This window comes from Mercenaria mercenaria, chromosome 15 (assembly GCF_021730395.1).
Source record: "Mercenaria mercenaria strain notata chromosome 15, MADL_Memer_1, whole genome shotgun sequence".
Taxonomy (NCBI): domain Eukaryota; kingdom Metazoa; phylum Mollusca; class Bivalvia; order Venerida; family Veneridae; genus Mercenaria; species Mercenaria mercenaria.
The window spans coordinates 13,843,452-13,987,630 of NC_069375.1; the positions used below are offsets into that span (position 1 = coordinate 13,843,452).

Here is a 144,179-nt window from a genome sequence, read left to right on the forward strand (position 1 = left end):
CATGCAGATGATCATAAACAAATACTTTTAATTTCAAGTCGTTATCATTTAAAATACCAAAGATATGTCTATAAACAAAGCTTTCGGAAAAAATAACATGAAAATAATTCTAAGTATAACTCAATTGGTGACCTTGACCTTGGGTATAATGGGCCCAGCCCTTACACATACTTTGTTTGTATACTGGACAAAGTTGAACTTACAGTATGATATAAGCAAAAGTAACAAAGATATGACAGAAAAACAAAGGTTGCCGAAAAACTTTAACCTTAAAAATAACCTAAGTGTAAGACCTTGGTGACCTTGACCTTGGGTATAATGGGCTCAGCCCTGCACATACTTTGTTTTTATACTTGACAATGTTTAGGTAAAGTTACAGTAAGATATAAGCAACAGTAACAAAGATATGACAGAAAAACAAAGGTTGCCGAAAAACTTTAACCTTAAAAATAACCCAAGTATAACACCTTGGTGACCTTGACCTTGGGTATAATAGGCTCAGCCCCAATACAAACTTTGTTTGTATACTGGACAATGTTTATGTGAAGTTACAGTAAGATATAAGCAATATTAACAAAGATATGACAGAACAAGAGCTGATTCCATAGGATGACACATGCCCCCGATGGCACTTTGAATGAATAGTTATGGCCGATGTTAGAGTTTAGTACCTTTGACCTACGGAGCTGGGTCTTGCGCGCGACACGTCGTCTTACTGTGTCACACATTCATGCGTAGTTATTCTAAAATCCATGCATGAATGACAAAGATATGGACCGGACACGCCCATCAATGCACTATTATGAAAAATGACCTTTAACGTCTAAGTGTGACCTTGACCTTTGAGCTACGGACCTGATACTTGCATGCGACACGTCGTCTTACTGTGGTACACATTCATGCCAAGTTATTTGAAAATCCATCCATGGATGACAAAGATATGGACCGGACACGCCCATCAATGCACTATCCTTTAACGTCTATGTGCGGCCTTGACCTTTAAGCTACGGACCTGGATCTTGCGCGCGACACGTCGTCTTACTGTGGTACACATTCATGCCAAGTTATTTGGAAATCCATCCATGGATGACAAAGATATGGGCCGGACACGCCCATCAATGCACTATCCTTTAACGTCTAAGTGTGACCTTGACCTTTGAGCTACGGACCTGGGTCTTGCGCGCGACACGTCGTCTTACTGTGGTACACATTCATGCCAAGTTATTTGAAAATCCATCCATCGATGACAAAGATATGGACCGGACACGAAAATTGCGGACAGACTGACAGACCGACAGACGGTTCAAAAACTATATGCCTCCCTTCGGGGGCATAAAAAGAAGGTTGCCGAAAGACTTTAACCTTAAAAATAACCTACGTATAACACCGTGGTGACATTGACCTTGGGTATAATGGGCTCAGCCCCTACACATACTTTGTTTGTATACTGGACAATGTTTATGTGAAGTTACAGTACGATATAAGCAATAGTAACAAAGATATGACAGAAAAACAAAGGTTGCCGAAAAACGTTAACCTTAAGAATAACCCAAGTATAACACCTTGGTGACCTTGACCTTGGGTATAATGGGCTCAGCCCCTAAACATACTTTGTTTGTATACTGGACAATGTTTATGTGAAGTTACAGTAAGATATAAGCAATAGTAACAAAGATATGACAGAAAAACAAAGGTTGCCGAAAAACTTTAACCTTAAAAATAATCTAAGTATAACACCTTGGTGACCTTGACCTTGGGTATAATGGGCTCAGCCCCTACACATATATTGTTTGTATACTGGACAATGTTTATGTGAAGTTACAGTAAGATACAAGCAATAGTAACAAAGATATGACAGAAGATATGACCCCCCCCCCCCCCCCCCACACCTATTCTCCGAATAGTGGAGCTAAAAATGGTCTTGATTTCTCCCTATGGTCAATTATAAAAAGTTGTCTATATATTGTTTATAGTGACAGCAAAGAGAAGTTAATCTGAAAAAAATCTAAGTCCACACAAAAGTATTTATCAGGCAGTCTTACGTCAAAATACATCAAAAATTTGCTGTAACATGCGTGTTGTACTACAGAAAAGTAGTCCCAATTTTCTCCTAGGGCTAATATTAACCCTTACCCTGCTGAATTTCTATAATGAACTTGTCCATTTTTCAATTTGGACAGTACCATTAACTGTTAAACGGGATGCTTACCAAAAATATACTGATTGAATGGCGAACAGTGCTGATCATCATCAGACTGCATGGATGTGCAGGCTGACCATGATCTACACTGGTCGCAAAGACAGAATAAATCATGTTCAGCATGATAAGGGTTAATAGAATAGAAGTTTACAGTAATAGCTATTTATAGTAACAGCAAAGGATTAGGGGCCTGGTTCTTACTCATGACACACCATCTCATGATGATGAATATTTTTGCCATTGTACATCAAAATCCCTCATGCTATGAACAAGAAATGCTACGGACAAAGTCATTTTTGTATTGACCTTTGGCCTCCAAGTGTGACCTTCGAGCTAGGGGTCTTGGTCTTGGGCATGACACCTGGTTTCATTATGGTGAACATTTATGCCAAGTTATCTAAAAGTTCCTTCATGGATCGCAGAGTTATTGACCAGACACCAAGAAGACTCTATTAATCTTTGACCTCTAAGTGTGACCTTGACCTTGGAGCAAGGGTTTGGGTCTTGCGCATAACACGTTGTCTCTTTATGGTGAACATTTATGCCAAGTAATTCCAAAATCCCTTTATGTATGGCAGTTATTGACCAGACAGAAACAGACCCTTTTAACCTTTGACATCTAAGTGTAACCTTGACTTAGGAGCTAGTGGTCTGGGTCTAGCAAACTTACATTGAAACATCCAGAAGCATTTTCTATAAAACAAGTATGAAAGTCTTACACTTTTTCTACGACTATTTTATAAAGTTACAATTTTATTGTAGAACTATGCTCAGAGAAGTTGAAGATTAATCAAGTCCCACTTTTAACTTCCATATTCATAATATCATTAACAGTTGTGAGGATAAAAAGTATTTTGTAAATTAATAAAAAGCAAGTTCTTCATTCATGACAATTATTTCTTTTTCCCTAATTCTTGATATTTCTTCTCTGATTCCCCCAGTGTGTTTGGAAATAAGATTAAACCTTTTGTATTATCCCTGTAGCCATGTTGCAATTTTTATTCAGAATTATGCTCACAAAATTGGAAAAGAAATGTTGCACTGGACACATATTTTCCAGAAGAGTACACCTTTCTTAACTTCCTTATGCAATTAGCAAATGTTAGATTTCAATGTATTTTGCAATTATTCTTAGGCAGTTCTTCATACATGATGCATACTTTTCTTTCTCTCTAATACTTGATATTTCTATTTCTCTGATTCTGGAAATATGGTAGTACATTCTGCAGATGTATGATTCATCAAATAGTTCAGTTTTTGTTGACCAGTGCTTTAAACAATTGTGGCCCTTCAGATGATCTTCTGAAATGGAAAAAATTAGCCATTTTTACACTAGTATAAACTTAACATGTTTTATATGTTCATAAAACACAAAATTTTAGAATGTAAAATCTTACAATTATAATATTATCAGTCTGACAGACATTATCAAGAAAATGTCATTAAGAAGTGGAAAAACAGTACCTTACACAAGTAATAAAGACTAAGAAATACAGCTTTGAATTCAAACAGATGATATATATTTGTCTGTATGTCTTCATGCATTCCATTTTCAACTAACACTATATATAAGCACATAATCACTTCATGTCCATAATGTATACTAAATTTCTTATGAATTGTTTGAAACTGTGAGTAGGCATACACAATGTACAAGTGTATTTGTGATATTTTAAAGGACATCACTCAATAAAAAGTAACCTGAAATGAAGTCTTACAATATGTGCATGCCTACTTCATGTTGATAATTTCATATCAGCTTACTTTTGCACTGTGACACAGTATGAAAACTGTAGGAGGAGATGAAATATAATTCTTATAATGTAAAAAGGGGCATACTGTGACACTCCAAATTTAGATTTTAGGCTAAAATAGATAAAGGCCTTAATTTACATTTAAAGTAAAAGTGTATTACAAGTTTCAAGGGCACTGGATAGAAAGTGGGGGAGGAGCTGAGTACATAAAGAACAAAAGAAAAGAAACTGTAACTCTTTCATTTAATTCAAGATTCTAAAAGGACCATAACTTTAGAAAACTGTCATCAGATGTAAAATCCACTATAGTATGTGTATAATTCTGCTGCTTGGCTATAAAGTATACCATGATCCATTTGAATATGATGGAATCTGCAGAAAGAGAGTTTTAATGCAAAAGGTATAAAGGAAGCTATGATATGACAATTTGAAAAAGAAAATGACATAATAACTGAAGAAACAAATAATCAAATTTGATAGTCCTGACAATATGTGCCTGTCCACTTCATGCTGATGTACCAAGTTTCATTTGAACTGATAATAGTAATTACATAAAAAATTTAATAAATGCAGCTCTAAACTATCCTGTACCTTTTGATGTCTACTGTTCATAGTCTAGCCAAAGCTCCAGAACTGGCTGCATTGAGGCATTTTGTTCATCATATCATACTGTAACTAAAAAAAGCCCAACGTGTACATTTATATATATAATTTTTTCTTTCACAATTAACTGTGATTTCTCTATAAATTTCTGACACTTCACATTAAAAACAATTTAAAAGTACAGTGTACATAATTCTAAAATCAGTTATTATAGTTTGTAAAATAAATGCTGAATGCCATATCTATTTTCAAAACACTTTTAACACCTACCTGTATAAAATGGTGTGTAAATTGGCAGTCTTCTTCTTGGCAATTTTAGCATTCATTGTCCCATTATTTCTTTGAATAAGTTTATATCTTCATCTGAAATAAGTACAGTATAGTATAAAAAAATCTATTAGGAAACATATTGGTGGTTTTCAAAATAATGAAGCAAAAGTGTGGCATAGGGGTTGGAAATTCAAACCTATTTCTTTTGGTGCTCACCTATTTTTTATGACAGCAAATAATTCAAATTTCAAGGAAATATACAACTTTGGGAAGGTGTTGAGAAATACCAATCAGATAATATTTTGAACAGCCTTCAGTTCGTAAGTTCAGAGAATTTCCAGTAAGATTGGTGATAAATATTGCAGTGTTTTATGACAAGGAAATATGTATAACAGTAAATGTTTTTCAACATATATGAATAGGTGTTTGTGTATAGTTTGAAACTTATTTAATAAATGTTTGTGGACTTTGGTTTTAAAATCACCCTTTCTGCACAAATCTGACATAAAAATAAAATTTTACCTAGAAAGGTTGTTGCTGAATGAAAAATAATTAAAATATTATTATAAAACTTATTTTTTTCTCACATTTTGCAGGTTTATAAACCACATTCCAAATTTCAAAAATGTCTGGTGATTTTTAAGAGATGCACAGGGGACACATACTAAAAAACAGGGTAATATTCATTAAGTATTAGTTTTTCTGTTCAAAACAAGATTAATGGTGATCATCTTAAGACAAAAGTCTATTGAACAGTTACTTTATTCCACAAAATAACTACAAAACTGAAAATTTTCACAACACAAACATGAAAATTCAGCAACATGTTAATGCTTTAAATGAAAAATAAGTGATTTAAACACAATTAACACATTGAAATCATTTAGTTTACATGCACTGCTTATTCAGAGTAGAAAAATGACAAAATGCCATGCATGGTAAAATGGAATGGTAAAATTCATACATCTTTATAATGCTACTAATTTTAAGAAGATGCACAGGGGACAAATGGCAGCAAAATATATATTCATGGAATATGTTCATAGTAAGTAAAATTCTTTCAACTACACAATACTAGCTACTGAATATTTACATATGTAGGAAATCTTTAATTAAAATTGATGTTTCCCCTTTTAAACCTGAAAACTTGAGAAAAATGAAAAAAAAATAAAATTTAAATTGTCCTGGGATTCTTATATAATGCTTAATTATCAAGTAATGCCTGCATTTAACTTACACACTGCTAAGAATATATAACTGCCACAACATATTACAGTATACATGCTATGATAACTGATGAATGTCAAAAAAAGGTACACAGGGGATATCACTTTGGCTTAATATGTGAAGCTGAAAGCTACTTTTGTAACCACTGTAACTTCCATTTAGAGGGAAATAAAGTAGAAACCCATTTTATTTAAAGAATACAGGGACATTTTTAGGTGTATAGACATATATGAAGATTCTGAGAAAGTTGATTTATAAAACAATAAAATCATAAGGTGTCTTCAAAGCTGTAAGGATAAAGATCTTAGAAAAAACATTATGACTTCAGAAAAGTAATGGGGTTATGAAATTGTAGTGTTCAACTTTTAAATGTATCACTATTTTTTTATGAAGGGGCTTCCATCACAAGACATGAACTATTGGTAAAAATAAAATGTAGTTAATGAAAAGAAGTATTTTGTTTTAAATGTGCGGAGTTTAGATTTCATTTAAGAAAAGCCAAAGCTGTAACAATTAAGTTTGGTTTGAAAAGGTAAAACACAGTTGAAAACTATCCTTCATGCAAAACGTCACACTTTTGGTGCAGAAGGGACAAAAATAGCTATATAATTTAACGTAACTTTAAAAATGCTTGAGCCATTCATCGGAAATTGCACACATTTCTTGAATAAATTATACATTGATTTGGATATGATTTGCCCCAAAACACATTCTAAAACTGAACTGAATTAAAGTAAGGTTAAAAAGAAGAAAAAGCTTCATTATTTTGAAAACCACCCATATAAGGAAATCAGCATTATATATGGAATCTTGATAAGTGTGGATTAATGTATCTTAAAACTACTCATGTAGCTTCATTTCTTTATGCTGATTCTGTAGGTCTACAGCATAGTTGATTTATGAAGTTAAACAATTTATGCATGCCATATAAAATAAATAATTATGATAATATGTATTAATCACATCTTGCTGTAATATACGCCTACTGTATGTTATTTCATTCCATTGTATAAATGTATAAATTTGTTGATATTTTGGTGCATGATCATGCTTCATTCAGAACCTTGACCTTGTCAGCTATGCAGAGGAGTCCTTTCTTTGGCTTACTTATAGACATTGTTCTTTTTTTACGATATTATTGTAGAATATATATAGAACATTGACATTTACCTAGCTGTACTGTTGGTCGACATCATGTATTCCTGTTGAACAAGAAATGTCAATGTGAACGCCCAGCACAGGTTCAAAAAGTTTGCAAATGACATTGTTTCCATGGTGCAGGTATTCATTCATCTGAAACAAACACATGACGGATTAAATGCACAGTAGACCTTGATTCTAATTCATGTTACTTTAAAAATATTGATGGTTTTTGCCGGATGATTCAGCACGTCCGATCAGATACATTTTATGGCATAAATGCAGTCTATGTTCAAATTATGTCAATTCGAATGCAAAATGTACATCAACGTTTTTTTCTTCTATGACAATGATCTATTCTTTCTATTCTGATCGATTCACTATGAAACAATGCATTAATTCTGCATCGACTCTATTTCAAGATCTGAGAATGATTTGTTGTAGATCTACCAGTGGATCTAATGATAATCTATGGTGGCAGTGATACAAGCATGCATATGCTATGTTCTCCGCCAAAAATAGGCAAATCATTCTCAGATCTGAAATAGAGCGACTGATAATCAACTTACTTTGAACTCGTTGCAAAAAATAATTAATTTATATAAATCTATATAACTTTGCACTTACCATTGTTCCTAGTCCAGAACAACTCGACCTGTCAAATATGTAAACACGAGGGAGGCCTTTTGACAGGACAGTCTGTAAACTTCCGAAGGAAATAGTCCAAATTTATTCCAGTTACTTCCATAAGCGATATTATCGTGAATTATAATTATATGCGTAATGTATCGCATATAGATTTAAGCAGAAATTTAATGTTTGTGAATCCTGTGCTTTAACTGTTTTCACGTTAAGCGCCGAAAATCATAAATTCCATAAGGCCATGTGCTCAGCCTGATCACATTTCTACGCACTAACACATTTTTGTGTGAAAAAAATATGCTGAAATTTACATTTTATTCTGTCAATTACTTTGTGACTGCAACCGTTTCTAAAAATAAAATTGACACATCTGACTTTTATGTGTATTGCCCTTGTAATGATATTATGGATTTTTGTCATAGATACGCATGTTTATTTTAAATTAGAAATGATGATGTCTGCATGAAAAAAAGAGAAAATAAAAATTATCTGAAATTATCGACTATAAAAGGCACTTTCATCAAATTTATTTAAAAATTGATTGCTCGCAGGAAGTAGATATATTATCTAGGTACGTTTTGGTCACAATTTTAAGCAGGATAATGCTTAAATGTAGCAGCTGTCTATTTTGGAAAAATATGACCACCTAAAAATATTTTTTTCTGTCTTCTGTCCGGATTTTCGGGTACAAGTTGGCATTTGTTTTTCAAGATATATACTTCAAAGGAGAGCTAAATCATTTTCAATAGGCATTTCATTCATCAAATTATGTAATTCTTCAGTAAAATTCGCAAAATGGTTGTAAAGACAAACACTAAAATGTCGATATTTTGGCTATAGAATGTACCTTAATAAATGAATAAATAAATTGATAGATACCAACGAAGATTCATTGAGAAATGACAGTTGAAAGAATGCAAACCAAAAATATATACATTTTCGCTCGCTCTATGCAACAAATAATGTCATCTGCGAGATCAAACAATTCTACGGCTAAATGAGTTTACTTCTGATTATTTTCGTTCTTTCGTTTTATTACAATGAAATAATCATTATGCATTGTGCCAGAATTTCATTGTGGATTACATCACTGAAAAGAAAAGAACTAAAATATTTTCTTTTATAAATTATGTAAGATTAAACTATCTTCCACTCATGCACACCAGAACTTTCATTTTTACCTATGCGATATAAAAAAAATGCTCATGTATGTATGAAAAAGTAAAATCATCTTCGTAGGTATTTATTTATTTATTTGTTTATTTATTTATTTTGTTGTTAAACTTCGAAACTCTCTTGATCAAAAGAATAAAGTGTAAATAATAACTCAATTATTCCGACAACTTGTGTGTGTTACTTTAGAAACTCAAAATTCAAATTGTCATAAAGTACATGTTTTCTGAAAATTAGTCCAAAATAATTTCATTTTCAGCGCAATAGTTACTGTCTACAATAGTTCAAATATTCACTTAATTTCATTTTATCACATCTTCATATTAAATACATACACTATTTTTATGAGAAATAACTTTATTGTGATGCGTTTTGATTGCCTGGATGTGTATGACTGAGTAAAATCAGAGTAAGAAAATGGAAATAATATTTATTTAAAATTATTTTTATGAATTGTTCTTCTTTGTTGTTTAAATCTGCGAATGATACAGTTTAGCATTTTATAAATGTTGTTTAGCCAAAACAAAATCTGATGAGAGAATATGGTCATTTGTTTTGTGTCTTTAATTCAATAGTCTGTTGAAATGACTGTATTACACAGCTGCATGAAATTAACTTTGTTGCGTAGCTACTTCAATTTACTTACAAAGTGTGCAAATTCCATACCTATTAACACATATTTGATGTCATATGTCATTAATTAACAACAATATCCCAAGCAAAAAAAAACAAAATCAATGTTATCTCTCAAAACATCTCTAGGTATTCAGGGTAGATAGGCTTATCAGCCTCCTAGGTGGCTGAAAGATAAATATCAGCAGATTAGAAGTGGAGATAACGCTTTAAGGTAGAATGAGTTAAGCAAGTCAGCGATAGCAGAAACAAAACATTCAAAATATTCTTTAAAACATTAAAAATATAGTTGAATACATATCGAGATCAAGTGGGTACGCTCTAAAATGACACACCAGAATTTTGAACACCGCAGTTTATTAGTCCCCTACTGGTTGAAAACCAGTTTCGGGGACTATAGGAATGCACTTTTCCGCCATTCTGCCATTCGGTCATTCCGCCTGTCTGTCCGTCCGTTTGCAATTTCTTGTCCGGTCCATAACTCCGTCATACTTGAAGGGAATTTAATATTACTTGGCACAAAAGTTACCCATAGTGAGACAACATCCCAAGCGCAAAACCCAGACCAACAGTTCAAAGGTCAAGGTCACAATCCGAGGTCAAATGTCAACATTGCTTTTTTCCTGTCCGACCTATAACTCTGCCATCCATGAAGTGATTTTAAAATTACTGAGCACAAATGTATCTCATAATAAGACGATGTGTCATGCACAACTTTCAGACCACCTAGCTCAAAGGTCAAGAGCGAACTTAGCAGTCAAATGTTAACATGGCATGAATAGGGTCTGTTTCGTGTCCGGTCCGTAACTCTGTCAATCATTAAGGGATTTTAGTATCACATGGCACAAATGTTGTACATGATGAAACGACGTGTTATAAGGTCAATGCCACAATTGGAAGTAAAAAGGTCAACAGGGCCTTTTCCTGTCCGGTCCATACCTCTGCCATCCATGAAAGGATATTAATATAACCTCGCCCAAATGTTACACATGATGAGACAACGTGTCATGCACAAAACCCGGACCCTAGCTCAAAGGTCAAGGTCACAATTGGAGGTCAGAAGTCAATAGGGTTTTTTCCTGTCCGGTCCAGAACTCTGTGATCCATCAAGGTTTCTTGGCATAAATGTTCCCCATGATGAGACGATGTATCATGCGAAACACCCAGATCCTTAGCTAATAGGTCAAGGTCACACTGGATATTAATGTTCAATAGGGTCTTTTTCCTGCCCGTTCTATAACTTTGTCAAGCAAAACAGGATTTAAATATCAGTTTTCACAAATATTCCCCTGGATGAAACAACATGAAATACGCAAAAACAGGGCCCTAGTTTGAAGGCCAAGGTCACATACAAGAATGACTATGTACGTAGCATTTCTTCTTCGTGCATGGTTGGATTTTGATGTTACTTGGTACAAATGTTCATCACCATTACACGGATTGTCATGTGCAAGGAATAAGTCCCAAGGCCTAAGGTCAAGGTCACACTTAAAGGTCAAAGGTAATATTTGGGAATGACTTTGTTTGGAGCATTTCTTCTTCATGCATGGAAGAATTTTGATGTAACATGACAAAAATGTTCATCACCATGAAGCACCATTGTTTTTAGAATTACGTCCCTTTTTGTTACTTTAAATAGATTATATCGTAACTTTTTTGTCACTGGCCGCAGTGAAATATCAAGACCACTTTTCTGTGGTACAACATGCATGTTATATCCAATTATTAGATGTATTCTGACTTATCTTTACCTGGAAAAGAGTTTCTTGGACTCTAATTATATATATAAAGATGTTTAGGATAAACTTCCCTTTGTCGGTACTATACATAACTTAAATGAAAACATAATTATGATCTGCCAAAATAAATCCATATGAAAACAGCTGAAGGTTTTTATTTATGAAACTTTTAATCCAAATGCTTTGTTATAACATACTGTATATATAGTACAATACTGTTTATACATCATTGACAAATATCAGTCCATCGTGTTATACTGCAGTAGAGATAATTGGTGCCTTCCAGTAGGGGAATTTGTATTGAATTCACTTGTTTTCTATCTAAAGCTACCTAGATATCAGACCCTCTCTGAAAAAATGCCCGAAGGGGCACCTAGGTTTCCAGTTTCCACGTAATGTTGGAGCGTCTCCATATAACCTGTCATTGTGAGAGTGTAACGTTAAACAAAACAAATAGAAGAATCATTTCTTTATGTCAATTTTCCAAATGCTTCCTTGTTATTGTTACTGGCCTTATTCTATTGCATTTTATCACTCATCTAATCATCTAATTATTGTATGTGGTAGTTTATCATGGACTACAGCAATACAACATTCTGATTTACAATGAAACACAGATGGTTTTTGAGTTGTTTTCATTGATAAGAGAAACATGAAATGGGCCTTTATTCACTACAGGTCCTGTTTCAAAGCATATGCTAATGAAAACATATTTTCCTTTACCCCTTTGAAACGAAAGTTAGAGTGACGTTTAAATTACTTGAAGGCGTTGGACGTGAAATGTTTCACAGACTGTTATCATCATCGCATATCCCTTTGTCGCAAAAAGTACAGTAACATTAGTGGAAGAACAAAGACTAGGAATGTGTTGATAAGATGTTATTATCGTTATAGGTATTTGCTCTGCATACCGTTATAGTCACATTAATAGAACAATTATGTCTAAGTATATGTTGATATAATTATTGTTGTCCTTTTTTTCTTCGCATAATCGATTGTCACAAAAGTTACATTAATTTAAAACGTAGACTGAATATGTGTTGATATAACGTTCATTTTGACTTCGGTTAATCTGATCTGAGTTGCATTATGCATAATGTTCTTGTCTTTATTTGGTTGCTTTGGATTCATTGTCATTATATGCACATTCATTCTCTATTTACTAAGCCACGGTAATTAATCTTTGGAAATCCAGTAATTCGTGACTTATGGGAGTTTGGTTCCTTTTAAAAAACCTATTTATACTTTTTCATATGAATATGACGCTTCTCCCTCTCTCATACATCTGTTGTTGTTTTTGTTTTGCTTTTTGTTGTTGTTGTTGTTTTGTTTCTTCTTTTTTTTTTGGATTTGTGAAAAAGAAACATCGATTTAAACGGAGACGATTTATTATTCAGTCTTTCCAATTTTGTATTGATACTTCAGTTGAAGAAACTAAAAGCGACTGCAAATTTAAGAAGAGCTGTTTTAAATGTTTTTCTTAAGAGAAAGTTATGCAATAAGTTTATTTTTCAAATATTCTTGCTTATTGGTAAGTTACCTTTTTAGGTTCTAAATTGCAGAATCAAGTTTCAATGTGTCCAAACTCATGCTTTCATATAAAAATATTCTTTTGAAAGAGATATTTTTATTCAAAGGCCTATAACTTGGCCAATGGAAATTTGTCTTAGTTAGCACAGTTTAAGGCTATTGACATTTTAATGGTTTCAAGGAATATTAGGAAGACGTTCAACCTTATAATGTGAGAAGAGAAAAAAAATGCAACTATTTTGACATCAAACTGTTATTTGATAAACACTTGATATATATTTTGACATTATTTTATCAAAAGCAAAATGTTTGTTGCTCAAACAGGATTATTAAAAAACAGCATGCTTTTAATGTTTTGTTTATAATTTAATAGAATAAAAAACGCAAATAAAATAAATAATCATTTTTTTATTCTGAAATTAAGTCATAACCTTGTAAACATTTGTTTTGAGATGTTTTAAACTGGATATTTTTTAAAAAATGACATACACACACATGTACATTTTTATTGCACTGCTTTCAGAATATTTTAAAGAACGTGTATCTAAGACAGAAACCGTGTTTGCATTAAAATATTTATTAAACAAAACAGGAAAAGGGTAATATTTTATGCGACGTTTCCCTGTAACTGAAAATTCATTATAATTTGGTTATATCTTATTACAATATATTGTAATAACAGTGATTGTAAATTTATGATAAAATCATTCTACCATTTTTCAAGGTTAGATTTGTTGGGGTTGGGGCACTTATACAATGTATAGTAAATGTAGGACTTTAAGTTCATTTGACTGTTCTTGTTTAAATATTTGAGAACTTCATATTTTGTATAATAAAAATACCATTAAGTCGCCTGACAAAAAGTGAATAATACAAATTGTATCTATTTCTTCGAACACATTGATTTTAGAAGAACTCGGATCATGATTCTATCCTCCCGACTACAAGACATATAACATTAAGTATGAATACTGACGAAGTACCATGACGGCATACAAAACTGTTAATTAGTGAAGACATTTCAGTACTTATCTTGAAAACGAAACATTTGCCAATTCCTCTGCTGAATAACGATAAAAGCGCAATGTCTCCGCAGCCATATGTACATATTCGTGTGATTCAACATTGTTGAGATCATAATATATTGGACAATTTACTTACCGCATTTAACATTGATTGGCAGCATTCTGTTGCAGTCGATATCGCAACTAATTTTGTTAGTGTCGTATATAGGTTTGACTGGACATACAAGGTCTATCATATGTAAAAATAACTTACGATCATATGTGCTTATGTCACAATAGAAACATATATCGGGGTCGCCAATCGTTACTGAAAATAAATGGTACTTGGTCTTTTTTTTTTTTCAAAAATCGTTCCTTAAATTAATGTAAACTAACATACAACTGTAAGAAAATAAAACATGAAAACTATATAAAACTATTTTCATTCATCATAGATGTTGCCACAGAGCGGTGGAGTGTCATATAGAAGATCCAAGTTCCAGTTATAAAGGTCAGGGCACTCTTCGGGGTCAAACCACATTTGTGATCTTGACCGCTTTTGACACTGAACTACATTAAGGAATAATCTTCTGAATTAATAAGTAGAAGATATTTTTGTGAGAAATGACAAGTGGGAATGTAAGAACACATTATTAAAGAAGTACTAGTATGAAGTACATTAGTATGTTCACAGGGTTAGCTAGTCAGCGGGCAGTTTTGTGGTTGCATTCTATGCTTCCAAGGGATCTTTTCACAGATTTTATTAACTATCACAACGGCAATCTTAAAGTGCCGTGTGGCGAATGTAAAACGTCTCCCCGTGCTTGAATTCAGTGTTGATATATTTTCTGTACTTTGAGATCACGGAGTCTATTCAATAGATGTGTAACAGAGTTCAGCTTAAGCCGGTGCTGGGGGGTGTGGGGGCCGTGAGAGTTGTTGCTCATTTAATTACCTCTTATGAACAGACTAAATCAAACCGAGTCTGCTATTGTTCGTTATTGGTTTATTATATGCTTCCAAGGGATCTTTCTACAAATTCTATTAATGTTCAACATAACGGAGACTGATATATCGGCATCTGCGTAGTGCATATACTTGTGTACAATCAACTACAAACGCTTAGCCTGTCCGCTTAGCTTTGTATGAATATCTCAAATCTACGGACGCGGGGGTCGTAAGTCCGATCCTCGGGCGAAGCGTATTTTCTGCTTGTCGATTTAATACAAGACATTGTTTCTGAAATCATTCATTCTCCACCTTTGATTCATAGTGGGAAGTTGGCAGTTACTTGTGGAAAACAGGTTAATATTGCTACAGATTCCACGAAAACGGCATTAAGCCCAAAACAAACAGAACAAACAATTATGCTAAATGCAAACAACTTTTATTCAGAAATAGTTCATACTGGGTTTATATAATGCAACCGCGTATTCTCAGCTTGTCAATGCAGTTGCATTTGCTCGCACAGAAAGGAAGGTTAAAATACCAACACGTTATATGAAGACTTCAGTCCTCTAGTGTTTTAAAGAAAAAAAAAACCTATCGTAATAATCGTTAATACTGTCCGTGGAGACGGGTCGGAATCATAGTTACAAGTGATTAACTGATATTTACCTTGTTATATATGCGATATCATCTATCTGTTTATTTGGGATTTAAAACCGTTTTTCAACAGTATTTTAGTCATGTAATGGCGGACAGTTAATCTAACAAGTGTTCCTGGATTCTGTACCGGTACAAACCTGTGCTCCGTATACTCCGTAAGTTAGAGTTGAAGGACGAATGATTTCAGACACGATGTTTTTTATCAAATCGTCACGGGTACATACGGCTCGCCCGGAGATCGAACACACGATTCCGCGATCCATAGATCTGCGCGTTTCCTATTGAGCTAAGTTGGCGGACGCTATCATCTAGTCAACTTGAGTTAAAGTATGTACAACTACCTTAAAATAATGTTATTCTATCCTATATTTTTTATCAATGTATTGCACAAGTTGAGATCACACTTGTAATAATTGATAAGGTATTGGATATTCAAATTTGCTTATCATTCACATGTAGTTCAGGAAACCTATACTTATTTGAAAGATTTGTTCCCATTTTTAAAGAGTTTAATGATTTATCTCCCTTCCCCTTTCAAAAGCCTTTAGAGTGCCCATTAACAAAATGTTAAATCAAAACGTACAAGTATTTTGTCCAGTGAAAACATGAGGCCCTTACATGAAATGATTCCACCATATTGTTAAATACAAGAAGTACATCAAGGTTTACACTTCCCTCTTTGATTGTGTCTGACGGAAGAGGGGGAGGACTCTATGATAAGCAGTTTTTTTATATTCTACCAGGACTGAACTGTTTTGATATCTGTCTTCTGGCCTGTTTCGACGGGCCCTTAAGGGTGTTTCTCTTGTTGCTCTGTCTTCTGAAAAGGCATTGAGTACATACGTTTTTGGTTCTTAAGGTTTGCTTTTTATATATTTATACACGAGCATTTTTGTGTTTTACATGCCATGCCTTTTTGTGTCCATTACGTGTGTTAGAGATTCACCTGGAGGGGATTACTTTTATTTACACTGTCCCGTGTCTTTGGAACATGGTGGGGGTAAGAGTGAGGTTGGGTGCGCACCATAAACCGGCTTAAGCTCCCCAGTGGTGTTTTTGCCACTGACCGTTCCAAGGCGGTGCCCCACTGTGTTCCTTTGTTTGTTCGTTTTGTCCTCATGTGTTGGCTTTGTGTGTGTGCGCGCGCGCGTGGGTGTGTGTGTGTACGCATGCGTGCGTGCGTGTGTGTGTTTGTGGTGTGCACGTTTGCGTGCTGTGGGTTTCGTTTTGGGGAGGCTGCGTTTTTGGTGCGTGACATTCCCTGTTTGATACTTGTCTTTGTTTTTTTTTTTACAAGCTTCAGGTTCAATAAATTGTTTATAGCATAGGAATTACCAGGTTCGTAGTAACAGAATTCAAGAGGTAAACTGTAGCTGTGATTCGTAAATAATCCAGACACGTCAACTGGATATCTCTCTTCGTAAACTGAGAAGTAATTCTGAAGACCTGTATTGTTACATCCGGAGAATGGTTGCTGGTACGTCAAATATGAAAATGTATTTTAATATGTTTCTTTTAATATAATGTATTCCAATAATAAATGATAGACTACTTGATATTTCCTACTCATAAGTGCATGTATAGTAGATTTACATTTGCACTATATCTCAACAAACGTTTGAATTAATATACTAAATATGAACATAGTTTAGCTATAATATATCTTTATGGCTATATTTTGAAATTTTGTTATAAATATCTATACACCGAAAGATACGTTGATCATTATGTATTTTATGAAGCTCATTACGAAATAAAGGGATGAACGTGTGTTTTGAAATCTGAAACAATCTTATTATCTTAACACAATGTATGATCGCTTTATGATAAAACTGATGGAAGTAACTAGTGACAGGATCAACTCTGCATTAACAAAAGATATTTGTTGAAATATATTATGAATACTTTTGTCTACTTACCTTTATGAATAAAAATGGCATATCCCAGTCTAACATAACAGGTTTGTCATCCACAATGCGTTTGCAAAGAGAAAATGAAACTTCTGAAAGTATAAAGTACACTAATTCTGTTCAAGACGGTATTGTAGGACTTTTTTCTAGTCAAACATTTGATAAAATGAAGATAATACTTAATCTGCATATATAATAAATACATACAATACATATTCTTATATTTTGATAAGCATAGAAATATTGTTAGAAATAGCAGATTTAATTTGCACAAGGATTGATCCAAAAGTAATGTTAGGCCTACTGGAGCCATAAAAACAAATACTTGTAAAATGAAAAGAAAGAAATACAGCCAAAGGTTTTCAGACTTCTATAATTTGGAACCCACTGGCTTATATACTGGACACATGAAATGAGTTAAGTGGCTTGGATTTTAAGTTGACCATTAATATTAAAAGGCATGTATCAGGGCGTCATATTAAAAAGTGCAGTTAAAATCATTTAAATGAAACCTTATATGCTGCTCAAATATCATTTGTTATCCTGATAATATAATATGTCATATAATTAATAATGCCATAGCAAGAATTATTTTAAGATTTATTTATAGTAAGTAGTATTGCTAATTTTCTTGCTCTTTTGAGATCATAAAATCCATGAATCGATGTTAATATAATCGAATTCCGTTGAAGTGGCATTGACAGGTTCGTGAAAAGATTCTGTCAAACCGAGTCTACTGCTAATTTGCTTGATTGCAGACTGGCTTCTAAAGTATCTTTTCCTTGATTCTAATTTACATGGTATACATGTAGTTCCTTCCAATGGATCTTTTCCTTGATTTAATTTACATGGTATACATTCAGCTTCCTTCCAGTGGGTCTTTTCCTTGATTTAATTTACATGGTATACATTCAGCTTCCTTCCAGTGGATCTTTTCCTTGATTTAATTTACATGGTATACATTCAGCTTCCTTCCAGTGGATCTTTTCCTTGATTTAATTTACATGGTATACATTCAGGTTCCTTCCAATTGATCTTTTCCTTGATTTATTTTACATGGTATACATTCAGGTTCCTTCAAAATGATCTTTTCAAATGGTACTCATTCAGGTTCCCTCCAAAGGATCTTTCCTTGATTTTCCTTATACACTTCCTGATTTAAACGTACCGATTAAAATGTACAAAGAAAAATGTACAAATTAAAATGTACAAAGAAAAATAATTTCGCTTTCAAGATGAAGGTTGCCATGTTTGCTTATAATCTGACTGTGTTTGACATGTAATTTACAAAAGTTAATTTTAATCAAACAATATAAAAGTCAATAATAGAATTAAAACATGAATGATATAACCTTTCGTTTCTTCACATGTCTCAATGAGCATAATTTCCCTGGAGATATATAATATCTGTGAAATTGATTTATATATACACCACTTTGTCTCAAAAGGCACAAATGTCATAGCGGAAAATATTTATTTGACTGATAAATGGCTTCAGTCGATGTTAAACATTAACAACTGAAATATACGATCCGTCTATTGCATGAATATAACTCTTAATGACAAACCACCTGATCAATAAGTTCGTTTCATTTCAGCATTCCATTTGTTTGATAATTCAAACACTTATCATTCTGCTTTAATTTCATATACTTACCTGCTAAATAACTAAACTACAAATGTACATGTAGTTACAATTTCAGAAAGATGTTTTACCATTTTTCATGCTGGATATTTTCTACGAATACGCTACACCTTAAACCTTACAGTATGATGATTTCCATACACCCACAAGCTTTGAGCTAGTCTACATTACTTATTATATCAATAAAAGAAATAAGATGTCTGCACACCTTTTCAGCAGGATTTAGTTACAAAGAATACAACTTAGTTTCGCAAATGATCTGTTAATCATTGTTGATAATACTACATATCGAACCTTTAACTGCTTCGCTACTGTCTGTACTATACATGAAGCAGGCTACCTTTTTCGCAATTTTACCAATTAGATATATTTTTAAAACTGCCCGACTGCGGGACTATACTTGTTGCGTTGCTTTACCAACTTGAAATACTCTACCTGGTTGCAGGCGGATATCTGTGGCATGGTTTTACCAACTTTAATAATTTATTACTCTACCTGTTTCCAGAACGATACCTGTTACGTGGCCTTAAGAACTAGATCTCCTCTACCTTGCTGCAGAACGATAGCAGCTGTTGCGTGACTTTATTAGCTAGATCCATCCTACCTTTTTTGTTTTTCCAATTTTTATTTCACCTCAGTACATTGACATTACGGTAATACATACATGTTCATTATATGGATACATTACTTATTAACATTACATGTTTTAACATACATATTTATCCATGTAATTCAACATAGTAAGAGGAAAATTATACATTTAGTACATAATATCAATCCCTGAAATGTTTTTCAAATATTGATGAATGGATGGAAAAAGATAAATGAATAATGAGATGATGGAGTGTCCTTTATAGAAACAAAAGTTGTCTGTAAGACTTTCAATGCTCGACTATTCGAAATATTGTACCAAAAGCAGGAAAATGCTACCTTAAGTGTTAGATTCAATCAGATCCATCCTACCTGCGTTCAGGACTATACCTGTTTCGCTGGTGCGTTGGTGAATATGAAATTGAGGAATGTATCCATCCGCATTCCAGTTTAGAAGAGGAGGAAATAATGAAACAAACGTGTCTTTTTCAAATTCTGAAATTACAAAAAAAGAACAAAGACAAACTATGGATAAAACATACAAAACATTTATCGTGTAGTAATGAGGACCTAAGAAAGTACCAGAAGATCTTATGAAAAACATTAATTTTACTAATCTTGATTAAAAACTTGATGTATCGCCGTCAGCACGGAACAGTGGTACATTCCGCAAGATGTCTTGTAGTGCTAACCTTATCATCAGTCTTTAACAGCCTTAGAGTTTAAAAAAGTAACTTTCATTTCACTCTGTGTTCAACTCATTACATACCACATCATTTGTTATCGTTATGTTCTTTAGGGATTTATTTGCCGGAGATAACATTTTACACTGGCCTGTAATTTTGAAAGATAGTGGGGATAGAGTAACTTTTGATGCACACCATAAGTTGGTACAAGTCTTCACCAGTTGTTGTCACTGACCGTTTCTAAGCGGCGCTGTCGACTTTGTTTGTTTCATTCATATTGTATATAAGCATTTAATTTATGCTAACTGGTGAAATACTGAAAATTATCAGTGAGATATTTTTCTATCTCACTCAAAGTGTCTTAAAATTATCTCCCTTGAAATATTTTATGTTTTGGACCCCCTTTGTTGACTTAAGAATTACTGGTACTCTATGGTTATCCTACTACCTAAGCCATCCACGTGTCATGTACGGTTAGATAATTCTATGTAGGACAAGCTAGCTGTACTAACGTTTTCAAAAGAAATACGAGGGCTGTTTAAAAATAGCGTAGACTTTTGCTGTCAAAATCCTCCTATTTTGTAACGAGCAATGTGAAATATATCGGTCTTATATCCTTTGAATTCGATTACTAATGTTCGCACTAATAATACACTAGTTTGCCCGAAAATATATGGACGTGCAGCATTACGCCAGGTCGACACGCACCGAGAGTATGGTGTTATTTGGAAATGTGAGGCAGAGGTAAACGACGTTTAAAATGAGTGAGTATTACCGTTTATGATACATGTAATGTCGTCATCGACTCGCATAGATAATCAGACAATTGCTTAGTTATGTAGAAAGTTATGCGAACGGTAAATGAAGGAAGAAAACAAAAACATCTGTGGTTCGCCGTTAACGTCCATGTATGACATCTTAAATAAAGACAAAGTACTCACACTGAGCACCCTGTCTGAGGTGCTTGGCATAAGTGCTCATACTTTTTCAGTGTTCTAACCAAACAACGTTTTAAAACTAAGTTCTTCGAAACTAATATAAAATTACAATTATAAATAAATGCAAACTTAATGAAAGCAAATCGATGAAGGTACGGCGTCGTTAATGGCGTTGAAATATAATCACTGTGCGCCGGGTTCGTGTAAGTAACTGTTTAAAAGGACGTGTAACTCCTTATTTTATGGTCATAATCACGTCAAATTTGCAGTGCTGGTTACAGAAAAAAAAATGCAAATTATGTTGGTATATCTTCCATTTGCTTCTTTGAATAGAATTAAAGCTACTTAAAGGAAAAGTAGCCATCCTGAGAAACTAGGTAGGACCGCATATTTTGTCCAAGAGAATACCCAAGTTTGAAGTATTTCCTGGACGGGAAATTTAGAGCTTCCTCTACTATATATAGATGGAGAGTCACGAGCTCCCTCGGTGAGATTTCAAAACGAACATTATCAATGACAAAACTATAAAATAAATCCTCCTTTTCTTAAGGGAAATTATGCTTTTGTTTCTTGAATATGCTTAACAATTTATTGAACATCGATCGGAAAAAAAAGATAACTTTATTAAACTTATTCTTCAAGCGAAGTGTGGAACATAAGTATTTATATCAATGCATATTAATAATTAGACATGTACACTGAAATCAATAACTCGTCTTAGATTATTTACCCGGAGGACATCCTTTATTTGAAGCAAATACTTCGACCTCCCAGTTAGGCCATTCGTATATTTCCGTCAGCGCATGATCATCGGACTTGAAACAGAAATTGATCTGCAAATTATATGGTCCGTATGGTCCTAGTATATGTGTTTCTTCGAATGTCAGATTATACAATGATGTCGCATTGTCTGAGACATCGTTGAAGAATGTGTCAGTTTTAAAAGGAACTTCCGTTGTAAAGTTGATGTACCCTATTTTCCACCCTTGCGCTTTAGTTTCTGGACATCCTCCCTTAGGCATCAGTAGATAGTACGGGCCGAGTGGCCACATACTCTTTCTCAGTTCTGAAGGAAATTCATAGATTTCTGCTTTTATTATTGACAGAGGTTGGTAAAAGTATATTTAAAAAAAAAACACATGAAAAGATGTGTCTGATTTTATCAGTTTTAATAATATATGCTTTGGTTAAAACTGCTGCCATTCGGGAACGTATTTAAATGTCAAACATTGCTAAAATTCATATACCATATATGTTCTTTAACATTGTATAGTTTTATAAGAAATAGAAATAAATGTGCAAAATGAACAACTAAACGTTGAATAACAATTAGACGGTGGTAACAGAACACGTTTTCTTATCTAATTCCTTGTATTGTCTGAACGCACCACCAGAACGACAATGGTAATGTGTCATCTTGAAAGTGAATGATTCGTGCCAATTTTCAGCAGTGTTTTTCATTCTTTCTGTCTGACAGGGGGAAACATGACAAAAATAATGATGAAAGAGTTAGAAATATCGTTTTCCAAGAGCGGCACAACAAATTCGATAAAATATAATAGCGCAAGATCCAGTACGATAAAAGAGATGAGATACACAATAACAATTACAAGACATATATTTTAAATTACAAATATTACAGTAACAGCCATAAAAATGTAGAGAAACAATCGCAAACATAAAATTTAAATAAGGAAATTACGATAATAATTGACTTTTACAATAAGAAGAACGAAAGGTTCAAGCAAAAGTAACAAACACACATTAACAGTAACAAAATATAGAATGACACTCGGTGCTTTTACAATAATAACATCAAAGCAATGGATGAGAAAATCAACTCTCCACTTTGACAATATAAAATAATAAAGCATTGAATATGATACGCAAACATGAAATATAACAACATTTCTAGTACGTAACAGTGCAACATTTTGTAAGCATAGCGACAACGACAAAACGCTTTATTTAAAAACGGCTGTCGTCTTGTTGTTTTGTTGTTAAAGAGACAGAACAACACAATGTCAAATTAGAAAGGACTTTTAGCGAGGGTGAGGTATATTTAAGAAATAATAGATATGTTTCTATGTTTAATCAGTTAATAAAATATGGTCAGAAGTTAGGATGCGTAATAATTTAAATCACGAGTGCGTAGGACGAGTGATTTAAATTATTCGCATCCGAACGACTGCTCATAATTTATTAACCGATAAAACTGTTTGAACATATTTATTATTTCGATTCTAACAACGCAAGTAGATCTAATTCACATTTTACAGTACTAAATTTTCAGCGTAATACGTTGTTCGGGTCAAATGCTGTTACAATTTACCCCCATGGTTAAAAGATGTTGCATAGCAAAGGAACGTATAGGTATTTGTTTGTTTGTTTGTTGTTTTTTATCAGAATTTTGAGAAGTATTAATATATTAGTAATCTAACAGCTTGCAAACTATTTATGAAAACAGAATCATCAAATTCGGTTATTTATGTGATACGAGTTACGAGCTTACCTTTTGTATGACGTCGTATCACAAACGTTATGTCATATATTTATGACGTCACCGCTTAATCATAATTGAGCTAATTGAATTCGCTCGTAGAGATCAAAACGTGATTCACGGACCTACACATAAGTCAGTATGACTTCTTATCATAATTATATTTTTTAAATGTTGTTTTCAACCGTTTAGTCCTGAAATAATTCATAGTCAATGGAACAGAAATAGAATATCTTATTTTACAGTCGTAGGAGGCAAAATGTATCAGCCAAACGTATTTTATCGAAGATTCATGTTTAAGTGATTTTACAATATATAGCAATGGATTGTATAATATGAAGCAGCCTAAAAGAGGTGTTGTGAAGGAAAATCATTTGTGGTTGTAAAAGCCTAATGTTATAAATACAAATGTATATGTAAATTATTGTTGAAAAGTAAGTTGAATCGAATAAGAAAACCATGTCAGTTAATAAAATTACGTAAATGTTTTAGGCTACATGTCATCTATCTATAATATATCTTGCACCAAACAAATAAATACCAAGCTTTGTATGTAACTTCCATTGGATATGGACAAAAGTTAAAGATAAGATTTCTTGCTTTGGCCGTTTTATTTGCATAAAGGTATGTCAGTTTTGGTTAAAACGGGTTATGGTATATTAATGATAAAAGGGTCATTAACATGGTACATTAATCTGAAATGATGCATTCATATACGCCTCGTTTTATCTAGGCATAGCATGATCCATTCCAGCCAAATGCAGCACAGCTGACAAGATAACTGTTATAATAAGCTATTGAAACGATTACGGTGTTCACACGCCAAATTCCAGAGAAGAATCATATAAGGTTGTCACATGAATGGCCAAAGAATCCATATATTGCTTGCTAACCTCACAATAAAGGCTACGTAATCCAGAGACATATCGCAAACAAGACTCACAATAAAGGTCCGAGAATCCAGAATTGTACTCGCTTATCATAGATACAATAAAGGCACGATATTCCAGGAATATATTTCTTATCATAGTAACAAAAAAGGCTCTATATTCCAGAGATATATCTCTTATCGTAGTTACAATAAAGGTCTGTTATTCCATAGATATATCTCTTACATTTGTATCATAATAAAGGCCATATATTCCAGATATATATCTCTCACATTTGTATCATAGATATATCTCTTATTTCAGTTACAATTAAGGCCCGAAATTCCAGAGATATACCTCTTATCATATTTACAATAAAGGCCCGATATTCCTGAAAGATATCGCTTGCAATAGTTACAATAAAGGCCCGTTCATACAGAATACATATTATAGTAACAATGAAGCACAGAGAATTAAGAGACACATTTCTTACCATAGTTACGTTTAAGGTCCGTAAATCAAGAGATATATCGCTTACGATACTCACAATAAGGCCCGTAAATACAATTATCTGTCGCTTACCGTATTCACATTTAAGGCCCGAGAATCCAGATGGACAGACACACTGACAGATTCCATCTTCCGCAGTTAAAGTCCCTCCGTGAAGACATTCCAATCCAAAACATGCTGTTACCATGAACAATATATAACCATACATAAGCTATTGACTTATGAAAATATACAGTAATATAGAGCTGATCACGTACGAAATTACATAAAACAGCCAATATGGAAGATATCTCTTCAAATATGACACGTATAGTTCTGTGTATGGTGACATGTCTACCTATTTCTTACCGCTCTGATATTTGAGATGGTCATTTATTAATACGAGATGTTGCATTAAAACAATCCAATTGCACCGATTGTCGTTTTAAGAAATATTTCTTGTTATTTTTTAATGTCAGACATAGAATGTATTGGCTTAAGGAGGTAGGTTACCTTGTTACCAGGGTAAATTCAAATTAGTTGAACGGCAGTGATTTTTTGTATTTCGTGTAATTTAATGTTTTAACTGCTACAATCTCAGTTCCGTTTATCTCTGTCCCTTCAAGTACAATTTTTATTCAGGTTTGAAGTACATGACCCTCTTAAGGTATTTTATATAGAAAGAAGAAGGAAAATACGGATACTTAACACTTTTCAGTGTATTTTGGTTTCATTGTTATCCGTAGAAGTCTGCATAATTAATAGTTTTACTAGTATGCGCATTAGCTTTCTAATAAAAGCTTAAAATGTATATGTCGCGGGGCTCGTGTTTCTATGGTAACGCATTTTCTCTCATTTTTCAACAATTATGTATGAAAACGGGTTTTCGACGGCTTCAGTGCCATTCTGTTATTGACCAACATGGAATATTTGGGTAATATGATTAGCAAAATACCAAGAACTTCACATGGTACTATGTTTTTCTTAAAGTTTAGAGTAACCATGGCAACAGAGATGTTTAATATAGCTTATATGCTGCTTTTTACCGTAATTTCTTATAAAAAAATATTATATAAAATTATCTTTCTTGTTAATGTAGCTTTAAAACATCTTATTTCTAACGTTAGTAATATTTTCGTATGAATTGCAGTTAATTTAACAAATTTCACAGCTTAAAATACTTACAGCAGTGCCCGTCATCTGCAATTTTTATTGAAAAATCGTTCTGCATGCTGCTATTATTCTCATGGATATTGTTGAAATGAAAATAAAAAGCCGAAGCTGTGTTCCTTAAATAGACCAGTGTCAATGCTTTTGAATTTTACCATTAGACATATAGGTCACGGGCTTCGTTTCCATGGTAACATCAATTTAATTCAAGACACCACAATTTTATACTGAAATTTGAACAATTTTAGAGCTTAGTTTTAGTATTTAAGTAACAAATTAACAACGGAAACTGGGAAATAGGTATAACAAATCAAACTGCCCAATTTTTATTTGTAAATGACCGTAATAAGTTACCTTTCAGCCAGCTATATTCCCAATCACATCAGTTACCATCATCAATTTTCTTACATTCCGCATAACATTTCAATATAATTACATAAAAGAAGCAAATTATTGATCATTTTTTCAGAGCAAAAGACTAATAAAAAGTATTTCAGCAAATAATGGCTGTTTAAAAATAGTTCAAATAAAGAAAAAGCGCAGAATAACGTACTTTCAAAATAAAAGCTATTAATTTTGCGCGGTAACTGACACGTAACGTCATGACGTCAATGACGTCATTTTAAGGCAACAATGTTTTGAAGCGTTTCTGCGGCAATTCATTCATTATTTCTGCATTATTAAACCATTAAACATAAGATCGGAGGCAGGTTCAAGATTTATTTCCAGAAGAATGGATATACAAACACATTTAGTTTGTCGTAAACGTCGTCGTAAATCGTCACGTCAGCTTCCGGTTGGACATGCGCACTTACAAATATCAAGGTAACCTACCTCCTTAACACTGTGCTTACCGACGGAATTTTGTTTCCTGGTGAAAGTAGCAAATAACCGTTGATAATAATATTCTTAATATTATAATATGTTCTAATGTTTCTTTACAAACAAAACTACAGAAATAAACAAGGTTACCTTTCCCCGATCGCGTTTATAGAAATTCAAGACTATGATATAAAAATATAGAATAATCGTGAAACGTGCAATAATTTTGTGTACCGCTCATCGCAAATCGTATATTGTACATGTATCTCATTCATCGTGCGTGAAGCGCTAATCTACAGTGTATAGACTCTCTCTACGCCCAAACGGAAGTCGACAAAAACTAGGCGTTCAAAAATCAAAGCACAAACATTTGCTGTAGCGAATGGCTTGGATTTTCTTTGTTTATTTCGCTAATATCGCATAAAGTAGATGTATTTTATAATTTTCATATTGTTTAAGAGCTACTGTTTACGTAGTTCTCAAACACGCCTGATAAAACTCATAATATACTTAATTTCAAATGTCAAATCAACTGTTGATATTTGTTCGATTTTGTAATAAAACTATCAATACTTTAAATACATTTATCTTGAGCTTTTGCAGCAAAGAATTGAAACCTTTTCTACTTTTTAGATAGATATCTTACGCATCGATAAAATAAATACTAGCATTTACGTTTTCAGGAAAATGTGTTTTTCTGTGACATGTATGCCGATTACACTGCCCCACTACTCAATACATTACTGGCCCACTAATCGCAATTTTTAAAATCCAGACTGTACGCTTAGTCGGAAAACTGTACGCCTATTCAAAACTTCTTTTTCATTCTTATATTTCAATGTTTTGACTTTGTTTTATGATTACCAACAGTTAAAAATAATTTCTTTCGTTTTCAGAACAGCAATGGACAAGTTTAGATGTTATTACTGCAGTTTCAATTCCACTTGCCGTATAGGTTAGTGTTTATTAGTAAGCATTTATCAAATTGAATTGAGCCGGGCAACCAATTTAATTTGATACATGCGTACTAATAACCTCTAACCTGCATAGTGTTTGAAATTATCTTTGTGTAATAATGACTAGATTCTTTTACACAGTTATGAGCATTAATCGCTAACGTATCATTCATGTAATCAATCATTACGTGGCACAACTCTGTGTTTGATCCATTTCCGGCATCTCAGAGACTTGTTCGGACTTTACGACGGGGATTTTATCATTATTCACAGAAGAAACAGTTGCCGTCGGCGTGGTAACTGGTAATTTCAGTTTATTTTAATATCCGACTCGAGTACCGCTGATATCATTCAAAATCAAGAAGGCCGAAGCTAACATCCAGATCTTTCTCGTATTCATTCATAATTATTGCAGTAATCACTACAGACAAACAGAAAATGACCTACATCAGCTGTTCTACATGTATAACTCATTTGAATAAAGCTACCATCGTCTTGGAAGATAGACGGGACAATCGTTTTAATTGGACACTGACTCGTAGACAGCGCGTGTGCCTGTAGGCGGAGCTTAAATTTTTAAACAAAAAATAATTTCAAACACTAAGTATAACGCCTTGGATCACACCCACTGCATAAAAAGGCTTTGTTTGTATGCTGCGCAATGTTTATGTGAAATTACGGTAAGATATAAGCTAAAGTAAAAAAGATGTGACAGAAAAAACAAAGGATGCCGTAAAACTTTAACCAAGAAAGCCAACGCTGAAGTCGGAGCAATTAGACTAGCACCCTTATTCTCCAAATAGTGAGCTAAAATACAAAGACAAAAATGAAACACAAAGTGTCCTGTCAAACTGAGCGGAATAAATATATAATTTTCTCGTATGTTAGCGGAGATTCTATTTCTTGTCCAAGACAAGGACATCGTTGGTGAAATAGATCAATAAATATTGTTTGACTGTCGCAAGTAAAATACAACACAAACCTTATAATTATTAATTCAATGAGTACAGTGTATGACGCTAATAAGCCCAAACACTTAATCATTTCTTTATTGAATAGGCGTACAGTGTTTTGGCGAATAGTGGAAGAGTTTTGTATCATTTTTTTTTTTTTTTGCAACTATGCGGCCAGAGCCTAATTCAGAAGAATGGATTAAACAATATTTCAATTATTCAGGATTTTAATGCATATTAAATTCTGTAGGTATAAACTCATGTGCATGGATTGATAATAAAACATTCAGAAGCAGTTCTGACACGAACTTCCTTCGCAATCCCAAAATAAAGGATATTTTTAGCCTGAATGCTTTGTCTTTTGCTTTGACCATCTGTGTTTTTGGTGAAAATACGTTTTAATTTCAAGCGTTAACGTCTATTTAACGACTGCGTGTTTCAGAAATTAAACTACTTGAACAGAAGTTGTTTAAACAAAATATATATATTATATATTAAACGATTGCATCAAAAACGTATAAAACTAGATACAAAAAAAAATCTCAAGTCATTTAGCTTTTGATTCGAGACAACTGATTTAAAAATAATTGAAAATGTTTGAAACTTATTACTAAATAATCAACTCAATTTGTTTCGAACATTAAATTATGTTTTTATCAGCGTCGCGTAGCCTTCATATCTTGTCTCCGCAGATCCGTAAAACACAATTTTAGTTTCAGCAAATCCCTTAACTTAAAGCATACGCCACTTATCTGGGGGAACTTTTACCGCTCATTTAATAATTCAATGTAACAGGAATTCGCAATTGAACTACTACTTAAATTATTAATTGATATTTGCATCTATTCTCCTCTCCAGTTTTTTGCCAACGATCTCATTTCTTAAAAGCACTATTGCGGTATAGATAACAACTCGCAAGATTGCAGACAACATAGGCCTGTTTCCCTTTTGCAATCACTCTAGCCTCCTTTGCTTTTCTTCATAGACACGATATACGAAAAGAAAAACGTGATCTCTATACAAAGTTGCCTCGTCCTCATTAAAATTCGGTTGAAATGAAATAAACGAACATTTCTATTACTTCGACAAATTTATTGAACCCTTTAGACATTCTTTTCTCACAAAGAATTTGAAACGAAAAGACAAACTTCATCACACAGGCTTATACAATACTGTGCAACTAATAAGAAGCAATATCGCATTTAATTAACTGCTACAAGCAATGTACATTTCCTAGTTTGACGTACTTTCTAGTTCCTATTATTCTGAAAACTAGAGCCTATTTTGTCCTTACTTAAACATTTCTGTATAAAATAAAGAAACAATTCATTAAATTCTGCAAAAATGGTTGTTTTTTTTTTCCTTTTTGTCTTTATTTTTAATTTTCGCTTGAACGTGGTTATTCCACATCCAGCGATGATTTACAATTAACATCAAGGTAATCCAATAAGACAACAACAATCTGTGATGTTTCCAATGTGAAGTTGTAAAAAATAATTAATGCCTACGATTTTAATTATTCTTTTATATTCTTGATTGACCTTATGCTCGGAAGATGATAAAGTGAGAACAAACTTACCATTTGACTGGCATACTGTAACATTCAAAGAGAACAAGGTGCAAATAAATCCTAAAATCCACTTTAGGTTCATAATTTCAAACGCCAAGATTGCATGCTATTAGCACTAAAGAGTCTTTTCATTAAGTGCTTTTATATGCTACTTTTCTGAACAGCTAAAAGCTAACGAAGATATTTATTGAACAAACTTTAGTCTGCAGTTATTGGTTATTTTGAGAAGGCTTAACAATAATGCAGATTGACGCCGCCGCAGATAGGCGGTGGATGTTGTAATATTGTAAATATTTCTCACATGGAATGCAGTTACAAATCTGATAGAATTCTACCCTTTCGAAATATCAGAAGCGTGTAAATATGTAATATAATTTCAAAAAAGGTGTTATAGAGTTTTCGCATAAAAGAAAGTTTTCGTAATGGTAGGCGGCTGAAAAGGGGGGAAAAGAATATTTGATTGTTTCAATGTACGATCGTAGTATATTTTACTGAGTGAACAAGATAATTATATAATATTTTTACGAGGTGCGTTCGTATGGAGTTCATGAGTATATATATTTCGATCTTACATGTACAACAAAGTTTCTTTTAATTTTATAAGGTTAAACTGTTTTTACCCAAATATACCCATTTCATCCGTGCAACAAGCATAATGTCGTCATGTCTCAATATCAAATGTTGACAAGTTGTCAAATAGTTCCAGGAAGTTTTCGAATTTCTTTAACATTTCCGTACGCTGGATGATGTATAAATATTTTCCTGTAGGTACATGTACTTAGATACTTGTAGACATTTACTAGAGTATATTTTGCAATGATTACTTGTTGTTAGTGGATTTTACAATTTATATGCTTAACATTCAAGTGTAGTTCCGTACCTGTGAAAGATAAAAAAATATTTTCAGTGAACACGTTGAAACAGTGAAATATAAATGTTGATTATATATCAGTGATTCAGTTGTTTGTATACTGGCGCATTGTCACGACAGCTTAGTAAATAATTTACTTTTCTCGCTAAGATAGTCCTTGTATCATTTTTTGCTACATTTTTTTAAATTGTTGGTAGACATATCCAAATTTATGCTGACACTGTAAAATATTGAACACTGTGTTAGATATCGAGTAGGCCTACTGTGAACATAACAGATAGGCGACAAAAGATTTATTTTTGAATTCAAGAACACCAATTACACAATACCTTGCCAAAATTTACTTCAAATGTATCTTAACATGCATATCATTAAAAAACTGCGATGTCTTTGGTGCCTTTTTCTTTTAAAATATTAGCTTTTAGTTTTCGAAAACACTAAGTACGGAATAGGCTACTACATAGTGCTCAACGTGACTACCGCATGCCTCCTTTGTTTTGATTGGGTTAGTATTGAGCGTATCAACCTGAAAAGCACACGAGCACAGGTTGCTAACCAATTACTAACCTAACGACTAGGTTAGCATTTGAATACATACCTGCGCTCAAGCTTTGCAAGCGACGTACACATAACACGAGTATACAATCTGACTAAAGGTCTCGATTTTCCTAAAAGTTAGATCTGAAGACAACCTATTCAAATTAATCTGTCTGTATAATCGGATTTCCAGTATTACTATTTCTATTTCCACCTATCCTATCTATTTTTATTTAAACCAATCAGACGGCTCGTTTCAACAAGTTTTTGGTGAAAAGGGATGGGCTCAGATTTTGGCCTAAATAATTTTTCTTTGGTCATATTATGAACATAACAGCATGAGATTTTTTTACTAAACTATCTTTTACAATAAATGAAATCAAGAAAAAACCCGAGCCGCTGCGGCAATAATTTCCTGCGCACTTGACCAATACACCACAGAGGAATACGTTAAATAGGAAAAACAACTAAATCACGTGTGTTTATATAAGCTTAAGTATTAGAATTATAAACAACATATCAAAAACTGGAATCACAGGTTAAATGTAGATTTTTTAAACTTCTACGCTCACTCTCAAAATGTTGAAAGCAAGGTTTTGATTGGTGAACAAGTGTCTAAATAGCCTGTCCTCAGATCCAATATGCGTAACATTAATTAGAGATGACTTTAATCAGGGTGCACGCGTAAACAAAATCAAAATTGTTTCTTCCAAACAATAATGTAGAAAACTACGCGAATGATGTACCTGTTTAATATTAAAAGGATATGAATACAGAGGCATTTAGTGTTGGAACTAAAATATAATTGTAGTTCTAGCATATGTACAACATTTGTTTGAAATGTTCGTTTTATCATTTAAAAACACCTGCTTATGGGCATAAGCTCATCTTGAGCGGGCACCTGGGTAGAACCGCCGACTTTCTATAAGTCAACTGGACGGCTTCTGAGAACTCTTTGAAAGGTTTCGTACCCACAGAGATTATGGGCAAGAGATACGAAGCAAGCGGTCATTGTAAACTTCTTAAGTCCAAGTCAATACTGGTGCGGAATCCTAAAAAAGTACTGGTTAGGTTAACTGACCTCCATTTTGTTATTAAAATAATGTGGAAAAACGGCTAAAACTATGTTAAACAACAACAACAACAAAGTAATTAAACAGATATTAAGTTAAGCTCCGTTTATTTATAAAACTGTTAAAAATGCATATATGTACTAGTTTTTAATGCTTGTAAATTTAAATAATATAACATAGCTAAATTATTAAGCGAAGTTAAGCAAGAAACGAAGCTCTCTATTGCGATAGAAACGCGGTAAACATTTCATGTAAACATACTAAAAAGTTTTAATTTATCTCATATTGATATTTTTAGCAAATTTGCCAGGCTTTGACATGTGTTTTAAATACTTTGGTACTACATTGTACATCTTAATTAAGGCATCCTCCCAGATGCTAAATATAGAGAAATTGTGTTTATTTTTATTTGTTTAAGCTACTGAGCAACATACATGTAATTCCGCTTCGAAGATACTCCTTAGTTTTTTAAGCAGACAGTAACTTACGGGAACTGTTACGATAACGCTTGGTTTGTTTCGGTTTGGTGCCATTATTCAACAGTATTTCAGCCCGCCCGCTTAGCTCAATGAGGGTGGTGTGGGGGGGGGGGGGGGGTGGGCGCAGATCTACGGATCTCGGGATCGTGAGTTCGAGCCCTGGACGGGGCGTATCTTCTCCGTGACGATTTGATAAAACACATTGCGTTTGAAATCATTCGGCCTCAACCTCTGATTCATGTAGGGAAGCTGGCAGTTACTGTACAGACCAGGTTTATACTTTTACAGAATCCAGGAACACTGGCTAGGTTAACTGCCTGCAGTTACATAACTGAAATACTGTTGAAAACGGCGCAAATTAACAGTATTTCAGTTTTTCTGTTATGTTACGGCGGGCAGTTAACCTGACTAGTGTTCCGGGATTCTTTACCAATATCGGCCCGTTTCTTTGAAAGTAACTGCCAACTTCCTCACTGGAATGAAGTGTGGAGGAGAAAATATTTCAGATACAGTGTCTTTTATCAATCGTCACGGAGAACATACACCTGAGGATTGAACTCACGACTCATCTACGCTCTACCTTACTGAGCTAAGCGGACAGGCTTTTAATGGTCAGTTACCTTTATACATGCTTATAGATTCTGCACCATTGTCCGCGTGCAACTGACACTTTCTCCACATGATAGATACTAGAACGAACAATGTCAAGCACACCTTTTTTGTTAAATAGTCAAAGAGAACACACGTCAAGCTCGGGGTAACGGACTTACGACATATTTTTCAAAGTCTTATGGTTAGCTTACTGAGCTAAATAGGTAGACAGGCTGTTAAGTAAGAGGTAGAGAATGCTCTGCATTCATATAGTTTTTATTACATGTTTGTGTAGATTTGCATTATTAATGAATTCTACTTTGTCAGGATGTAGTAATTTATCAATCTGATTGGTGTGAATGAATAATATTCATACCTTTTTTTACTTCCGCTTGTGACAACCTTCGGCTGCTGTTCGATATGCATGTGTAAAGTGCACGGTCATGCAGAAAATCAGATACCGAGCCTCAGTGTCGGTATGCACCGATATAGTAACCTGACTAATTTTTGTAACTTTGCCCGATGAAGATATCTTTGTTGTGATTTAAATAATTTGCAATGCATACTTTTCACACTTCCTCCTGATACTCTAAGTATCAGTCGGTGCTGGTTGCTCTCCTTTGCGGCCACGCTCATTTCATCAAACATTCTTGTAGTCCGTACTGTTGAATTTGCCAAATGGCGACTATTGCCATCTATAGAGAGCAGTCTGGTTATAATACTTGTAGCTGATTTGACTACCATCAGGAAAGAAGCCGGCTATTTTGTCATTTCTTTTAATAGAAATGCTTCCTCATTGGATTAAACAATCAAACAAATAGTCATACTCCCAAAACCAGCTATCGTCCAGCATAGAAAAGAACTCAGTAGAACTTTGAACAAAACTAAAGTCAGGTCCACATTCCAAAAAAGAAGCCAATGTCCAATAATGAGGCAGTTAACCTAGTCAGTGTTCCTGGATTCTGTATATCTACTGCGAAATCTTAAAGTGGTACAAAGACCTTTAATCGTCTACTGTGTTTGTACTTGGGGCTGTTCTATTTTCAGGTCCTATAGATCCAACCGTTTGAATAATACGACTCATTGAAAGGTCTCCCTGTACAGGGACTAAATGTTTTTTTTTCTGTTTTCAGATCCTACTGGTCCTTGGTTTTGTTCAATTTATTTTCAGGACGATACTTAGGGGGTGGGGGGCATGAGGAATGTAGCACCTGTCATCCCCTCTCATTTCCGGACTTCCGTGTTTGTTAATATTCTTTTGTTTGTTGCGTTCGAAGAACCCTTTTCATTACAACTTCATTATTTTAATTCCGTATAAGTCCATGGTTTAGCTTTCAAAATATTTGTTATTTCTTTCTGCAAACTTTTAAAGAATTTGATTAAGCTAAATATAATGCCATATCAGTGGTAAAGCATTTTAAATGAGCTTTCATCCATTTTTATAGTAGTATTTTGTTTCAAAGATAATTAAGTGTTTCTGTTCTAGACTTACGTATTCCGAATTGTTTTATAATGCAACTAAAGAGCTTCAAATAATCAGTTTTATTTTCAATTCCGTTTTATTCTGCGTTTGAAAAGTGAAATATGTTTAAAATTATTTCCCTAGGTAAACTTATCGAGAAACCCCATAGACATTAGAATGAGACTGAACGGATTTAATTAAAACAAACAATGCGAAAACCTTTAACAAATCATTTTATATTTCCCAAGAGTTTCTAAATTTCTCTCTGTAGCTGTCTGTGCTTTTTTGTGTGTGCTTTCTTTTTCAGGGAAAAGTTATAACTCACACAAAATTAAAACAAAGCTTCCATTTACATGAAATCAGTACAGGGTAGTAAAGATTTTGTTCATTTTAGCGTCAGCCATTTGACTTTTTCGGCTACCAAAGCAGGCTAATGCGAACCAAAAAATAGGCCATAAACACACTGAATCACATTATATTCTCTAAGAAACAAAATCTAACAGACACTTTCTTTAGTATCTTTTGTTAGCATTTCTATCTTAATTTTGTCTTCGACATTTTTACACGAGGAATAAATTAGACACTACTAGTTCTTTCAGGGCTTCTAAGGATGTATCCTGTTGTGTTTCATTTTCATGTTTTCTATGCAGGCACGTACTTAATTCACAGTTTTATTCAAACGCTCTTGAGGTTTGGAATAACTTGCTACAGTTACATTGATGTTGGCAACGGATCGCTTAAATTAACCATCAGCAGATGCATTTCAGATTTATGAAAGATATACAAGAATAAAATAAATAGTTAAAGCTGATTTCGACAATCATCTTAAAAATTGTTGTATGGAAGTCCTCCATCACAAAATGTTTTACCATCAGCCATACGTTGCGACTACTTTAGTTACGCCATGCAGCTTGGTGTAAATGAAGTTTTAAAAGGAAAGTCTCGATTCTGTCCTTTTTTTTTTTTTTTGGTGGGGGGGGGTGGTGGGGTTCGTGTTTTATGCATAATTCCATTTCTTGTTGAAACGAAATGGAACATTGACAAAAGGCACTGTTCTTGTGATAATATTAGACTAAAAATATTGAAACTCTAGTACGAGCCATGTGAAGGCACGAAGCAAGAAAAATTAAATATAAAATGAATCTTCTAGAGAATACACTTTGGCAATATCTTATAACATAAATAAACTGTTTTGACCTTATTTTATATTTTTAATATTATGTTTTTAACAATATCTCCTAGCTCAATGTGCGTTTTTTTAATATTTTGTATGAAGACAGCAACAAGCAGCATTACCTTAATTATTAGTATATTGTAATCAAACCTGAATGATATGTATAAGTAAATGAAAATAATGCCTCCTTTTCTGAAATATGCTGTTTAAAAAGGATATTTTATGTCAGTAGAGAGTAGTGTGTAATGTAACAACAAAAACCAGATTTTTGTTGCACGCGAGTTTGATTAGCCGTTTGGTATTAACTACTAGAGCCCATCTAGCATGTTCCACGTGTATTGATCATATGTTCCACGTGCATTTATCATATTTCATACTGAGTTGTTACACAATTATCTGGATTGTCCTTCAAATGAAGATGCCTTGTTTCATCCTTTATTTAAAACAGGTATGATTAATGGCGGTATTAATCAGTTGTATAGTAAAACATTCAACAAGCAGGCAAAATGTCTAACAGATAGTATAATATTCGATTATTATTGTGATTTTTTCTCAGTTTTCTTTGATTCTTTTACGCTGAAACACTGTGATGTAAATGATTGTGTTTATTTGAAAAAAGGTATAGTTATGTCCAGAATAATTTTATTTTCAATAGCTATCGTTTTAGCATAAGTTTGGAAATAAACAAAGAGCATGCTTAATATTTTATCACGAAAAGTGTGTGCACTTTATATCAGTGCGTTAATTAGCTTGTAGATTTTTCTTATAATTTTTCATGGATTGCATCCCCATTTGCCTTGTACACAGCAACTAAGATCATCGACTGCAATGCTCTTTGTGAAAACTGCCCTTTGTGAATACGTAATGCATTTTTGTCATACAGCTTACACAGTTTCCTAAAGAGGTTTTAATGGGATTTTTACACTACGACTAAGACGCTATATTACGTTCATTATTTGTTTTAATATTGGTGTCTATTCGGCACCTGCCCAACAACTGGACAGTATCATCGGCCCACGTTAACTATAATTTGTAATTAACTTGTTAAGGTTAGATTAAAATATAAAAAAAATTATGGCGTATCGTTAGGTTCAGTGTCAAATATACATTTATGCCAAACTTGGTCGAAAAAAACAAAAATATCACCCAAACTGTCGGTAGCTTTAAACACTTCACTGTTGTTGTAAATCGCAATACTGCACCAACCTAGAAACCGATAAACATATCACGGAAGATACAATTAGGTGACAGTGGAGGAAGCAAACTATTTTTTCTCAACCAACAGATATTCAGTTTTAAGAAACTCATTATAAATCAATGTATTAAAGGGAACAAGTTTATTCTGTTTTGTTTTGTTTTTTTTTTTTTGTTTTTTTTTTTAAGAACATATTTTTAACAAAGATTGGGTATTTTTTCTGGTAGTATTTATTATTTCGTCTAGACAAACAGCAGAATGTCAGTTTTAAGAATAAATGAATACATTGAATCTAAACTTATCGTTGTAATAAAATTCGTTTCAGGCAATTGCTTATCTTTATGGCCTAAGGGTACAAAAGATAATTAAATCCAATTACCTTCTCTAACTGTTATCACAGTTTATGGGGAATTGAAAACGTTATCTACGTGCTTATTCATTTTCCTTTATACCAGTATAAATCAATACAGGAAAGCAATTAATTTTGAAAAATAAATGAAACAATTAATAGATCTTAATTTAATTAATAACTAGTGACAAATGATAATATATTTATATATTTCACGTTCTAATTAAGGTCAACACTGGTGTTTTGGTTACGTTATTCATGTTCTGTTGTCTGTCATCGTTTGATTTGATAATTACGTATTGTGTGTATTAGATAAGGGCAGTTCAAATCTGTTATATGTTTACAAACACAAGTACACGATAAAGATGCTGCAAGCACTAATCTGTTTTACTAGTGATAAGGTAGGAAGTGAAATTATATAAGGTAAAATGTTTTGTTGGTCAGATTTTGTTAGGCGTGTGAAAAAAAAAAACACAGCAAGAAAGTATGCTATCTGAACTGTGAAAAAAGAAAAATCATTATTTCAGGTGAATCGGAGCGTTCGTTTCCTGTTTACTCTTTATTGGCATCAGTAGACGCTTGAATTTTACGGAACCCTGAATGATTAAAGCTTAACAAAAATTCTCCGTTTCTCAGCATTTCTGCTAAAGACCTCACTGCAGGTGAACTAGCCCAATTACGTTTGGTTATCAGGGGGTTTGTTGTCATAATAATTACTGGTGGGTAAATGGTGTTAACGTCATCGGACAACGTTGGTATTCCAATGTGATGAAGTTCAATAACCGTTAACAGGAACGAGAATCTTTCGCATTACAGCCGTAGTTTCGGCGCCTGCTTTTGGCTTGCTGACACATCGCATATGTCTTTTGATATTATCTGGAAACAACTTCATCTGATATACGCCCAACTGGAACGGGGTTTCTTCTAAAGAAGAATCAAATGATATTGTCGATTTGATATTTTGTTTTCGAAATAAATCAGCTCGTTGGAAAATGCGTGTATTTTATTTACATATCTTTGAATAAAAAAAGGAATGTTGCTTTTATCCTGTGCGTTGTTTTGCGTTCTCTGATTCTCTTAGCTAACCTAAGTCAGTAACTGTATTAACCGATACTAGGTTGTTTTTTCCAAAGTTGAATGAGGCAGAAAACAGAGAAAATTTGTGTTATACATACCGCCAAATGTTTATGACCTATCGTGACATTTTACTGAAAATGTTCTTCAACAATGGATCTAGAAGCATCTGTGACAAAATGGACAGGGTGTGCTGGTGTGAGTGCCCAGCGTGCGTTGTCCGTCGTCGTCGTCCGACATAAACAGTTCCGCTTTGAACACTCCTGAGATCACAATAATTGACCAATCATATTGCGACTTGGTCAAAGGTTGTGTCTTAACAAGACTGAAACTTCGTCAAAAGTAGGTGACTAGGTCTGTAAATGGTTAACAAAGGTTTTTCTATGACTTGACAAAGTGGCTAAGTTTTTAATCCCAGATAATGCAATATTGCATTTGATCTAAACTTCATGAAAACAAAGATTCTGACTACATTTCATATAAATCAAATAGAAAATATTGCCTCTATACTGCATGGAGAAATGTTCTATGATTTAACCTAGTGACTTGGTTATTGGCCCAATACAACTGAGTTTTCAAAATTGACCCAAGTTTTATATAAAAAAGCTAACTTTCTGGCCGATTCTTAGGAAGACCAGGTAGAACACAGACCTTAAAAATATTAAGAATGTTTTTCAATCCCAGACACCCCTATACTGTATTTCTTCTACAGTTCACAAAGAGAAACGTTCTGGCTAATTAGTTTCATGTAGAAAATATGGCATATAGAGTGTTTAACTTACTGACCTACCTTTTAACATTAAATACCCAAGTTTCAAACTTTACCCAGACTCGATATTACAACAAACATTATAATTATGTTTCATTTAGATATGGTACACAATTTAGTCTCTCCAGTGTTAAGAATGCTTTTCTGTTACTTGGCTTCGTGACATTAGGTTTTGAAACAGATTCAAAGGTAACCTACATTTGACAAATTCAAATATTCTGACTCGGGTTTAGAAGATTTAGTAGTAAATATCGCCTCTTGACTGTAAACAATGTTTAATTTTCTATGATCCATCTTGTGACCCAGTTGTTAATCTCAGATAATCAAATTCCAAAACATTCTAATATAAAAAACACTAGAAGTTAGTGTATTAACAAGGGTTTTCTATAATTTGACCTAGTGTCTGATCTAAGGATACCCATATTCTTAGCTTCATTACGACTGCACTACAAATAGGAGAGATCGTGTTTCTATACAAATCCGTTGTATTTTCTATTTTGAGAACTGATAAGACAGGGATCGGGTGGGCAGACGCCGACCGTCCAGTTTTTGTTAACAGTGATGTTTTTCTAACAGCCTAAACATTCTTAAAACAAAAATTATATCAATAATGTTTTGATCAATGGAAGGGTTATAAAACAAGCAATTTATTAGTTACTTATTATTATTATATTGAAATCAAATGGAATCATTATGAAAGCTTAACTTAAAGTGTTTTCTGAACATCACCAAGCCGCTATTAAAATTATATGTCATTTAAAACGGTTATTCATTTTAAAAAGATTTTTGAATACGAAAATATGAAAATTGTAAGTATTTCAAAACTTTTTGAATTTTTAAAATCCTTAAATAAGCGAAAAAGTTATTAAAAATAAAAAAATCCGATCCCATACAAAAACGATGTAAAAACATTTGTTTTGCCCACAACCAGATAAACAGATATTAATGCGTGACGTCACGGCGATCTCTCCTATTGTAACCTCAACAGTGTTAACAGTAAACTGTGAACAACGGACGGAGACGGACGAGTAAACTTTGAACAGTTTGTTCTCAGATGTACTAAGTAAGTACTCGGTTGCTCAACTGATTATGTTGAATAGCATTCCTATGCAATTTAGTTAAGTAAGAGTCTTATTGTTAGATTTTATAGGAATATCAGCAAAGCCAATAAACAATGTCCAAGTTGAATCTAAGATGGCTACCATATTGTTTTGTTCAGATGTTTCAGGAGCGGATGAATTTGCAAACTGTAAAATATGCGGATGAACTTTCAAACTGTAAAATAAAAATTTATTTATCTTTTGCTTCAGAAGTCAAAACAAAATTAAAGATGTGGACATATGTTATCAGCCTCGGCAGATACACACCCCTTCCAGCCTATATCAAAAGACAGTATCCTGTTACTCTCTTTGTATATTACGAAGCTCAAGGTTTAATTCATAAGTGGCTTTCAAATCTATCTACAGGAAAAGTTTACGTCGGAAGCAAACACGAAATACATTTTCCTTAAATATACTAGTAAAAATGAATTTTGTTGTTTACTTACCTTTATAAATAAGAATGGCATATCCAAGTCCAGCATAACAGGTTTGTCATCCACAATGCGTTTGCAAAGAGTAAATTAAACTTCTGAAAGTATAGTGTCCACTTTTTCTGATTAAGACTTGTGATATTTAAAGATTCATGTTTGAGTCAAACTATTGATGAATATTAAATGCAGAAGTGAAAATGAAATATGTACTGCATCTATAATACAAAAAAATATAATACCTATCATTCTATTCGTTTGATAAGCATACAGTTACTAACAGAAATACCACAGATTTAATTTGTACGGGGGTTGAACTAACAGATATGTTACTGGAGCCATAAAATCGTGTACTTGTAAACTCAAAGCCATTCCTAAGTACTTCCATCTATTTGCAATATTGTTTGTAAATATAATGATGGATTAGGGAGATATCGCGAAGCACAGAAAGCAGGTTCAAACTTGGCACTACACAGCGCACTTTCATTTGCAACTACGTAACTAGGAGCGAAGGGTTAAGTTCTCTGTGTTTATAACGAAGCATCCATAGAAAAAAATAATAGCCCGTGTAATTATGATAAGTATTCATCTTGATATAATTTCTATAATAAGACAATGATGAACAAATGGGCAGTGACAATAGTTCCAGATCAACCCTCTTATAAACGAAATATTCTATTTTAGCCGTAAGGAACGAGTCACGTGATTTCCGTTTCCAAAATTCAAATTGACGAATGATTATCAACCAAAGAGGAGGTGCTTTTTATCTAACTGTCTTGAAAGTATATACTGTTGATATGATGGCCAAGCAAACAAAATAGAAAGGCCTTAGTTATATATCTTTACCGAATATGAATGAAGTCGAACTAAACAATTAAGTGTGGATCACGTTAGGACCAGCAACTTTTAAGGCCGTTTGTTAGATAGTATTCCTGCTTAGCTCATCTTAAGAGAGTGCATTTGCAATTTGTGTGACTTTTCGGGATTTGAAATCTAAAATGTATTTCATCGCATACAATGTCATGCGGTACGATGATTGTGTTTTGGGGTACAAATACAACCAACTGCAGAATCAAGTGCAAAATTAGTCAGTTTGGACGTGCAGCCAGTGTCTCAATTGTTCAATGATATAATGTAAAGAATTTTTACGAAACTATTTTTATGTTTATATCAATAAAACATTTAAGATATGAAGCACCAACAAGATAATTATTTACGTTACAAGGGGTGTTCTAACTTCGGGCTTGGATCATGTTTTCTTGCATCTTTGAATAGAACTGTAATTGTATTATCACTTAAGTTTTTTATATATTTTGAGCGGTGTATTTTTTGTTTTTGTTTCTTTTTTTATCTTATTTCATTGGAATGTGAAAACAGTTAGTATAAATTGTTGAAAAGGTGTTCGTATTGCCGTGAAAATAAGTTTATTTCTGTTCCTTTTCCTTTGGGATCAACCTACGAAGATGCTGTGATTTATTCCCCTGTAGTCAATATTGATTCGCCGTTCATAGCATTTGTAACCGTCACTACACCTTTCCATCTGAAATGTGATACTACAGTCGATACGTGTTAGAAAGGTGATAGATTTATATTATTAAATACGATAACTTCAATATTTAAAATTATGACTGAAAACACGATATCACTGCTCGTTAAATGTTTACTACAACGCTTTCGAGAAATTTCAAAGTTATCTTTAAATGTATTTACTATATTTGTTTGTATTTTTCTAGCTCGTGGCTCGCTGAGGAAAAGGTATGTGTTTTGCTCGAGAAAACATTAAATTGGCGGCGATCACTGCATTTGACCAAACCCATTCAGATTTCTTCGTGGATTGTGATGCATTAATCGTTGCAAACTTAACATAATATACACTTAATCGAATAGACCAGTATCGAGTCTTCAGCTTGACGCCTGAAATATGATTTCTTAGGTGTTTGAATCTTAACGAAAAGTGTATTATCCCTTAGTTATATAACACCCTCTGAACTACCTTTTATAGCATTGAACAAACGATCCATTCGACTTATCTGCCTAATTAATGACAAAAGTCTTTCCGCGCTCTGTACCAAATAAATACAATTAAGTGTTACATTCCTCGATTTCGCTAGCATTTTCAAGTACTTTTCTATATCTATTGTCACAGAATCATCTCATATCTTAAAGCGTTTCTTGATTTGAAAGTGAATGAAAAGAATTATGTTATGACGGTGGTAAGCCTAGCAGAGAATTAAAACTGCAGCTTCCCAAATGAAGTGCAGGGGACATATCTTGGACACAGTATAGTAGCATTTCACCCATTTATTCACTATTACATGGAAAACGACATTTTACTCAAAATACTCACCGGCATCCGCATGGACTTAAAGCACGATTCTCATTTGAACAACATTTGATGAAAAACATTTGATAATATATGTATAGAAATACATAACAGAACAATATTTTCAATATACAGTGTTGCACCTCAATGGCCGGATGTCTGTGCAGCCTGATGCAAAGAAACAAAATAGCTTAGTATACCTAGCTGACAGTTATTACAAAAGAATACGCATTTTAACTATTGCATGAAAACATGCATTCGATGGATAAGGTACAGTTGTAAAAGTCATCTATTGCTGGACAGTGCTAACAGGACAAGTCATTGGCAATACAACATCTCTATCCACATTATCTTAAAACATTAGTACATGACTTGAAACTAAATAAGAAGAAATCAACTGCCAATTGCTACATGAATAGTATACTATCTTTTTTGCTACATCCATGTAATATTGCCTTTCAGTTGCAATGACATGGTTGACCGGACCAAGTCCTGCAATGCAGAGAAAGGTCCGCGCCTTTTGACACATGAATAATTTGTACAAAACAAAAATATATCTTGCTTCTGTAAAGGTTGTAGCGTATCTTTAAGAACACCAAATATGTCCAGGACTGGAGACAGTCCGAGTTACACCGTAACTCGGTGACAACTCTTACAGTAAATTCTAATACGACGTCTGTAGCTACTGGCATAGAGGGGACAACAGACATTGGACATCGGGGTGCACTTGCCATCATTTCCACTAGGTTGACAAAATGCGTTTGCAAGTTAGGTCGGAAATACAGTATACATGCTATCATGTTTAACCTACCATTACCTTTGATTTAATTTAGGTGGTATTGAATTTACTTCTTTTCAACAGACAATATCAACGATACTTTAATCAATGTTTTTTCAAAGTCTCCATTTATTAGATGCATAGATCTAATTAAACAAAAATGTGCCTAAGAACATTGTAAAATTAATCTGGTATTTTACTGCTTGTATTGTATACAATTCTAAGACAGTAGAACTAAAAATACAAACCACGCACTATATAGTTTATAGAGTTCATCTCAGTGTTGTTATATTTTCTGGTCCTTCGGGATCATTGATTTCAACTCATCTAGATTTGAAAATTGAATACTGCTTGAGCCGGTGCTAGGGGGCGTGGGCAGTGTTGCATTTTCCATTACTGTTCATGAACAGACTCAATCAAACCGAGTCTTCAAAATGAAAGACAACAATTTCAGGTCTGTTAGATTAATAACTGTGTTATCCTATACAGCAAGTGATATAGATTACTTTTCCAGTGCAAGGAAAGGATTAGCATAGACAAACGATGTACACTCAGCAATTTCACGTTTAATATAAACTGATTTTTCCTTCGGATAAAGAGGTTAAGGGTAAGTCTCTAAATAAATATTTATTAGATGTGTTATTTATGTTTCCAGAATCTTGTTATGACTATCCCCTTTCCTGCTTCATCGTGCCTTTAAGTGCGTTCCCTTTCTTTATTCTTGCTTTTGCAATGTCATTTATCACAAATGTTTATGGTTCAATGGGTTTTGATTTACATATATTTACATTATCAAAATATAACGTGTTCCTGTGTCTACTGTCACGTGTACAAATGATCTACCTAATAGTATAGGGGTGTAATTTTATTTATAATGTCATGTAAATGTACGGCAATGTCTCCCAGAAAAAAGTCAGTGAAGGTATGTATTTGAAATAATCAGTCTTTCAATGAGAGTTATTAAGTATCCATTTAAAGGTGACACATATTATTTCCATGATGAATATCACAAAGTGCACACTTAAGTTTAAAGTTTCAAATAGATCATAGGAATGTGTATTTTAATCGGATTATAAGACCTGTATATTTTCATTTATAAGATTTGGGCCAGACGGCCGAACTATTTTATTGTATTATATTTGATTTGATATATTATGCTGGCATTTATGAATACTTGATAGTTTATTTGAAACTTCGAGTGTATCTTAATTATGTGAAAATAAGAGGCGGCCAGGTTGGAGCCACTTGTAGGAGGGTTATGTTATATCATTTTTGACTAGTGTGTACTTTCACTTACTTATAAAAGTGTTTTATTATGTATTACTACATTGTTTTCATTTATAAGCAAATGAACACTAAGTAATATAAATGCATGATAACAGTAAAACATTAACTATCATATTACAGCATTGATAAATTACATGCGGGCCGGGATATTGGTTTGCGGGTAACTATATTTAAGCTGTTTTATCATAATTAAGCTCAAGCAATTTCAGCTTAAAGGAGTACACTAGATGCCTTACACAATTTAGGCACATGACGGGGATTAAAGCCAGTAAACTATCTATTGGTGTTTTTGCCACTGACCATTCCAAGACAGTGGCCTACTGCAGTTATTCTTCATGCATGTTTTATCTGTTTTTTCCTTCTGTCTTGTTGTTATTACTATTATTGCATTCGTTTGTTGTTTGTTATTGTTTTGGATTTTTGTTTTCTTTCTTATTTTCCTTTTTGTTTCGTTGGGTTTAGAATCAAACAGACACTATTTATATCTAAATTGCGACTTTTCGTTTGTTAATGTGCTCAGCCGCTGAGTATGTGTATACATTTACATATACTCCTCTTTCCATGTAGCATGCTGTATGGACGGCTGTGGGCTTTGAAGGCAGATCACTACCAAATCAAATGTCACAAGTAGTTCATATATAAATAGTGCTAATCTTTCTCCCTTTTTTCGCGCCTTTTCTCAGTAGCATCGTGTTTTCTTTTACTCCAACGCCTTTCAGTATGTATCATTTAGCACTCTATCAAATTGGCATGTTCCTATCGCATGCTATGTAAAAATGGCGGCGTAAAAATCTAATGTTTTGAAAATAAAAATTGAAAGAAGCGAAAAGGAGAAAATTAATGGGGTTGTATTTAACGAACTGCAATTTTTTATATAAAAGTTAACACCCACTGTTTTTGTTTTTCTAAAGTAGCGATAAAGTTCTTTATGCAAATATAAGTCTCTGAAAATCTGATATGCTAGAAAATGTCGAAAACCATTTTGAAGTGAGTGGATTTTATATAAATAAAGAACAGCCGGATTTAGTGGTATTCAGCCTTGAACGTTGGGACTACTTTGATTAAATTGGTTCAATACTAGGGTACTTCGAAAGTTATGATTCTAGCCTCGTAACTTGGTTATAATCTATATGATTCATATGAAAGATACAGCAGTAGAAAGGTCAATTGTTAACTTTTGAAATGACGTCTTATACAGATATATATGTATCTATCCATTTTCAAGGCTTTTAAAATGTTAAACAAGACATACTTCATGATCAAGATGATTATCAGAACATGTACAATGTAAGACTAACGTGCCAGATAAAATATCAAATTAGATCTCTGACATAAGTTATGCTGACATACTCAAACTGATTTGTACATTTTCAACAGAAATTGATGAAATATGAAAATTAAAGTACCGGTTTTATAAATGCAAATCTGTGATATTCACCCCTTTAAGGCGACACACTGGCCTGTGCAGTCAGAACAAAGTTGTACAAAATGCAAATGTACAACTGTATTTGACGTCGTTTGAGTTCTTTAAAACAGAGCTGTTCATTATTCCGTATATCAAATTCGTTTTACAGTAAAATGCATTGTTGTTAAGAGGAACGAATGACTCGTACAGTATCCAGTTCCATCAAAACTGAATGCCTTGTCAGCCAACACTGATCTTCTCTCGGTCGTTAATTCCTTAATTAGCACAGACGTCAAGATAAAACCAAAATATACACGTAATCAGCACACAGACTTCGCGTAATACCAATGTACTGTTTATCTAAATAAAAATAGTCCCAATGTCCTCAGGTTACAGAAAAAAAAGTTTGGAACACTTCAGGTTTTCAGTTGAGAAACTTGAATTTTCTAATTTTTTCTACGATGATAGAGTAACAGCCTCATTGATGTGTTTTTGTGCTAACATTACCAGCAAATGCATTTTGAAAAATAGATATATTTCGAGGAAATATTATGAAATATGAATGAATGTAAGCATAATTTTTCAAATGTTTGGAACAAAATTTATGTAATTTTAAAGCAGTGAACCTTGTTCGTACTTTCACTTTTTTAATATACTGTGACTTCTTATATTTAAAGGCACAGTTGCATATAAAGATTCGCTATTATATTTGCTTTGGATAATAGAGGTATGGCAGTGCTAGCGGCGTGAGATGTGTCTCATGGACAGAATAAATCGAGCCAAGTCTGGTAATATTTTTGCTTGGGTGTATGCTTCCAAACGATCTTATGATATAATTTATTTTTCAAAAGTCAAAATATAAAATTTCAGTTATTTCTGTGACTTAAAGATTCGGACAATGTTGACTGTGTATCTATCTATTTTTCTATTGTGACATCTTGCCATATATTATATACTAAATATTTACATGGCACATTTCACTATAAACACGTTCAAGATTACTTTACAGTCAGATCTACATGAACATATACAAAGGTAACCACTCAAGGGTGCCTACTCATCCTCTACCAGTGCATAACAAGCTACACAGAGGGACACATCTTCCAAACGATAGTGAGAGGGAAAGTTTAGATACAGGCATGTCCAGCTTACTTAGCTTTGGTTTTTGTAAAAAGGCAGCCTGGTTCTTTAACGTGCTCCATAAACGTTAAGTGCTTGGACCGGGATTAGAACCCTGGACCTCTGGACTGTCTATCAAGCGTGTTCCCACTAGGTCGGAGCATCCAATGTTATTTCGAAATGGATGTAGTTCGTATTTGTCTGATGGAGGTAGACGCTTGCATGCAAAACGTTGCAGTCTTGTCCAGTATTTGATTATGAAAATTCGTGAAGCATTAATCCTATATGCATAAACCATTAAAGCTGTAAGAACAACTGCTCCTCCTCCTAAAAAAATTAATGCATATTCTGTATCACTGTGGACTCGTTTGTCATTACTCGCATGTTTTTTGGCAACACGACATTGTCTTTCTTTGGCTTTGTGATCGTTTGTTCCATACAGAATTAATGAAACCGACAAAACTTTTGTCCGACCTGGAGATATAACAAATATGTATATAATAATCAATGTTTCTGCGATAATGACGACGGTGAAACACCTTTATGTACCATCACTTTTATAAGCACGGTGTCATATGCAAAACACTTAACAGAAATGTTTGTCGGTTTGTCCTGCTGAGGAAAACATAGAGCATGGTCAAAACGCGTCAGGTATGCAGGAATCTGTACTGGTATGTAGCAGTTTGAAATTCGCTCTTTACCAGAAACGTATCAATAAATATCTTTGAAAGGAGGAGAAACATAATGTCCAGCTGAACACGTGCATGGTTTTAACTCATATCCAATCCAAAAAGAATGTTAAGGCAATGTGAATATCTTACCACATTTATTTGATCCACCAATTATTTTCAACATATATGTCCCAAAAGCCACCTCATCCCAAAACTGTACAGACATCAGATGAATCGTATAACGGCTATTTTCTGAAACATTGGGTAAATCTACTAATACTGATTCTGTGCCATCTGGTGATGCCAACACAATCTGGAGTTTTCCGCATGCAGTTTGGAAGCTAATGTTTATTGTGACATGCTCCAGCTTACTGACGCATTTCGAGCTGTTGTTTACTACACAGCTATAACAAAAGTCCACTTCCTGTGTAAAAGGAGTTGGGTATCTGCAAGAGGTAATACAGAAGAAATAAAGGAGAACATAAAACATCGACCTTTATATAAATACCGAAGCATTAGAAACGAATAATTTTAATTATTATAATAACGCTTAATCAAAAATTTCACTGGTCAGTTTATAGTTATTAATCAAAAGTGGCCCTTGGTAATGGGACACACTGCTTTGGTAATAAAATAAAAAAACAACGTCCTCTACAAAAGATGTTATTAAAACCTCGGAAAATTGCAATTTAAAAATGATGTTACTACGAAGACCCTGTTTTAAGATTCATCAACAATATTAAATGATTTTCATATCCTGAATATTAACTTTTTGTAAACGGAGTTTCATGAAATAATCTCTTGTACAATTACATTTTAGCGTATCTTATTAATGGCAGTAATTTCGATTATATGTTGTGAACTATAACTGTCTTCTTTAAAACTCTCTAAACGCTCTAGTTCTTTTTCTTGTATATTAATAATTTTGATGGTCAAAGGACCTTTTATTTTTGAAATTGATTGAGTTGTCTCAATTTTTTTTATAGGCTTTATAACATTATAGATAAATTTAAATATATTCATATTTACATTTGACCTATTCTTTTTTACTGAAAATTATGACGTTTATTTTTGTATGAACAGCAAAAGGAAATGCGCCAAGGTTACAACGACGCTTCTTAGTGATAATGGGCAAGGAAACTGATTATATTGTATGTTAAATGCAACAAAATATGTGAAATTTATAACATAACCTTGTTTACAAATGGAAAGGAGATATAAAGAAAAATATGACGAATAAAATCTTTTTTTATTCATTTACCAACACTCCTCTGGCTTTGCGAGGAAATGTTCACGTTTTAATCCGATAATGTTTTAACGCTGAATTTAGAATATGTCATTACGCATTATATGACGAGTGTTCACCAATATGTATATTATAATACATATCATCGACAATATTCCATACAGTCAGGCTAGACGTATTTATTCTGATGATAATGATTACCGAACGTAATAATTTATTTCTTGACAGATTTTTTCCCAAAAAAAGGGCGTTGATAAAGCATTAAATGTGTGAATCACAAAGTGATTATTTATCAAAAATTAATGAGACTAAAATATTATAATACCATTTGTTACAGAGTACAATCCGTCATTACAGAATATAGCTTACAAAAATTAATAAGTACTGGGATTTGTTACGTATCTGTTAAATGAATGCATAAATGTTAGCCAGTTATGGCATTAAGACGTCATAGAAATCTTAAAGATAATCAGTTTCTACAAAATATTTGCTCACACATTACCCACATTATAGTTCTAGTAAATGTAACACATTGTTTAACAATTTGTGAAACTAACAATTTTAGTACAATATTGTACAATTTACAAACGGAAGCATAATGTAGATTGTACTGATAACGATGTTACATGTAGAAAGTGTAATATAAAGTATATTGGTGAAGAAAGCCAGCAAGCTTTTTGCCGTATAAAAAGCCATAGATTTGACATCAACCATTTTGTTGATCCAAATTTTTCAACTAATATAGCTATTCATTTCAATAGCAATGGCCATAGTATTTCTGATTTTAGTTGTATGCCTATTTGCTGTGTTAATGATGAAATGGACAGGCTGTTGAAGGAAATGTTTTGGATATGCAAATTAGGTACTGTATATCCGCAGGGCCTCAATTTAAAGACTATGTATAATACATTGTCCCTTATTAGACAATGTTATAGTATTTTACCCTTTTCATGCTTTTCATGCTTTTATTGTTTGCTTTTATTGGAATATAAATTACATGGGGTCTCTTCCAAATCCGTAAATCGCACCAGCGATTCTTGGATGTTTGCAAGAGGTTCGAGTGTGGTTTTGTGTATACCAATCAGGTATCATAACATTGAAATGTGACAGCTGTGAAATTCAATTTAGACTGTAGAATAGTCTAACAAACTTGAGTGGTTAAATGGATCCACCAATATGTTACTCAATAATCATCAAGCCAAGTACACCGTCTCTTTTATTGCCTTTTTTACTGTGAACTATCAGGGTTAAATAAAATTCTACACTAAACAATTTTGACGTGTACTTAGCAAAACTATATTAAGTTATCGCAGAATCAAATATTAACATATCAAACAGTGTTGATTTGAATTTGTAACTTACCGAATATCAATTGGCTTTTCTTCTTCTGTTAATAAAGGAGCAACTGGTTGCCTGTTTTCTGCAAGTGTCACAAGTCTTCCGGCGTTGAGCAACCCATATCCAAATACGCTGTGGACTATAACATTACAAAGGCATTTGTTTTCGTCCTCAAAATGGGGACACTCGTTTACTGATCTAGCTTCGTTTATAATTGTAAGAAAATAACTAATTCGACAGACAGAAGTTGTTATGTGTACGTTAGGAAAATAAATCTGTAGCAACTACTTCTGCTATTAATTCATACACACTTCTCAACATTTAAAGTATCTAAATTCGAAATGCTTACAGTATCTCCCAGCACCATTTAATGTGAAATTGTTGTTTCCTGGTTTTCCTACTGGCTCTGACGCCTGAACTAGAAGATGCTGAACATCTCTCAGTGTCATATTTCGGCTAAATAACAAGCAAACATTCTTTGTAGTCAGTTAGTAAACTTTGCGACTGTATAACTTTATTCATTCAAAAACAAAACTGTAACGTTTACAAAATCTTGAATCTTGATAACTGGTTATCTGATTGCTACATATGATTGAACAATGCCAGGCAATACAAACAAGAAACGAGCTTTCATCAAATTGTTGGATGAAACATGCTCGGATATTCATGATCTCGGGATCTTGTATATCAACAGCAACTAAATGCTTAAGTACCGATTAAAGAGCAGCGTAATGTCTGACGTGTATATACATGTAATAGCATCAATATACGCATGAGGAGACATAGAAGCCTCTGTGTCAAGTACTGTCGCTGATTTCAACTCAGTTTCCGTTCGAAACTAAGTAATTGACGTTGAAGCCGTTGAAGCACTTGCTGGCATTGTTTCATGTACATGCAGGCAAACTGGTAGAACCATCGACCATGGATGGCTTTCCAGCTAGCTTACAGCAGGTCGATGGTTTTACCAATTTGCCTGCATGTACATGAAACAATGCCAGCAGGGGCACATCCTGGAGTTCTCCTCCACTATTAAAACTTGAAAATAGCCACATAACCTCGATTGTGTCCGTATGGCTTACAAAGGTAACGAAAACAAATATAAACATACTTTATTCAAGAGCTAAACCAATAATAGCCGCAATCTGTGCCGTGGCTGGTGATACACCATTGAAACTAGTTACACATTTGTTGTTGCTAGACGTCGTTAACTGAAAATAAGACTGAAAGTTTCTATTTTCAAGCAATCAATTAAATATACATGCTATTATCGTAATCTAGTATATGTCTGGTACTGAAATATTTTTTTCTACACGAATGATTATCTACAAATTAATAATTTTATATTTTGAAGAGACTTTACTGCATAGGGTTCTGTTTTGAATTCCATTCACATTTATGTTTACAACTGAGGTATCTCATTTCGAATTTACTGTGGAAACTGAAACGCTTTCCCTTTGAAAACATTAGAAGATATATTTGAAACCTGAGCAATTAGTCCGAACTCGACATACCTACGGCAAAACGGTACTGTCATGATTCTATACTAGTCAACTTGTTTTAACATTAACATAACTTACTGTTCCGACAATTTACTACTAAAATAATTTACCATGTAACTTGCTGTTATATTACTTCCATCTGTCAGACCTGAAGTTATAACACTAGCACTTAGTGTCGAGTCTTTGTGGATACGTCCATACTGGCCAACACCATTTACCGCAGTAGTGTAGATACTGTTTGCAAATCCATTTCCGACTGGTCCCGCCGGGAACACATATATTATACCTAATCCTCGGCGTCCATTCTCTGCACCACGTTTTAAAACCTCTTTAGTTAGGGTATCTAAGTCAACGAAAGGATCTGTAGGAGCCCAAGCGTTTGAATATATATCAATGGTATGGTTGTATGCCAGAGCCCTTGCGACAATATCGGATCTAGAGGAGTATCTAGGAACAATGTCGAAATGTATGCCTTTGATAAGTTTTACCATATATATCTTTAGTCCTGTAGAAGAAACAAAAAGCAAATAGTGTTGACACTCTACACTAGGCAATACAAGTAACTGTTGCAAGAACCAGCCTAATGTACCAGCTGCATGTGGTCGATGCCAGAATACTCCCGTGACATCTGTGGAAACCGTTCGTGTTAAGAAAATAATAAAAATATAACTGATCATTTTCGTGATTGTAATGAATATCTGTCAACAGGGAATTTTCACAAATTTATACCTTTGATATATCCTTTAATAGCATATTACTGACCACAGATATTGTCCTTTGTGGAAGTCCTTGCATGACAATGTAAAGAGCACAGTTTTATACCTGCTTCAAACAATATGAACAAGAGATATCATTTAACAGACTTATGCTCAACGAATATATCTTGGACAAAGGAATTGTAACAGAATTCGTAATAGCACATTAAAGAACAAGTCTTAAAAACATTCAACACAAAGTTATGTTTCTTTCATACTAAGTTTTACAGACTTTTATGCCGTACTTATTATATTACAAAAATACGAAAAAGGGTAGAAGTATCAATTGTATGGAGGTTGTGTTTGCACTTCATCACATTGATACCATTAGTTATTCAAGAACCTTGAAACTATATTCTGTAGTTGCATTTTCATTTTGCAAAAGGGGCCATTGATTTAAGGACCCACTGCACTTATAGTAAATTTGTATAAGTAAAGAAAAATATAAAAAGTACTAAATCAAAGAATTTAAATTTTGGTTAATAGGAATAGCAAGTGTGACTTTATTAGGAAATTAGTATTTATACAGGAGTAAACCGTAGTACTGTAGTATCAGGTAAGAATTTTATTTTATAGAGTTGTTTTACAACACGCTAAATTAAACACGTGAACCTTCAAACTTCTTTTGTATTTATTAATTTCTCCAGAAAGATTAGAAAAAACACGGATGGTGCTTTTCTAGTCGTATTCACTGTCAAAATGTACATAAATAATAAAACAAAAATCGATGACGGAAACTGCTTCTGTAGTCAACTGATTCAGCTCTATTTATACACCCCATTACCCCTTTTGGAGCCCCTCTGTGTGTTATCACGTGCGCCAGACACTATCGATATTTATGTTTTCGAAAAGCAGAAGAGCTAAGGTATTTTCTTCGGGAACATTTTATAGAACTGAAACGTTCAAGAAAAAACATATTTCAAAAACCTTCATTTTATGACGGAAACTGCTTCGATACCATATATACCAGTATATGTATATACTCACGTTATTAAACAAAACTCATTAACACTCTTTTGGCAAACAGAAGTAGGTGTGCCTTTCTAAGCGGGGTGCGTTTATACTGTGGTATACGGTCGTACATGTATCTCTTGACAATATATTCATACAGTTGATAGCTTTAAGAAAGTACTTGTTTTGGCAAAAAGAATGGGTGTGCATTTATTAGTGGCCAGGAACGTTTATACATGAGTATATGCATGTATAGTCTTACAATGTTTATTGACAATATGCAAAAATGTAGGGGGAGCGTTTATACCGGGCTATACCGTAGCACATGTATAACCTATCAGTATATACTGCGTTTCGCAGTAGTACATGTATATAATATCAAATATCTAACTTTTGCAAACTGGAAATGGAAGGCATTTATTAGGGGAAGTAGGGCCATTTACACTGGTGTATGTTTTAATACATGTATAGCCTGACGATATATACTGGGGAAACGGTAACAATGCATATATACAAAGACAAACAAATGTATTGGTAAAAAGTCTTTATTTCTAGCAAAACAGAGGGGAGAGATGTATAAAGTAGAACAATATATTGTACCGTATAAATAAGTATAGGTATATAAGCAATATGAAAACATTCTTGTACTTTTTTGCAGATATGGCGGGTAGTATTTATTTGGGAAGAGGTGGGTTCAATAGAAAAAAGGGAAGCATTTATACTGGAATATGTGGTAGCTGGATCCCTGGAGAACTGCTAAGGACTTATCTGTACAGCATAACACAACATTTTGTCAGGCATTGTGCATATATGGCCTAATTATATACGCAAGTTCACTTCATAGTGATACTTTTCATTACGTTTAGGCTAGATCCCTTGAAAACTGTAAAAGCAGGTCAGTGTTAAAACACAACTTTCTTCTTTGCATCAGTATGATCAGGAAGGGATACAATTTTGAGAAATTGGTGAATTGAAACTTAGTGTATTTTATTTGTTTTAAAAATATGCCTGTTTTTGTTAGACTGTCCGGAACACTTAATGCCAAGATACAGTATTGAATTGAGTTTGCTAACCTGTTTAAGATTCAACCAGACAATAAAGCACGTCATGAATTCCAGACGTATTTCGCCAGCACACAGATGTCATTGTTTGACAAAACACACAAAGACACAGACGCATAGTGCTACCTTTAAAATACATTCGTTTGCTACTTCCGACCCAGCTCTTCATAGGTCGGTCATTATTGTTTTTCTCCAGAATAAGTGAAGGAGACGTCAATGTCATCGTGTTGGTGTTTAAACATTAACATTTTTTCATTTTTGGAAATTGAACACATAAATAAAATATTAAGAATTTGGATAGAAATGCCATTAATTCAAACGTACAGGAAAGAAATTATTTCACGCTTAAATAGAGTAGTATGCAACAACTATGAAACAAGGAAGTTTGAGAACTTCGTGTGCCCACTTTTGATAAGTATAACGATAAAATGATGAAAACTGAAAAACATAAAAAGTGTTGTCAAACACTTTTATTCATAAAGGCCATATATCTTATACATGCAGACAAAGCCAGATTCTGTCCCTTCGTAATCGTCTAGAGCTTTTAAAATAAGCTGATTTTTTTCTGATATTGGGTGAAAAATATATAGTAGCACAGCAAATATATAGAAATGTGTGTGTGAGATACATCTTTAATATAGCTGATGACAATATGTTACTGCATACAAAGACACTATCGTTAAATGAAATGGGTACATGTGATTTACAAACAAACGAACTTCTGTGGAATAGACGATAGTTCTGTATGATTGTTTTAAGTATTTGCAAGAGCACAACATAATCGAACAATCTTGCATATTTTCATTTCGATTTCGTTTTCAATTCAAAAGCATGATCTAGACTGCTAAGTCAACGGAAATATACGAGGCAAAACGATAAAGAAAGAAAATAAATTTGGGTCAAAAAATATTGTATGACAGGCGGAATTCCGGCCGGAAGCGGTTAACAAATAAATTTTATTTTAGGCGTCGGACAGGCCTAGATAGTGGATCAATTTATTTTCTTTAAAATCATTACATGTGCATAGCTTTTAAAATTTAACAAGTTTAGTAAGTGAAGGACAATATTTCAAAAAATATATCAAAATATACCGTCAAAGCAGCAATTAAATCAAGTAATGTGTATACTCTGTATGAGCTCAAATTACATCTTAGGTATTGTTTTAAAATATTTTAATTGGTTTGAATTAAAAGTATGCTGTATACTTACTTTTGAATTAAGAAAAAACTGTAACGGTTGTTATCATAAAAGTTTACACTGACAGGCAATGCATATAAGAGATAAACGGAAGTAATTCAGACTGTATACTTAAAGCTATGACATAAATATATGTTTGTATGTAATGCATATTTAAGAAATAATTTATAGCAAAAGAGTGTTTTAACACTATTTATGCACGATGGGCGGTTATACGTCGGACTCAATAATTTCACGAGGGCGCAGCTCGAGTGAAATTTTTTGTACGACGTATTACTGCCCGAGTGTATAAAAAGTGTTAAAACACTCTTTTGCTATCAATTATTTCGATTCTATTATGCCCTTAATCTAAGACAGTAGATAAAATATAGTAGCGCTCTTTCTGTGTCGCAACAAAAACATTGACGTCACCACACGTTAACGTGATGTCATTCTAGCGTAAGATTGTTTTAACAGAGATAGAGAATAACAGGTTACTGTCTTTTGAGAAAGGGTTTCTCAGACGAGGCTAGATATGGTCCTGGAAGGAGCGAGGCTTGCCAAGCTCATTCCGGACCATATCTAGCCGAGTCTGAGAAATCCCTTTCTCAAAAGACAGTAAACTGTTATTCTATTTATCATGCAATAATTTATTAACAACATAAATCCTACTATTATGCGAAATAAAGTGCAAAAGGTAGGGGTGGACCAAATTATGCTGTTTTGCCAGACTTCTTTATTTTTATTTTTATTTTCTTTTAAACGACGCCATCTGGTTTTTTAGAATTACTATTAAAGACATATTTACGCGATTATTTTTAAAAACGCGCTCTAATAGGTACGTGAGACCATGTCACTAATGTATAGCGTTTGCCTACCAATTTGCAACTACCACAAAAAAAGTTTTTATAACGGAAACGCTCGTAGAAAACGGAAAATGACTCATGCAAAGCGTTTGTTCAGGATTTTGCTCTCTGCTCTTATATCATGGAATATTGCATCTGGAATGGACTGTTATGGAATAAAATCAACGGAAGATGAAACGGAACTGCCTATATTTTCTGCCAAGCGGCGTTATGGTGTGTGTATTTAATTCACTTCAAACGTTTGCTTTGTGAGAATGGGTATCCGTCTAGCAACTGAACTTCGGATAAAATGGCAACAAATTGAAATTATTCTTTCGTGTTCAGCAGAACAGAGATGTCGGTTACAAAACACAAGGTTAGCATTTAGGTTGTTTTTTTTTTTTTTGCCGCTTTTGATATTTTTGGGATTTTAAAGACCTACTTCAGTATCGTTTGAGGGCGTAATAATTTTTAAATGCAAAATGGACACAATCTGATGACCTTGGATTTAATCATAGGTTTAAACAGTGCATAGTGTTCTCAAGTCACTCACCTGAGAAAGCCTGCTTTTCTCAGACAGGCTTTATCAGGCAGTTGCTATAGTAATGGCATGATAAAAAGGTATATTACAATTGAAAATAAATATTGTTTAAACCAATTCAGACTATATCGGAACCACAAGTGTATGTGCATAAAGATAGTTAACGAATTTATTTATCAGCTACCGATTTTGGAAGTGTCACAGAATGATAAACATATATTGCTACTGCATCATTACACATACATTTACTAATGTAGATATTTTTCAGTTAACGGCATCATTTACTAGTAATCGATTTTACTATTTTCCTTTTGCAGCCATAATATAGGAATGACATCATAATACTGGGAAATACGCCAATACTTTAAACGAGACAGCTTGATGGAAGTCCCACGGAAAAATTTGGTGTTATTCGCATACGACACAAATATACCTCATAAATTTGAAAAATAACATATATCAAATGAAACTGATATCATTTAATTTCATTAATGCGTAGAACTCTTTGATTTTTGAGACATTATTTCCAATGGAACAAAATCGTTGTCCTGAGTTTTTCGGTCTAGTTAGACAGTTAGAAATTGCCAAACGTTTTCAGCGTTAGCCGACTCAGAAAAACTGTAACTGGTAAAAGAGAAGCTTACCAACAACAGTCGCGTTGAATGCTATTCCAGATGAACATATTTCATTTCCATATGCAGACGCAATTAATGATGCACAGTGGTCCCCATGACTGTAGGAATTACACAAAGTAATGGAATTAGTTGTTACAAATTGTATAATTATGTTGAACTTAATTCATATTACGGTTTACCTAACGGATAGTTAAGACAAAATTTCTATACAGTTTCAGACTGACAACCGTTCTTATGACTTTAATATGTTTTATACACACTGAAACATTATGAACTGCTTACTCAGTGAACATGGACGACTCCGCCTGTAGATTGTGGAAAAATTCTGGCGTTATATTCTTACTATCGTTGATGAAGTTATAGCAGAATGCGTCTTCCTGTATAAGAGAAAGGTTGCTATATACGTATTGTTACACTTGAAAAAAAGCTATGTTTTGAATGGCCTGTTTATGGATTTTTATTTTATAACGTACTTGAAGTTTTAAAGCTTATTGATAAATAACCGTATTACATCTTTTAACAGTTTTCTTATTTTTCTACTTACAATGTTGTTCTTGAGATCAACTAGACCTGTATGTATCCCTACATCTGTCACAGCTACAGTAACTCCCTTCCCAGTATATCCAAGCAACCATGCCCTTCGTACACCCATGCCATAATAGTTCTCATGTCCAGAACCGGAATCATTCTGAGGAAATATATCAAGTGAGCAATACGCACGCCTACACTTTAAACAGAGTAGAAAACATCCCTTATGACATTCAGTGTTATACTAACCAAACGCGTTAAAGAAAATGATTCGATCGTCTTTTATGTATTAGATTACTCATAACAAAAACATTCTTCACGTGTCGTTTGACTACCACAAAATGCTTAACCGTAAGGAAAAAGGTATAGCACATTGAAAATTAAGAAATGCAATTTAAAACATTTTATAATTCCGTAAGTAGAGGATGAAAAACAATGATTTCGTTCGTTCAAATTGCAAAATGTTAAAAACGATGTTTTTAGAATTTGGAAAACAGAAAAAAACATTTTGAAATAAATCAGATACGTAATATTGTTCTACTTTGTTATGGAAACATAATGGCTGCCACTTCGTAACAAATATTGAAGTATGAAGTTTTCATATAACGTTCACATTTTTAAAAAATCAATCCTTTCACTGCCTAAAATTATATATGAAGATCAATGTTGCCTTTACCTTTTGACAATTTATAGTTTTTACTGTCCGTGTTATTGACGCATGTATCACATACATAAAAGCAATAGTCCAGGGCAGGTGAATTTACACTCAAACAAAGTCTTGTTTTATGTTATTTGATTTGCATTTAATGTAACAGTTCTACAATTTCTCATAGTAGAGTGCCAATGTTGGAAGATCTAGACAAAGCGGACAACAGTACTAAGTTCTTTTGACTGTAAAGGCTAGGGTCACAACTCGTTGGAATTCTATTTTTAGAACTTTCAAAAAGACCGCCATCTAAAAATTAGTAAAATTTACTTTTGATACTATTTTTGATACACATTTATATATACAAGTTGATGTGTACTTATTTTTAATGACAAGTGATATATTTGCATGAAGTGATATTCATTGGCATTGGATTCTGATGTTCTATAACTTCGAGAAATGAAACAATAATATGTAAATTCCTGTTTTATAAGTAACTATCGAATTAGATTGACATCTTCGGCTGTGTCAGCTAAAGGTTTACCATTCAGGTCAAAAATGTATATCCCTGCTTTTTTAGTTTTGAGTTTTAAGCCTCATGTTCATTCCCTTTTGTCAAATGAAGTCATTTTTTACGTGTAACATGTCACAAAATTCTTTACGCCAACTAGGTTGCCTTTTCCAGGACAGACTTGATTATCTAAAACATCATGAAAATACAGAATATTTCATATTACTCTCATTAGTGCCTTATTCCCTTTTTTTATCAAATATGTTATATCTATCTAATTAACGTCATTTGGTTTTGATGTCTTCTTTTAGATCACCTGGACTGCGAATATCTGAAATACTATTATGATCAACGTATAAAGAACCTTTCGGCGTTTTAGACACTGTCACTATCAGATTGAACATTTGAATAATGGGTAAGAAATATAACAAGAAGGCCAAGATGGCCCTAGGTCGCTCACCTGAGAAACACACCATAACAGTGTAAAAATATTCTGACCAATTATCATTAAAATTGGAGCAAAAAATCTTGAGAATGAATAAGTATTTTCTTTGCTTTGACCTAGTGACCTAGTTTTTGACCCAAGTGACCCATATTCGACCTTGATCTAGATTTTATCAAGGTTATCATTCTGACCAAATTGAATGAAAATCAAGTGTAAAATGTAGCCTCTATCGCATACACAAGTTCTTTCTTTGATTTAACCTAGTGACCTACTTTTTGACCCAGATGACCTCTATTCGAACTGGACCTAGATTTCATCAAGGCTATCATTCTGTCGGACCAAATTTCATGAAGATCAATTGAAAAATACAGCCTCTATCGCATACACAAGGTTTCTTTTATTTGACATAGTGCCCTAGGTTTTGACCCCAGATAACCCATATTCGAACTTGACCTAGATTTCATCAAGGCAACCATTCTGACCAAATTTAATGAACATCCAGTGTAAAATGCAGCCCCTATTGCATACACAAGATTTTTCCTTGATTTGACCTAGTGACCTACTTTTTGACCCCGTAATCAAACTCAAAGTAGATTTTATCAAGGCAATCATTCTGACCAAAGTTCATGAAGATCAATTGAAAAATTCAGCCTCTATCATATACACAAGGTTTGTTTTCTTTGATTTGACCTAGTGACCTACTTTTTGACCCCAGATTACCCAATATCAAACTTGGCCTTGATCTTCTTAAGATTATCATTTTGATTTAATTTCAGGAAGGAAAAATACAGTCTCTATTGCATACACAATGTTTTTCTTTGATTTGACCTAGAGACCTACTTTTTAACCCCAGATAATCCATATTCAAACTTGACGTAGATTTCATCATGGCAATCATTTTGACTAATATTCATGAAGATTAATTGAAAAATACAGCCTCTATCGCATACACAAAGGTTTTCTTTGATTTGACCTAGTGACCTAGTTTTTTACCCCAGATGACCCATTTTCAAACACGACCTAGATTTTATCAAGATGATCATTCTGACTAAAATTTATGAAGATTAATTGAAAAATACAGCCTCTATCGCATACACAAGGTTTTTCTTATTTGACCTAGTGACCTAGTTTTTAACCCCAGATAACACATTTTCACACTCGGCCTAGAAATCATCAAGGTAATCATTCTGACCAAATTTCATGAAGGTCAGTTGAAAAATACAGCCTCTATCGCATACATAAGCTAAATTTTGACAGACAACGACAGACAGACGGACGACGGACGCCGGACATCGAGCAATCAGAAAAACTAAAAAGCTTAAAAAGCTAAAAATAAATATAAGTAAGCTTCACTAAAAAAAAACTAACGGCGGCCATTTTGAATGTTCTAAAAGAATAGAATTCAAGAGAGTTGTGACAATAGCTATTTAGGCACTGGTCACTATCAGATTGAACATTTGAATAATGGGTAAGAAATATATTAAAAGAATATAAGACTTAGTAAGCTTTACTGAAAAACAACTAATGGCGGCCATTTTGAATGTTCTAAAAGAACAGAATTCAAGAGAGTTGTGACAATGGCTATACAGCCAGAAGTCTTGTATTTGTCCAATCCACCTCCGTGCAAAACTTTGTACTTTTTCCCGGTTTGTCTAGAGTTTTCACATGGTATGAAGGATTGAAACAAAGCCTTTCACAAAACAGTCGATGAGTGGCATATGGCGGTCATGAAAGTCGCCAAGAACTTTTGGTTCAGTGATTTAATTATTTCTTTCCCTTGGGATCCTGGAGTCCTAACAATGTCTTTTCATGTATATGTTTCACCTAAACTCGAACCAGGGGGCATGGGAGGCACTTGACAGTTCACAAATGTATATATACTTACGTGGATACAGCTTCGAGCATATCGGCGTATAGATTTGATTGCATTTCAATTTTTATTAAACGGACTTCTGCCGCTAGCTTTAATTATATGTACAGTTTGTACAAAATTACCTGTAATTGATCAAGTTTGTGGTTTTTAGTTACTCCTCCAGGTTTCAAAGTATCATTATACACAACAACTCTCTCTATTGCCACAATCTAAAATGCAATTTATGAAACCTTTTAAAATACACACGGTGAAGTTTAAAATGTTATAGTGCTAGGTTAACTGACAACCATTATACACATGACTGTTGTTTAAAAACTGGAAATAACTAGAATCAACTCCAAAGACCCCATCTTGTAGTTTTAGTACGACATCCACATGATTAATTTCAAAATCCAAAGATATTATATTTTATGATAATTTTAACCGTCATTCATGTTGGATACCTAAAATGAAGAGATAAAAAGATTGAAATTTTTCAATGTAAGGCGTAGCAACCGACTGACTGTTATAATAACCTTGAAAAAGAAGTCTTTGTATATTTTATAAAAAAAAAACAAGTATTTTCATAGAAAGAATGTTACAAAAGACGTAAAGAAGTCAATAAGATACACTTTTATTGCAAGAAATACACTTTATCCTAATAAACCCTGTCTGTTCAGTATTTGCTCGCATGACTTAGGTTATACTTCTTCAAACATGGTTTTGCTTTCAGAAAAAAACATCAATTCTGACAACGCTTCTATAAGATCTCGTAGACAAAATGGCCTTTGGAATGTTAACAAACAACACCTATTTGACAAAGTGACTTACCTTTTGACCTCAGATAACTAGGTTTCGAACATGACCTAAATTTCATAAAGAATTTTTTCTGATAAAGTTTAAAGTCCTCTATGGTGTAAGTACGGACTTACTGTAATTTGACCTAATGACATATTTTGAAGCCGTATGGCCAAGTTTCAATTTGACCTGGATTTCATCAAGACAAACAATCTAATAGGATCCATAAAAACCAGGTAAAATCATGGTTCTTGTGTTAAAAGAGAAAAGTGAATGTTATGAAAAATATTTTACTGCGCTGTGTGACTTTAAAAACGAAACACTTTTTTGATATTCTGTCAAATAATATACCCCTGGTTTTATCAGCTACTGTTGTAAAGTATAGTAAGTATAGTAAGACATATGAAGTGTTACTGCGCAAGAGCGTTATCGAACGTTCATTAATTTAGTTCTTACTACAGTTGTTAATACAGTAGAGCTAACTGCACTCTACTGCCGGAGGTGAAAAAGTAGTAATACAAATATGGTGGCGCCCATGGAAACATCCCTTACACATTTTAAATACTTTTGACAAATGAACAGTTCACATTACCATCTAAAATACTCTCCTCCACAATCCGTTTGTTTTACGGACTATCTTTGAATAGCAATAAAGAACAGCTTATTGAATAAAACACTGAAAATGCTGTAATTTACAGCCCTTTCTCCGCCAGACTGAAACAAGAGAATCCATGTTCACCCGCTAGTTGAACTATAGTTAAAATTCGTCATATTGCAAATATGAATTAAAAGTAGATCTATGACAGGAATAAAAAAAAACATACCATGTCCTTATATTTTGTTTTAAGACGTGATATCAATTCATTTAATTCTGACGTATTGCCCATCCCTTGGTACTCAAATATATAATTGTTTTGGATGACCTGAAAATAAAAAGGCAAAGACTTAACATACTGTAAAAACATTTGTTTCGTGGGCTTAACAATTTGTGTTTTTGATGAAAACGGATTTTTGTTACTGCATAAATCTGTGGATCAAATATAAGATAAATAGGAACACATTTTTGTAAGAATTTCATTTCATCGTTTGATGCAACCACTAACATTACAACATATAGACATACAATAATCAAAATTGCTTCGTCAGATGAAATCAAAAAGTTGCTTGTTATGGAGTTAGTTGCACCAAAGAGGTAACCGAAAAATTTCAGTACGGTTTGAAAGGAAATTAAATCACAAATCCGAAAAAAAACATACTTATTCCCGCCATTTATTTTCGATTCTTCAACGCAATGATTAATCAACACATCACTAGTAGGGATATTGGGGAGCTTTACTGGCAGGTAAAATACTGTGTCCAGAGCAAACATAAATTCTTATGTATAAAGTCAAGTCAAAGAATACATCTCAATATAACAAAACACACGTTTATCTCGAACAGCATGATACAAATAAAAAGCAATGAAATTGAATATTTAAGTAATTTAAACAGCTTCAATATACTTGTCGCAATTTAAAAATCTTTACAACTTTCCTCGTTAATACTTTTTTGTAATTTATGTTTCATTGTAACATTATTGTTTTCTTTGGATACAGGTTTTTTTTAAAAGTAATAGTTTTCAAAACTTTATATGTATCATAAATTCATAATTACCTCAGGATAACCCACATGACTACATGTATATTTTACGTTACCAAATTGAGAATCAACAAATTCATTCTAAAATAAGTATTTAAAGATTAAACTTTCCAACCTTCATGGAACCTATTTTTGTCAGTTTCCCTCATACATATGGATGGCTTTGTAGTTTCCTCTATTCATTTATAAGCATGAACTTACGCACGCATACACTCGCGCACAAAAGAATTGTTTTCCTCTTTTTCATGCTCTTTCCTTTTCAATTTAATGCGTTCTCCGTAAAATTTATTAGTACCCAAGCAAATACTCAACTGAATATGTAAATATATATCTGCATTTTTTTTAATTTCGCTTTGCGAACAAAATTGGACTGTTGTAAATTTTATTGAATTAAAGTAATGTGTTAAATATAGAATGATTCAGTCATACATAATCATGAAAATTACTCATTTTACCCCATTTGAATGAAATAATTCATTCTTAGTGTGTAAATGTCAACAGTTATGCATGCACAGTTTTATATATATTTAAATGTAATATAGTATAATTCTCTTTACAAATACATAAACCGTTTAATAGTGTCAAAGACTACAAGCTCAATATACATGTACAAGTAAATTCCATTTGATGTAGAGACAAGTACGAAAGTTGCTGCAAAGTGCAGCAAAAGGAAACCCCGCGCCAAAAAAAAGCAATATGGAAGAGGATGTGATATAAAGATACTGGTGTCTTTGTTGTATACCCTAGGCAAACAGACAGTCTGATTGGGTTTCATGAACGTGGAGAAAACATCGCCTTTGTAGTGTGAGCAGGATTTTTGTGGTTGTATTTAGTGACGTATTTATTGACTGTTCATAACCCATATGCGAAACTGACCTATAAGTTTCCGTGTATGGAATGAAATGTATTGAACACACAAAGTTGTGCTTAAATTCAGACTTGCGTAATTGTTCATCCTGAATGACTGAGTTTCAAGCATAGCTCAGATGTTATCAAGACCATTATTTTGATAAATGTCTAGTCAGGAATGTGGGCTCTATATGAAACTTTCAAGTTAAATGATGAGGAAGGACTAATATGTACAATGAATGAAACACAACAAAACTTTATAACTTTGATATATCTGTATTCAAAAAATGTTTTTCCGTTGTAACATTTATACATTCTTAATACAATAACCGCTTTGAAATACATTTTCCTTACATATTTCATACAGTCACGAGGGGAAGCTTCTACATCCTATGAGCAGTGTACCACTAAGGGTCAAAAAGCTTTGAAGAACAAGTACTATCAAACCATTTGATTCAACAATTCATTGCGGCCCATTTTGAAACAGATATCTCTTTACTTTGTGTAATATGATCTTTATCGTATACATGTATGTATTTGGGAGTCTAAATACGAAATTTAAAGCCGAATACACATGGATTTTAACGTTCAAGTTGAAGATTAGTTGTATAAATGGGCTGCAAAATTATGAAATTATAAAACAACATAATTGCTAACCTTGTTTAGAAGGCGGAAATTATTTACTTCCAAGTCTTGTATTATAATACCACTTTCATTCCATTTCATCGTTATAACAACTCTCCTTTCAAAATCGTTTGATGAAAAGCAGCAGGCAATACTTGTACACAATCCTTCAAATAAAATCAATATTAATTTATTCATTCTGATTTTTAAGTTATTCAGTGTTATAGCTACGAATTTTGACTTCGCAAATAATATCCAATATACTTAAGTACTAGAAAGTGTCATGTTACGATCCAGTTATTTCTAGTGCGAATTTATTTACAATATTCTATTTTTATTCAGAAAACTACATTACACATATTTATTCTAATCTGAAGTTCACCGCACGTTGCCCATCCCTTTTATATATAACCGCATGAAGTAGTGTTCGTACACAGACCAAAATTCCCTCTCAGTGCACCAACACCATCGGATTTTATTACGGTACCATCTGATATGCAGTCGTACGTTCGTAAACAAATTGACAAACTGAATATATTTCGGACTGAAGTGAAACACAATATTACATCGTATCAGCAGAAAAAGACAGAAAGAGAAAATCTAACAGAAAAATGCCCATCACCTTTCACCGGGAAATTATGCTTATCTTTCAATTGAAACAATAGGAACAGGACAAAAGCTTCAGGACAGATATTCAGGACCATTTGTTGTTGCTAATCTTCCGAGTTCACATCCTCGTTAATCTGAAAAAAATCTTGATAATGGTCAGTTATTGAAAACTGCTGTTCACATTAATGACATATGTCAGAAAGCCAAACCCATCGTCATATTTCATGCCTAGTGTAGAATGCTGTGAGGCCAGTAAGCAGAATGAACATTTAATTGAGCGAAATGAATAACTAACAGACCATAAGGAGGAAAAAATCACACCCCCTATCCGAGGATCATCCCATCAGAGGAAACAGCCAGATTGACTGTGAATTTGAGTGATGTGATGAGTAGAGATGATGAAATGGATAATGGATATCACAAAATCAAAAGAGTTCTAGGACAGAAGTATGCAAATAATAACAGACAGTATCTTGTTCAGTTTAGAGGGGAACCAACTTAAAATGCTGTTTAGGTTCCTTTGAGAGCCATGAGCAAGTAAGCATTGTAACAGGTCAGAGAGAAACCGCCCCCTGTTATTTTTGATATTGAATAATTAATGTCGTATGTTTGTGATGGCATTTTGTATAGTTGCAGAAGGCTTCTTAGTTCAAAAGGATATTTTACTGGAAAATGTCTGATTACAAATGGGCTTACAGCCTCCTTCTAGATTTAAGCATATTCCTGTCATTGTGCATTAAACAATTACATTTTGATACCAAGTCGGGGTATTCTAAGACTTGTTATGTTCAGTTACACTAGGACCCTGATAGATGTTTCATTTAGTGTGATTATAGCAAGAATTTATGACAGGCTCTGCTTATATTATGATGTATCATAACCTGGACATCTAGTTTGTACGTCAAATGTATTTTGATCATGTACATAACAACAAAACAACGTATCTGTTACACTTTGGTAGCGAATGACATGTAAAGTGGCATTTTCCTTCTGGTCGGGTGCCAGTGGAGCGCAAACGCTTTTTATACACCATTAATATTATGCCAGTACTCGTTAATATACAATATACAATCTGCGGTTAGTATTATTTTTTAATTCTTTGTTAATATATATATCAACGTGTTGACTGTTTCTATTTATTTGTTATTGTATTAAATGCATGAGACGTTTCTAAATTTATCTGAAGGTCATTTTACAAAATAAAAATACGCAGTTATACGTATAAATTGAAATTAAGCAATGGAGATTAACATGAATTCATACTCGCAAGTGCTCGTGATTTTATCTTTATTATCGTGTTCCCTAGCATTCGAAGAAAAGATAAAAACTACAAAGGATGACCGGGACAATATGCTAAATATTCTCTTGCAACACAACTTCCGCCTTCTGTATCAAGTAAGTTGTTTACTTTGTGGGTGTTAATGTATTATAAGTCCTTCTTTTACACTTAATTTTTGGTTTATGTCATAATTCACCTCGTCACTTATAAGATAGTTTCAAGGATGAATAAGCGATAGTATTATATTTTATTTCTGCTCATTTAAATTAGATAAATTGCTTTATGAACTTGGTATATTTCAGTGCGGATATGTAAAAAATAAGTTATGATTATTGAACTTCGTTTAAATGGGTCGTGTTGGTGTACCTATAAAATAGACTGGCCCGGTTTATAGGTTGGTCAGGGCTACCGATATGCGATATGTATTGTATTTTGTCATAATGTTTTAGCATGGATCCCCTTTACTTTGGAACCGCCCATGTTTACAAACAGGTTTGTTTATTTTATGAGGAGTAGATACGGGTTTATTCTACGTAATCGTATTCGTAGGTTGGTCGTTTGGCACCAGACCAGAAAGAAATACACTTCCACATATTATAGCCTACCCTTGGGTATACTATGAGAACCATGGAAAATAAACTTGCCCATTTCAACAGAGCACTTCTAACCTAAAGCGCGCAGGTCGGAAAATATGTAGTATAGTTAAATAATTGGTTAATTCTTTTCGATCGAGCACCAGTGACGTTTTTACTCAAGAGACACTCCGTGCATTTAAAAAAATAATAATAATAAAAAAACTTTTAACAACGGCTGCTCAAGAACCATGTACTTTTGTCTGGAGCACTCTGGAGATAACCTTTCTCCATTTTGAAAAAAAAAATATGATTCCGCTATATTGTCTAAAATGCCTGCAGGAGCTAAATATAGTAAAACATTTTAATGACTTCTTCTTGTGAGATACTCACCAGAGCTGAATAGAATCCTCCTAACAGGAACGTCACTAAAACAAATATGGTTACTTTTAATAGATAGTGAAAACATTTTTTATATTGTCTCTATAGCAGCACCGTTTCGTCATTCAGCTGTATTAGAGTAGGTAATGTTACCTCTACATAACCCCTGTAAATAATTACATACTCGAAAATCATATCAACTGTAAGGTCTAAAAAATTCTTTGTTTCCGGTAACATGCTCAAAAAAAAAAAGAGTAGGTAAGTCGGAACATTTTTTGTTGGGGGGGGGGGGGGGGGGGGGGAAGGGGGGGGGGGGGGTTATTAAGGAAGACTTTTCGGAAATTAATTTTTTTTTTTTGTCAAAAAATGAATACAAATAAGGGGGTTGTGCCTTTCTAACATCACTGGCCATGTTTAAAGCATAAAAAGTGCAGTTTTTCTCCAATGCCATAAAAACATTTAGGGTCGGGCCAAAAATTTAGGGTAATTTAGGAAACAAACAATTCTTTTACGCCTAAAGATGTTTTAAAAACTTAAAAATGATTTTTTTTTTCATTTTATGGTACTATTCTATTTTAATGCCTAGGAAAAGTAGGCTAAATGATATCATTTTTAAAACAATGATACATTGGATTAAGTTACTTTTCAGTGCTAAATTTAATCCTGTCTATATCTGTTTATTTCAAACTTCACTTTATATTGTATATGAAATATTGATTGGCAAGTTACCAACATTAAGGCAAAACAATATTAACAACTGTCATTTAGTCAGTATTGTCATCTGAGGACCCGGTATATACTTTGACAGTGGTGCTTTAATGAATTTAAAAAAAGATCTTCATCTTGTATATTAATAGAATGTTTCTTCAATTATTAGAAAACATATGTTGTCCTAGTTTAGATTGTAAAGTAGTAGAATGTTAATGGACAATGCTTACATAGAACCAACACTGTTCACTAAACATGTTCAGAAAAATATTTCAAGACAGACATGACTATATAACGAAGGACAGTGTCTATTCAAATGGTGTACTCGTGAATTGATGCTGTGAATTTTTTTTTTTGTATCTAAATAGACATTTAAGCAGTAAGCATTTTACATGTATTTCCGCTTCTCGCAATTAACATTTTGACAATCCATATTTGAAAAAAGATATTAAAAATAATTTGCATTTAGCAGATGGCATCATGACCACTGGTTTTCCATAGTTTCCATTTTGTCTGTGTCTCTTACAGATAACTCCAGAGACGTCAATAGTTGAATATCGAGGCTCCATAACTGAATCCGACGTACATCTACTTGTGTCTGAGCTGCAGAAAAGGCATACAGATTGGGTATGGTATTTTAAAAATGTCACTGTTTAGTTAAATGAAATTACAAATGTGTTTTAAAGACAGATTCGCCCGCCTGCTTAGCTCAATAGGGAGAGCGCAGCTCTTCGCATCATCGGATCGTTTTAACTGTACTTGTAAATGGGTGTGAACATAATGAATATATGGACAAAATAGACAACATGGATAAATAACAAAGAAATGAACACAGTTCATAAAGCACAGCCTTAAAACGGTAATTGGCAAAATTTTCATCACTGAATAGTTTAAACCAGTATATCTATCCTTATCCAAGTTACCTGACAGTGTAAGAAAAGACTCCCAGCAAGATGACTCCTAAACAAGTTTGGTAAGAAAATTCATGATATGTAAAGCACATAATATTTTATGAACGAAAACCGAACAAATCATATGCGTATGTACTTCAACATTAAAAATTTTCAAACTTTGAAATTGACATAAAAAAGTAATTAAAAGTGCATGAAAAGTCAAATATGTCTCATTCTTACAAATTATCATGTTAAAACAAGACAACAAGGACCGAACTCTATAACAAACAAAGGTACAAAGTGGACCACTGCCTTGGAACCGCTCGTTGAAAAACTGACTACTGGGGAGTATTGGCCTGTTAAATGTGCACCAACCCTTTCTATTTATCCTAACCATATTCCCTAACTACAGGTGAATCCCTCAGGCACGCAATGGTCACAAAGACAAGATATAAAAACACGAACATGCTCGTGTGAACATTTAAAGAAACAAAACCTAAAGAATCATGTACTTATGGGCTCAACGATCAACATGACAAACATCATGAGCTTGTCATACATGTAACTCGAGCACATTATAAAGTTAGGCCGTAATTCCGCGGATACAAGCACGAGTATATCGTGCTACGTGCGTATTTGATATTAGATCATAAGTATTTAGCCAGCATAAAGGTATATGTATTTTATAAATTCTAAGTATACCTACTGGTCTCGGCTGGTGGCGAACATCCCATGAGTATTTGTTCGTGGCATGTTTGCATGTTTGTGCCATTTCATCAAGGCTGTGTAGTCCTCCTCCTTTTGCATTCTATGTTTATAAAAGTTGGAACTTAGTATTATAAAGAAACGATAAGCAAATTCAAAATTGCTTGTGAACAAAATTAACCGACCCATACAGACATGTACACAAACCATTTGCAGAAACTAGAGAAATCCTATCCATTAAGGGTCCGTCGACAACTGCCAAAACTGGACCGAAAAGCAAACATGCGGCGTGTCTCAAAACAGCCGAGCCATAAACTACTAATTAAATAAAATGTTAATTAATAAGTTGAAAAATGTAAATAAAATTCCCATGAAAATCCGTTCTTGATACACTAAAAATGTCGAAGAAGTGTCTTTAAAGGCATATTAGATTCAAATTCCATATTTAAAAGCATGAACAATTACTTCGTATAATTTATGTAAACATAACAAAAATTAGTTTATGTATATTAGCAATGCTATGCATTAGGTTGAAAATAGTACACACTATACATGTAATGATCATGTATAGATAAACACAGTATGAAAGTGTACTACCATTAAACAACTGGCTATTTTTTTAGCAATCAACTGTTATTGCATGACTTTTAATTATGAATGTAGCTCCATATGCAAACTTAGTTTATAGTTATCATTAGTAACGTTAAATACAGTAGATGAGGAGTCTATACATTTGAAGTAAATATCTAAAGATCAAAAATATTTCAGTGAAAGATCTTCATTGGATATTTTTAAATGTCGGTCAAATATTAAAACGAAACCTGAATAACGACAGAATGGAGTAGTAAACTATTTTCGCAGTTTATCGCAGTTTATGAAAATTATAATCATCAGTATTCAGCATGACAACACACTCTTGTGAATCTTCCTTTGAAAAGTTGAATATGTCTCTTCATTCTGCCAGAAAACCAGATATTGTATTATGACTAATTAAATGCACACTTTATTTAAGTTTTTAGCCATCGAGAAGGTTATTGTGTATGAAGACGTTCTGAAACCTGAACAGGTGATTCAAAGATCAGACTTTCACGCTGACAAGGTATGTTTTTAAATGCTTTAAAATGTAATGGTATGTCCACCGGAAACCTTTGCTATAATATAAAATATCATATAAAAGTACATTTATGACATTTTGCCGTGATCTCAAAATTTAACTTAAATATGTATATTTCAAGTGAAAAAACAATCCTACAATTATGTCTTAATATCCATGCCTTTATCAGATGAGTTTTGCCTGTCTCCTGATCGCATTCAACGTTTCACTGTACCTTTCATTACAGATTGTTGAACCTGAAAGATTTTACGGAATGGGTGTGCCACAAGCTTGGGAACTAGGCTACACGGGGAAGGGTATTGTCATTGCAGTAACTGATGTTGGAATGCACACAAATCTCTTAGATTTAACAAACCAAATCGTAAGTATCAACGTGGGATAACGCAAGTGAAAACACAGGCTCATCATTTTTGTTTTCACATTTTTTGCAATAAATGGACAATACATGTAATAACATTTTTACTACTTTATTACTTTAACCAGATGAAAGTTATTCAAATCAACAATTTGATTAAATAGTTAACCCTATGACACTCCGCAGATTTTATGCTCTCAAAAAACTTGGATGAACTTCCCTAATATTATGATATGGATTAAATGAACGTTACAAATGTGTGCCACTGTACTATGATTTAATATTCAAAATCATTTCTAAGATAACTTTCATTCATCATTTTGAGTTTTTCGTATAACTGTGAATATTTTACATTCTGTTTTTTGTTTGTTTACATTTCGACTAACAGGTGCACACGGTCGTGTTGTCTAAACTGGAAGTTCATCAAGGTTTTTTTCTGTAACGTTGACGAAAGCATAAGATATGCGGAGTTTCTCTGTGATATGAAATACTGATACAGTGTGACTGATGCACGACGGAAGATAAATTACCACTTGTTCAACTGCATAGTACACATTCCCCGAAATGCGCGTTAAAGATGAGAAGTGCGCAATTGAAATAGGTTAATACATTTCACCATTCATGACCAAACCTAGGGGTAGGGTATAACACGTAAAGTGTTTTATTTTTCTCCTTCTGGTATAATACCAGTGGTCAAAACCTTTCTTGCTTGCTTTATTGATGGTCTACAACAATAACGTAAGTTCTTGCGACACGTAATACTGTTCTTCGTCCGATTAATGACTTCTTCCTTCTTCCTTTTTTGTTAGTTTTCTTTTTACAATGTTTGTACTTGATAATTTCTTTCAACAGGATGAAGATATGTGTTACAACTACATTAATGATAACCGAAATATTACACCAGAATTTTTCCATAATCACCAAGCAGAGGCCGACAAATATGCCACGTATGTACTTTTTACTATTTTATCATCAACCCACATGCAAATTAGTACCATTTCCTAATCTTAGCTATGCTCAAATGAAAATCAATTATCTATCCCATTGTCACGTTAAGTGGAAGCCAAGAACAACAACATTGATATAGGATTGTACGACAGACCGGTGATGACACTTTGCACTATAAACTTCACACTTTAAACTTCAGACTTTACACTTCACACTTTAGATGTTACACTTAAAACTTAACGCTTCAAACTTCAGTCTTCACAACTCACACACTTCAAACTTCATACTTCACACTTCACACTTCATTCTTAACATTTCAGACTTCAGACTTCATACTACACACTTCGCACTTTATAGATTAAACATCACGTGACTTGACGTTATCTGCTTATTGGCATAGTTGTGTACGACATGTCTTATTTGAGTTTTAAGTATTATTGATTTTGTACATTTTAAATGTTCTAGGAAAATAAACGACTTCTCGAGTTTAGATCATATTACTTGCTGATATTCGAAAAATAAGGGGAAATTCACTGTCTGTCCTCCGTCCGTTCAAAATCTTTTTGAAAAAAAATATTGAGATAATTTCTAAACAATCTCACGGGAATGATAAATGGGTGACGCACATGGAAATTACTAAAACAGTTCAATTTGATGCAGAAATGTGGATGCCATGGTAAACGGAAAGAAAACTATATTTGAAAATCTCAGTGTGTAAAACAGAAAGACCTAGAAATATATGGTGTGTGGCATTACCTAGCGGTCCTCTAGTAATAGAGGTATTCAGCTCATGCCACTGGATTCAAAGTTGATCCCATCAGAGGGACAGTACTTTTAAACCAACATATAAAGGAAACCCTTTTTAATATATTCTTCTCTTACAGTACATACTCTCACGCCTGGTAAACAACAGAGCTGTCTCTTTCAGAGGTATACGGTGAATCGCTCTGTCGCAACTTCCGAGCTAGTGCATGTCGCGATAAACATAAATATTGTAAACTTCTCATTCTAACACGATCCGATTCATTTTCCTATTAAACAAAGAAGGCTTGAAACAGTGAATTATTAAACAACAATTCACTGTTCTGACGTCACAATTATTACGTCATAGCGTCAAGCGGCGTAGCGGCGCGCTGGAAAAGAACCCGATTGAAAACGGCAAATATTTAATGCATGCCGACAAGGGTGTACTTTAAAGTCCTTGATAACGTGTTAGAATCGAAATAATATATCTCATTTAGTGATTTGCTCTTGATTTGCTGCGCCCTCGTGATATAATTCCTTCACCGATGAGATATATTATTTCTTAAATATAGCATAAAAATTATGAACACAGAGCTATTTTATTAAAACAGAGCTATCTCATTGGCGACATGACTATCTCCTTTACGACAGAGCTGTCTATCACAATAAAAAAGTGAATATTTCTTCTCGCAAACAATTTTCGGTACAAATTTTATTTCCAAATACATTGTCGACCTTACAGTTATCTCACACCTTCACGGTTTGCTTCTTGATATCCGTTAAACAACAACAACAACAACAACAACAACATTTTATTAGCAAACATCGACAAGAACTTGCCTTTGGCTAATGAACAGAAAAAGAAAATACTGATACAATAGATATGTAATCATACATGACATGTTATGAATATGTTGATAGTAAGTATATAATAGCATGTACATATAGCGGCAGCATGAACAGAAAAAGGTAATATTACCTATAAACAGTTATCATAATTATTAAGTACATAATTACACCTCTGCATTTCTGATACTATATGCTTCTTTAAGGTATTTACAAATATTCAAAATAGTTTTCCTTTTATTTGAACTCATCAGACAGTTAAATAAATTGACATTTGGCCACGAAATGCGTGGCAAAAATTTGGTACGGGTATTAGAATATTTTTGACAAGTCATTAAGAAGTGATATTCCGACTCAACAACATTGTAATTGCAATTTCGACACACCCTATTTATTCTATCGGTTCCTACGTATCTCCCAGTTTCTATAGCTAGAGAATGAGCTGATAATCTGAAACAAGTGAATAGTTTTCTCAAATAATCATTATCAATAAAATCAAGATACTTTTCATATTTAAATTCAGTTTTAAATTTTACATAATAATCTAGTTTTGTCATACTATGAACAATACCACTCCACTCTTGTTTAAACTGATCTCTTAGTCTGCATTTCAATATATCAAAAGTGATGTTCTCTTGAAAGTTATGCCACAAGTAGCCGTATCCGAGACCATCAATAAGAAATTTAACATTTTTTGCCCAAAAAGTACATCTTTCATTATATAATTCTTCGTACTGAAGTTGAAATATCTTATACATAAGCGATCCTGTATCATTCCTTATTTTCATCCAATAATTTAATACTCTCTCTTTACATAAAACAGATATAGGGTATCTTCCAAGTTCTCCTAAAACGGCCATATTAGGGGTAGATGCTTTATATCCGTTAAAATGCAGATATGTGACAATGAAAGTGGATTCTTGACGAAACAGCCCAGTTCACCGCTAAATCAGTTTACTGGTAAACATCGCCACGACCACAAATCAAATCTACATCACCTACCATTCCCCGATTTTTAATATTCAGTACAATGCTTGTAAAAATACAGAAATATCAGGACACTCACTTCTGCTGACGTTCCTTTATCGCGACATGTACTAGCTCGGAAGTTAAGACAGAGCGATTTACCGTATACCTCTGAAAGAGGTAGCTCTTTTGTTTACCAGGCGTAACTCGAATTATATGACTCTGGGGTCAAAAGTAACTCAGCCATAATCATTATACTTCATTATGTCCAAACTCGATAATTCCAGGTTGTTTTAAAGGTAGAAGAAAAACGCCCGACTTCTAACTTCAGACTTCCACTTCAAACTTCACACTTCACCTTTCAAACTTCAGACTTCAAACTTCAGACTTCACACCTCAGACTTTACACTTCCATCTTCACACTTCAAACTTCACACTTTAGACTTTCCTATTATTTGTATGTGTATTAAGCATTATAGATGAAGTGTGAAGTCTGATTTTCCAGGTCACCACCGGTCTTTCATATAAATGTATTTTCAATGCGTCGTATTCAAAACTGAGATCATGACGAGATCATGGTGTGCAATTAATTTCGAACACTTGTAATAGTTCTACTTACTGTGATTTGGTTATGAAGACATACTGACATTCGCAAAATACTTGGTGCATTATTCTGTTAGAATTATTCATTTTGCATGTACAAATGTAAATGTGAGGCTATTGCTGTATAGTTATTTTTATCTCGCCTCCTACAAGATTCTTGCATTTCTATTGGTCAACAGACGTCACGTGGAGACAGGATATATTCCATATCCTGCTAGTACATTACAGATATGAAATTTGATTAAAAACAAAATGGCTGCCGCACTGCAATCGTAATTAAAACAAGTCAGATTATAAGCCCAAGCTATAGATATCATTTCCGAGATAAAAAAAAATAGTGTTGTCTTGCCGCTCTTATTTTTCCTATCTAAGTTAGGTTCGTGAAGTGAGTAGAAATTATATATAGAAGAACAGTAACTCTGTATGGCACGGCCGCGATTGACCTTGACCGTTGACAAGTTGATGTTGTTTTAGTAAAATCATCAGAAAGCAAAGGAATTAACGCATTTGTAAGACAGCAGTTTGTTGTAGGATTATTTAATCTATCTGCAAGATAAAGGAATTAACAGGAAACGGACTAAAGCGGAAGTTTTAAAAGACATTTCTGACATCGTCTAATCTGATGATTTTTCGAAAGGATGGAACGTAAAAGTTTTTCAAAACCAGTTCATAACCTGTATAAATGAGCTTCTGTGTTTTGTGATTCTGTCAAAATACAGTTCATTTTTCATTTTATGGCTGGTATTAATCAACTATAATCAAAGCATGAAAACCAGGGAAGATTTCAGGATTCCAGTCTGCACTGTAACTGTAAGTAGCTTTATTATAATATAAAATCTGTGTCAATCAGTACAGTGAGGATGTAAAAGGTAGTCGGCAAGATAAAATCGTTACACTGCTTGTTGGTGACAGGATACGGGATATACGCTGTCTCGAAAATCCATATCAGGCTCGAGCTACGCTCTCGCCTGATATGGATTTCCTCGACAGCGTATATCCCGTATCCTGTCACCAACAAGCAGTGTAACTAATAATATTGCTCAGATGGCGGACAAATATCCAGATTTGAATAAAAACTCTCATTAAATTTGAAATATTTGCTGCAATGAACTGTTAGTATTTACATACGACAGAAACAAACGTCCCTTTAGAATTAACATATATCTTGATTAAATGCCCCATTCACTGACTAATACCGTGTTACTTCTCTTTTGTCCAAATGAGCTTTGAAGAGGCTGTACTCTTATTTAATCACGAAGACTCAATATAACCATCAGAACGTGATTTTTTTATAATTTTTCCATTAGAATATAAAGCTGGTTATCACCCATTATACTAAAACTTTCACATATAATCTATTTGGCGATCGCAATAAAAGTTTAGTGCTGTTCCAACTATTTTTATTTGGTAGTTTTAGTAAAACGGGCCGGTCAGGAAGCTACATCTTTAACTTTGTTGTTCAAGACTTTAGAAATCTGGACGTCAAATAATTTAGAAACACTTAACAAAAGAGCGATACATGGAATATGAAATACTAGTAAGATAAAAAAAATAAAATGATGGCCGGAATTGTCTCCGCATATTCTTGACACTAGTTCAATACTTTGGAATTTTAGAAAAGAAATTTAACATCTACAAGACGTTTTCTCAGGTTTTTGACTCTAATTTATTGCTGACTATGATAACATTGTCAAATTTTAGACATGAAACTTTTTTAAGTGTCTTTTCCTGTATATTTATTCAAGTACAAGTAAATGTCCTCATAATTCTTGATCATCCTTCGTGTATGATCACTGTCACTTATATTGACTATAATTATGCCATATTAAAGACTTCTTTAAACAATTCCATCAAAGTCAGCTATACGCACTACATGGACTATACATTACTCTTAACACGAAGTGAACATGAAAGGCAACCGATGGTACACACATGTCTATAGTTCGTCACTGACCTCTGAGTCCGACCTTTAGACTATTTTATTTTCAAACGTTGGGCATATATTTGGACTGATTTCTCATACAACTGCATACAAAATGATGTATTTACTAAGTAAGCAGATTTATATCGCAATAGGTAGAGCCTTAATCAAAATAGGCTCAAATTCGGCGCTGATGTTTTTCCTATAATTTCTGTCACGTAGTTTTCATTTTTCTTTTCAAATTACTTTAATTTATGTTTAATAAGACCCTAAGGTAAAACAGTCTTCAGTCTGCATCACTTCTCTTCTGTGAAAAAAAAAAGGATAGACATATTTTTTTATTCATTGCACCGTCACAATATTTGTATCACGTCTTTACACATTTTGCTGAGATAATGGTTGGACTTTTTTTTTTTGTTACTAGCTGTAAAAGATGCACTTTGCACAATGATGATGTGCCCAGAAAATAAGATTATGTAAAGTTTTACAAAGAAAACACCTCATGTTTTATTTTATCTTTGCGAGAAATGAAACTATTTGGCTTGATCTCGTTTTAGCTTCACTTTCTTTGCAGACATGGGGATCAATGTGCAAGTTTAATTGCATCGGAATATGGTAATGGACTTTGTTCGTCTGGGATAGCGTTTAATGCAACACGTGTAGGTATGTAAATAGTCCTAGGGTGTATATTAATTATCTGATGCATGCGTGTATTGAAAGTAGTTTCCAACCACTTATACATTCTTATATAGCGTATAAAAGTTTATCCTCTTTTATTATATATTGTATAATATCATAAGATACCTTTGTTTAATATTTTATGTTTTAAACTGAAACAGGGCTAAAGATATTCGAGGTAACCTTCAACGGAAGATTATTTGACATAGAACATAAATATTGGACGAGATCAGATATCATATCTAGAGCTTTTGCTAACAATTCTGGAATAGACATATACTCAAATGCTTGGGCACCTGAACACCCGTTTACTCCGCTGGATTTACCAACTAAAGAAGCTATAAGATATGGCGGAGAGGAGGGAAGAATGGGACTAGGCACCATATATGTAGTACCAGCTGGTCCAGTAGGAAATGAGCTCGCTAATAATATCTACACGATAGCTGTAAATGGTATTGGGGTAAATGGATCGATCCACAATGATTCAAAGCTTTGTGCTAGTGTTATAACGTCAGGACTAGCAGATGGCAGTAATATTTCAGCTAGATATATGGTAAAACATGGTCTACATTTTCGGATAATGATTAAATACAATTCTAATAAATATGCTTGTTTCTGTTAAAACACACGCTAAAATGACGTTTTATCTTCTGTTTTAGATAAAAGGCCTATCAGAATCGAAATTATGTATAATAGCAAAATCGTGTGTTACTTGAATTAACAAACTTCTAATCGGTTATACGTTGCCAGAATAGTTCAGTCGGGCTGCGCCCTCATGAAATTATGGCACGGACGTATAATCTTTTTCCTGTATTAATAACATTAAAACACGATTTTTCTATACATTAGTTCTTAAATAATCTGTATCGACCAGTCTTTTATTCAAGATTAACATACTTGTATACTGATTTTATTGCGATGATGAACTAACAGCACAAACGTAGTGCAAGTCGCTTTTAAACGGTCTCTTTTGCAGACTTAATCAATTTAATCTTTGATGTGTTTTCACATTTCTCGTCTTTTCTTCTGCTTCAGTTAACTACGACAAGAAACAACAATTGTGTCACCAGTTTTAAGGGTGTATCCCCTGCCACTGCTCAAATTGCTGCCATTATCGGATTAGCATTAGAGGCAAAGTAATGATATACAATAATTTAACATATATTTAAGCGTTATTTAAAGATTAGATAGGTAGATAGACATTATTTTTCTATCAGAAAATTATCAAATCTCCAACATTGCAAATTTTGATTATCGTCAAAACAGATTCAAGATAAGAATCAATATATGGAATCAAAGCAAAAGATTCATGTAGATGTAGCTTCATTGTGTACCTAGGGCGCAACAAATCAAGCGCTGGAAGGTTCTTGTGAAATTATATGGTTTATTAGTTTATTTTTACCTCTTGAACATATACACACAAAGAACAATACAATATAAACAATGACATAAAAACATAAGAATATGTACAATGTTGCCACTCAACGTTAAGAGATGGTATTTACGCTAAATAATTCTGACTAGATGTAACCACACTAAAGTGATGCACTCAAACCTCCATATATATGTATCAGACAGATATACCAACAATCACATCTCCCCATAAATGTAAGTGTAGCAAGGGAAGAAGACTCGATTACAGCCGTAAACTGTGACATTGATACAACTGTCCAAAACATACCAAGAACGAGAATACCCATAATACAATTCATGATAAGGTCCAGATTCTACCAAAAAACACTCTTACCATGTGATGCTTTAAGCACTGGTATTTGCAATAGGGGTAAAATGACCTCAAGGGGAGGGGAGCGGTCGTGACACTTTGTTACAATAAAGCTGTTATTATTAATATTATCATTATCATTATTATTATTATTGTTAAAATAATGACTATTATTATTACATTCAACGCCATTAAATAAATCATTGTATAAAAGTATGCGTTTAATAAAATTATTCAGTTTCAGTTTCAGTTTTCCATCAAGCTGGCTTACGGAAGATCTGTGATTAAACCTAGGTACCCGCTCGTGTTTGAAATAATGTTAGGAAGGATACCAAGGATCTTCTTCCACCATTAAAAGCTGGATAATCGTCAGTTGGCATAAGGTGTTTTGGTGTAATTTAAAACCCATCAAAGCAAACAAAAACTTTCTTTAATGTTCTGATTCTTTTTATTTCTATTCTAGTCCGAATTTGACATTGAGGGACATTCAGCACTTGTTAATTCAATCTTCTGAATATGTTGGAAAGGTAGAAAAGAGAAACTTAATAAAAAATGGAGCTGGACGACTATGTAAGTAATTTTTAATGAATAGTATTAGCTGGTTAGAATAACAAATTTTCATTCAAGGGTTTATTGTACTACGATTAGTTTATATTTGTCCCGTGCTCAAGTTCAGAGTCAAGAGGGGTCAAAATGATCCTAACATATTACACTTACTTTGTTAACCGTTAATCGGTTTTATCCTCACCTTGAACAAAAACGTATCATGCCATTCTTGAAAACGTACACATACAGTAAGTTTGTAACGAACAGTGCTTTGAGACGGCGTGTTCGTCCGAGTTAAGTTTTTGATTTCAACAACTAAGAACATGATTTGCTCTCACTTTCGAATGATTTTGTTTTAAATTTGATTTTATTCCTAAATCAATATTCTACTTTAACAAACATCAGATGACTTTTTTAGTCCATAAGGTTCTTGGATATGGTTTGCTGAATGCAACAAAGTTGGTTGTTCTAGCCGAAACAAGACAAGTTTGTACCTTCTTGCAAAGTTAGGTTGATATCGTGCCGATTTACATCATAAATATCGTGAATATTTGGACTAAAAAGTAATAGGATTGCAGCCAACGCAACCGCGGTACATTGCATGCCATTATATGGGGCATATTCTTGGCATCCTTGGTGGTAACCCCCTGTTATTGATCTTACCATTTTGAGGAACTTTGATCACAAAGAAGATGGCCGCTGCTGTTTGTACCACGTGATTCCAGACCGCTCTCCGATTAGTTGATTTCATCGACGTTATAGCATTATTATAATGAGCTGCGTTAAAAATAAATCTAACGCCATTAAAACAACGAAAAAATACCGTGCAAACATTCACAAAAAAAGAAAAAAGCTCCATTATGTTAAACATAGCGAATTTTGTTAATCCCTAATTATTATATCTTTTTCGGTAAATTGTCACGTGATTGAGACGAGAGTTGTTGATACTGTACCAGAGGGGTCGGTCAATTGTGGGTTATTGATTACACTGGGTGAGTCTACTTATTACTTGAGGATGATGGAAAAAACGTGTTTTTTAAATGTTGCTCTTAAACAAGGATGGCGGTTGAACTACAGAAAGTACAACAACAGTTAATTTACAAAAAATAGTACGGTATGTTTTATAATCAGTAGAAGCTAGTCGTATTTTTACGCTTATGAGACCTGTTTTACCCACAAGTAAAGAATTGACTGGTCCATCATGAAATATTTTCCCCAGCGTTCATATACTTGACCTATTCAATATGATCGCGGCCTCCCCGGCCGCGATCAACAACAAATACCTGCACTACTTAAACAGCAGATTCGTAAAGGAAATGGAGAATTTCGGTCAGTATATTTCATGTTATGCTTGGAGTTATTAATGTTAAGAGTAATATTGGTTGTGGTTTCCGTATTCTTGTCCTGTTCCGTCGGGCCCTTCAGGGTGTTTCCTTGTTGCTCTGTCCTCTGCAATGGCATTGAGTACATGTGTTTTAGGTTCTTAAGGAATATATATATATAATAATATACTTGATCCGGTACAGACTTTTTATATACATATAAAAGTCTGTACCGGATCAAGTATATTATTAAGAAAAAATAAACAACATTACATGAGTTACATTATATTTGGCAAATATAATGTAACTTATGTAACGTTGTTTATTTATTACATTACATGTCTTCTGTTGCCTTTGCGTATGTTAGGGTTTCACCTAGCGGAAATAACTTTTATTTACACTGTCTTCTGACTGTGGAACATGATGGGGGGGGGGGGGGGGGGGTAAAAGTGAGGTTATGTGCACCATAAACCGGTTTAAGCTCCCCAGTGGTGGTTTAACACTGACCGTTCCAAGGCGGTACCCAATTTTGTTCCTTTGTTTGTTATGTTCTTGTATGTTTGCTTTGTGTGTGTGGTGTGCGTGTGTGCGTATTTTGATCGTGTGCGCGTTCGGGGAAGCTGCGTTTTTTGGAGCGTGGCTTTCCCTGTTGGATATTCTTCCTTGTTTATATACATGTGGGCTAGGAAACTTTTACGGTTTATTTTGATCATATTTTGTTTATAATCTGTCGTTATTACAGTTCTGCCGATTCATCGTCACTGGAAGTAAACTTCTGTCACAGCTGTATAATAGCGGACGACGAACTTTGCCTCAGTGTTGTCGAGCATGTTACATTAAATATCAAATTCAGAACTTCAGTTAGTGAATTGCAGCTGGTTTTAGTATCACCAAGTGGTACTGAATCTGTGCTACTTGATTTTGATAATGTCTTGGAAAAGGAAATTCATACTATTGAACTTCTATCTGTTCACTTCTGGGATGAACTATCGTTAGGGAATTGGCGTCTTAAAGTTACAGTTGGAACTGGTATATCCGGTAAGATCATTTTGATATAAAATATTTACAATTTCTTTGAATTTAATTAAATTTAAATACATGTAAAGATAAAACATTTCAACATAAACATATTTTTAAAGATTTATGTGCATTTTTTAGTCAATTCTTATTCATTCAAATACAAACGAACAGCTGCATAGTTTGCAGCTTCCAATTGTGTCCGAAAGTCAATAGACTCACAGTGTATAATATTTTCCGTGATGATAATGCTTTGAAATATAATTTATGAGAAGTGTATTCTGTATCTTCTTGACCATTTCAAAGCACAGCACAGTATTATATGAACACAGCAAATGATCAATTAATTTCCAACTGACTTCTGGGCAATTCATTTTTGTTTCAGATGCCATCGATATTTATGATGCATCCTTGACAATGTATGGAACAAGTACTACTTTAGAATCTACAAAACGAATACAGTGTCCTATCTACAAAATTAACGAAGTAGTGAAACACAAGCATATACATGCACAAAAGATTAAATACATGTATAAGATACTAAGTTATATAGGTAATGCCGTGGTTGCCATTTTTTTACTTGCCATTTTAGCATATAAATTAAACTTGGATAACCTTTTGAAAAAGTTATACCTAAATTGTTTTTCTAAACCTCAAAATGAGGCCTCTGACATTAGGCCACAAGGATTTAATAATGTACCGACTAACATTTCAGACAGAACCAGTGATGTATAAGTATGGTAAATATGATGTCAGCTAGATATGGTGAAAACAATTCTTATGGTTTGAATATCATTAGTAGAACATTCCTTTAATGCTAGATCATCATTTGTTGTTGTTGTTGTTGTTGTTGTTTTTGTTTTTGTTGTTGTTGTTGGGTTTTATATAAATTTTGATATTGAATGTTTATTTTAAAAACACAAAACTGTGGTGAATTGAGGCAAATCATGCAACTAATTTATGACTTTGTAATTCAATATACGTTATTTACATTACTTTCATATCTTTCGTGTACATGTTTTGGTGCATTATATTTTTGTAGTTCTATGTTGTGAAATAGAAAGTTAAAGTTCATTAAAATCTTCTAATGAGAAAAAACCTAGCCTGATAAATTAATAAAGTTTCATTAAAAACGGGGACAAAAGTCCAGCAGGAAAAGCCAAATTAAAAGAACCCAGCTTCCTATACATCAATCTGCATGGCAGTGTGCACATAAAGGGAGTATAAAAGCATACAAAAAAACCGAAACTTCATGTCAGTATGAATATGTCAAATCATCTATAGTTTATCTATCTATCTATTTCAATGTTCATCTATTTATACAGAATATAAAACAAATTGTTTTTTTTGTATTATAATACAGATAAAATAAGTTTTCACAAAAGCATGCAATAATGTGTAATAATATGTAAGACCTACACGAAATAAATGGTTCGCTATAGTCGATGATACATGTTTGGGAAGTTATTATATACTGATAGCATAGGACATGGTTTTTCTAGTACTTTGATAAGGAAATAATTATAAAATGTTACAACGTCAACTTTTAACAATATTTCATTCTGGCACATTTTGCACGGTAAATAGGTAAGACGTACAACAGCAGCAAAAGTGCCAAAGTGTCACACAATACGCCCTTACCCGTTAAATACGCCCTTCACGGGTAATTACTTTTGACTTTTTAAATTCTGCACTCACTGTGCAGACTTGTCGTCAATTTAGACTAATTGAATTATTATAAATCCAGAGCGACTAAAACTTGTCCACGGCGCCCTGTAAGTTTTTGGAGCATTGGATAACTTGGATAACAGGTGCTTAAGTTACTAATTGGACACTATCAGTTTTGGGGATTTCTTTCGTTTTTGTTTTCTTTTTAATTCAGGTGTAAAAACTGAAGACTGATTAGAAGTATCCAGTTGCTATTTAACTCGTCAAAGATATAATGCCCTTAACATTATGACTAAGTTTAGTGAACAATGGATAAGAACTACTCACGTTAGAGAGCGGAAACTGTCGAGTTTTGCAATTTTGAGTAATTCAAGAGCCGTAACTGATTCTGATCCGAACTAGCTGGTTATCAAACTAGATTTTATAGAGATGCACACTCTGTATAAGTTATGTTAACTTCTTACAAAAATTCTCTAGTTATCGAGTGAACACTTTTGGCAATTTTGACCCTTTCAATGGCCATAACTCTGAAGATACTAGTCTGAACAAGCTGATTATCAAACTTGGCCTAGATTTTTTAGAAATTCATCTTCTGTATAAGTACAGCCGACATCAAAGACGAATTAATCTAGTTATCGAGCTGACACTGTCAATTTTAACAAATTCAAGGGTCATATCTCTGGAAAGACCGAACAAGCAGGTTATCGAACCTGGCTTAGATTTTAGAGTAATACATTTTCTTCGTAAGAATGGTTGATATCAAAGGAAAATTACACTAGAAATCGAGCGGACACGGTTTGACCATTTCAAGGGCCATAACTCTGCAGATATTGGTCCGAAAGGCCTATATCCTATGGAGATACACATTCTCTATCGGTTTCGGTTTGTTCCAATAAACTAGTTAAGCCGCGTATGGTCCCCAGTTAAAGTAATTGGTTTGCTTGAAACGAGAAAACAATGGACAGTCTTACATAAACTGGAATTTAGAAAGGGGTTCTGGGGTTTGGAGCCCGCATATCACAGAAACTGCCAAAAGAAAGAAATTAAAAAAGGCATCATATTCAAGAAGTGATTAAACGAAATCCAAACCGTTAAAATAATTTGGAACTGTGGAATTTGTAAATCTTAGGGTGTTTAGAAACAAACTTCTATTAAGAACCTAAATACATATAATCTTAAGATTCCTTTTAAACGATTTTAGAAACATCTTTTGCCTAAAGTTTAGATATTCTCTATGTTAACATAAACAAATATTATTTGCAACCGGTGCTAACATAACATTTGCTAGAATTAAATACCAATGATCAGTAAAAATACGTAGATTGTTATAAAATAAGAGAAATATTGCTGTTTAAAGAATAAAATATTCTAGCTTTAAACTGGGAACAAAATTGAAATAATTACAATAAAAGAACATTGGACTATGAGGCTTTCATTATCTGCCCAGGTGGAGGAACGCTTTAATTCGACATGCAATTAGTCTCGCTCTCGATCTGACCGATTTGTGTTGCAGTGCCGCGAAACACCAACTCAATCATCCATCCGAAAATGCATTTGGGTATATCATTTCAAAAGAACCACTTATATTGATATTAATGCAGCAAAGCAGGAACCTAAGCCATAAAGCCTGTAACAGAATTATATACATGCCACGAAACAAGTCATTATTTAAGTTTATCATATCAGCATGAATGTTTAAATAAGCATTACTTCGTCGACTGATATCACTAGACAAATGACTGTATAGCATTTTATACACAACATAAATAAGACTTTTTTTGCATTCAACATTGAAAAGGGCAGTTCCTGTTCAAAATTTGAACTCTGTGGTGCCACCTTTATGTTGGCAATGTCATCACACGCGTGTTTTATGTACCGAACAAAAGTATTTGAAAATATTGTTTTGAAATTGTCCTATCTGCCGAACCTTCGTATTATCAAGAGACTAACAACCTCGGTAAGTGTTCACGATTACACAATGTGTTCCAGATGTTGACACAGACATATCTTTCCTTTCTTCACATTATGCCGATGGTAAGGTGCTTCTGGTAGACTATCAAAATCGTCAGCCAACACTGGAAGTATTTCACTCACATAGCGTTTTATACAAGACACAGCATAGGTCTGAAAAATAAATGTAACATAATGTCAATCAATAGTAAGCAAATTAGGTATAAAAGTCAAATCTGTTCAGAAAAGAGCGATTACTCCTGGATTTACCCGACCTGTTGATTCCCCGCTAAAAGGACTTGTATGTAGTTCAATTGTGTTATCTACCTTGTTAATACGACGTTATAAACTCAAGAGTTCTAGCTCGGTCGTATTTATTTCATACATACTTTGCGACTCAGATATGAACTTTATTTGAGAGGAGCATGGATATTTAATGTAGGTAGAGACAGAGACCAAATAAATTTGTTTAGGAAAAATAGTACACAGATGACAGTCTATAAGACTGATATAAAAACACGTTTTTTTTGCCTATGTCTATGTCAGGCTATCATCAAACAGAACAACAAAGGAAATAAGTGATTGTGTTTTCTTTGGTATGCACTGGTGTGAGCATTATGTGTCATTACTCGTGTATTTTAGTGTGTACCATGTTTTAATGGCCATGTTATGTACTTGATACCAAAATAAATATATGTCTATAACTGCATGTTGAAGAGAGCGGACTTTGAAGAAGTGCATAAGGAAATAAAAACATTCTGCTCTATCATAATTGTATCGATATACGGAAAACGTAAAAGCTCACCTCAGCAAATGTTCCCTCTAGCGCTGGATATTTCTCAACAATGATAGATTTCAGATAGTCCTAGAAAATCAAACAAAAAAGATTTTGATAAACATGTAAACGAACAAGTGATACTGGTTGTAAGAAGAACGGCTTTGTAAGCTACAAATCACAAGTCCCCTTTGTAAGTCCCATTCGTACTGTTGTAGTTGTTTTCTGATGGCTATGAATCGTACTGAGGCGTTATTGTGTGTCGAATTGCTCCGATTTGCTAAACAAACAAGCTAAAGTCTAGCAGAGGTTCAAGAGTAGGAGGCGAAGTGACAACTATATCTGTATATTTTTTGTTATGCACAACCAGGATTTGTATTTTTACATCTATTTATATATTTTTCTAATGACATTACTAATACAGAAGTTGTTCGACTATCGGAACGATCAAAGATTCAGTACGAAATTATAGTATTATTCAATGTCACTTACCCTGCATTGGAAGAAATTGTAACGCATGAACAGAACCTGTAAAAAAATATTGTCATTCGGTACTAATAAATACAGAACATACAGTTTGGTACTAATATTTTTGGGATTGACATCAATACTAAAAGTAAGTTTGGTTTCAATGACTGTATTATATCACATCCTCTTCAAACACAAACAAGCACACAGGAAGAACGTCATAAGTGTTAACGTAAAATATATTCGCGCTAAACATAAGGTTAGAGACCATCAATTGTTTCCCAATAGACTTACACTGTAACATTATGGCGTGTACGGCCTTTCATAAACCGAAACATGTATATCTAATTACAGGTTTTTAGTTCAAATGATATATCAGACGAAAAACATATGAATAGTGATACTTTATTTAAGTAATTTTCCTTTGAATAAGATGACCCCCTTTTTACATATTTGGCATTGCGGGAGAAATTAGGTTGATAAAACCTTTTTCAATACACATTACACATAAAATGTAAAGATTTTGTCAAAATGTATGATAAAATGCTGTAAATGCAGTAAAAAATCTCAATTTGGAAAATAAAAATCACTTCTTGGCTTTGTTTACATGACTGACCAATCAGAACGCACAGACGTTATTCCCAGGTAGTATACACTTACCTCATTCCCAACGAATCCCCTGTACTTTTTTGAATGGGTGGTCACTGACCACAACAAATATCATCAAAATACTTAAGGATCTTACAGTACAGCAATTATTTGTAGAATATTGTTTTTGGCTGTAAGACAATGTCGACCAGATACATTCCTGGTTTCTGATTTAGATAGAATTTACGCACTACACTTCATGTTGGTTCTTCACATTTTTATTTGGTATTTGAAGCATAATTATGCAAAGAAAAGAAAAATCACTTGAAAATCTTGACCTAAGAAACGGATTTGTTGAATAATAAAATCATACCCTTGGCCGGTTGTTTCTCCTCCCAGAAAATATCAGCATTACACTGTTGCTGATGAACTTGTCACCCAATTTTTCCCATAACTTTCTTTGCAGTGATTTATCCCGCTGAAGTAACAATGAAAACAAATGTGAGGTAGTACATAAAGAAATATAGTTACTTTCGGTTGCATATGATCAAAACATCTTAAGTGTTTATTTGAAATATATCCTTGACTGATAACAGAGTTTGTACCAATAAACAATGCAGAATATCAGACAAATTTCTCTGCATATGACTTAATTTGACGAAAATATAGTAACTGGGGTATATGGTGACTGATTTCTGCCCTTATGTGTTGGCGTGTTGGCGGGGCGAAAACACGACAACATGAAAACTCTACAAATTAGGTTTTTGTCGTGTTTTCGTGTCGGCGGGACGAAACACGACATATTTTACGCGAAAAATTGACATTTAAAGGGCGCCGACACGACAAATTTATCTGTCGAGTTTTAGTGTTGGCGGGTATAAATATGTCGTGTCGGCGCGCTTTTATTTGTCGTGTTTTCGCCCCGCCGACACGACAACACGAAAATACGACAAATTCTTTTCAGACATATTCTTATAAAATATAGAGTTATTCTGATACAAGTGAAAAAGGGTTTTAGAAGCATTTTTCTTTCTATTCGAACGAACCGTCAATTCAAAATTTATTTATATTCACTTAAGCTGCATTAGGAGATTTGAGATTATAAAACAGTACAATAGTATGTCAGATGTCTGTTATCGTTTTAAGAATACAAAGACCGAGTGATATAATAATAGATCTACGTATCTGAACGACAAACAATTATTTTATTCAAGTGCAAATTACTAAATGAGATATATTATTTCGATTCTTGCACGTTACCAAGGATTTTAAGTACGTCCTTGACTACATTCATTAAATGTGCAGGGAGCGGCAACAGTTAAATAATGAAGGCAGCATCGGCGAGCCGAGTGGTGTTAGGTAGGGAAGTGGGTAACTTTTCATGTTAGGTGAGTCAGGGCGTGTCTGCCTTTAAATGTTTGAAATAAATGTATAAAATGGCGGCCCCTGCTGCATTTTTGAGGTGAAATTTTGAGGTACGGGGTTTAACCCCCTCCTGACAGTGGAGTCTCACCTAACACCACTCGGCTCGCCGATGCCGCCTTCATTCTTGACGCTATGACGTAAAGTGTATGTATAACTGACCCGGTTCCAGAAATATTTTAGTGGGGTGCAGGGAGCGGCAACAGTTAAATAATGAAGGCAGCATTTAATGAAAAAAATTAATGAATGTAGTAAAGTACGTACTTAAAATCCATGGTAACGTGCAAGAACCGAAATAATATATCTCAGGATTTTATTCAGCGACAATTCACCGAATGAGATATACACGGTATTATTTCTTAATTGTTGGAATAATTACGGAACAGTTACCTAGATACAGATCAAGTTATGAAAAGCGCAGACGGACAAAGAAATCATAGATATTCACAACATTATAGCAGTGCTTTTAACCCGGATACTAGCAACAGTGAGGAGTCAAAAATGAAAATATTTGTCGATACAGTTATTGTTAGAATCCAGATACACAGTTTTTATGTTGTATTCATAAATATACAGGAGAAATTAACGATAATATTTCATGAAAATGAATTAACTTTATTGTGCAGAAGTTGTATCTTAAAAGTATGAGAATAAATGCCTACCTGTTTCCTGTTACAGAAGTGTGGAATACAACAAATTAAGATGAGAAATACAAATGGCAACATGATGAAAAGGAAACCAAGGACAGTTTCAAGTGAGCTCAGCTGTTCCGTCTCTTCAACCGTCAACCGTGTACGTGTGGCTGCTGCTAGGTTTTTACCCTGATACACGAGACCAAGCGTGAAGAAAATAAATGGTATTGACAACACCCACCAACAACAAATGTTGCATCTTTTAAGAAAGTCATAGGACCACATCACTGAAGAACTGTTGATTAATTTAAATGACTGCAACAAGAGATGTTCTGGAATCTGGAAATACAACAACGAATTTCTGTAGAAAACATATTCAAATCTTAAAGTTATAAACTGGTCATAGGTTAAATTGCTAACTTTTGTATGTTAAATAGACACCTGCATCTGCAATTTTGTATTTCTTTTCAATGTAAGTTTCTTTTGGTATTCCTGGTTGGCATTACGCTAAGCAGTACATACACCATCCGTCAAGTACATATGTAAACTATTCAATCTGTGGAATATAGTTTTAACAGAAAGCCATAGCTAATTACTTGTAGAATTCAACTGTAACGTTCCTTTCTATCATTATAGTTCTTATTATTATCATACAGCATTAATATAGTACTTTTCAAAAAACGAATACAAGTCTTACAGACAGAGATAAAACCAAAGAAGACGAACAGATTCAGATATAAAGTATTAAAAGACAAAATTAACATCAGTTCTAGAAGTGTTGTTTAAAAGCAGTCAATGTAACGGCACCCTTAGTCTTGATTGAGAATGAGCTCCAAATCGGCAAAGCTCCAGCTGCCATAAACTGGCATAGTTAATAACAATGTTTTTCGTTGTTAGGTTCCTGACAGGTCTATAAACTTCTATCATATGTCCTATAGGGAATGACCCGCACTAATAAGGCTCATCACTCCCCTGTCAATGATACAGCACTCTGTATCCAAGTTATAAATCGAGCTGCTGTGTTTTGGACATACAGTAGTTTGTCACGTATTATGCTAGATATACCACTTACCAACGCTTTGCATAGTCTAATGGCGATTCACACAAAGTTTGGTGTATCATTATCAAGTGACATTTTTGTAGTTAGTTTGCATAACCTGCTGACCTGCACACAGAGTTCACCTTTTGTTTCACATCCATATCAGTTGAACACTGCCCCGATTCCTCACATCGTTGAATGATTTTATCATAGCGTTACCAATCGTAAAGGGTATTGTAAAGGAACTCAAATAACAATATGAAAAAAGTATTTACCTGCACATTATCGGTCCTCATTTTTTTGAAAAGCTCTGATGATGGCTTGAACTTGTATCTAGCTGGTCTACAAGGAATGCATGTTGGTTCTCTTTCCCCGAATATACTGAAGCTATATCCGTTTTCATCTACAACAGAAAAAGGCTCTAGCACTCAAGTATACCGTAACAGAATTAAGCCGGAGCTGGAGGGCGTGAGAGGTATTGCACATTTCATTACCTCTCATGAACAGACTCGATCAAACCAAGTCTGCTATTTTTATTTTTGCATGGTTGTATTCTTCTGTGCTTCTAAAAGATCTTCTATTAACAGATTTTATCAACTATCACAATAGCATGATTCAAGTGCCGTGTGGCGGCCGTAAAAAGTCTCCCCGTACTTAGATTCAGTGTTGTTATATTTTCTGGTCCTTTGGGAGCATGGAGTGCACTCAATTATAACTTGTAATAGAATTCTGCTTAAGCCGGTGCTGGGGGGCATTAGTGGTGTTCCATATTTCATTACCTCTCATGAACAGACTCAATCAAACCAAGTTTGCTATTATTTTGCTTGGTTGCATTTTGTGCTTCCAATGAAGATAACAGATTTTATACAGTAAAAGTACAGTCAAGTTTCTATTTCTTTTTCATGTACATTTATAATGCAAATAAAAAAAATTTCTGGGTCAATACATTTTATTCAAGGGTCTGTGCAAGATACGAAAAACAAAAAAATCTACATGCAAATACTTACACCTCTTTATTGAACTTGAATACTCCCTGGGCAGAAACCCATCTGACTCAACTGCAAAATAACGAAGATATATCTGTTGAATGTAATCAAAGAGACCGAACTTTTCATCTAATTGAGAGTCTAAACGCAGTTAAAATGGCACCGGGTCAAGCTAATGCCTATTGCAACTGAAGATATTGTAGCAAATACTGTATAAAGAGCATGGTATATACCAACATTTATTTTTGCTGTTATACTTCAGCTGTTTTAACGTTTTATAATACCATGTATTATTTCGAAATAGATTGCATACCATGGTAACATTCTGACAACCTGACTGAAATCATTCCCTAAAATGCTACGCTTTATATCATGTATTTCAGTCAGATTTGGTACTCTTACCTTACTAAAAGTAGGCTCCGTGGCCGAGTGGATAAGGTTGTGTTGATACTTGTAATTCACTCGGGTCTTTCACCTGTGGGTTCGAAATCTAGCTTCAGGGTTGGAGAATTCAGTTTATGTAAGAAGATTACTTTTATATTTATTTTTGAAATATTTTTCCAATTTATGACACGACGGAAATTTTGATTTTTTTAAACTTTCCCCAATTGACGGGGTTGAGCACCGGCAAATGTATGGAACACATGATATTTACTTTCAATTAATTCGTTGCACTTTGAGATATGAACGTAATCAATATATTACAAATAAACTTCTTCAGCAGGGCTACTGCTATAAATTACTGACATATCTTCCTTAATGTTATTTCTGGACTTCAGATTTGGTATGAAATTATAAGTAGTAATTTAGAGATGCTCCTACGAGAAAGTGTATCAATGGTACGTTTGTATGCAACGCAAACAGGCAGTTTGTAAATATGCAAATGCATTGATTAATTGAATAAATGTGGTTATTGCTTTTGTATGTTTTTTTTTTTTTTTTTTTTTTTTTTTTTTGGCTTTTTATATAAATTTACAAGAGCATTTTTGTCTTTTATTTTTCATGCCTTTAGTAGACATTGTGTGAATTAAGTTTTCGCCTGGCGGAGTAATCTTTTATTTACATTATGTTGTGACTTTGGAACATGGTGGGGGTTAAGAGTTACGTTAGGCGCGAACCATAAACCGGTTTGAGCTCCCTGTTTTGGCCACTAACCATTCCAAGACAGTGTCTCAACTACGAAACTACAATAACTTTACATAAGAACAAGATACAATAGTTTCGCGTACAGCCCACGATGTATTTTACTAAAGAGCAACTTAATAGTTCGGAGTTATCTTTTGGTCACATGTTTATATAATAAACACATGCTATGAAAATAAACACGCCTGGCATCCAAATACATTGTCAGTCAATTGTACGTTTTGTGTTCAGTTCAGTTAGATCTAACAACTAACATATCTGCTGTGTCACAAATTAACCAACGGATCATAGGCAAATTTATAAAATCATAATTTATACTGCATATAAAATTGTTAATGTGTGACTAGTGACCGAGCATGGAGCTTATAGACAATGTATATGTATAAGTGGTCAATCTCTCTACTTCCTGTCTGTCCAGTTAATAACCCATTCCTTTATCACTGCGTACCACCATGAACGTTTCACACACTTTGCACAGCCAATAAATTTAAGGGTCTGATTAAAACGGAACTGAACTGGTCTCAAAGGAAGCACTTTCGTAAACAAATTAATAACTGGGATATTTAGTTTATTTGGATAAATTTCTATTTTGTTTCTATAAATTTCTTTCCGTTTTTCCTTACCACCTCATCATCCACCAGGCTCAGCTAGGCTTGTCCTAATCTGAATAACTTTGATATTATATTTACTTATTTAATGATACACCTTTTCCTCTATTATTTGATCTAAAATAGAACTAATAAAAATCTATATTTGTTATTGATGGCTGTATTACATAAAATTGTTCTGCATTTGAATGCAAGAGGTGTATGCATTAGACTGTGCAACCTTTCACTGGTATATAAAGTAGTTTAACGTGAACACATATCGACTTCATGCTCTCCAAATACCGGGATAAGCTCGGTGTTGTGATATACGTAATTAATTAATGACCTGACCAGAAGTCTGACGAAGTTTATAAATAATATCCATATTGATAAAACCTTCCATACAAGTATCTTATTCTATAATAGAATCGGAATTCCTATAGTGAAAATTAGAAACAGCAGTGGTCTAGTGGAGGTGTCGGCCGCTCAATCCAGGGTTCGTGGGTTCGAGCCCCAATGGGGTCACGACCATGACTGATTTGACACCAGAACTGGTTTTTACAGGAAGCGACCTGGAGTGGTTCCAAAAGGCTTGAAGCTTTCATTACAACTGACTTAAAACAAATTCGTTTAAACTAAACAGCGGTATACTTTCTGAAGAAGTTTGTTGGTACTATATTAATAATACATTCAAAACTAAATAATCAACTGAAAACTTTCCTAACCGTTTCCTTGTTCATATTTGCTGCGATATTCTAAAGATATGATGGCCTGGTTACTTATTTATGAACTGATAGCATTAGCATATTCCGTGCAATTGCGTATGTGCAGTATTGCCAATGACGACACCCTGTCTGTATAAATGCACGGTCGACGGGCCCGTAAATGAATAATTATTGATACGCTTATAAAACAAATGTCATATGCATGATGCTGATTTGATGCACTGTCATAATTTATCAGAGAATGTTAGTGGTCCGAGTCAATCACGATAAATACACTTAACGGCGCAGTGTAGAAATTGTTTAGCACGGCCGTAAGCATGATTAGGCAGTTGTTTTAATGAAAGGACGATGTGGGTATGGGAGGGAAGTCCCCTCCCAATAGTGAGAAGATTTTTACAAAGAAGAAACGAGAACGAAGCTATTTTAATCCTTTTTAATAAAGTTTTCATTACATACCTCTAACCTCTTACCTTTCAGTTTTTATTGCAGTTTTAGCATTTTCATACTTTTCATTTGAGAAAAATGTGTAGATGTGTAGACACGTGCCGTGCCTTAAGTGCCTATAGGAAGCTACGCCAATGATATTTTAATAATGGTGATAAACCTTTTTTATCTTTGTATTATTTGTTCCTGTGCAGTTGTTCCTGTGCGAATACACAATGTTCTATTTTTATGATTGAGCGGTGGTGCAACTTTCTGTTGAAACAAAACAAAATATTACATACAAAACTACTTAAAGAGTAACAAACTCTAAAAAAAAAAATACTTACACTGGCCGCCTACTTGTATCAATGCGGAAGCAATTTTTGCAGCAATGTCACAGCTAGGGTCAGTTGCATCAACATACGTTAACGGTGTAAGGGCCGAGGGTATCTCGCATTCCTCAAGTTTCACGGGGATTATACAGTTGCTTCTGTTCTCGACGGAACACATGAAGGCGTATTCTCTCTCCATTGTACACCATCCACTTTGGTGAAAGTTTGGTGTAAGAAACATGAGCACTTTCAGGGATCGTGCCATACCCTCTCGGATATTTTCCTGGATGTTTTTCCCAGGTTGAAAGTCGCGATTTCCGTAAACACACGATAAGTTGAACCGGTTCTCTAGTTCCTCTACGCATGACCAAACTCGGTCACTATCGTCACTGCTATAAGATATGAAAAAATACCTGTCCTTTCCGGTAGGAAGTTCTGGTATATTTTGTATGAGTTCTATATCTGCACATTTTTCCTGCGAGTTAAGTGTTTGATCGATTCCATTGTTCACTCTCGGCGTACCAGAAATTCCATTTTCCATATCCACATTGTTGATTTCGCCAAGTGTTTCTTTTCTCTCTGTATTCCCGCAATTTGTCCACTCATTTTCTAACAACGATGCGTTTTCCATCCTTAACCATTAAACAATAGATCATCGGATGCGTTCTAGTCACGCCTCAGTACATTAAGTTAAGCAGGTTGCTGCTGTGCATAAATTTTCGGAAGGAGAAACCGAAAGTAACAGAAACAGAAAGAAACAGAAAGTGAATGAATTCATGCGTAAAACATAGAAACAAAATGGACTCATTTTTAACATATCTCTATCTGTGTTCAGCTATTTTACTGGTAAGATTACTTTTATTAGATATTACCGTTGTAACATTTAAGTTAAAATGATTATTAAAGGCAATGACGCTGATTTTGATATGTTTTTGTCTTTTAACTATATTAATTAATACAGCTGTTTGTAGCCGACAAGTACAGTGTAGTTCAGGGGCGGATCCAGGGGTGCCGTATCCGGCGTCCACTAAAATCCGGCGAGCATATAAACGTCAGTAACATCATTCGATTTTCTCGATAAACATGGAATGGAAGTGCAGAGACTAAAACGACATCCAAATTAAAAAAGCTATTATTTGGGTCAAGTTCCTTTTTATTCAAATAGATTACACCATTTGATATGTGTATGCCATATCTTCCGAAATGTGTGGGATGTCCTGAATCCATCCCTGAAGTTAGACTACTTTTTAATTAACCATTATCCGACTGAAATATAAATCAAATATTTAAGGCTCATATAATTTACTTATACGAAATGACAACAACGAAGTCAACATCATTTGAAACAATAGAGAATGAAAAAAATATGTTATTAGTATAACAATAATCATTAGAGAAGTACATCCATCCAGGGAAACTGCATGTTTATTTGTTTAAGTTTATTCAGTTTACTTACGTCTCTTTAATGAACATCAATTACATACACATAAATAAACATAGTAAAGTGATCAAAGACATTCAGTTTTAAACTATATAAGACAATATCTAAACAACCAGTCTATCATTTCTTGTTTATGCGAACATTTGAGCCGCGCCATGGGAAAACCAACATAGTGGATTTGCGACCAGCATGGATCCAGACCAGCCTGCGCATCCGCGCAGTATGGTCAGGATCCATGCTATTCGCTTTCAAAGCCTATTGGAATTTGAGAAACTGTTAGCGAACAGCATGGATCCTGACCAGACTGCGCGGATGCGCAGGCTGGTCTGGATCCATGCTGGTCGCAAACCCACTATGTTGGTTTTCTCATGGCGCGGCTCATTTGGTATTTGAAGGAAGCAAGAGAATATTCAAATTCAGTTAAAAAAGGTTGAATATAAAAACAATGTACGTTTGTAATATAATCTATGTAAGACTTATGACATTTTGACCTTAAGATCAAAACGTTCTTATAGCATGTATATCATATCCCAAGTATTTACAAATTAACACTTAAGAGACTAAAGAACAATGAGCAATTGTTTAACACCAATTACTGTCTATTAGAATCTAGCGAAAACATTGAGTGTAAGACACTTATCCTCAAATTAGATGAAGATTGTTTTATGCATTTATATTTGTTTCCATAATGGTAATATAAAACATAATTTTGCATTGAAAATTAAAAATATTAGTATCAACTTCATTATCATCCCGCACCGAAGGCGAAGGAATACAGATTTTTCATTGTCCGTCCGCCTGATCGTCCGTGCGAGCCTAGGATTACCTTCAGTGATAGGTGTGGCCTAGAATAAAAACAAATCTATGGTAATCATTCCGTAATCTTTTTTAAGTGGTCATTCTATTGTTGTCAAACAATGGAGTGACTTCCTGATACCAAATTGTCGTGGCGTCTTTACGCTTGTACGTCCGTCTGAAACTGGAAATGACGATAAATCACAAATAATGAAATCTAGGATTTCTAAAGCTATATTTTTTTCCAAATGCTCTTTTACTGCTCTTTAATTGTTCTAAAATTCATAAATATATCTAGAAATTTAATATCTCACTCATTCACAAAACAACCAATTCGGCGGGGGAAATTGTCTGTGACGTTTTCGAAGACAAGAAGTGGGTGTTTCCTATCTAAATAAAAGTTTATGTTCGATGGATAGGTGTGCATGGTGTTAGATCTGTGAGCGGATTTGCGAACCAAGCGAGTGTAGCGTGAATGATTTTCAGATCTCCTCACAGGTCTATAAACACTATGCAGACCTTTTCCGAGAATAATTACTGACTAATCTACATGCTCCCTGTTTTAAATAGTCGAGGTAAAATTTAATTTATCCAGAGCTCAATTGATGTTAATTTCCCAGGCCTTTAATTGTTGTCTTATTCGCAGGTGTACCCAATTTTTATCATCTAGCGAGATCTTCTTACCTATAATTCAAAAACATCTGCTGTAAAATCAGTGTATTATGTATAACGAAAACATATTTTTGTATTTTTAAAACAAGTACAAATATTGTACAATTATTTACTTTGCCTCGGTCAGAATCTGCCCGTAAATATCATGTCGTAGTCTATAGCCCGCTGGTCAAAAATGTTTAATTATAATATAGACACCGTTCTATTTAAATTCCACGACAAAGATAGTAATTATATTTTCATTGATCATTTCATATATTCTGAATTTTAAGACGTTACGAAATATATGTAAAGCAATTTACTATCATGTACATTTTATTAACATTTTTAAATTAGCTAACCATACATTTTGCCACTTTGCAGGTACAATGTAATCGATGTCAGGATGGCCAAAAGTGTCCAGACCATTTACCGTACTGCACTCCAGTTGGCTGTGTGTTTCAATGTCCAGATGGTGTGTTTACCAACGGTTCAAACTGCGTCCAGGACTGTGCTGACCAGTATATATTCAACAGTACATGTGTACCTAATTGCCCCGCAAGCAGTGGACTTATCGAGGAGCAAATTAATTTCAAATTCAAAAAGCTGAGATTTTGTCGGTCACAGTGTGGTGAACATACTTTTGCCTACAATAATACCTGCATCAGATCCTGCCCTCACGACAGCAAATTTGTGGAGAACGGACAATGTGCTAGCAATTGCTCTAGTTTAAAGCCGTTACATCTAAACATTTCTGACGATAACCGACTGGTTGGAATCGAATGCCGTGAAACTTGCAATAAATCGTCCAAGAATCCATTTCAGTCTACTAATGAGTGTGTATCCAAATGCAATGAAGGTCAAGTTGTTGTCGATGGTAAATGTCTGAAAGAGTGCCCAACAGACAAGCACGTTTTAATCAGCTTAGAAGTGTGCATACAAATGGGAAAGTGTCTGCGGGTTTGGCCTGAGCAGAAGTATTGTTCAGAAAGATGTCCAGATTCTTATTTTATATACAATACAAGTTGTGTACACAGATGTCCTGAAACTTCAATGTACGCGCTCGACGGGCATTGCGTGAAGAACTGTCCAATGGACAAACGGTATACATGTTATAAGCCTGAATCTTTATATTTTGCTGAAGAGAGTGTAAAAGGGTGTTGTGAAGAGTGTCCATACCCACTTGTAGCAAATAACTTTACATGTGTCGATGTGTGTCCGTTAGGAATGAAAGAATTTGAAAGGGCCTGTTTATGGGTGTGTCCGAATGATACCCACGTTGAATACGTAACAGAGATTGGTAGTTTCCGTTGTGTAACAGGTTGTAAAAAATACATTATGAATAATTCATGTACCGATTCCTGTCCAAATGACGCAAAGTATATATACGAATCTCACTGTGTAGCCGAATGTCCAAATTCATATCCTTACAGGGTCGAGAATTCATTAACGTGCTTAAAAGAATGTCCTAAAAACTTCAAGAAAAACATACTTACAAATGAATGTGTTGAAATTTGTCCAGCAGAGACGAGCGTCCATGAAATGACTTGCGTGAGCGAATGTCCTAAAGGATTCAAACAGATAAATAGTCGCACTAGCGAAATGAATTGTGTAAAATCTTGTGATAAATATGAACTAAACGAAACGTGTGTTGATTCATGTCAAAGTTATTCTGCAAATAAAACCTGTGTTGAGAAGTGCCCTAGAAACTACAGTTTCAGATATAGAGAGTCCTGCTTTGCAATATGTCCAGCCAATACGTGCCTAATGGACGATGGATTCAACTGTACTGACGATTGCATGAATGATATAGGAAACAATAAATTGGTCTACACGTGCCCAAAAAGCTCTCCTTATATACAAAAGTACATGTCAGAAAGACGATGTGTCTCGGCATGTGCAAGAAATGAAGTTTTGAATGACTTTACATGTATCAATGTTACCGATTGTAAAAGAGCAGTTTTATCAAATGGAAAATGTGAGCACGAATGTCCGGAGGGTTACTTATATATGCCGAAAAACAGAAAGGAGTATGCTTCGAGTGTAGGTGACTATCAGTATAATGTAGAAGACGCAAAAGAAAACCCTTGTGTGACTGCGACCGAAGCGTACTTGAGTGTGGTATTTATCGGCATAGTGGTGGTGATGTATGCAACAGGTGTTGTCATTTTCCTTTCTAACATACAGACTGGTGTAAATATATGTGGACGTAAGAAAGATCAAGAGTCTACCACGGAAGAGGTATACGTTCAATCTGCTATTTTATAGTAATTCAAGTTCATGTCAAATGTCCCATGTGTGCGTTATCTTGACCTTTGACGTGACAAACATAAAACAGGTAGGAATCGATAGGAAGTCAATACTGTCATGCAATAAAGTTTAAAGATTATATGCCAAATCGTTTTCAGGTTACTTATCTCAAACCATCCAGTTTTAAGGTCACCCCTGACACCAAAACAATGGTGATCCAGTTTTAAGGTCACCCCTGACACCAAAACAATGGTGATCATCTACTGCCAATAGATGGTCATGCAATGAAGTGTATGGTTATATGCGCAGTAATTTTCCAGACCTTTGGAAACAATTTACTTTTGTTTTCAAAGCTTCTATGACCTTTATCTTTATTAGACTGACCCCTGAAACAACAGGGATCATGTACCGGTCACATACAAAATTCCTGTTTCTAGTTAATGATCAGATCAGAAGTTGTTTTCAGTCTAAATGTCAGTGAGATTTTGACCATTGCCATCCTTACCCCTAAAACGATGGGTTCATCTACTGACCAGAGCTATTATTTACATTTGTATATTTTACTGCAAATACACTCAGTTCCAAAAGAAAGTGTGCACTTAGTTTTCTGTTATTTTTTCTCGGTTATTTTCATGAAAACTTTATTATGTTTGGTACCAAAATTTAAATCAGTTCGTAAACAAATTGGTGTGCATTATACCCGAGAGTTAGTGTATGAAAAAATGAAACAAAAACGTCGGGGAATTTTTTGAAATATTTAAACTTAAAAAGTGCACACTTATTTTTGGAACCGAGTATATATCATTCTGTTGTTACATTACAGGTGTTTGATCATAGATGTGGTGAAAGGAGCAATGCCAATTCGAACTGTGTTCAGGATGTACCAGCAGCAAATGAACACAGTGAAGATAGATGGCAAGACGGTGAACCTTTGCTAACACTGACTGAAAATAATGCACAGTCGGCAGGGAATGGGGATGTTCCCATGTTAGATCTGGCTGCCAATACCATACAGGACAGCAGTAATATTGAGGAATATTGCATGGTTGATATACATGTAGCTGGTAACCATGGTGAAATGAATGAAGAAAATGAAGACGTGCCGTTGCTGAGTGCTAGTTTGTAGACGACTGACCATAGTTACAAATCATTTGCTTTAAAGCCAGCTTTTTGAAGCTTGAACAAAAAGTTGTGTACTTCTACATGCAATAAACCAGCAACAGCTGACTACTGACGTTGATATTACATCATTCTACAGTATACTTTCTTACATTCAACAGCTTTAATTACTAAAATATCTTAGTTTAAAAATAGGTGTCATTTGTTTGGAGAGGAATTTGGAAGCATTTAGTGGAGAATTTGCTGAGAAATCATACTACAGGGAACACTTTCCCTGTCTTTGGTGTCTTAATTAAACCTGGTGTATAGTTTTGTAAAATGTAAATATTAAGATTCATATTTTTACATTATTTTAATACAACATTTTACATCATAATTATTTTTATAGACATTGATATGTATTATTTGTTATTAAAGTCTTTAATTTTTTGGATTATAATGTCATTTTTGTAATTTAAAAGCAATTACAATTTTTAGTTAAATATTTTGAACTTTCAATTGATTGCTAAAGGACTTTGTTATTAGCACCTTAAGTGAAGCTTCTTAACTATCATCTCAACAACTAATACGTACAATAAACAAACTATAAATGAGCCATGTCATGAGAAAACTAACACAGTGTGTTTGCGACCAGCATGGATTCTGGTCAGGATCTATGCTGTTCGCTAACAGTTTCTCTAATTGCAATAGGCTTTGAAAGTGAACAGCATGAATCCAGACCCGACTGCGCAAATGCGCAGTCAGGTCTGGATCCATGCTGGTCGCAGACGCACTATGTTGGTTTTCTCATGGCGCAGCTCAAATATTAGTAAGAAATCAGTTTTACTTAGGCTTTTATCAAAATTCTTCAGTATCTTAATGAGTACAATTGTCATTTTTGACAGGAAACCATCCTGAAATTTCTTCAGGAAAATAATATGCTTGACAGAGACCAATAAACTCCAATGTCCAAATACTATTCAAACTTGGATATTCTTGTTTAATAAAACTGGATTTTAACTAACAAGTGTGGACTCATTTCCATGCATAACTTTTATCTTTTACTACTTTAGGACTTTTTATTAATTCAAATTACTTTTGTTCATTGTTCATATTGTGTAAATGTGATTTTGCATGGTTTTAAGAAGAATAACTTCTGAAGATACCAGTTGTATCCAATGTAAAAATTACATGTAATTCAAGTGACTTAATGAAATAAGATTTGTTATCTATTTTCATCTTTTCTATACCCATTACTTTCTGTAAAAGCACATATAATTTTGCGCATTTGAAATTTTTAGTATGTTTGCAAGGTTTAATAATTGCGAAGCGAAAATTAAACCCTCGCAAAAATTTCTACTTTTACAGTAAAGCTACGATATCAGCTTATTTCTCCCTTTTTGTTGGAATAAAAAAACAAGTACATTTGAATATCTAAATAAGAATCTCATTCCCTATTTTGTTAAAATTCAAATATTGTATAATCATTCAAAACTTGAATATTCTGATGTAATAAAAGTAGATTTTTAACTAACTACAGATGACACTGTCATTTATGGGATTTTGATTTATAAGTGTTGTAACAGTCCTTAGATTTTGTGTACGATATCTGAACTGAAGGTTGCATATAACAGCATCTTATAATAAAGACAAAGTTATGTAACCCAACTCGGAAAACATACTGCTTTGTTGTTGGTTTAACATCACCCTGATAAAATACAATGATTTTGTGACTTTCCAGCAGATTTTTCTCGGCGAAGAAGCCCGAAGGTACCCCTCCAACAATTTTTAGCTCACCATGTGCCTTTTTAGCTCACCTGAGTCAAAGGCTCATGGTGAGCTTTTGTGACCGCTTAATGTCCGTTGTGCGTCCGTCAACAATTTCTAAAAAAAACTTCTTCTTGAAAACCACTGAGCAGAATAACACCAAACTTCACAGGAATGATCCTTAAGAGGCCCCCTTTCAAAATTGTTCAAAAAATTGAATTCCATGCAGAACTCTGGTTGCCATGGCAACCGAAAGGAAAAACTTTAAAAATCTTCTTGTCCAAAACCGCAAGGCATAGAGCCTTGATATTTGGCATGTGACATCAACTTATGGTCCTCTATGAAGATTGTTCAAATTATGTCCCTAGGGTGAAAAGAGGCCCCTCCCCGGGGGTCACAAGTTTTACATAGACTTATATAGGAAAAACTTTAAAAATCTTCTTGTCTGAAACCACAAGACCTAGGCCTTTGATATTTGGTATATAGCATTGCCTTGTGGTCCTCTGCAAAAATTATTCAAATTATACCCCTGGGGTGAAAACAGGCCCTGCCCTGGGGCTCCCAAATTTAACATAGACTTATATAGGGGAAACTAGAAATGTGTCCATGGGATACAGATGCCCCCACTACATGACATTAAAATGGCTTTTTTTTCCTAGGTCAGGGGCCATAACTCCTACAATACTGAATGAATCCAGATGGGAAACCCCAGGTGCACAACTGCACATGCTGACCAACATTCCTATAAACTTGGTGACTCTAGGACAAGTACTTTTGGAGCTACGCGCAACACATTAAAATGACCAATTTTTAACTAAGGAAGGGGCCATAACTCCTACATGACTGAATGAATCCGGACACTAAACCCCAGATGCACAACTTCACATGCTGACCAACACTCCTATAAACTTTGGTGCCTCTAGGTCAAATACTTTTGGAGCTACACGCGACACAACATTAAAATGACCAATTTTTAACTAAGTCAGGGGCCATAACTCCTACATGACTGAATGAATCCAGATGCGAAACCCAAGGTGCAGAACTTCACATGCTGACCATCATTCATGTAAACTTTGGTGACTCTAGGTCAAATACTTTTGGAGCTACACGCGACACAACATTAAAATGACCAATATTTAACTAAGTCAGGGGCCATAACTCCTACAAGACTGAATGAATCCAAATGCGAAACCCCAGATGCACATGCTGACCAACATTCCTATAAACTTTGGTGCCTCTAGGTCAAATACTTTTGGAGCTACACGCGACACAACATTAAAATGACCAACTTTTAACTAAGTCAGGGACCATAACTCCTACAAGACTGAATGAATCCGGACGCGAAACCCCAGGTGCACAGCTTCACATGCTGACCATCATTCCTGTAAACTTTGGTGACACTAGGTCAAATACTTTTGGAGCTACGCGCGACACAACATTAAAATGACCAAATTTTTTACTAAGTCAGGGACCATAACTCCTATATGACTGGATGAATCCGGATGCTAAACCCCAGATGCACAACTGCACATGCTGACCAACATTCCTATAAACTTTGGTGCCTCTAGGTCAAATACTTTTGGAGCTACACGCGACACAACATTAAAATGACCAAATTTTTAACTAAGTCAGGGACCATAACTCCTACAAGACTGAATGAATCCGGATGCGAAACCCCAGATGCACATGCTGACCAACATTCCTATAACCTTTGGTGCCTCTAGGTCAAATACTTTTGGAGCTACACGCGACACAACATTAAAATGACCAACTTTTAACTAAGTCAGGGACCATAACTCCTACAAGACTGAATGAATCCGGACGCGAAACCCCAGGTGCACAGCTTCAAATGCTGACCATCATTCCTGTAAACTTTGGTGACACTAGGTCAAATACTTTTGGAGCTACGCACGACACAACATTAAAATGACCAAATTTTTTACTAAGTCAGGGACCGTAACTCCTATATGACTGGATGAATCCGGATGCTAAACCCCAGATGCACAACTGCACATGCTGACCAACATTCCTATAAACTTTGGTGCCTCTAGGTCAAATACTTTTGGAGCTACACGCGACACAACATTAAAATGACCAAATTTTTAACTAAGTCAGGGACCATAACTCCTACAAGACTGAATGAATCCGGACGCGAAACCCTAGGTGCACAACTTCACATGCTGACCATCATTCCTGTAAACTTTGGTGACACTAGGTCAAATACTTTTGAAGCTACGCGCGACACAACATTAAAATGACCAATCTTTTTACTAAGTCAGGGACCATAACTCCTACATGACTGGATGAATCCAGATGCGAAACCCCAGGTGCACAACTTCACATGCTGACCATCATTCCTGTAAACTTTGGTGACTAGGTGAAATACTTTTGGAGCTACGTGCGATACAATATTAAAATGACCAATTTTTTACTAAGTCAGGGACCATAACTCCTACATGACTGGATGAATCCAGAGGCGAAACCCAAGGTGCACAACTACACATGCTGACCAGCATTCCTGTGATTCTACGTCAAATACTTTTGGAGCTAGGCACGACACAACATTCTCGGAAGGACAGATGGACTGACGGACGGACGGACTGACAAGGGCAAATCTATATGCCCCCCCCACACCTAAAGTGGGGGCATAAAAAATCTTCTTGTCCGAAATTTCAAGGCCTAGGCCTTTGATATTTGGTATGTAGCATTCCCTAGTAATCTCTTACAAGACTTCAAATTATACCCCTAGGGTAAAAAGTGGCCATGCCTTGAGGGTCACTTATTATAGGAGTTATATAGGAATAAATACTTAAAAAATTATCAGATCATATATCCTAGACTGTTTAATTATAATTACCTGATGACCCCAAGAGATTAGGGGTCACTTGACTGTAACCTTGATCTACTGACCTACTGTCTTGTTTTTTAAGATACATCCTTGAAATTTGGATGACATGTACAGTTTTGCACACCGATCTTAAAACTGACTTAAGTGACCGTGAATGTGACCTACTGACCTACTTTCAAATATTTTAGCATCAGTTTGCCATTTTAAACATGTGGCTCATATTACTCAGGTGAGCGATTCAGGGTCATCATGACCTTCTTGTTTCAAGCATGGATGGGCTCCTGAGAACCACAGACCTTCCTTAAGCGGCAAACTGATGACTTCTTCACATTAAAGTATACTACTCGAGCAAGTTTAGAACCTGCAGCAGTGACGGCGAGCGATTAAAAAATGGCAAACTTTACCACTCGGCCACGGAAGCCCCAAGGACATATACATATATAGAGTTTGAAGGCATTCAGTCCAGTAGTTGCATACTGAGAAATCTGTTTACAAGCAAAACTTTCAAAGTTACTGATTTACTGATCCAAAAACAAGTAAGGGCCCATCTGTTGACCACGGGCAATAATTCTAGTAAGTGTCTAGCCATCCGGTAACCGGACGCCTAGCCCGTGTTCTTGCCGTCTAGTAACCGGACAGCTAGCATATCCTCTGGAGATTTTCTAGCCGTCCGGTAATCAATGTCTTGATTTAATATAACTTTACCAGTTATTTACTTAAGATATCAGTACTTATTTACAAGCAAAACTTTGTAATACCATTGTAATAATTTTCCCAGACAGTTTCCAGACCTCAACTGTTACAGCTCAGCTCAGTTATTGTGTAAGAAAATTGCTTGTCTCACATCAATACCCAAGACACTGAAAATTTTAGTATCTGTCGAAGTGTTGGTATATTTCATTTCAGTATTGTTATATTTTCTGGTCCTTTGGCACCAAGGAGTCCATTCAATATCTTTGTAATAGAGTTCCGCTTAAGCTGGTGCTAGGGGGAATTAGGGGTGCTGCACTTTCCATTACCTCTCATGAACATACTCAATCGAACGGAGTCTACTATTATTTTGCCCGATTGCATTTTGTGCTTCCAAAGGATCTTCTTATAGATTTTATACATAATTTGATGCTTATAGGCCAAACCAGGAGATACTGATCCTATCTGGCATTTTTAGAGAACTTTACCAAAGTTTTATATAGAAAAAATTTGTTTAAATTCCAAGCAAAATATACTCTTGTAATAAATGGACACTGCATTTTCCCAGGCAGTTTCCAGACCTCAACAGCTGAGTTACTGTGAAAGAAAATTGCTTGTCTCACATCAATACCCAAGATGTCGAAAATTTTAGTATCGGTCGAAGGTGTTGACAAACTACTACAAGGGCATTTACCCAAGCAAAGTATGCAGTCCAGGCGAAATATCATCAAAGATATTTAAAGAGCTACTACACAAGATACCTCCAATCCTCACTAAAATCTTTAACCTTTCCGTAGAAACTGGTATTGTTCCCTTACACTGGTTATCAAACTTGGTCGAGATATTATGCCAATAAACATTCTAAGTTTTGTGAACATCAGAAAAGAACTGCTTAAATTAGAGAGCAGACACTGTTAATTTTTGCAACTTTTAAGTATTAATTCAAAGGCTATAACTCAAGAGCAACAAGGACTATCTCGCTGGTTATTACACTCAGCCAAAATATTATGCCCCAAGTTTGGCGTACATTGGATAAGAACTAGAGCTGCTTTTGAGAAAAGCGCATTTCTCCCACAACTGCCTAATCATCTGAATAGTAGTATATGAGTCAACCATGCACCAAGACATCAACTGCCTTATCAGACTTTCAGTGCTTTGATTATCAAAAAAACCCAACAAGTTCTGAAGTGCCTGGGCCAATTTGGCTAATTATCGAACTTGGCCTAGGACTTATTGGCAAACACATTTTGTTTAAGTCTGAAGATCGGATGAAAGATATGTGGCAGACACACACACAGACAGACTGGAGTAAATCAATATGTCTCCTACACCACTGTGTGGTGGGAGACATAATTACTCAAATTACAAAATTAATTAATCATCAAAGGGCAGGTACTCAGGGGCTATCCTGCTGGTTATCAAACTTAGCTAAGACATCATACCCACATCCTAACAAACACTGTCACTATGAGGAAGTATAGCAAGTTTCAATTCAATACCTTAGGTAATGAACAAGATGTTTACTTTATAAAACAAGAGGACCATGATGGTCCTGAATCGCTCACCTGTCCCAACATGACCCAGTTTTGAACTGAGTATGACATCATTTTTTTCTATTATTTGACATAGTGACCCAGTTTTTGACCTCATGTGACCCAGTTTTGAACCTGACCTAGATATCATCAAGATGAACATTCTGACCAACTTTCATACAGATCCCATGAAAAATATGGCCTCTAGAGAGGTCACAAGGTTTTTTCATTATTTGACCTACTGACCTAGTTATTGACGGCACGTGACCCAGTTTCAAACTTGACCTAGATATCATCAAGATGAACATTCTGACCAATTTTCATGAAGATCCATTCAAAAGTATAGCCTCCAGAGAGGTCACAAGGTTTTTCTATTTTTAGACCTAATGACCTAGTTTTTGACCGCAGCTAACCAAGTTTCGAACTTGACCTAGATATCATCAAGATGAACATTCAGACCAACTTTCATACAGATCCCATGAAAAATATGGCCTCTAGAGAGGTCACAAGGTTTTTCTATTATTTGACCTACTGACCTAGTTTCTGATGGCACGTGACCCAGTTTCGAACTTGACCTAGATATCATCAAGGTGAACACTCAGACCAATTTTCATGAAGATCTTGTGAAAAATATGGCATCTAGAGAGGTCACAAGGTTTTTCTATTTTTAGACCTACTGACCTAGTTTTTAACCACAGTTGACCCAGTTTCGAACTTGACCTAGATATCATCAAGATGAACATTCAGACTAACCTTCATACAGATCCCATGAAAAATATGGCCTTTAGAGAGGTCACAAGGTTTTTTTATTATTTGACCTACTGACCTAGTTTCTGACGGCACGTGACCCAGTTTCGAACTTGACCTAGATATCATCAAGGTGAACATTCAGACTAATTTTCATGAAGATCCATTCAAAAGTATGGCCTCTAGAGAGGTCACAAGGTTTTTCTATTTTTAGACCTAATGACCTAGTTTTTAACCGCAGCTGACCCAGTTTCGAAGTTGACCTAGACATCATCAAGATGAACATTCAGACCAACTTTCATACAGATCCAATGAAAAATATGGCCTCTAGAGAGGTCACAAGGTTTTTCTATTATTTGACCTACTGACCTAGTTTTTGACGGCACGTGACCCAGTTTCAAACTTGACCTAGATATCATCAAGGTGAACATTCTGACCAATTTTCATGAAGATCTTTTGAAAAATATGGCCTCTAGAGAGGTCACAAGGTTTTTCTATTTTTAGAACTACTGACCTAGTTTTTGACCGCAGTTGACCCAGTTTCGAACTTGACCTAGATATCATCAAGATGAACATTCTGACCAACTTTCATAAAGATCCCATGAAAAATGTGACCTCTAGAGTGGTCACAAGCAAAAGTTTACGCACGGACGCACGGACGCACGGACGGACGACGGACGACGGACGCTGCGCGATCACAAAAGCTCACACTGTCACTTTGTGACATGTGAGCTAAAAACAAAACTTGAAGCAATGCACAGACACAGACCCTTGAGCGAGTCCAACAGCCCTCTTTTTTTCTTAGAACAGTCAAGCTAAACATGATGAGCCAGTATTTTTAAATGTATTTTAAAGTATGATACAAAGTACAACTAAACTTCTTATATATTACCCCTATATCTGCTATTGAGGGTTTTCTAAATACTTATTTCATTTCAGTATTTTTGGTTTATTACATATTTCTAAAATGCATAGATTGAATTAAAAATTTGATATAATATATAAGGAATATAGCTGTACTGTGTATCACACACAGTTTATGGTAATCTGTAAGCACACTCTCAATAATAAAATATAACAAACATAATTTACAAGGAATCTACTCATTTAATTATTCAGTGTATTAATTGGTCAGACATGTATAAACTAGAATATTATTAAGTGTGAAAGAAATCTTTTTGAGACTCTTCATTCTGTTTGCATTACAAATTTCTCAGTTTCTATTAAAATGTTCATGGTGAAACAATCCAGGACAGCTCAAATAAATCTGACATACTGGTACTGATGATAAACTCGGACAGAAAATGAGGTTTTTTACCTGTATCTTTTTTATTTCTGCAAATTGTTATCAACAGTTGGTATCAAAATAAAGCTTAACAACTGCTGAAAAATTGACATAATTTAAATTCATATTTAGCAAGCAAAGTCCCATGAAGTGAGGCCCTAAAAGTGGTATGTAAACTGGGGACTGCTTAAGACAGGTTAGACTGTAAACAAAACACGGTAAACAATTACATCACCTAAATATTCAAAATATAAGTCTATCATCAGTATATAATGTTTGAAAATTGCTGAATCAGTACTGTAGCACTTTTTAATAAATGACTAGCTTGTCTGCATTTGTACAGTACTTGGTTTAAATTCTGATGTACAGCCAGTATACAACTATATGTCAAATCTTTGTAATTCATAATGTAACGATATTCAATGTACTAAACAAAAATTCACAAGTAAACAAAAACTAGATGCCCACGGGCAACATGTCGAGCCTGCCAGCTGTCAAAAGGACTGAGAGTTGCACATGACATTCCCTGCCTCATTGAGGCAAACATTTACGCCAAAATTAATAAAAAAAGAGATTGCAAAAAGTTACAATATAAGTTATTTAAAGTAACAATAAAGGGACGTAAATCTTAAAAAAAAAAAAAAGAAATTCTATGTCCACACAAAAATCGTCACCAGTAGAGATAGGTCAAAAATCACCTGAAAATTGGATGTAACAAGCATGTTGTACTACAGAAAAGTGGTCTTGATTTTTCCCTATGACCAGTAATAAAAAAGTTACGAATATAAGCTATTTATAGTAACAACAAAGGGAAGTAATTCTAGGATCCACTCCATCTTATGATGATGAACAATTGTGCCAAATTACATCAAAATCCCTCTATGCATAAAAAAAAATATGCTCCAGACAGTCATTCTTGTATTTGACCTCTAAGTGTGACCTTGACCTTAGCCCTAGGGACCTGGTTCTTGCGCATGACACTCCGTCTCATGGTGGTGAACATTTGTGCCAAGTTACATCAAAATCCCTCCATGCATGAAGAAGAAATGCTCCGGACAAAGTTGTCATTCTTGTATCCTTTGATCTCTAAGTGTGACCTTGACCTTAGACCTAGGGACCTGGTTCTTGCGTGTGACACTCCTTCTCATGATGGTGAACAACTGTGCCGAGTTACATCAAAATCCTTCCATGCATGAAGAAGAAATGCTCCGGACAGTCATTTTTGAATTTGACCTTTGACCTGTAAGTGTGACCTTGACCTTTGAGATAGGAACCTGGGGTTTGCGCAAGACACTCCATCTCACTGAGGTTAACATTCACGCCAAATATAAACAAGATTGCTCCACACATGTCAAAGTTATGGTCCAGACAAACAAATCCGGACGGACGCACGCATACACATACACCGAACAGCCATTTGGACAACTATGTCTTCGCATCCGCAAGCGGGCTCGACAAAAATTTTGTAATAAAGATTTAAACTCTGTAGAGTGAAGCATACAGAAAAAAACAAAAGTCTTATGTTAATCTGTACATCTACTCACTTATAAATTGTAAATATGAACAAATATAAAAAAAAATCTGTAAATAAATATACATCTTTATTATAAATAATTTTCCTTTATTGTAAACGGATAAACAAAACAAATCAAAAATAGGTATCAGTATGTGATATAGCTTTCAAATATATATCTTCAATTTAAATATCAAAAACATGGTGAACAAACAGCAAATGAATTACTGAATACAATGGTGGAGAAATACCCTGACAGTACATTACACATTACGAGATTCATAGACTGCAAAATATGAATTTAGAGATTATCAATGGAGCTGTAAGTTTCAAAATCTTTCATCTCAGTGAATGCCGAGTCGGTGGAAATCATCGAAGTTTCTCTGTAATCATTTCTACCACCATAGCTTCTCAGACAATACTGGTCTTCCGGATAGTCAATCTGTAATGTGATAAAGCTCTGTGTAAAGGTAACATAATATAGAAACTTATGGTCTTGGCAATGAAATCTGTAAAAAGATCCTTTAGAAGCAAAGAATGCAACCAAACAGAATAATAGCAGACTCTATTTGATCAAGTCTGTTCACGAAAGGTAATGAAAAATGCAACACCTCTTACACCCCTTAGCACCAGCTTAAGCAGAACTCTATTACACATCAATTAAACAGACTCCATCATAATCCCAGATTTTGTTTGGCTTCGGTTGATATTACTATTTCCACTTTAGGTTAGAAAGGCAGGATACCCTTGCAAATACTGAAAATTAAGTAAACTGCTATTTACCAAGAAAGTTACAAAACTGTAACTATGCTTATGATAGACCAACCAGACAGCAGGGAAAACACATAAATTCGATAGATAAACCACTGTCTCAACAACTTACATCATCAAACTGTTTAAAGTTAGGATCTGCTACAGACATTGTGGAGTCAGAGACAAGTCCTTCAGCATCCTCAGACTGTCTGGACTTCATGTATTGTACAAACTTGAACATCCAATTCTGCTTACGTCTACAAATATAGACAACATATACTAATACTATCGTCATGCACACGTATGAAGAGTCTGTACAGTAGTACACTCTTTTCTAACAGCATTAAGGGTGACCATATTTTTTTCACAAAAATAATCTGAACAATCCTGGTACAAGCTAGGTCATAACAAAAAACAAAAAAAAAACAACATTTCTGTAAAGAAATTTTAAAACAGAGCAAGTAGTTTTTGACAAGAACATTTTTAACTAGAGCTATCACTAAAGGTGATGAATGTGTCCTCCGCATGCACTGACACAGTACACTGCAATTTGACACACACAAGATTGCATAATTATGTGCTGTATGTATATAAACTGTATGTATACAGACTGTATGTATACAGCATAGTAACAACAAGAGCTGTCAATGGAAAGCATGCTCGACTATTCTCAGTGCTTGATAGTATAAAATGCTATGAGTAAAACTATAACATTACAATAAGCATATTCTAAGTTGAAAAGGGGTCAAAATGCTTGATAGAGTTGCCTCCTCCTTTTTACAGACTGGGGTCATAATGGTAAACAAGTATGCAAAATATCAAAGCAATATGTCAATGGACTTTGAAAATATTTGGGGTTGTACGCAATTTATTTATTTGTTTGGGTTTTACGGCGCACCAACACAGTATAGGTTATATGGCACCAAACAAGACTACAAATTTTGGTTCAACATCTCATTTACATCAAAATAACAAGAGGACCATGATGGTCCTGAATCGCTCACCTCTTCCCACATGACCCAGTTTTGATTATGACGTCATTTTTTCTATTATTTGACATAGTGACCTAGTTTTTGAGCTCATGTGACCCAGTTTTGAACTTGACCTAGATATTATCAAGATAAAAATTCTGACCAATTTTCATGAAGATCCATTGAAAAATATGGTCTCTAGAGAGGTCACAAGGTTTTTCTATTATTTGACCTATTGACCTAGTTTTCGAAGGTACGTGACCCTGTTTTGAATTTTACCTAGATATCATCAAGCTGAACATTCTCACTAATTTTTATGAAGATCTCATGAAAAATATGGCCTTTAGAGAGGTCAGAAGGTTTTTCTATTTTTATACCTACTTGCCTAGTTTTTGACCGCACGTGACCCAGTTTCGAAACTGACCTAGATATCATCAAGGTGAACATTTAGATCAATTTTCATGAAGATCCATTGAAAAATATGGCCTCTAGAGAGGTCAAAAGATTTTAATAATTTTAGACCTACCGACCTAGTTTTTGACCCAGTTTCAAACTTGACCTAGATATCATCAAGATGAACATTCAGACCATCTTTCATACAGATCCCATTAAAAGTATGGCCTCTAGAGAGGTCTCAAGGTTTTTTTATTATTTGACCTACTGACCTAGTTTTCTTAAGGCACGTGACCTAGTTTCAAACTTGACCTAGATATCATCAAGGTGAACATTCTGACCAATTTTTATGGAGATCCATTCACAAGTATGGCCTCTAGAGAGGTCACAAGGTTTTACTATTTTTAGACCTACTGACCTAGTTTTTGACTACACATGACCCTGTTTCGAACTTGACCTAGATATCACCAAGATGAACATTCAGACCAATTTTCATACAGATCCCATGAAAAATATGGCCTTTAGAGAGGTCACAAGGTTTTTCTATTATTTGACCTACTGACCTAGTTTTTGACCGCACATGACCCACTTTCGAACTTGACCTAGAAATCATCAAGATGAACAATCAGACTAATTTTCATACAGATCCCATGAAAAATATGGCCTCTAGAGTAGTCACAAGGTTTTTCTATTATTTGACCTACTGACCTCGTTTTTGATGGCACGTGACCCACTTTCGAACTTGAACTAGATATCATCAAGGTGAACATTCTGACCAATTTTCATGACGATCTCATGAAATATATGGCCTCTAGAGAGGTCACAAGGTTTTTCTATTTTTAGACCTACTGACCTAGTTTTTCATCGCACGTGACCCAGTTTCAAACTTGACCTAGATATCATCAAGATGAACATTCAGACCAACTTTCATACAGATCCCATGAAAAATATGGCCTCTAGAGAGGTCACAAGGTTTTTCTATTATTTGACCTACTGACCTAGTTTTTGAAGGCACATGACCAAGTTTCGAACTTGACCTAGATATCATCAAGATGAACGTTCTGACCAATTTTCATGAAGATCTTGTGAAATATATGGCCTCTACAGAGGTCACAAGGTTTTTTTATTTTTAGACCTACCGACCTAGTTTTTGATGGCACGTGACCCACTTTCGAACCTGACCTAGATATCATCAAGATGAACATTCTGACCAATTTTCATGAAGACCTCATGAAATATATAGCCTCTACAGAGGTTACAAGGTTTTTCTATTTTTAGACCTACTGACCTAGTTTTTGAAGGCACGTGACCCTGTTTCAAACTTGACCTAGATATTATCAAGTTCAACATTCTGACCAATTTTCATGAAATTCAAACTTGACCTAAAGGTCATCAAGATTAACATTCTGATTAAGTTTCATAAAGATACAGTCATAAATGTGGCCTCTAAAGTGTTAACAAGCTTTTCCTTTAATCTGACCCGGTGACCTAGGTTTTGACCCCATATGACCAAGATTCGAACTTGACCTAAAGATCATCAAGATTAACATTCTAAGTTTCATAAAGATACAGTCATAAATGTGGCCTCTAGAGTGTTAACAAACTTTTCCTTTGATCTGACCCGGCGACCGAGTTTTTGACCCCACATGACCCAGATTCGAACTTGACCTAAAGATCATCAAGATTAACATTCTGACTAAGTTTCATAAAGATACAGTCATAAATGTGGATCAAAGCTTTTCCTTTGATTTGACCCGGTGACCTAGTTCTTGACCCCACATGACCCAGATTCAAACTTGACCTAAAGGTCATCAAGATTAACATTCTGATTAAGTTTCATAAAGATACAGTCATAAATGTGGCCTCTAAAGTGTTAACAAGCTTTTCCTTTAATCTGACCCGGTGACCTAGGTTTTGACCCCATATGACCAAGATTCGAACTTGATCTAAAGATCATCAAGATTAACATTCTAAGTTTCATAAAGATACAGTCATAAATGTGACCTCTAGAGTGTTAACAAACTTTTCCTCTGATTTGACCCGGCGACCGAGTTTTTGACCCCACATGACCCAGATTCGAATTTGACCTAAAGATCATCAAGATTAACATTCTGATTAAGTTTCATAAAGATACAGTCATAAATGTGGCCTCTAGAGTGTTAACAAGCTTTTCCTTTGATCTGACCCGGTGACCTAGGTTTTGACCCCACCTGACCCAGATTTGAACTTGACCTATAGATCATCAAGATTAACATTCTGACCAAGTTTCATTAAGATATGGTCATAAATGTGGCCTCTAGAGTGTTAACTAGCTTTTCCTTTGATTTGACCTGGTGACCTAGTTTTTGACCCTACATGACCTAGATTCAAACTGGACTTTGAGATCATCATGAGTAACATTCTGACCTAGTTTCATAAAGATACATTACTGTAGGCGTACATTTATTAGCGCGGCAAAAATTTAGCGCAAACACAATTTTTGGTGAAATATCTAATTAATGCGTGGACGTGAATTAGCGCTCTCGCAAGACTGCTAATTTCTAATTTTAGCGCTGTCCGAGATGTGGCTCTCGGAGATTTACGAAGATTTTTGTGCTCAGGTGAGCTAATAAAAGTTTGTGCCCCATGTATCTCAAAATGTACTTGGCCTAGAGTCATAAAACATTAGAGGATTTTTTATAGCATGTTAAGTTGTTCCCCTGGTGTTCTCTTTAGGATTTCACTTAGCCAGACCAGAGTTATGGTACTTCACCTAGTGAAAAATACACATAAAGTTCTTGAAAGGTTGTGTTGCAAACATCTTAAACAAGCTATTGGTGGCTATTGGTAACACCAATGGAAGCTCCCAGAAATTACTATAGTATACAGGGCTTTTCAATCACAGGGTTAAACTTTGTGTTTAAGGAGAAATTTACCTGTAAGGTGGGAATACAACAAATGAAGAACTTGTATTTTATTTGAAAATGAATTTGTTTATTGCAGAATAAGGCAGTAGACTTTATATTAGATGAAGCTAAGTGACAAGAAGTTGTGAGTAATGTAATACATATATGTCTGAATGTAGCACGACAGTATTCATGTCAGACTTTGATTAGGGTCAGCAAAGGAATTTAAAGCATATATATACCCTATCAAGAAAGAAATTTCGAGTTATGCCCCATAAAAGGTGTTAAAAAAATAGGACTACTTTGAATTATGGTTCCTCGTAATGCACTCCCTTTCACTGAGCTCTATCAATATGTAAAGTATGAAGTCAATACCTTACTTAGTACTCAAGTTATGCCCCAGACAAGATTTTCAAATCAAAGCACTGAAAGTGCTGACAAAGGGTTCATTGCAGATCATGCATGTCAGTTGGACAAATGTATACACTCAGTAATACCAGCCTTTTAAGTACTACCATTAAAGTCAGATACATTCAAAAACCCTCTTTGTTTTGTTGGATTCATGCCAGATTTCAAAATAATTTCAGTAAGAATCAGCAAACTGTGAGTCACGACTCTGTGACAACTTTCTCACATAAACAGATCAATGGCCAAGTACACATCATTGGAGTGAGTAACAGAGATGGGCTCTGCAGAGCTGAATGAAGTTGAAGGAGATATTAATATCTCACTTTAGTCCATGATCTTGATGTCAAACTGTTGAATGTTGATGATTATTACCACTGATGAGGTGGCAAGACCATGACTAAGACATGTTCACCCATAATTACAAACTTATAGGAAAATCAGATTAACAAAAACTATCCGACAAAATCAACCCTTATACTTACTGTACAATACTAACAACAAGGAGATGACTACTCAATAATTCAAATGTAAACAACTTGCTTCCAGTGGCTTGGCTAAATGGACACTTCTGAGGAGGATTCCTGGAAAATTATTTTCGAAAGATTTTTTTTCCAAATCAAAAACTTGTACCGAAAAACAAATGACCTGAATTAGCAAATATTAATACAATACATATGATATATGTGATGTATTAATTTTTGCTAATTGTACAATTGTATAATCATTTCAAAACAATAACTCTATTTTGTTAATTATTCTATCACTAGGGACAAGATTATAAAGTCGGAATTGAAACCAATTCCATTTGTAGTCTGTTCAACTGATCTGTTTAGCAATACAGTCAGTAACAAACAAGATTACATGAATCGATACCATGATCCACTGCGCGAATGCTTATCTAAAACAGCCAGGCTTTCCCCAAGAGAAACGTGGCTTGGTAATGAATGCTCAAAGAAAATTGTCTTAATCCTCGAAAGGTGGCAGAGGACAGTTTCATATTGTGGCTCGGGTACATTTTTAAATAATATACTATTAGGTGGATCTACTTTAAATGCATTTATATTCCACTGCTTAATAAGGATTCTTGCATACGAGTAATTATTGTGTAAAATAAATAATGCTTGAATTGATTTTCCTAGCCAGGTCTAAAATCTTACCTGAGGTAACGGAATTCAGACAAAATGGAAACGGTCATCCATCCATCCAGATTCAGCAAAAATTTCTGAAAAAGTACAAGGTTATGAGACGCTTTTCTCCCCACCATTATTTTCGTCATTATTATAAGCACAGGCTTCAGTGGAATTCTAGTATACATAAACATGGTCCAAACAGACAAAACTAGATGTGTGTCCATAGGAAACAGGTGTCCCCCAACTCCTGCCACTGATACATGGTTTTATGACTCAGGTTAAATAATTTTTAAGATGTTTGCAACACAAACTTTTAAGAATCTTACGTGTATTTTTCACTTAGTTAGCTATAACTCTGGCCTAGCTGAGTAAAATCCTAAAGAGAACACTTCATAGGATGTAAGACAATCTTCTAATGTTTTATGATTCTAGGTCAAGTACATCTTAACATACATGTTTCACAAACTTTATTTTTTTGAGTAAGTCTGGACAAGAAGTCTGGTCTTGTGTAATGAAAAAACTTAAAAAACAAAATAAGTCAGGGGTCATAACTCCTACATGACTGAAAGAATCGGGATGAGAAACCCAAGGTGCACAACTGCACATGCTGATCAACATTCCTGTAAACTTTGGTGATTCTAGGTCAAATACTTTTGGAGCTACGCGAGACACAACATTAAAATGACCAATCTTTTACTAAGTCAGGGGCCATAATTCCTACACGATTGAATGAATCCGGACATGAAATCCCAGGTGCACAACTACACATGCTGACCAACATTCCTGTAAAGTTTTGTGACTCTACGTCAAAAACTTTTGAAGCTAGGCGTGACACAACACTAAAATGACCAATTTTTAAAGTCAGGGGGCCATAACTCCTACAGACTGAATGAATCCGGACGAGAAACCCCAGGTGCACAACTACACATGCTGACCAACATTCCTGTAAAGTTTTGTGACTCTACATCAAATACTTTTGGAGGTAGGCACGACACAACATTCTCGGAAGGACGGACACACAAGAGCAAATCTATATGCCCCCACCACTTATGGGGGATGGGGGGAGGGGGCACAAAACCTTATTAACTTTGAGTTAAAGTACTGGGTATGGTGGCTGATTTCTGCCAGTGTCGTTCTGGCGCCCCCGTTATAACGAAAGAATGACGTTTTCCTCTTTTGGTGTTGTCTCGTTCTGTCGTTCTGGCGCCCCCTCCATAACGAAAGAACGACGTTTTCCTCTTTTGGCGTTGTTTTGTTCCCTTGTTCTGGCGCCCCCACCAAAACAAGATAACGAAGAATGCAACGGGACAGAACGAAAGAATGACACTTATAAACGGCACCCTAAAAACCGTCGTCTTGGCGTTCTGGCTCCCCCGCCACAACGACGGAACGAAACAACGCCAAATGTGAAAATATCGTTCTGGCGCGTTCAGGTAGAGCATGCGCAGTGTTGTCATAATTTTCGTATATTTTGCTTAAGCCCATTTTTACTGTTTCATAAATAGATAGATACACTTTTTCACGGAATGCATACAAGTTTGGAAACAGCACCTATCTTTCATATTTCACACTTCATTTCATTCATAACAACTGGTTTTGTTTCAAGCTTAAGCTGAAAATAACAGCGACTTAGCATATATATCCAGCTATAATACTCATGTTATTCAGATTTGGAAAAAAATAAACATACTGATAAAAACGGTGGAAGTTTTTATGTAGTGTTAAATATGTATACGGTTAAATACTTAAAACATCTTAGCCATATTTTTACTGTAAACACAAGTAAATTTTTTTTTTTATTTAATGCAGTCATTCTAGCTTTGAAGGAAAAGAATAATATCAGAAAACATGTGGTTATATCCACTCCCTTTGTGAACTACATGTTTAAATATGACGAAAAACTGGGTCATCAATTAGCAGCAAACATAATGAACCTTAAGATACAATTTTCAAAATGACATTAAATTATAAACATATCATAAATATGATGAAATCGGCTAAGACCACAACAACAGCCCCTTAAATATGTCCAAAAATAGATTTTTTTCATCATATGTTTCCGCCACACTCCGTGAAAATCAAAAGTTGCCGAATATGAATGTACGGTACAGGTACGATATGGGAATTAGGAACAACCCAAAAGGCGGTCTCCACTAAAAGGGAGTAACTCTGAGTTACTCTGCCGAAACATAACAACACTGCGCATGCTCTACCGGAACGCGCCAGAACGCTAGAACTATATTTTCACATTTGGCGTTGTTTCATTCCTTCATTGTGGCGGGGGCGCTAGAACGAAAGAACGCCAAGACAACGTTTTTTAGGGCGTTTATAAGTGTCATTCGTTCTGTCGCGTTGCATTCTTCATTATATCGTTTTGGCGGGGGCGCCAGAACGAGGGAATGAAACAACGCCAAAAGAGGAAAACATCGTTGTTTTGTTATGGCGGGGGCGCCAGAACGACAGAACGAGACAACGCCAAAAGAGGTAAACGTCGTTCTTTCGTTATGGCGGGGGCTGACCAGAATGACAGAACAACACTGGCAGAAATCAGCCCCCATAACTGGGAGACATTTTATGGTCACACAGGGCACTTGAAGACTGCAGCTATGAAGGTAAAAAAATCTGTAAGATCCTTTTGAAATTCCATGATATGTTCTCATCTTAGAAACATACTTTTTTTTAAAAATGTGCTTTTTTATGGTGATAAACCTTTAATATTCATGCATGTTTCAGGCTGCTTCAGACATGTACAAGGACAAAGGTGCTGCTCGTGAAAGAGAGAAAACACCTGTGAGGTGCAAAATTTGCAGCTATGTACTTTCTTACCGAAACATGCTGGTATGTTTTTACACATTACGCATATGTTCTTTCTTTTCAAAAACTAACAAGAAATGTGTCCAATAGTATATGAATGTCCCTGCTTTGTGATGTTAGGACACAGAAAGTCCTGTGAGTAATAGGACTTTGAAAATAGACTGACCATACACATTTATTTCACCTTTAAATGAATACTTCTTCTTGTTACGGCGGAAGATCATTTTACGCATATAAGAGTAATAGACCAGACAAGAAAAATGACATAAAGTCTAAGACTTCTTAGTGTGATCTTGGCCTTTGGTAAAAGGATCTTAGTCTTGCACTTGACACACATTTATAATGGGGAATGTGAAAGTTATTTAAGTACTCACCTAAGTGTACAACAAGAAACGCGGCAATGCCACGAAACCAGGTTTTCAACACTTTTCATAAGAATAAACAAGAGTGCCAGAATGTCACAATATACACCCGTCACAGCAAATTTCTTTACTCTAGCACCTGTATTTGCAGATGTAATTTTAATTTTGTGGTTGTTTAGTAATCATTGTAATTCTTTTGTTTTTCTAAGTCCACAAAAAAACTCCTTACCAGGTAGAGATACATTAAAATACACCTAAAATTAGAAAGTAACAACTATGTTGTACCACAGAAAAGTGGTCTTGGTTTTTCCCTACGGTCAATTATAAAAAAGTTACAATATAAGTTATTTATAGTAACAACTAAGGGAAGTTAATCTTAAAAAAAAAAAAAAAAAAAAAAATACAAAAAAAATTGTAAGTCCACACAGAAATCCTTACCAGGTAGAGATTGGTCAAAATACACCTCAAAATTGGATGTAACATGCATGTTGTACTACAGAAAAGTGGTCTCGATTTTTCCCTACGTCTAGTAATGAAAAAGTTACAATATAAGCTATTTATAGTAACAACAAAGGGAAGTAATTCTAAAGAAGGGAACTGCGCAAGACACTTCGTCTCATGATGGTGTATAATTGTGCCAAGTTACATCAAAATCCCTCTATGCATGAAGAAGATATGCTCCGGACAAAGTTTTCATTCTTGTATCCTTTGACCTCTAAGTGTGACCTTGACCTTAGACCTAGGGACCTGGTTCTTGCGCATGACACTCCGTCTCATGATGGTGAACAATTGTGCCAACTTTCATCAAAATCCCTCCATGCATGTAGAAGATATGCTAACCCTAACCCTAACCCTATTTTTAGTAACAATGACCTTGACCTTGATCCTAGAAACCCCAAAATCAATCCCAAGCTACAACTTTATATAAGTTTTCTATACACAAAGTTTCATCGTGATAGCTCATTCCTAAGTTAAGTTATTGACCGGAAACCCTTTTTCTATTTTAAGTAACAGTGACCTTGACCTTGACCCCAGAAACCCCAAAATCAATCCCAGCCTTTGTCTTGATATAAGCTACATACATACCAAGTTTTATTCAAATATCTTTACCGAAACAAAAGTTATTGACCGGAAACCCTTTTTCTATTTTAAGTAACAGTGACCTTGACCTTGACCCCAGAAACCCCAAAATCAATCCCAGCCTTTGTCTTGATATAAGCTACATACATACCAAGTTTTATTCAAATATCTTTACCGAAACAAAAGTTATTGACCGGAAACACCAGTTTGACGCCGCCGCCACCGCCGCCCGCCTGCCCGACCGACATCTACCCCAATCTAATAGTAGTCTTTGACCTATAAGGTAGACCTTGACATTTGAGCCAGGCACCTAGGTCTTATACAAGACACACCATCCTGCAATGGTGAATGTGCTAAGTTTTACAAATATTTATTCATTCATTCAAAAGTTACAGATGTTTGAACTTTGACCTTTTAGAATGACCTTAGTTGTTTATTACGTATTTCTAGTTTTATCTCTACTGGTCCCTAAAAGGGACCCTGCTGAATAAATTTTGGAGACAACCTTATATTAATACTACTGTACAGACAAAGTTTGATGATCCATCAAGCTGTTCTCAAGAAGAGGTTTGTTTAAAGGTTTCTGTTTTAAACCTAAGTGGTCGTTTGGTGCCAAGTAAAAGTATTACTTTTGTGTTATAAGCAGTGTGTTTCAGTTCTGTACTTGACATTTTGTTGCAAATTAGCCTTAGGCATCATTTCTGCATATAGATATGGAATTCAGTGCCTTTTGACAATAATGGCCAATTTGGATGTTGAAAGTTTACTGTGGCAATTATAACATAACAATTGCATAATCCTTTAATACACAGAAGTACTATGAGGTTGGTCAGAAAATAGCTGGACGTGTTTCTCTTTCTCAAAAACAGTACAATAATTTTCAAAAATTCTTTTGCAAAGTATCCCCCACCCATGCCTATACACTTTTGCCGTCTTTCTGGGAGCTTTTGTATTTCCTCTGCAAACAATAAGTATACCTACTGCTGTCAGAGGTACCAATTTACAGCTGAAATCAAAGCCGCCCTGGTCTCAGATTTGTTTCCAGCGAGCCTTCATTTTTTCTCAGTTCTGGAAACAAATAAAAGTCACAAAGGGCAAGGTCTGGGCTGTACGGAGGGTATGACAACCATTGCCTCTTGAAGGAAGTGATAATGCAACTTTTTGGAGTTTTTCTTTGAGTTTATTCAAAATTTCTTCTGAATAGTATCTAGCAGTCACAGTTTGACCTTTTGGCATATGAGCAAATATTATTCCAAGTGAATCCCAAAAAGCAACTACATATCCTTGCCAGCATAGGGTGACAGCTTAAACTTCTTGAGAGGTGGGGAACTTGCTCAATTCCACTGCTTTGACTGAGCTTCTGTTTAAGGTTCAGTATCATATATAGTATGATAATTAACTCACATTTCATCCCCAATGACAATATTGTTCAAAAACTTATTTTCATCACAGTTAAAACACCTGTTATGGTCATCCTGGATTCCTTTTGGTCTTTGTAAGCTGTTTCTGCACCCGCAAGCACTTACATTGCTAATATCTAATCTGCATGTAAAATCTGAAGTGCTGAGGCTTTCCCAATCTTAAACTGATTAGCTACCTCATGCAATGTCAACTTCCTATCTTTTTTTATAAAAGTTACTGCCTCAGCAGGCCTCCCTGGCCTAGGCTTGTCCCTCACGCTTGCCCTGCCTGATATTCAGGCTTTAGAAAACACTTTTCTGCAACCTTAAAAAAAGGGTGCAAGGTTTCTCACCCTCTAAAAGCAGGTATTTACAAGGCAGTCTGAAAGACAGCTAAATCCCCCGCCACTGTTATTGATAGTGAAAGGGTAAATCTTTGACCTTTAGCTGTGACCTTGACCTTGAACTGATATGACTGACTCATGAATTCTGCACAACGTCTTGATGAGGTGATCATTTGACCCATTAGTTTCATGAAAATCCTTCAAGGGGTTTAGGAGAAACAGAGCTCAAACCTTTGACCTTGAGTTGTGACCTTGACCTTGAGTTGACATGGTTGACTCATGAGCTCTTGATTAGATGATCATTTAACCCAAGTTTGATGAAAATCCTTCCAGGGGTTTAGGAGATACAGAGTGGACACAAAATGGAAGGCTCAAACCTTTGACCCTAAGCTGTGACCTTACCCTGAGCCAGCATGGCTGACTCGTAAGTTCTGCATATCAATTTGTTAAGGTGATCATTTGACCCAAGTTTTATAAAATTCCTTGAAAGGGGTTTAGGAGATATAGAGCAGACACGAAATAGAAGACTAAAACCTTTGACCTTGAGTTCTGACCTTGACCTTCAGCTGGCATGGCTGACTCATGAGTTTTGCACATCGCTATGATGAGGTGATAATTTGACCCAAGTTTGATGAAAATCCTTCAAGGGGTTTAGGAGATATAGAGCAGACACAAAATGGAAGAATCAAACCTTTGACCTTGAGTTGTGACCTTGACCTTGAGCCAGCATGGCTGACTCATGGGTTCTGCACATCGTCTTGATGAGGTGATCATTTCACCCAAGTTTTATAAAATTCCTTCAAGGCTTTTAGGAGATATAGAGCGGACACAAAATGGAAGGCTCAAACCTTTGACCTCCAGTTGTGACCTTGACCTTGAGCCAGCATGGCTGACTCATAGGTTCTGCACATTGTCTTGATGAGGTGATAATTTGACCCAAGTTTTATAAAATTCCTTCAAGGCGTTTAGGAGATATAGAGAGGACACAAAATGGAAGGCTCAAACCTTTGACCTTGAGTTGTGACCTTGACCTTGAGTCAGCATGGCTGACTCATGGGTTCTGCACATCGTCTTGATGAGGTGATCATTTGACCCAAGTTTCATGAAAAGCCTTCAAGGGGTTTAGGAGAGATGGAGTGGACACGAAAGTGTTACGGACAGACGGACGGAAGGCCGGACGGAGACCATTCCTATAACCCCCCACCACTTGTGGCGGGGGATTAAAAACAGATCTCTGTTATACCAGCTTAGAGTCCATGGTAGCTCTAACACCTACCTTTCTTAAATGCTCAAAATTTCTTATTGAAAATAACCTGACCGATATATAAGTGAAACAAGAGCTGGTCGAATATGAAATGCCCCCCTTGATGCATTCAGTAATTGCACAAGGAACAGAAATTATACGCTCACTGTAAACAAAAGTTCTACCATTCTGGTTTAATCTGACCTTGACCTTTAACCTATTAACCTAACAAGAGATTACAGAGTGATCTTGGCGCCATCCACTGAGCCATTTTTGAATGTTCCAAATTTCAAGACTAGCTCAAGGTCAAAATCAAGGTCAAATTTCATTTTGGTACAAAACAATGTGTATGTGGTCCAAATTTGAAAGCTGTGGCTTGAGAAATGTGAAAGCAGGTCACTAGATCAATTTCAAGGTCAAAGTTCATTTCGGTAGACAGAACTATGCATGTGCTTCAAATTTAGAGGCTGTAGCTTGAGAAATGTAAAAGTAGGTAATAGGTAAAAATCAATGTCAAATTTCAATTCAGAACACAAAAATATGCATGCGGTCCAAATTTGAAGCCTGTAGCTTCAGAAATGTGAAAGTAGGTCACTAGGTCAAGCTTAAGATCAAAGTTCATTTCGGTACACAAAACTATGCTTGTGGTTCAAATTTGAAGGCTGTAGCTTGAGAAATGTGAAAGTTCCGGTAGGTCACTAGGTCAAAATCAAGGTCAAATTTTATTTCGGAACACAAAACTATGCAAGTGGTCCAGATTTGAAGCCTGTACCTTCAGAAATGTGAAAGTAGGTCACTAGGTCAATCTCAAGATCAAAGTTTATTTCAGTACACAAAACTATGCTTGTGGTTCAAATTTGAATGCTGTAGCTTGAGAAATGTGAAAGTAGGTCACTAGGTCAAAATCAAGGTCAAATTTTATTTTTGAACAAAAAACTATGCATGTGGTCCAAATTTGAAGCCTGTACCTTCAAAAATGTGAAAGTAGGTCACTAGGTCAATAACAAGGTCAAAGATTTTTTCGGTACACAAACCTATGCATGTGGTCCAAATTTGAAGGCTGTAGCTACAGAAATGTGAAAGTAGGTCACTAGGTCAAGATCAAGGTCAACTCATGTCAAGGTTCATCTTGCCATTCAAAACTATACATGTGGTCCAAATTTGAATGATGTATTTTTCGGTACACAAACCTATGCATGTGGTCCAAATTTGAAGGCTGTAGCTACAGAAATGTGAAAGTAGGTCACTAGGTCAAGATCAAGGTCAATTCATGTCAAGGTTTATCTTGCCATTCAAAACTATACATGTGGTCCAAATTTGAATGATGTAAGTTATGGACATAGAAGATTCTAAGTTTTTCTCTATATAAGTCTATATGAACCATATGACCCCTGGGGCGGGGCCATATTTGACCCTAGAGGGATAATTTGAACAAACTTGGTAGAGAACCACTAAATGATGCTACATTACAAAATATCAAAGCCATAGTATTTGTGGTTTGGACAAGAAGATTTTCAAAGTTTTTCCCTATATAAGTCTATGTAAACCATGTGACCCCAAGGGCAGAGCCATATTTGACCCTTGGGGAATGATTTGAGCAATCTTAGTAGAGGACCACTAGATGATGTCATATACAAAATATCAAAGCCCTACGCCCTGTGGTTTTGGACAAGAGGTTTTTCAAAGTTTTTTCCTTTATAAGTCTATATAAACCATGTGGCCCCCCGGGGTGGGGCCATATTTGACCCCAGGGAAATAATCTGAAAAATCTTAGTAGAGGACCACTAGATTTTGCTACATACCAAATATCAAAGCCCTAGGCCCTATGGTTTTGGACAAGAAGATCAGAAACCGTTTAACTGTTCCTGGCCAATGTGACCTTGACCTTTGACCTAATGACCTCAAAATCAATAGGGGTCATCTGCTGGTCATGGCCAACCTAACTATCAATTTTCCTGACATTAGACCCAAGCGTTCTTGAGTTATTGCCTGGAAACCATTTTACTGTTCCTGGTCACTGTGACCTTGACCATTGACATACTGACCTCAAAATCAATAGGGGTCATCTGCTGGTCATGATCAACCTCCCTATCAACTTTCGTGACCCTAGGCCTAAGCGTTCTTGAGTTACCATCCGGAAACCGTTTTACTGTTCAGGGTCACTGTGACCTTGACCTTTAACATACTGACCTCAAAATCAATAGGGGTCATCTGCTGGTCATTACCAACCTCGCTATCAAGTTTCATGATCCTAGGCCCAAGTGTTCTTGAGTTATCATCCGGAAACCGTTTTACTATTCAGGGTCACTGTGACCTTGACCTTTGACATACAGACCTTAAAATCAATAGGGGTCATCTGCTGGTTATGATCAACCTCCCTATCAATTTTCATGATCCTAGGCCCAAGCGTTCTTGAGTTATCATCCGGAAACTGATTGGTCTACATCCGACCGACCGACAGACCGACCAACCATCTGCAAAACAATATACCCCTCCTTCTTCGAAGGGGGGCATAAAAATGTAGTTTTGGTAATGTATAATAATAACAAGTGTAGGTATAGCTGCACATAGAAAGACAGGAACATGAAAAGTCCAGATATTTTCCGACTGCCCCTCATACAAAGTTGGTGATTTGCTATCTTTCAACATAAGAACAAAATTTATTGCTAAACAAATTTTTCAGCCATTTTCTTGATAAATTTTCAATGTTAGTTTCAAAGTGAAAAACTTATTTTTTTTGCATGTTGTTTAAACTTTAGCATCACATCATACATTGCCCAAAGAATAATTAACAAATATTTAATTTGTGTTTACCTTCTTACAGTACCACCTGCAGCACTATGATATGTGAAGATATGGGAGGTGCAGTGTGTGAGCAGAGATGTGGGGATGGGGGATGAAAAGAATCTCTACCAGCTACACTTGCCAAAATATTAAGATCCATGTCTGGACAATAAATTATTTATACTAGGTTTTCTATAGAATCACTGCTAAAGTACAGTCAAACCTGAGCTAAAGACCACCACTGAATAAAAGCCACTACTATAAAACCTGCATTATAAGGCCCTATTTTCTCTTCCAATTATATGATATGTAGTGTAAATTTACCTGGGTTTAGATAAATTAGATTAATTGAAACAAAAATTGTAAATGGTCAATAAAACTGTCTGTGTTAATTATCACAGATTTAGAGGCATATTTATTGCGAATCTTGGCACTGATAATGAATTTAAAACACATCTGATATTATTAGATACCACATTGTCTTCAATATAATTATAATATACCGGTAACTCACTTCAGTAGTTTCAAATAATGATGAAAGTCTACAAAAAGATTGTACAATGATTTAAGTCTGTGTTATGACTTTCAAACGTCTTCAAGGTAGCTCTGCATGTTTGAAAATCTGGAAGCAACAGCATAACATCATTGATCTGTAGAACTCGAATATCAAGTACATGAAAATGTAAATTAAATCATAAATAATTTGATCTTTCTCACAATTAAATGTATGACTAAAACTTCCATTGGCATATCTCTCAATTCAGAAATAAGTAAGCAAGCCGATGTGAACTTGCAGTATTACCTTAATAGAAGAAGTTTGTAAAGATGTAACATAGTCTTATACTCGCACAGACATAAAGATATTATATTATTAGCACCTTGTGATCTTCCTAAAAGCATTTTGAAAATGTTAAATTTGTGTTCATTTACTTCTGAAGATTGGGTAATTCTTGCATAGGCATTATCTAGCTATTTCATGGTTAGAAAGCCTTATTCATGTTATGTAATTATTAGGCCACAATGCAAATCTGATAATAACAAATATTTTGATTTGGCGAGTGGCATTATTCCCAAATGTTAGCGAAAATGCAACTTTTGTGAACATTACCCAATCTTCAAAATGTTGAGATTACTGTGTTCTTTTTTTTATATTAATATGGAATCTTCCCAGTATTACCACTATAATAATATTATTGTTTATATATATTGCTATGTTGCAGTAACTGTTGTACTGTATTTTCCAGACAATAGGCCTTGGCCTCTACGTTTAAAAAGGTGAAATTTTTCGGGGTGCAGCCTATGTGTTGAAGCAGCCTAAATGTCATTTTATTTTTTTCTAAATGGGCCTTTCATGTGGCCTATAAATAATATCAATATCACATCTCGGTATTGGAAATAGATTTTAACATGTAATCAGTATGTTTTATGTTCATAATACAAAGAATTCCCATCTTTGTAAAATCTCCAAGAAAGACAAACTGTGAAATACGCCCAGTTATTTCGCATCTTTATTGTTATGTAGACAAAAGATGAATAGATGCAAACTTTTTAATTACTGGTACTGGGTCAAACATCTGATAACCGAACAGAACAGTGTTTTCCATTACATACCTGAAAGTACCAACCAACATACCTATTTTCATTCTCTTCAGTGTATGCAACCAAACAATTTTCTCTTTTTCATTGGTAAGCCATATTTTGCTTATCCAATCCAACCAGGTAAAAAGTACAGAATGGATAATTTTGCTGAGAGGGGCTTTGAAAACAGTTCGAACTTAATAGTTCACTGCATTCAACAGATTAACAAGTTTGATTACCAGTAAATACAACTGACTTCAATGACTATTTATCGAGGGCAACTAGTCGTTATACAACATGGTCAAGTTCGCTGCAATGCGGCTTATTGGCCACGGCCAATATGACGGAGCGGCCTTTACCATAAATTTTATTTCTGATATAGTTAAAATATACGGTTGCGGCCAATACAGTGCAGTGGCCTCTTGTCTGGAAAATATGGTACTGCTGTTAAGACAAACCTACAGCAACTGTTCTGTTAGTTTTCTGAAGTGTTCTTTTTTATAGTTCAGAGTAATTTTTACACCTGCAAAAAGGATTGCAATACAAAGTAAAGTTTTAGTGCCATAGATAATTGTGTTCAATACTGAATATTTTGTATTTACCTTTTAAATTAAATTTCTAGTCTTCAGTTATATTTGATATGAAAAAAAAGTTTATTACATGATATGTGTATATTTTTCAAGTTTTGGGATATCAATGTTAATAATATGGGGTAATACTTTTTTTACTTGTTCTGTCAACTCCAATGTTCCTATGAAAAGAAAGAGCAAGTGATTATGTTAAAATGGAACATTATGACTTTGTGAAAAAAAAAAATGAATTATTAAAAGATGATAATGTAAGGGAGACAACCTGATTTTTTTTTAGCATTACACTTGCATTTAAAATGCACCCATTTCTGATAATGCATAATTATTGAAGATCAAAATAAGCAAGAATTAAACTCAGATACTTTATATTTATGCTTTTGTTATGTGCAGAAAAGTCCAAAAAAAAAGAAAAGAAAACACTTTAATGGGTGCATAAAATTGCTACTCAGTTTAGATGTTCTCTGCTTGACATATAAGTATATACACTAGGCTAGAGCAGGTCTTAGTTTCAAATTTAGTACATGCTTTTTGGATGCCTGTTAGTATCAGAGTATTAGACATTTACGAATTAAGTCTACGTGGACTGTGAACACCTAATACGATCGATTTTTCAAGGGGACCGTCTCAACATGATAATTTTAATTAGTGTTTGGTAGAAAAACATTCCTATAATGATGGTAAGGTCTGGCTTATTATGTCACTGAACAGGACACGATTTGGATTTGTCTTTCCGTCCGTTCGTCCGTTCACCAGAGAAATGTTCTGTTATACATATCGCAAAAAGTATTTGATCTAGCGTCGTAACACTTTCCTGAAATGTTCTTTAATATTATAAATTGCGCATCTGCGTCAAAGTTGAAAAGACAAGCTAGTTTGATTGCAATGTATCCGTATTCCATCGTCGTCGTCGTCCAACATGATAAAATCTAAACTGGGTCAGCTGGGATCAAATTGCGTGTGTGTGTGTGTGTGTGTGCGTGTGTGTGTGTGTGTGTGTGTGTGTTCGGGTTTAATTGTTTAACGTCTTTTTCAACAATTTGTCAGTCATATAAACGACGGTGTCTACTTGTAGCAGTAAGCACAATGCCCAACTTTATAGTGCTGCCTCACTGGAATATCACGCCGTAGACACGTGACATGATACCCCACCCAGTCACATTATACTGACACCGGGCTGACCAGTCCTAGCACTACCCTCTTAATGCTGAGCGCCAAGCGAGGAAGCTACTAGTACCATTTTTTAGATCAGTAGGTAAATCATTGTGAAAACTGGAAAACGTAATAGCTTGCGTCTCCATTCCTTTGATGTTATTATACGCCCGACGGTACGTATTTTGGTATACCACAGGTGTTCCTCCGGCCGTCTGTCTTTCTGTATGTTGTCCGTCTGTCCGTTAGCAATTTCTTGTCGACTCCGCTCTGTAACTCGTGAACCCTTTAAAGGATTTTAAACAAACTTGACAAATGTTCTTCACATCAAGACGACGTGCAGAGCGCCTGTATCAGTTTGCTCGCTTTAAGGTCAAGTTTACACTTAGGTGTCAATGTCATATGACTTTGTTTCGTGTCCGCTCTGTAACTCTTGATCTGTTGGAGGGATTTTAAAGAAACATTGCACAAATATCCACCACATCGAGACAAGGTCAATGTCACACTTAGGGGTGGGGTCAAAGGTCATATAACTTTGTTTCGAGTGCGATGTGTAACTCTTGAACTGCTTGAAGGATTTTAAAGAAACTTGGCACAAATGTTCACCACATTATGACGACGTGCAGAGCGCATGGCTCGCTTTAAAACTTTTGGCGATATGTGTAGCATAACTTCTCTCTGATCAGGAAGGTCTAATATGGGGAGTAGAAACTCCGTATAAATCAATACATTTATCTGTACTATGCTGTCGTCCATACCTGTAAATATCGACCAGTCATTAGCGATCGATATTTTGTTTTTGCCACTATCGATTAGTGCGTAATTAGCATATTACCTAATGTTAATCATGGAGCTATAACACTTATTGTTCAAAGGGTTTACCAGTCACATGTTAAGTGGCGATAATTAGATGATCAGAGATTGATCTAAAGGGATTCTGAAGCAAAAACAGCATGCGACTGCATGTGGTGATATGCTTAATTATTATGAATTAACTCGAGCTCACTTCCCTGAAGAAATATTTTACCACGTAACTTCAAACCTTTATCAAAGGGCCGATTTTTGTTGGATTTGAATAAAAAAAATGGAAAATAACAGAAAGCTGACACTTTTCTTAATCTTGTAGAGCCATAATTATAATTATTGTTTATAATGTCAGATTTCTACATACAGAAACAAACATTCTTCTTGAACGTAGGGAATGTTTCAAACGAAATTGTTGTTTAAACTCCAAAAATTAGTTTAATAAATTTAATCTTAAAACTGATGTGTGAAAAATACAATGTATTTAAATTAAAATAACAATATTTTTTTTAAAAAAGGCCGACAACGAAGTTACATTTAGTATTCCGAACTTTTAGATAAAACTGCAGAAAATCATCTAGGTTTAACACGCATTTAAATGGTGAAGAACAGAGCAATATCATAAACAAATATTTTCAGGCAACAGTTTACAGTTTTGACTTGCTATTTTCATTAAAATATGTCCTAATTTTTTTATTCTAAATACTCTGAACCAACAAGGCAAATATCATGTAAAAAACGACATCTTTCTCTCTGCGTAAGACAAGTCTAGATTTAGCCATTTTCACAGGGCGAAAAGTAACATTAATGTAGATATTTTCCATTTAAAAACAGATGCAGGCAATAATTTCATGGCAGAACTTTTGTTTTCAACAAAAAATTCAACAAATGCTTTCCCAGATTTTCACTGAAAGGACGAGTTAAACTGTAAGGCGTAAGTGTTTGAGTAATAGCAGAATAACCTACGGCATACGCTTCGATTGGACGACAGCATCAGATAAGATAAATGCCAGTTTCCAGTCCCCGTATCAGTTGTTCCAGCTCTGATGGACAGAAACACGGAACAAGAGCTGTCCGTAAGACAGCGCGCTCGACTTTTCACAGTACTTGACACTGAATTAGAGCTTTGCCAGTAAAACAATTCCAAGTTAAAAGGGACATAACTCTGTCAAAATTCAAATCAGAGTAATGGGGATTGTTTCTTCACGTGTAGACTTTGATAGTTAAAAGTATTTTAAGTTTCAAGTCAAAAGCTTTAATAGTAACAGAGATATTTGACATTATCAAAAATTTTAACAAACAATTCTAAGAGAAAAGGGGGCATGATTCTGTCAAAATTCAAACCAGAGTTATGAGGATTGTTTTTCCTGGTGTAGACTTTAATAGTTAATAACTATTTTAAGTTTCAAGTCAATAGCTTTGATAGTAACAGAGATATTTGACTTTATCAAAAAAATTAACAAACAATTCTAAGAGAAAAGGGGGCATGATTCTGTCAAAATTCAAATCAGAGTTAGGGGATTAATTTTACTGGTATAGACTTTAATAGTTAATAACTACTTTAAGTTTCAAGTCAATAGCTTTGATAGTAACAGAGATATTTGACTTTATCAAAAATTTTAACCGAAAGTTCTAAGTTAAAACGGGCATGATTCTGTCAAAATTCAAATCTGAGTTATGGGGATTGTTTTTCCTGGTGTAGACTTCGATAGTAAATGACTATTTTAAGTTTAAATTCAATAGCTTTGATAGTAACAGAGATATTTGACTTTATCAAGAACTTTAACCAAACACTCAAAGTTCAAATCAAAGTAATGAAGATTAGTTCTTTCCTGGGTAGACTTCAATAGTAAATAATTATTTTAGGTTTCAAGTCAATAGCTTTGATAGTAACAGAGATATTTGACTTTATCAAAACTTTTAACCAGAAATTCTAAGTTAAAAAGGAGCGTAAGTCTATCAAAATTCAAATCAGAGTTATGGGGATTATTTCTTCTGGTGCAGACTGTAAATAACTACTATAAGTTTTAAGTCAATAGCTTTGATAGTAACAGAGATATTTGACTTGATCAAAAACTTTAACCAACGGCGACGCCGACGACGGAGCGAGTGCAATAGCTCTACTTTTCTTCGAAAAGTCGAGCTAAAAACAGGCACATCCGAATTTATATCACCTACCGCATAGTGATGACATAATAACGCAAACCCTATTGCCGTTATAAACTCAATTTCCTACCGCGCATAATATAATCAAATTCTGTTGAGACGGTCCCCTTGAAAAATCTATCGTCTTAGGTGTCCACAGTCCACGTAGACTTAATTCGAAAATGTCTATTTAGATATACACAAATGTATATAAATTGTTATAGTATGTAATACTAAGTTACACTGTGTGCTACTAAGAAAGAAAGAAGGTAGATAGAACAATTATCAAAATCATCAGTTACTTTTAACAATGTCTTTCACTGTGAGTTTATAGTTTTTATGTTGTTCTCAGACCAAAGATGATATGCATGTAAATCTTAATGTCAAAATGATTCTGTAAAACTGTATTTGATAGTTATATTCAAAACATTTTCCTTACACTTTAGAGCTTTTGCAGAATGGTGCAGATATTTCACATTAAAACATATAATTTTTTTAGCAGCAGACAAACTACTGTATTAATAAAATATTCACTAATTCTGAAGTTCAAACAAATCTGGTGCCATGAAATTCCGGCAGATAATTACTGAATCTTGATCAATCAATTTTGAGAATGATGTCCAATTTCCTACACTAGCTGCAACAAGATAATACCTTTGTTATCAAATACTTAATATTGCACCACATATCAGTATGAAAGTATTTAGTAATTTGACCTTTACACAGTTTTTTATTTTATATATTAATGATCTGCCCCAACATCTGAAAGACTGTTTTACTGATATTTTTGCAGATGATACAACCTTAACTGTTGTTGGAAACACCAAACAAGAGATCAGTTCTGAATTACAATCTGTACTCTCTAAAATTGAGGACTGGTGCATGCATAATTATATGACAGCTAATGTACAAAAAACCAAAGCAATGTTTATCTCATCAAGAGGAACTAATAAAGATACTTTAAACCCATCGCCTCTTACATTCAACAATGAAACTGTCGAATATACAGAATCAGAAAAACTATTAGGTGTACATGTCAGTAATAATTTAAGCTGGAAAGATCATATTGATAACACACTAAAGAAATGCAATTCCTTACTTTATCTTTTACAACGAATTAAATGCTACCTAGATATTCCCCAGAGAAAACTTTTCTTTAATGCTTATATTTTACCCCACTTGGATTATTGCTGCACGATTTGGGGTAATTGCAACAGGGATTCAATGGAAAAAATTACAAAATTTCAAAAAAGAGCAGCTTGAATCATCCTTGATAAATGTTTTGATTTTCCATCTGAAGATTTCTTTAAAGAGCTGAATTGGATGAAATTCTATGAACGACTGCATTATAAGAAAGCAATTTTAGTCTTTAAATCAATTAACAATCTTAGTCCATCCTATCTTCAAAGTAAATTTAAATTTGTACATAATCCTTACATTAATTTAAGATCAGAATCAAATAAATGTCTTGAAGTACCTAAACCAAACTTAGAACTGTACAGAAAATCCCTTGAATACTCGGGACCAAAAATCTGGAACTCATTACCTCTTGAAGTAAAAAATTCTAACAGTCTTGAGCATTTCAAAAGATCCTATTTAACAAACTGGAAAATGAACAACATTACATATGCTTAGAATGTTGTAACCATGCTATTGTCAAATTTGTATTTGAAATCTATTTGTAAATATTGTACATAATTTTGAGGCCCACTTGGAAGATTGGGCTTGCCAAATAATGTTGCCTCAATAAATAAAGTCATTATTATTTTAAATCATGAAGCCAGCCAGTATATGTTACTTTAGCCAAACTCTAGCCAAATGTTTGTTATTAACAAAGTCTGAATATTCAAGATTTTGAAATATTTGTCTCACTCATTTGTATGTATTGTATATGTATATATGCCAGGCTAGACAGTATTCCTCATTTAAGGTATTGGACCCGTAATAGGGTATCTCCTTTTTGAAGAGTATTCAATTCCTACCATAACCTACTTTGACTGCAATTTTCAGGGGGGCGTAGGTTCAAACCCCACTGGGACCAAATTTTTTTTCCCATGTTTTCCTTTTTTTCTAGTAAGTTTTTACTTCTTTCAAGACGTTTTATGGATGAATTGTACAAAAGTGGAAAATTTTCATTTTATAAGCGATTTTTTTGCTGTTTAATGTGAATTTACCTCTGAATCAGGAGGGGTAGAGTTAGACATCTTTAAAAATACTGAGTTACCTGTGGTAAAAGTTCTCTATTTTGCCTTCATTCTTTAGATTACATGTTTTGGAAGAAATGCAGGTAGGTTTTACTATTGCCCCAAGGTTATTTTTGAATGAAGTGAGCAAAATTCAAAACAGACCCACTGGATTCAACCTTAATTTTTCAATGTTGGAGTTAGAATTCTGTCTCATTAAATCTGTTTACTTGAGACACCCTAGATAAAAATGATTTTTAAAGTTTTATTTTGTGTTTTATACTTGTTTAACAATAGTTTGATGTTTCTTTTATCAAAATTAATGTTGTAATGAACTCTCTGCAAGCGTTTTAGATAGTGGCCATCACATTGAATTTTGTCTCTTCTTGAGCGTGAGGAAATACCATATATTATACAAAATTTACAAAAAACGGCACGGTGAAAGTTGTTTAAAATTTGCAACACAGTGTGAAACATGGTCAACTTTAAGAATATACCAAGCAAATGCCATTTTTAAAACATTACTATTAGGGGTCCAATACCTTAAGGAAACTTGTCAGTTAACAGTTCTGTATAAATACATAATTATATTACTTAACCCTTACCCTGCTGTATTTCTAAAATGGACTGGTCCATAATTCAGTTTGGGCAGTACCACTTATTATTCAAAGGGGCGTTTACTGAAAATGTACCAACTGAACAGTGAACAGTGCACTTGCAGGCTGATCTTGACCTGCACTGGTCGCAAAAGCAAAATCACTTGCCGCCACCAGGCTAAGGGTTAATAAAGGGATATAAATGAACAAACTATTAGCCAACTGGGCTTGTTACTTTTAAAGTTTAGGGGCCAAGCTTAAAACTTAGGGGCCCAACTATGTAAAAATTGTGACAAATGTTAGAAAGGAAAATATAACAAGTGAGGTGGTGCTCTTTAGAAATTTCAAAGACATGGATACGAATACATTTTCAAGCGATCTGAGAAAAATGACAGTCGAAAGTGATAATGTCGACCTTTTTGTTGAAGAATTTCAGACAGCAGTAGAAAAGATTATGAACTCACACGCACCATTTATAGAAAAAACAATCATCCATCGCGCTCCAAAACCCTGGTTCACAGAAAAACTTCTTCACCTTAAAAGAGTGGCTCGCAAATCTGAACGTTTGTGGAAGAAACATAGACAATCACATCTGCATGAAGCCTTTCAAAACAGCACGTAAAAACTACGAAAAAGAACTCAAACATGAGAAAAAATCATCTCTGAGTGAAAAAGTTCTTAATGCAAAAGGTGACTCGAAAAAGCTTTATTGATTTGTATCTGAGACAACAGGCACTAGGTCTGAGAACCCTATGCCAACTGGACATGACACTACACTGGCTGAGAAATTTGCAGATCATTTCATGAATAAAATCGAAAAAATTCAAGAATCGTTGAAACATTTCGATAAGTTTAAACCATGCGAAAAAGATATTCCTTGTTTTGACAGTTTTAAAGATCTGAGCGAGGAAGAAATTAGAAAACTTATAAACCAACTACAGACAAAATCATATGAACTTGATATTCTACCAACAAAAGTGCTAAAATCATACTTGGATGAGCTGTTGCCTGTTATTACCAAATTGGTTAATTTGTCGTTGTGCGACGGCATCTTTCCAACAAAATGGAAACAGGCAATTGTAAGACCTTTGTTGAAGAAAATGGGACTGGAACTTGAATTCGCAAACTACAGGCCTGTTAGTAATCTATCGTTTCTGTCAAAATTAATTGAAAAAGCAGCTCTGTTCAGGCTCAATGATCATGTAAACAAACACAATCTTCTACCAAAAAACCAATCTGCTTACAGGAAAAACCATTCTTGCGAATCAGCACTGTTACGTCTTGTAAATGATTTACTGGATGCTATCGAGAAGAAAGAAGTTACGGCGCTAATTGCCATCGATCTCAGTGCCGCTTTTGATACTGTAGATCATGACATTCTTGTTGATGTGTTAAACAAGCAGTATGGTGTTCGTGGAACAGCACTGAGCTGGGTTGATTCCTATCTGCGCCCCAGAAGTTGTCGTGTAAGTGTCAATTCAGCCATGTCATTTCCACGCCAATTAAACTGTAGCGTTCCACAAGGGAGCTGCTTAGGACCTTGGCTATATTTGACATATGCGGGGACACTGTTTGATGTTATTCCGCCGTCGATTTCAGTTTACGGCTTTGCGGATGACCACACTGCTAATAAACACTTTAAACCATCTTCTCCAACAGTAGAATCCCAGGCAATACGAGAACTTGAACAATGTGCTAAAACAATCAACAACTGGATGAATGAAAATAAGCTTAAAATGAACACTTCCAAAACTGAGTTCATCATGTTTGGTAGTAGGCAACAGCTCTCTAAGTGTTCAACTGACAAAGTATGCATTGTAGGTGATGAAGTGAAATCAGTGAGCTTTATTCGATATCTAGGTGCATTCCTGGATGAAAACTTGAATCTAAAAGAGCATGTAAAACGAAAGTGTAGAACAGCAATGCTCAACTACTTCAGAATAAAATGTATCCGGAAATATCTTACCAAGGAGGCTACCGAAACTCTTGTCCTGTCCTTGGTGATATCCTATTTAGATTATTGTAATGCCATTCTGTATGGTATTGCTCAAAGCGAAGTAAACAAAATGCAACGAATTCAGAACATGTGTGCAAAACTTGTCTTAAATCGAAGAAAATATGACAGTTCCAAGCAAGCGCTGTATGACCTTCACTGGCTACCAATCAAAGCCAGAATCACATTCAAAATGCTCACCTACATGTATAATTGTTCAGTTGGAAACTCTCCAGAATATCTTTCTGAACTTCTCATAAAACAAACAGACAAGAAACTTGCGTTCTTCAAACTCCGTTACTGGGTGTTTCGTTGTTCCTTTCAACAAGCGCAAAACGTTCAGCGACAGAAGTTTTGGTACTGTTGGACCTAAACTCTGGAATGAATTGCCTCTCGAAATAAGGAACTCAGACACAATAGATGTTTTCAAAAAGAAGTTGAAAACTCATTATTTTGGAAATTACTTTGCACTCTTTTAGAGACTGTGACTGTAATTTTTAAGAAATTGAAATAACGTGAACTGGATGATTTTATTGTGTAAATACATTCGAATATGAACTATATTATAACAAATACAAAATACAATTGTTTGTAATAACGTCTGGACATGATGCAATAACCCACTTATTCTTACTTAATAACAAACAGCTGCTGTCTTACTGTATCTTAATATACTAATATTTTATTAATCTTATCTGATGTCTGATCTTTTTTTAATGCTTACTAAATAGTTTATTCACAATGGTATTTATGCTAATTTATGTTATATGTCATTAAATATCTTAATTTTTGTCATATTTTTATGTATTTGTAAAACGCCATTGAATATGTTTTGCGTAAAAATAGGCGTTTAATCAAATAAAACAGTTTCAGTTTTTTCAGTTTATGTAACAAAAACATTACCCTATGCTTATGCATTCTTGTTTCGTATTAGACTGTGAATGATGCACTAGTAAGGTGTGATTGATAACTGCAAACCCTATTTTCATGTCAATAATTGATCTTTTGTAGCCTACACTAGCTTAAAATATAACAAACAATAATATTATTGTTTTTATTTGAATCTTAATGTAAAGGATTTACTTTACTTACTTGCAATCTGGTTTAGACAGGGAAGAATCTCTTCCTTTTGTATTTGCCTTTTAGGTATTTTTAACAGAGATTAGACTGTACATGATCTGAAAACAATACTTTAATTATATATTTATAACTGAAATATCATACTTTTCATTCTTCTTTCCTATTACTTGCTTTCTAGTTTCTTTTTATTTGAATTCTTATTTTGCTATTTCAACTTCTGTTTGTCAATTTTTGTTTGTCAGTTATGGCTTGTCAGTATCTCAGCTTTTATTTTTGGCAGCTTTGTATTTTTGTCAGCTTTTGATTGTCAGATACAGCTAGTCAGCATGCTCACTAGCCTTTTCTTATTCCTTTTGTCTTAAATGTGTTAACATATGTCATATTATTATCCTGCTTATTGCTAGTCATGTTTGTTTTAACTATGTCTTAAATGTATACCTATCCCAGAAGTCAAGTTATACCCATCTATACCCAGGCGAGATGGTTTAGCAGCTTGTGAAGAAGCTCTCCAATGCAGAACTAACCCAAATATCACAACAGAAGCGGTTATGAAAATGGTAAATACGGTACTAACCAACAATGTTTTTTCATTCAATAATAGCCAGTATGTCCAGAAGGAAGGAGTGGCGATAGGGTCAAAGTTAGGTCCTAATTTTGCTTGTTGCTACATGCACAAATGGGACAAGAAGTTGATGGAGAATGAAAAAGTACCAATGTTTTACAAGCGTTACATTGACGACGGATTTGGACTGTGGCAACATTGGCTAGAAGATTTGTTAAAATTCAGAGATTTTGCGAATCAGATACACCCGAACATAAATGGAATTATGGTGGCATACAACAAGAATAAAATTCCTGGACACGATTGTCAGAATTGAAAGAAATAATGAAATAACAACAGACTTGTATTCGAAACCGATGGACAAACACTTGTATTTAAACTGGAAATCACAGGCCCGTAGCC

At 34.6% G+C, this 144,179-nt stretch overlaps 5 protein-coding genes and 1 long non-coding RNA gene across 8 annotated transcripts; 2 read left to right on the forward strand and 4 right to left on the reverse strand.

The window, feature by feature from the left end:
• Positions 1–3,007: 3,007 nt before the first annotated feature.
• On the reverse strand, positions 3,008–7,392 carry LOC128548673 (uncharacterized). Of its 2 annotated transcripts, none has more exons than XR_008367221.1 (4): positions 7,225–7,392; positions 4,828–4,920; positions 4,546–4,629; positions 3,008–3,499 (listed from the first exon to the last, which is right to left on the reverse strand). It is a non-coding gene; the product is annotated as an uncharacterized LOC128548673 (long non-coding RNA). The 2 variants fall into 2 exon arrangements; XR_008367220.1 differs by having other exon boundaries at positions 3,008–3,502.
• Positions 7,393–48,309: 40,917 nt separating this feature from the next.
• LOC128548915 (endoprotease bli-like) lies at positions 48,310–52,405 on the reverse strand. The gene is made up of 4 exons (XM_053524592.1): positions 52,241–52,405; positions 51,916–52,030; positions 49,458–49,753; positions 48,310–49,110 (listed from the first exon to the last, which is right to left on the reverse strand). Exons 1-4 carry the CDS (start codon positions 52,338–52,340, stop codon positions 48,725–48,727), a joined length of 897 nt encoding a protein of 298 aa, XP_053380567.1. The 5' UTR covers positions 52,341–52,405; the 3' UTR covers positions 48,310–48,724.
• Positions 52,406–52,497: 92 nt separating this feature from the next.
• LOC123547519 (neuroendocrine convertase 2-like) lies at positions 52,498–67,517 on the reverse strand. 2 transcript variants are annotated; one of them, XM_053524594.1, is made up of 8 exons: positions 67,279–67,517; positions 64,959–65,057; positions 63,480–63,566; positions 59,895–60,042; positions 59,637–59,727; positions 59,364–59,452; positions 53,501–53,895; positions 52,498–53,099 (listed from the first exon to the last, which is right to left on the reverse strand). In XM_053524594.1, the coding sequence occupies exons 1-8, from the start codon at positions 67,441–67,443 to the stop codon at positions 53,001–53,003; spliced, it is 1,173 nt and encodes a 390-aa protein (XP_053380569.1). In that variant the 5' UTR covers positions 67,444–67,517; the 3' UTR covers positions 52,498–53,000. The 2 variants fall into 2 exon arrangements, with proteins under 2 accessions (XP_053380569.1, XP_053380568.1); XM_053524593.1 differs by having other exon boundaries at positions 52,827–53,099; positions 59,637–59,731; positions 59,899–60,042.
• Positions 67,518–69,179: 1,662 nt separating this feature from the next.
• Positions 69,180–84,031, forward strand: LOC123545805 (furin-1-like). The gene is made up of 10 exons (XM_053524595.1): positions 69,180–69,249; positions 71,323–71,421; positions 73,405–73,491; positions 73,733–73,867; positions 74,714–74,808; positions 80,464–80,552; positions 80,729–81,120; positions 81,603–81,703; positions 82,754–82,860; positions 83,255–84,031. The coding sequence occupies exons 1-10, from the start codon at positions 69,205–69,207 to the stop codon at positions 83,344–83,346; spliced, it is 1,242 nt and encodes a 413-aa protein (XP_053380570.1). The 5' UTR covers positions 69,180–69,204; the 3' UTR covers positions 83,347–84,031.
• Positions 84,032–86,456: 2,425 nt separating this feature from the next.
• Positions 86,457–98,551, reverse strand: LOC123547430 (uncharacterized). Its single transcript, XM_053524597.1, has 8 exons — positions 97,929–98,551; positions 94,725–94,775; positions 93,993–94,120; positions 92,709–93,017; positions 90,998–91,102; positions 90,061–90,096; positions 89,599–89,658; positions 86,457–88,967 (listed from the first exon to the last, which is right to left on the reverse strand). Exons 1-8 carry the CDS (start codon positions 98,542–98,544, stop codon positions 88,815–88,817), a joined length of 1,458 nt encoding a protein of 485 aa, XP_053380572.1. The 5' UTR covers positions 98,545–98,551; the 3' UTR covers positions 86,457–88,814.
• Positions 98,552–98,646: 95 nt separating this feature from the next.
• Positions 98,647–105,820, forward strand: LOC123547452 (proprotein convertase subtilisin/kexin type 5-like). Its single transcript, XM_053524596.1, has 3 exons — positions 98,647–98,759; positions 101,185–103,041; positions 103,874–105,820. Exons 1-3 carry the CDS (start codon positions 98,682–98,684, stop codon positions 104,174–104,176), a joined length of 2,238 nt encoding a protein of 745 aa, XP_053380571.1. The 5' UTR covers positions 98,647–98,681; the 3' UTR covers positions 104,177–105,820.
• Positions 105,821–144,179: the final 38,359 nt, after the last annotated feature.

What these genes read in the sequence shown, in the direction of transcription:
- LOC128548915 (XM_053524592.1), bottom strand. Translation starts at nt 52,340, where the DNA reads ATGACACTGAGAGATGTTCAGCATCTTCTAGTTCAGGCGTCAGAGCCA. An exon ending in AAATGGTGCTGGGAGATACT is followed by an intron (nt 52,031 to 52,240) that starts GTAAGCATTTCG and finishes GTAATGTTATAG; the next exon opens with TCCACAGCGTATTTGGATAT. An exon ending in TGGTGGATCAAATAAATGTG is followed by an intron (nt 49,111 to 49,457) that starts GTAAGATATTCA and finishes TTATATCTCCAG; the next exon opens with GTCGGACAAAAGTTTTGTCG.
- LOC123547519 (XM_053524594.1), bottom strand. Translation starts at nt 67,443, where the DNA reads ATGAATAAATTAATATTGATTTTATTTGAAGGATTGTGTACAAGTATT. An exon ending in AAACAAAATATAAGGACATG is followed by an intron (nt 63,567 to 64,958) that starts GTATGTTTTTTT and finishes ATTGCATTTTAG; the next exon opens with ATTGTGGCAATAGAGAGAGT. An exon ending in GAGTCGTCCATGTTCACTGA is followed by an intron (nt 59,453 to 59,636) that starts GTAAGCAGTTCA and finishes TAATTCCTACAG; the next exon opens with TCATGGGGACCACTGTGCAT.
- LOC123545805 (XM_053524595.1), top strand. Translation starts at nt 69,205, where the DNA reads ATGCTAAATATTCTCTTGCAACACAACTTCCGCCTTCTGTATCAA. An exon ending in TAGATTTAACAAACCAAATC is followed by an intron (nt 73,868 to 74,713) that starts GTAAGTATCAAC and finishes TTCTTTCAACAG; the next exon opens with GATGAAGATATGTGTTACAA. An exon ending in GGATTAGCATTAGAGGCAAA is followed by an intron (nt 81,704 to 82,753) that starts GTAATGATATAC and finishes TTTCTATTCTAG; the next exon opens with TCCGAATTTGACATTGAGGG.
- LOC123547430 (XM_053524597.1), bottom strand. Translation starts at nt 98,544, where the DNA reads ATGGAAAACGCATCGTTGTTAGAAAATGAGTGGACAAATTGCGGGAAT. An exon ending in GGAGAAACAACCGGCCAAGG is followed by an intron (nt 90,097 to 90,997) that starts GTATGATTTTAT and finishes ATTTTTTTACAG; the next exon opens with GTTCTGTTCATGCGTTACAA. An exon ending in ACAATTTCTTCCAATGCAGG is followed by an intron (nt 89,659 to 90,060) that starts GTAAGTGACATT and finishes TTGATTTTCTAG; the next exon opens with GACTATCTGAAATCTATCAT.
- LOC123547452 (XM_053524596.1), top strand. Translation starts at nt 98,682, where the DNA reads ATGAATTCATGCGTAAAACATAGAAACAAAATGGACTCATTTTTAACA. An exon ending in TGTGTTCAGCTATTTTACTG is followed by an intron (nt 98,760 to 101,184) that starts GTAAGATTACTT and finishes GCCACTTTGCAG; the next exon opens with GTACAATGTAATCGATGTCA. An exon ending in AAGAGTCTACCACGGAAGAG is followed by an intron (nt 103,042 to 103,873) that starts GTATACGTTCAA and finishes GTTACATTACAG; the next exon opens with GTGTTTGATCATAGATGTGG.